This window comes from Vulpes vulpes, chromosome 15 (genome assembly GCF_048418805.1).
Source record: "Vulpes vulpes isolate BD-2025 chromosome 15, VulVul3, whole genome shotgun sequence".
Classification (NCBI taxonomy): domain Eukaryota; kingdom Metazoa; phylum Chordata; class Mammalia; order Carnivora; family Canidae; genus Vulpes; species Vulpes vulpes.
The window spans coordinates 90,988,634-91,127,129 of record NC_132794.1 but is presented as its reverse complement, the minus strand read 5'-3'; the positions used below and the strand labels follow the sequence as shown (position 1 = coordinate 91,127,129).

The 138,496-nt window shown below is 47.1% G+C and overlaps 7 protein-coding genes and 1 pseudogene across 37 annotated transcripts; 3 read left to right on the top strand and 5 right to left on the bottom strand.

Moving 5' to 3' along the window:
• Positions 1-17,381: 17,381 nt before the first annotated feature.
• On the bottom strand, positions 17,382-25,930 carry SFXN3 (sideroflexin 3). Of its 5 annotated transcripts, none has more exons than XR_011997551.1 (11): positions 24,655-24,765; positions 23,291-23,454; positions 22,489-22,663; positions 22,031-22,125; positions 21,597-21,672; positions 21,363-21,448; positions 20,963-21,101; positions 20,734-20,783; positions 19,824-19,873; positions 19,112-19,159; positions 17,382-18,845 (listed from the first exon to the last, which is right to left on the bottom strand). XR_011997551.1 is itself a non-coding variant. In XM_025992366.2 (11 exons), the coding sequence occupies exons 2-11, from the start codon at positions 23,449-23,451 to the stop codon at positions 18,749-18,751; spliced, it is 966 nt and encodes a 321-aa protein (XP_025848151.1). In that variant the 5' UTR covers positions 23,452-23,454; positions 25,598-25,930; the 3' UTR covers positions 17,382-18,748. The 5 variants fall into 5 exon arrangements, 4 of the variants coding, with proteins under 4 accessions (XP_025848151.1, XP_072595920.1, XP_025848150.1 ...); XM_025992366.2 differs by lacking the exon at positions 24,655-24,765 and adding an exon at positions 25,598-25,930 and having other exon boundaries at positions 20,974-21,101; positions 22,031-22,129; positions 22,493-22,663; XM_072739819.1 differs by lacking the exon at positions 24,655-24,765 and adding an exon at positions 25,598-25,873 and having other exon boundaries at positions 20,974-21,101.
• Positions 25,931-26,049: 119 nt separating this feature from the next.
• PDZD7 (PDZ domain containing 7) lies at positions 26,050-44,837 on the top strand. 12 transcript variants are annotated; one of them, XM_072739803.1, is made up of 18 exons: positions 26,050-26,108; positions 26,794-26,824; positions 26,935-27,180; positions 31,064-31,204; positions 31,540-31,714; positions 32,267-32,443; positions 32,653-32,800; positions 34,106-34,166; positions 34,552-34,959; positions 35,432-35,629; positions 37,164-37,214; positions 37,773-37,948; positions 41,261-41,352; positions 41,445-41,536; positions 41,678-41,749; positions 42,240-42,851; positions 43,163-43,263; positions 43,669-44,837. In XM_072739803.1, the coding sequence occupies exons 3-18, from the start codon at positions 26,958-26,960 to the stop codon at positions 43,882-43,884; spliced, it is 2,943 nt and encodes a 980-aa protein (XP_072595904.1). In that variant the 5' UTR covers positions 26,050-26,108; positions 26,794-26,824; positions 26,935-26,957; the 3' UTR covers positions 43,885-44,837. The 12 variants fall into 12 exon arrangements, 5 of the variants coding, with proteins under 5 accessions (XP_072595904.1, XP_072595905.1, XP_072595906.1 ...); XR_011997544.1 differs by lacking the exon at positions 26,050-26,108 and adding an exon at positions 40,465-40,529 and having other exon boundaries at positions 26,815-27,180; positions 42,244-42,851; XR_011997543.1 differs by lacking the exon at positions 26,050-26,108 and adding an exon at positions 40,465-40,529 and having other exon boundaries at positions 26,815-27,180.
• On the bottom strand, positions 44,677-54,816 carry LZTS2 (leucine zipper tumor suppressor 2). Of its 9 annotated transcripts, none has more exons than XM_072739812.1 (6): positions 54,689-54,816; positions 53,714-54,235; positions 48,936-49,385; positions 47,652-48,314; positions 46,857-47,114; positions 44,677-46,034 (listed from the first exon to the last, which is right to left on the bottom strand). In XM_072739812.1, exons 3-6 carry the CDS (start codon positions 49,341-49,343, stop codon positions 45,351-45,353), a joined length of 2,013 nt encoding a protein of 670 aa, XP_072595913.1. In that variant the 5' UTR covers positions 49,344-49,385; positions 53,714-54,235; positions 54,689-54,816; the 3' UTR covers positions 44,677-45,350. The 9 variants fall into 9 exon arrangements, with proteins under 9 accessions (XP_072595913.1, XP_072595914.1, XP_025848145.1 ...); XM_072739813.1 differs by having other exon boundaries at positions 53,714-53,800; positions 54,689-54,801; XM_025992360.2 differs by lacking the exon at positions 54,689-54,816 and having other exon boundaries at positions 53,714-53,800; positions 53,924-54,147.
• Positions 54,817-57,129: 2,313 nt separating this feature from the next.
• Positions 57,130-62,188, bottom strand: TWNK (twinkle mtDNA helicase). 4 transcript variants are annotated; one of them, XM_072739809.1, is made up of 6 exons: positions 61,997-62,188; positions 60,315-61,559; positions 59,888-60,128; positions 59,637-59,744; positions 59,184-59,325; positions 57,130-58,297 (listed from the first exon to the last, which is right to left on the bottom strand). In XM_072739809.1, exons 2-6 carry the CDS (start codon positions 61,555-61,557, stop codon positions 57,977-57,979), a joined length of 2,055 nt encoding a protein of 684 aa, XP_072595910.1. In that variant the 5' UTR covers positions 61,558-61,559; positions 61,997-62,188; the 3' UTR covers positions 57,130-57,976. The 4 variants fall into 4 exon arrangements, with proteins under 4 accessions (XP_072595910.1, XP_072595911.1, XP_025848065.1 ...); XM_072739810.1 differs by having other exon boundaries at positions 62,044-62,176; XM_025992280.2 differs by having other exon boundaries at positions 59,888-60,151; positions 61,997-62,173.
• On the top strand, positions 62,175-63,476 carry MRPL43 (mitochondrial ribosomal protein L43). The gene is made up of 3 exons (XM_025992290.2): positions 62,175-62,417; positions 62,505-62,611; positions 62,744-63,476. Exons 1-3 carry the CDS (start codon positions 62,287-62,289, stop codon positions 62,983-62,985), a joined length of 480 nt encoding a protein of 159 aa, XP_025848075.1. The 5' UTR covers positions 62,175-62,286; the 3' UTR covers positions 62,986-63,476.
• A 593-nt stretch (positions 63,477-64,069) lies between these two features.
• SEMA4G (semaphorin 4G) lies at positions 64,070-78,659 on the bottom strand. 2 transcript variants are annotated; one of them, XM_072739807.1, is made up of 16 exons: positions 78,209-78,659; positions 74,691-75,170; positions 74,441-74,589; positions 74,094-74,156; positions 70,803-70,901; positions 70,616-70,709; positions 70,351-70,464; positions 69,990-70,159; positions 69,737-69,906; positions 69,303-69,447; positions 68,939-69,161; positions 68,445-68,560; positions 68,146-68,309; positions 67,931-67,992; positions 65,285-66,340; positions 64,070-65,148 (listed from the first exon to the last, which is right to left on the bottom strand). In XM_072739807.1, the coding sequence occupies exons 2-15, from the start codon at positions 74,812-74,814 to the stop codon at positions 65,511-65,513; spliced, it is 2,523 nt and encodes an 840-aa protein (XP_072595908.1). In that variant the 5' UTR covers positions 74,815-75,170; positions 78,209-78,659; the 3' UTR covers positions 64,070-65,148; positions 65,285-65,510. The 2 variants fall into 2 exon arrangements, with proteins under 2 accessions (XP_072595908.1, XP_072595909.1); XM_072739808.1 differs by having other exon boundaries at positions 64,070-65,144.
• Positions 75,896-76,008, top strand: LOC112918235 (U2 spliceosomal RNA; annotated as a pseudogene).
• A 4,397-nt stretch (positions 78,660-83,056) lies between the features above and the next one.
• Positions 83,057-131,488, bottom strand: SLF2 (SMC5-SMC6 complex localization factor 2). 4 transcript variants are annotated; one of them, XR_011997540.1, is made up of 20 exons: positions 131,094-131,394; positions 128,493-128,536; positions 127,272-128,008; positions 125,733-125,790; positions 118,501-120,002; positions 117,960-118,030; positions 114,381-114,503; positions 113,816-113,983; positions 112,750-112,852; positions 107,886-107,961; positions 106,937-107,078; positions 102,558-102,660; positions 101,764-101,940; positions 99,864-99,961; positions 99,188-99,275; positions 97,395-97,526; positions 96,861-96,938; positions 91,398-91,484; positions 88,524-88,592; positions 83,057-86,412 (listed from the first exon to the last, which is right to left on the bottom strand). XR_011997540.1 is itself a non-coding variant. In XM_025992237.2 (20 exons), exons 1-20 carry the CDS (start codon positions 131,231-131,233, stop codon positions 86,377-86,379), a joined length of 3,516 nt encoding a protein of 1,171 aa, XP_025848022.1. In that variant the 5' UTR covers positions 131,234-131,488; the 3' UTR covers positions 83,057-86,376. The 4 variants fall into 4 exon arrangements, 3 of the variants coding, with proteins under 3 accessions (XP_025848022.1, XP_025848024.1, XP_072595903.1); XM_025992237.2 differs by having other exon boundaries at positions 119,017-120,002; positions 131,094-131,488; XM_025992239.2 differs by having other exon boundaries at positions 119,017-119,999.
• Between the last annotated feature and the right edge of the window lie 7,008 nt (positions 131,489-138,496).

The window sequence follows — 138,496 nt, the reverse complement described above, 5'->3', positions numbered from 1 at the left end:
TTCTTTAGTTTATTTTTCCTATATCCAAGGAGACAACTCCCCCCACCCCACCCCCCAGTGTCCCATCTACCTTTGAGATGGAGACTGTAGCTCCATCTGACTGGACAATTTGACCATATTTTGTATTAATGAACTTAGAAAGGATAAATCATAGTTATCTAAATATAGACTCTACATTTCTTGCTCTCTCTCTTTTTTAAAGATTTTATTTTTCTACTTATGAGAGAGAGAGAGAGAGGGGGAGGGAGGCACAGAAAAAGGCAGAGGGAGAAGCAGACTCCATGTGGGGAGCCTGATGTGGGACTCGATCCTGGGACTCCAGGATCACACCCTGAGCCCAGGCATCTCTCTTGCTCTCTTTTTGTTTTTAACCTTTTTTTGAAGTATAACAGATAAGCACAAAAGTGCACAAAATAGAGATATAATTCCATTAATTATTACAAAATGAATACTCGTGATCATCATCTAGGTCAAGAAATAGAACATTGTTAACTCCCAGAAACACCCATCATGTCCCATCACAACCATTAATCTCTCCATTACCCCCTAGATAACCATTTCTAACTCTCTTTTAATTTTACCTGGTTTTTACTTCTATGTAAATTGCAATACACCTAGGAATGGAATTGCTGCATCTTGTGATATACATGTATTCAACATTAGTAGTTATTACCAAAACCATTTTCCAAAGTAATGCTATCAATTTGCATAGTCACCAGCAATTAATGAGAGTTCCCGTTGTGCCGCATCCTTGCCAACACTTGGTATTGTCAATCTTTTAAATTTTAGCCATTAAGTAAATATTTTAGAGTCTAATATTCTTTTTTTAAAAAAGATTTTATTTATTTATTTATTCATGAGAGAGAGAGAGAGAGAGGCAGAGACACAGGCAGGGGGAGAAGCAGGCTCCATGCAGGGAGCCTGACCACAGTGGGACTCAACCCTGGGTCTCCAAATCACACCCTGGGCTGAAGGTGGTGCTAAACCCATGGGCCACTGGGGCTGCCCTAGAGTCTAAGATTCTAAGATGGCCAGTCCACAATGATTCCTCCCCTGGATTTTTAAAAACTATTTTGAAATAATTTAACATTTGCATAGAAGTTTCAAAAATAATACAGAAAGTTCCCATATACCCTTTACCCACCCTAGCCCAATGATAATATTTTATACTACCATAGTATAATTATCAGAACTAGGCATTGACATTGCTACAATACTATTTTTTAAAAAGATTTATTTTTTTTTAATTTTTATTTATTTATGATAGAGAGAGAGAGAGAGAGAGAGAGAGGCAGACACAGGCAGAGGGAGAAGCAGGATCCATGCACTGGGAGCCCAACGTGGGATTCGATCCCGGGTCTCCAGGATCGTGCCCTGGGCCAAAGGCAGGCGCCAAACCACTGCGCCACCCAGGGATCCCAGATTTATTTATTTTAGAGGTGGTGAATGGGTTGGGAAGAAGGGCAGAAGGAGAGGGAGAGAGAGAATCTCAAGCCAACTCAGAACTGAGCCCAGTGTGGGGCTTGATCCCACAACCCTGAGATCATGATCTGAGCCAAAATCAGCAGTTGGATGCTTAACCATCTGAGCCACCCAGGCGCCCCATATTGTTACACTACTATCAACTACTAACCAAACTATGGACATTATTCAGATTTCACCAGTTTTTACATGTATCCATATGGTATGTGTGTTTGTAATTGAAATTTTATCATATGTATAGATTTGTGTTAATGTGAGGTAAATAAATGGGTCTTCTGGGGGATATGAGAGACTAAAGTTCATACCAAGGGAAACGCTTGTGGAATCTATAATAGTAGATCAAATGTCATTTAATACATAAGTTGTTTTTTAAATTACTATCAAAAGTCGTCGAAGGGGGCACCTGGCTGACTCAATCAGCGGAGCATGAAGCTCTTAATGTTGGGGTTGTGAGTTTGAGCCCCACACTGGGTGTAAAGATTATATAAAAAATAAAATCTTATATAAAGTCATTAAAGGGAAAGGAAGCTAGTTGTCAGGAAAGATAAATACACATTTTCACAGTCTATACCTACCTGTTGGGGGTAGCTGTGGGCAAGGGTAGAGCCCCAGGGTCACCGGTTGAAGTCAACTCTTCATTATGGCATACTTAGAAGGAGATTTGGTGATGGCAAGTGATGTTCTCTGAAGTGGCAGGTTCTTCCACCTCACCTTGCTTTTTAATTGAAGACAATTTTCTGTGAGGCCAGTGAGACAACTTTCTGCTAGCACTTCTACAGTAATTCCTCATTCCTTCTACCATGATCTTATATGTCCAGATGATTCTCAAATTTCCATCTCTGGCCGAGACTTCTCTCCCGAATGTCACACCAGTATATTCAAACTGATGAATCCATTTCTAATATTTTCTTCCAAGAAGCCAGGGAAGAAGGCCCTAAACAGCTTCAGCCTGCATATATTTATGGCTCCCAGGAAAAAAGCATCAATATATTAATCACATTTTATTGACTCTGCTTGAGTGATATATGCTCAATAAGAATCACATGGCCAAGGCCTGGCCGTCCTGGAGCACAAGTCTCCCCCTATAGCAGATACAGTCAGTGCCCCACCCATTTATCCTTGACTACACCAAACTTTACCTGCAGAGAGTTCCTGTACAATCTCATGAGTCTCTCTGCCTAAGGGAGGCCTCTGGCCCATAGAGTGAGTTGAGGTATCAGGGCAGAGTTAACTCAAGAGCAAGCCATAGCCCATGAGGGCCAGGATTTGAAGGATAAATACCTCTGCTTCCTGTCCTTTCAGTGGGATAATCCTGTATCCTGTCCAGTCTTCCAGAGGGCCCCAGTTACCCTCCAGTGGTAACTCACTCACTGATGCATTCTTGATTTGCTTTTCCTCCCTCCCCTTCTCTCTCACTGGGAGAGGGTTTCCAAATAAACCCTTTTTTCTGGGAAAACCTTGTTTTCTGGGAGGGTTTCCAAATAAACAACTTCTACTCAATCCTTGTCTCAAGATGTGCTTTCTGAGGAACCAAGACTAGGATGACCCCTGTAAAGGCACTCTGTCTGAGAGCCCCATCAAGACCATGTGACCAAGAAAAGATCTTGGACCCCAAACTACATTCATTTGTGACAGTATTCTTTCTCACATCCCACTTTCAACCTTTACTTTTAAGATACAACAGTTCAGTGGTGGCTTCTGTGAGAAGTTGGACAATAGGTTAACATCCAAGACTCCTCTGAACTGGCTATTTCTCTGAAACCAAGGAATAATCTGGACAATTTATCCTCAGAATTCTGAGGAAGAAATGGTGAGATGTTTTCTCAAGGGCTGATGGAAGACAAAGAGCACTATTTGGCACAAACTCCTTGGCTTTTTTTTTTTTTCAATTTATTTATTTATGATAGTCATACAGAGAGAGAGAGAGAGAGGCAGAGACACAGGCAGAGGGAGAAGCAGGCTCCATGCAGGGAGCCCGACGTGGGATTCGATCCCGGGTCTCCAGGATCGCGCCCTGGGCCAAAGGCAGGCGCTAAACCGCTGCGCCACCCAGGGATCCCAACTCCTTGGCTTTTAAAGAACCACACCACATAGACAACTCTGGGCCCCTGGGACACCTGGGTGGCTCAGTGGTTGAGTACCTGCCTTTGGCTTAGGTCATGATTTTGGGCTCCTGGGATCAAGTCCCACATCAGGCTCCCAACAGGGAACATGCTTCTCCCTCTGCCTATGTTTCTACCTCTCTCTGTGTCTTTCATGAAAAAAATAAAATAAAATATTTTTAAAAAAGAACTCCAGACCCCAGGTAAGGATCAGAATATGTTGAGTATAATTCTGGGCAGAGAACAACTGCCATCTCTGGTCAGTGTGGACAACTCAGCATGAACAGAACAAACATGTTAAAAGGAATAGGCTATAAAGAACAAACATGAGGCTCAGCATGACTCTCTGAGCATGTTCAGAAGTACCTAAGCCTTACGTGTCAAAATGCTTAGCCACATGAATCCCAGATGCCTTTGTGCATTTTCTACCCTTTTCCCCAAAGGTAAGGTATAGGAAGAGAGGTAGCAGATCATGAGAACTGTGCCTAGCAAACCTCCTGCTGGCTCTGTCCCCCAATTGAGGGAGACCCAAGCGGGGAATTTTTAAAGTAGAATCACACTGAAATTGGGCTCAAGCAATGTGTCCAAGGAATGCCTGGGTGGCTCAGTGATTGAGCATCTGCCTTCATCTCAGGGCGTGATCCCAGTCCTGGGATCGAATCCCACACTGGGCTCCCTGTGAGGAGCCTGCTTCTCTCTCTGCCTATGTCTCTGCCTCTCTCTCTCTGTCTCTCATGAATAAAAATCTGAAAGAAAGAAAGAAAGAAAGAAAGAAAGAAAGAAAGAAAGAAAGAAGAAAGAAAGGTGTCCAAAATGGCACTTTAAACAAAATCGGGATCTTCAGGGTCCTGAAGCTTGATTTATTTTTTTTAAACATTTTATTTATTTATTCATGAGAAACTCAGGGAGAGAGAAAGGCAGAGAAGCAGGCTCCATGCAGGGAGCCCGACGTGGGACTGGATCCCGGGACTCCAGCATCGGCGCCCTGGGCCAAAGGCAGGCGCTAAACCACTGAGCCACCCAGGGATCCCCCTGAAGCTTGATTTAATGTCACACTACCCTCTACAACCTTTCTTAAAGAATCTGGATTCATCACAAGAGAGGACTGCTGTGACCCAGGTCTTGTGCTTCAGGAGCTGCCAAGTGCTAACTCTGGCCCCAGCCACTGGCAGCATCTGCAGTGGGTGAACGCGAAGCAGGCCCTGCAGTGTAGAAAGGGCCTCACAGAAGTTCTTACTTTCACATTGAATCTAGGCTTCCAGGCAGCTTTGCCAGCTGCTGTGACCTACCTAAACCTCAGTTTCTTCTGAGAAATGAGGGCGAATTCAGCCTTCAGACATGTTGTATTTGGCACAATGTTTTTGAGTTTTTAGATAGTTGCCAATATTTCCGTAGTGAGAACTTTTATATAAAAACTCAGAATTTGGGGGCCAGAGTCATCAGGCCAGGATGTTCAGAGAAGCCTAAGGGAGAACTCCCAGCTGCTCTTAATGCTGAGATCGGGAGGTAAGAAAAGTCAGAGCTAATATCAAGCTGCTGGTGCTGCCAAAAAATAAGATTTTTTTTTTTTTTTTTTTAAAGAAGAAGAGAAAACCAGGGGAATTTGGTCCACCTAGCAACCATTGAAGATAAGTCCTGGCCGCTGTTTTAGGTGGGGCTGTTCCTCTCTGGCTCACCACAGTCCTGATGATGGGACCAACTTCCATAATTTAAGATTTCTGCCTGCCCCTGTAGCCTTGCAGTTATGATCCTTGACCTAGAGGATTCTTTGGCTCTAATTCACAACAGCAACAGCTACCATTTAGCAAATGGTTCCAGTGTGCCAGGCATTGTGGCCAGAAATTTACATTACATGAGCTTCTTTCACACCTACGGTGGCTTGTAAAGTAGGATTATTAACCTCATTTTTTAAATAAGAAGACCGAGGTTCAGACCTGTAGGTAAGTCCACCCACTGTCACACCAACTAGTAAGCAACAGAATTAGGACTTGAACCTGGGGCTGCCTAGGTCCAAGGCATGATTCTAACCATCACACATCCTGACACTATCATTGTTATCTTTGTCAGCCTAACATCGGTGCAGCTGGAATCAGTCCTTGTAGCTGCAATCAGAACTGCAGCGGGTGGTTTATAAATGTAAATGTTCCTCTACAGGAGCCAAGGCTTAGAGATGCAGGTAAGCGTGTCCCCCAGTGAGCAGAAAATCAGGAGGTGGGAGGTGATGGGGCACATCCTTGGTTATAGCATCTGAGGCCAAAGCGCTTGGTGATTAGTATCAAGAGAAGACAAAAGAGGGGATCCTTGGGTGGCTCAGCTGTTTTGCACCTGCCTTTGGCCCAGGGCACTGATGCTGGAGTCCCGGGATCGAGTCCCGCGTCGGGCTCCCTGCTTCTCTCTCTGCCTCTCTCTCTCTCTCTGTGTGTGTGTGTGTATGTGTGTGTGTGTGTGTGTCTATCATAAATAAATAAAAATAAATCTTTAAAACAATTATTAAAAATAAAAGAAGACAAAAGAGATGAGCTGGGGCTGCGAGGAGGGTGGGGGGAAGGCAACTCAGTCTCCTGGGAGGCTGGGACCCTTGAGAGGCCTTGGGGAGAACCTCAGCATCTCTAGTGCTGAGACAGGCAAGTAGAAGGGGAGAGAGTTATGGCAGATACCTGAGCCGCTGCTGTTGGCAGTAACTCTCCTGGCTATGGGTGCTTGGGGTGGGGGCTGTGGTGAGTGGAAATCGGGTGTCTATCTGAACGGGGTGGGGGGGTAATGTGAGCCTCTGAGCCATGGAGCTTAGGGGTCCCACCCAAGGGGTCCCTTCTTTTTGCCCCTCTCCCCTCCTTGTCTCCGTGATAACTAACCGGTTCCTTTGCGGGAAGCAGCCCAGCTACTTACCGGAAAAAATAGTACTGAAGACTTTCTTAGGTGCAGCAGTTTACCTAAAGCCTCAGGACCGCCAACCCCTTGCAGTTTGGCAAGGCCGTGAGAAGGACAGGGAGGAAAGGGCCCGTGCGGAGGCCCCGCACCTCGGCGCGGGGTTCCGCCGCGACTCGCCTGGCCGGGTGGGTAGCAGGGAGGATGAGGCGCGGGCAGGCGGCGAGGGCACCGCGCGGTTCCGTGGCCCAGTCGGGGGACCGGCAAGAGCCCAGAACCCAGCGCCCTGCCGAGGATCCCGCAGCCAAGGCCTGGAGCGCCCCCTACGGAGACCGAGAACACCGCAGGCGGGTGACCGCGCGGCTAAGAGGCCGGCGGAGGGAGCTCCAGCCCAGCCCGGGAGCCGGGTGCGCCCCCATCCCACCTGCGCGAGGGCACCCCGCCCGGGGGAGGAGGGGCGGGAGTCCGAGGCGGGTCGGATTCCCAGCCAGCTCTCTCCTCACAGGAGGCGGCCCATTATCCGGCGTCGTTAAAGAGCAATTAGATGGAAATTAAGCCGAGAACAAGTATTGATTATCTCATTAAGGCCGGGGGAGCCCGCTCTGTCGGTGAGAGTTTACTGCCGCTCACCCCATTATCTGCAAGGTGAAAGCCTGCGGTCATCAAAACCCAGTGAAGTATCGATCTTACCCTTATCCCCAAACCCAGTCCCTGGCCCTCCCGCTAGTGTGTAGGTTCTAGAGAGGTGACAGGGCGTGAGGGGGGGGGGGGCAGGGTGTGATGAGGTGGAGGATCTCAGGCCCCCACTCTCTGGGTCTTAGCACTTTCTCTGAGGTTCCTTTCATTTTCTGCTTCTAAATCATTATCCCCCCCCCCGCCCCCTGGGGCAGTTAGCGGGGGTGGGGGGGTGGCACAGAGATAGTTCTCTAGGGTGGTGGAGGGGGCTCTCCTAGTTTTACATCCAGGAAAGATAAACTAAAGTTGAAACAACCTCAAGTTTTTGCCCCTGTCGACACAGTGTATAGAGTGTCCCTGGGCCCCAAAACTCTTACCCTGCAGGGAGGGGGAACGGCTTAGTTCCATCTCTGTCTCCAAAGGAAGAGATACCTGGGATCACCCCCAAGGCCCACCAAGGTTTAGAAACCTCAGAGTTCAGAAGGGACTGCCCCAGGGTCCCAGATGATGTGACTTTTGGATAAAAATCACAGCCTGTTAGAAAAGTTTTCATCCTGGTTTTGCTTCTAGCTAGCTGTGTAACCTCAGGCAAGTTGCTTGCCCGTTCAGGCCACAGAGACCTCAAAAGGATGGGGTTGGAAGAATTCTAAAGCTCCTAGACCCTCAGACACAATAATCTGTCAAACAAAGTGTGCTGAGGTCAAGCTGGCAGTCCTCCCGGGTACAGCTGTGTGCCCAACCCCTGCCTGCCCCCCTCCCCAGGAGCTTATGCCCTCAAGGGGAAGAAGACACTGAACAGGTAATCATGGAAATAATTAATAAGTTACAATTACAATCTGAACGAGAAGGAAGAGTGCAGGTGCTATGAGGCTGTTTAAGAAGGGAGCAGAGCGAGCTTGCGCAGGAAGCAGAGGTTTCAGGAAAAACACAGGGAACGCCTGTTGCCCACTAACTCATTCAACACACAATTACTGAAGGCGCTCCAGAGCCCATGCGGAGCAAAATGATGGTCCCTTCTCCCTGGAGTCCGCAGTCCAGTGAGGGCGGCAGACATCAATGATATAATCGCACAAAGGTAAAAGCACAGGCACGGTACATATGCTGAAAAACACGGTGGAGCAATGATGGAGAATAGGAGGAAGAATTGACCTGGGGAAGAGAGGGTCAAAAGCCTCTCCGAGAAAGCGATGGTCTGTCCAGTCGTGTAAGACCAGAAGTCTTTCAATCAAGTCTTTAGGAAAGCTGAGGGAGTTTCCAGGAGAGGGCACCTTCCTCCCCAACTCACCTAGCCTTGGAGCGCGCCTGGGGCAAAGACCCAGCAGAGAAAATGTGGCTCCGGTCTCTGACACTCCCGACCCCATTGTGGGGGCTCACCTGAGAGTTTCAGGCGAGCCCAGGGGAAGAGCGGAAGGAGGCGGAGGGAGGGCTGGTGGAAGGAGGGCTGGCGGCGGCAGGTGGTAAGCCCGGCGCACACCAAGTTGGCCCGAGCCTTGCGTGCGGCGCTGCTGCGATATCTGGGCTCATCTCCCTGCCCCGGAGCCGGGCAACTATTAATCTTGGTTGACGGTTTCTAATGTCCTAATTGGGAAGTGGGGAGAGCGGCCCAGTCCGCCCTAAAGGTAGAAGCGGCTAATGGGCCTCTTCATCACCGCCAGGAGCGGGTCCCCGGCGGAGCGCGAGGGGCGCTGCAGCAGGTGAGACGTAGGGCTGGCGGCCGCCCTTAATGAAGCTGCCGGGCCGGGCTGCCCGAGCTCCCGGGTGTGCGTGCGTGTGTGTGTGTGTGTGTGTGTGTGTGTGTGTGTGTGGCGATTCCAGGGGTGAGAGGGCGGTTAGCTCCGCCGACTGCGGGGGCTCACCTGGGCGCCCTTTACCTGAGGAGGCCTCCTGGGGGCGCAGGGCTGGAGTAGGCCTGGGTAAATACGGATCTTTTCAGAGGTGACAGCAGTGGGACGGGATATGGGGGGCGGAGGGGTCGCGCTGCAATAAGCGAGGGCCGAGCACAAAGTGGGCGCTCCGAAATGCTGCTGAAGCACAAGGCCTGTGTCCGACGTGTGCAGGGCAGAGATGTTAGAAGCAAGTGTGAATTCGCAGGCTTCCGGGACCTTAATGACTCCAGGGCGCCTTGTCTTTTCCTTGCCGCGCTCCTGCCCCTCTGTGACTCAATTTCCCTTCGGGAGCGGGTTTGTGAGCTCCTGGCCCTCCAACTCTCAAGCCCACCCACCCCCCTCCCCAGCATACCCTCGCGGGACCTTAGCTAACCTGGTCCTAATACAGTCCCCCTCACCCACCCCACGTGGCCGAAACTGCCAGGGGGTTGGTGGCGGTGGCGCTTGGGCGCACCCAGCCGGGTCGGCGCCGCTCTTCCCCTCCCCTGGGAGCCGCTGCGTCCGGGAGCCGCGGCTTCTCTGCGGGCTTCGCTGTCTCTCGCTCGCTGTCAGCCTCTCTCCCGCCCCCTTCCCCCTCCAGGCGCCTCAGAAAAATATTGTATTCTCACCTAATCCTGTTCAATTACAGCATAATAAAACACATAATAAAAACCTAATTCATTTTTCTCCCGCGCCCCCCATCTCCCGGCATCTTCTTGCTCGGGATTAAAAATTTGTCTTCATGCTTGTGGCACCGCAGCCCCGGCGCCTCTGCATCTTTAATGTATGAGCGGGGGAGCTAGGGACCCTCCGGTTCTGCCGTCCTCGCTCCGGGAAGGCGTCCTCCAGTCACCGGAGGATGCGGGCGGGGAAGGAGGGAGAAGCGCAGACCTGAGTGGAACACCACTGGCAGCCACCCACCCCTTCCACGGGATGGCTTGGGGCTCAAAGGCCCCCAGATTTCCAGGGGCGGGGCGATAGCTTGTTGGTCCGGTCCAACAGACCCAGTGTGACCTCCAGGGGGCGCAGCGTGGGGGCAGGTCCCGGGGACCGACTTTACTTAGGAGACCTGGCTACCTGATGCAGAGCAGAGCCGGGCTTTGAGGGGCCCCGGCGTCCTCAGCCGCGGTTTTCTCCTTTGCCTCTGATCTCAGCTGGCCGGGCCAAGACGGCTCTGGCTTCTAAGTTTCCACCACCCTCCCCAGTCCCTAGGGACTCTCTATCACCCTCTGATCACATTGTGAACAACCTGGATCACTGAAACAAGATTAAGACTTCCCACAAAGAATTATTAAGAATTCATTAAGAGAAAATTTCCTACAAAGGCACAGTACCTGGAGTTTACAGAGGGCAGATCTGAGACCCAGTCCACTCCAGTGATATTCCCTCATGCCTTCATTTCTTCCCTCATGCATTTAGGGCAAGGCTTCCCAACCTTCTAGAATTGTAGAACCTTTAGTTTTCCAGTAATTTTTTCACAGTGCCCTAGGCTAAAAGAAATGTCTAATAATTCCCTGTAGGTGCTTAGGTCCAAGCAACTTAGTATGCCTCTTTTGTACCTGCTTGAAAAACGAATACACATACATTGGGGTGAGGAGAATATATTTTTTAAAGGTTTTATTTGAGAGAGAGAGCAAATAGGAGGGAGAGAGAATCTGAAGCAGATTCCCTGCAGAGCATAGAGCCCAACACATGGCTTAATCCCACAAGATTACAACCTGAGCTGGGACCAAGAGTGAAATGCTTAACCGACTGAGCAACCCAGGTGCTTCAAGAATATTTTTATGTAATTCTTTTTTATTACTATTATTACTTTTAAGTAGGCTCCACATGCAATGTGGGGCTTGAACTCACCACCCCACGATCAAGAGTTGCATGGCTACCCAGTGAGCCAGCCAGGCACCCCCATTTTTTTGTAGTTCTTAACCTTCATTACTTATTAATGGGATGTTGCACCTGTTGAGATCTGCATAATTTCTAAAAACTCAGAATCAGCTTGGATACTGCCACCCTCATTTTCTGTGCCACATTGACTTTTGTGTAGTTCTTGCTATTTTTTTTGGCACAGCAATAATAAAAAATGCACTTTTGCGAAGACATTGAAAATAATGCAGCAGAATCTAATTTTGAAACTGTGAACCTGAGTTAATAGTTCGTGCAATGTCCAGCAGATGCAGAGTATTGTTGGGTTCCTCTCAAAAACTGAAAATGTCCTGTAGCAGTCCTGCAAATTCACTGTGGTAGTCTGGGATATCTGAGTACACAGTTTGGAAACCACAGATTTAGGGAGTCTGCCTGTTTCCTTTACACAGCAAGCCTCTTTAGTGGTCTTGGAAAATTTGGGGCAATTGAATGGAAGTCACCTGATTTAGCCAAAGTTCAAGAAAAGAACTTGAATCTCGTCCACGACTCAGGGGTCAGATGTAAGCAGATGAGTCTGACAGCCTGGGGGTTTAGGTGTCAGAAGGCAGCTTGCAGAAATGGGGCCTTGAAAGAAAATCACTAGCAGTGACAAGCAGGTCCAGCAGGAAGAGCCAGGCTCAGCAGAACACCTGAGTATCATAAAAAGGAATGCTTCTAGGTATATTGTAGGGTGATATTTAATCTTACATCACTACTACCCAACATCTCCCCACCCCATTGTGCCTTGGTGCCCTGGAAAACAGGCCATGAAAATGAAACTATGTGGCCAGAGGCCCAAGCAATTTGCTGGGGGGCCACACAGTAGGAGCTGGACAAGAACAAGGTGAAGGTGTCTCCTTTCCAGCATGCCTCAAATGATGGCAGCTCAGGGCCAGCCCCCAAGAAGCTGCAGAGGTAGGGGGTAGGTCAGTCAGCACCACGGGAAACTAATTGCCATGGGAAAGAGGAATTGAGATGCGCAGAGAAACAGACAAGAGAGTTGGAGACAGTGGCTCTGATTACAGGTGAGACACTCTTTCCCTCACCCCCTTTCCTCTGGGAATCCTAGAGAGACACAGAAGAGAGGGAGCTAAGCTCCTCCTCCCACTAGCCATCATATGTAGGGACATGTCTAGGAAAAGAGCTTCATGCCTGAGGGACTTTTCACACAAGGTTCTGTTATGCCTCCCTGTGAGGGTATGCTCTCCCATCCTCCAGGGCAAAAGTCACTAAGGATGTGAGCCATTGCTTCCTTTGTGAATATGTGACAGGTTTGCTGAGGAGTAACACGGAGAACCACTGTGTTAGTGATCTGAGGATCAACATATAAGTGGAGTTTAGGGCACTTTGCATTCCTTGTTCATTTATTCAGCAAACATGTATTGAGTACTTACTGTGAGTCAGGCAGTTTTATAAGTGTGGTGAGCATAAAAAAGTGATGCTGTGGGCTGTTGTTTTTTTTTTAAAACAACTCATTTTTCTTTTTTTTTCTTTTTAAAGATTTTTATTTATTCATGAGAGACAGAGAGAGAGAGAGAGGGGCAGAGACACAGGCAGAGGGAGGAAGCAGGCTCCATGCAGGGAGACTGACATAGGACTCCATCCCAGGTCTTCAGGATCACACCCTGGATTGAAGGGGCGCTAAACCACTGTGCCACCGGGGCTTCCCATGGGCTGTTGTTTAATGAGTATAGAGTTTCAGATGTGCAAGATGAAAAAGTTATGAAGATCTGTTTCACAACAATGTGAATATACTTAACACTACTGAATTGTACACTTATAAATGGTTAAGATGGTAAATCTTGTGTTATGGTTTTTTTATTGCATTTTTTTTTAAAGGGAAGATATGGTGCCTGCTCTTAGGGGAAGTTTCATTTAAACTGGAAAAAATCCTCTGTTTAGGACCAATAATAATACATGCTGTAGTAAATATCAATCATGGTGATTCCCAGCTCAGGGTAATTGCCGTACTTTGGGAATAGCCTCAATCATAGAAGTAGATTTGAAGTAAAGATGTCCAATGTCCTTGTAACTTGACCCTGACCTCTGGCCACCTTCTAGGAGACAACTGATCTAAGCTGTACTGATTTCTGAAACTTTTTTTTTTAAGATTTTATTTATTTGAGAGATAGAAGAAATGAGCTGTGGAGAGGGGCAAAGGGGGGGGAGGGAGAGAGAGGCCAACTCCTTGCTGAGCAGGAAGCTGGATTCAGGGCTCAATCCCAGGACCTGGAGATCCTGACCTGAACCAAAGACAAGACACTTAACTGATTCAGGTGCCCCTGATTTCTGAAACTTAAATAGGCAGATCAGAAACTGAAGCTGGTTGAAGCTGCTACCTTAATGGCAGTGTCTATAAACTCCAGTTGCTGAGGTCCCCAGAGATGTCCAGCTTCCTGCTCTTTCCAAAGCCAGGCTAGCTAGCCCCATCTCTGGTTGTGAGAGCTATTGCAGAGTCCTTCCAATACATCTCTGTTCACTGAAGCTAGTCACAATCATTCTCTGCTGCTTTCCGTGAAATAACTGGAATTAAAACTCAAACCAGAAGAGCTTCTGGGGAAATAAAATTTCTGATTGAGGACTTGCTGGTGATAGAAAGGAGGTTATAGGTGGCTGATTGGTTAATTTATAGATTTATACAGCAAACCCTTGTTCCATGCATACACTTTACCTTGAAGGAACTGTTTGTTGCTTGATAACAGGAGCTGGTTACTCAACTATCGGAGGTGTGAGGTGAGGGGAGGAAGCATTCCTCCCCTGTTCTCCTGGTCAGTTGCAAACCTTGCCGGTCTAAGATTGGAGGGTGGAAGGAGAAAGTTGGAGGGGCTGGGACGAAAGGCTGGGGCCTGCCTTGTCCCTCTGGCAGCCTGAGTTGGGAGGAAAAAGGTGTGGATATTTAGAAAGAGGAGGGAGCTGCCCAGAACCTCCCCTGGAGGGAATGATGCAACCAGGTCAAGATTCCTCCACAATTCCTAGCAAAAGAATGCCTCAGCATCAGCATCAGGGCAGAGATCGCTGTAACAGGCAGGGACACTGATGTAGAGGGAATGGAGAGAGAGGCCTGATGACTGCTGGGCACAGGCTGTGTCCCTGCAGATGGGAAGGGACTCGGTCCACCCAACAGGCCATTTCTACCCAGCGCCGGGCACAGAGCCACTCGTAGCCGAGTTCGGTAAACGTTTCCTTAACTGTGGGATGCAAGTACGTGCAAGAGGCTGCGCCGATAGCCTCTAAGCCGCAGAGAAATCCGTGCTGGCGACCTCGGAGGGGCCTCGCGCGATTCCTCGAAAACCGCCCGGATTTCCGGGCAGGAAGTCCAAGGGCGGGCGCTGAGGCGCTCGTGGCCTTCGGAGCTGGGACGGAGGGAGGCGACTTGGCGGATTTAACGGTCCGGGACCGAGGTCACCCGGAAAGCCGATCTGAGACGTAAGTTCCTACCTCCTCCAGGGAAGAATGGTTTCCCGGCCCGCGGCCGTAAAGCCGTTGCCTGGGAAACGGAAAGGCGGTGGAGCCGAGCCTTTGACTGACAAGGGCCAGAGCAGGGGCGGGACTCTGCGCCCGACGGGCTCCGCCCCTGGGGGCGTGGCCTCCCTGTGACGGACTGACTGACGCGCTCGAGTGCGTTAGTCAGTGCGCGCCTGGCTTCGCACCGACAGCTTGGTTGAGGGGAAACGGGGCTTGGCTGTGTGACTCGTAGGGCACCGCCAGGGGACCGAGGACTAGCCTAGTCTGGCTGGCATGCGACCACGGGGCCGGAGCTGAAACTGGCCCTAACCCCGGCCCCGAGATGCTGAGATGCCGGCCTCAGGGACCCTGAAGAAGAGCAGGATATGCACGCTTGGCCCCCTCCCTCTGGCCAGCCTAAGCCAGACAGCAGCCCCTTTATCTCCTTAGAACATGGGCTGGGAGAGAGGGAGGGTTGTGGCCTTCAGGATGAGCAAGGTGGGGACCCTGGAGCAGATGAGGCCAGGCCAGGGGAAGAAGGCTGGGGAGGAAGACCAAGGACGCCGATATAGGCTCCCAAAGAAGGTTCCCAGAGTCCGAGGAGGAAGACACGAAGAGGAGAGGCCCAAGAACGGGGGAGCTTACTTTCCAGGGAAAGAAGTGCTACCTCTGCCCAAATGCTGATTTCTGAGAAAAAGCCCAAGTATGTGGAGGCAGTCTGGAAAAGACTGTCTGGCTAGGATTTGCCCCCTAGAGAGCCCATGAAGCGAGCCTAAAGCTAACTTTTGCTTTGAGAAACTGGTGTGGAATGAGGAAGGAAAGATGGCAGGAAAGCAGTCCTTCCTAACTGGCCCTTCTGGTGCCTTGGCCGGTCTTCTGTCTGGTATGGTTTGGTGTTATCTGCTGAGCGCAGCTAATATGTTATAAAATGTTCTTCATGGGCAGCCCTGGTGACTAAGTGGTTTGGCTCCGCCTTCAGCCCAGGGTATGATCCTGGAGACCTGAGGTCATGTCCAACGTCGGGCTCCCTGCATGGAGCCTGCTTTTCCCTCTGCCTGTGTCTCTGTCTCTGCCTCTCTGTGTGTGTCTCTCATGAATAAATAAAATCTTAAAAAAAAAAATCTTCTTTAAAAAAATAAAATAAAATGTTCATGATCTGGTTTAACAGAGATTCTGGTACCTCACTCCCCAAGTAGGTTTATTTTATGTGGATTTTCCAGTAAAAGTTCAAGGTCCCCTGTGGAGGGGATTACCAAAGGCAAAAGCTGTAACTCCAGAGAGAGGCTGGAAGAGTTGACTCAGGGCCCCATGGGCTTCATGGGAGGCCCTGCTCAAAGCTGGCAGAACAGGATGGAATTGAAACTGGTTTTCTAAATGTCACCCCATATACATTTCTTTAAGTAAGCTCTAAGTCCAACGTGGGCCCCAAGACCAGGAGTCACATGCTGTACTGACTGAGCCGGCTCGGTGCCCTGTCTAAATATTGCCACATATTTAGTCAAGAATAGGACGGGGTGGCTTGCGTGGCTCATTCAGTTAAGCTGCTGCCTTCAGCTCAGGTCATGATCTCCGGGTCCTAGGATCCAGCCCCACATCAAGGCCCGAGTCAGGTTCCCTGCTCAGTGAGGAGTCTGCTGCTCCCTCTGCACCCCCTCTGCATGTGTTCTTTCTCTTTCTCAGAAAAAAAAAATAAAAGAATAGGAATCTTTGCTCATGTGCCTTCAGCTATAAAACTTTCAAGTTTGGAAACTCCTCAGTGGCTTTAGTTAAGGTCTGAGTATATTTGTGGGCCTCAGTTTTGCTGGCCTATAAACAAACTGGGCCCAAGGAGGCGATGCCCTGGAATGTCAAAGGGACCAGGAGAACTATTTCAAGTTTGGCTGGTGGCTGGCAGGTCAGGAAGAAGCTTAGCATAGAGGCTTCAGAGTCACACAGCTCCACTTGAATCCTGGTTCCACTACTTCCTAGTTGTGCAGCTGTGGGCAACTTTTTAAATATCTTACCTAAGCCTTTGTTTTTGCTAAGAATGGACATAACATGTCTGGCCCCAAAGTGGGTTGTGAAGATCCTAAGAGCTAATGGACTTAAAACACTTGGCCTTATTAAGCTTGGCATCACACGCAGGTATCAATGAGCTAGTGTCACTCCCACTGTTTCTTTGTCCCACGAGTAAACTTCAACTTCCCAAGAGAAGTGAGCAAGCCCAGGCCAAGGTACCAGGTTCACTTCACACTGTTGTGGGACTGTTTGGACCTAAAGATTTTCTTCATCACCTAGTGTGAGATCTTTAAGCTGAAAAAGGGAAGATGAAGGGTATGTCCTACAGGGAGTAGACAATGGATTTTATTGTAGATTCATCCATGTTTTAATCTTTTGAATCTTCTAAAGAAGGTAAGAGATGCAGTTATTCAACTATTTAATGGTAGCTTTCATTCTCTGTTCATAGACATGAACTTTTGGCCTCAAAAGTTTTGGCCTTTTTTTTCCCAGGAAAAAAAAGCGGGGGGGTGGTTACATAAGGAGGGAGTGGAAGGTCCTGGGATCTGGAAGGGGGGGGAAGGGTGTTAACTAGCAAATGGTCTGTAACAGGCTTGTTCCTGTGTTGTCCTGTTGGGGGTATGGAGGATGTGCTGGTGACCTAACCTCTCTGATAGAGCTGGACAGTCCTTAGCCCTCTAGCCTTCCTCTCTCCAGAGGCTGCCCTGGGAACCAGAAGCTACCAACCCATGCCAAATGCCTGAAGGGAACACAGATGCCCAGAGCCTGGGTTGGTATGTAGGTATGTGATCAAACCTCCTGGCCAGGACTCTGTCTGCAAAGGGAAGAGAAGGCATCTACATGCCCTGTAGGTTAGTAATACTCAGGGTGCTGCTGGAGGACTGATTTTCTAATCTCACAGCGCCCTCTGCTGGGGGCTAAGGTGCCCTACAGAAGGGGAGGGAAGAGACTAAGACCCACATTTTGTGGGAAGGGAAGAAAAAGGCTTCTGGAGGAGGCCGGCTCTTCCTGGACACTTAGGACACGGAATCAAGTGAAGATCAAGAAGTAGCAGGTTTTCAGTTTATTGAGTAGCAATGGCATCATAGTTTTAGTCACTGATGGCAGATAGTTGAAGGAGCAGGAAAGTACTCTTGGGGGATCCCACTGGGGCCTTCATCTGTCCCACCCATTGCTTCAGCCAGAGCTCATAGGAGTTGAAGTCAAGGTCCAGCCCTGTATTCTATGAGTGTACCTCTACACTCTACACCCCCATTCCCATGCCTATCTCCCATTTAGACCACCTATGGATGCCCAGGCTCTTCTTCCTCTAGGGAGGTGGGAGTGGGAGTGGGGGTAGGAGCAGGGCTAAGCCTCAAAAAAGAGAAGCTAAGGTCAGGGTTCTGCTGAATGTCTGACAAGAGTCAACAGAAGACAAAATTTCCTGTCTTAAGATTGTACACTCAGGGCCTACTTGCCCTTGAGGGTGTCCTAGTTACATCCACTCAGATACCTGTTGAGGTTAAGCACCATTCCCACAGCTGTGTCCCTCTGTAAAAGGGTGCAGTGGGAGCTCTTAAAGGGGAATGTTTGCTCTGCCTTCATGGCTTTTTGGTTTGGGAGAGGAGTTGGGACTGTACGTGTAGATTTGAGGTTATGATGTCAGAGCAGACCAAGAACTCCTAAGATTGTACCCAAAGATGCCCACACTGCAGTGGGAGTGAGATGGGAAGATGGCAAGAGTGGTACAGGATACTGACACTCCTTTGTTCTGATAGAGGAGAGAAGAGGAAATGATCTACTTCAGGATGTGGAGGATGCATAAAACCCCTGCTTCCCTTATCCTGGTGTATCTTCCTCTGCCACCCCAGTTCCTGGATCAGCTTTGGGAGCCAGGAACCAGAAATCTGAAGGATTCAGCCCAGTTGGGCCTGCTAGTGTCCCTCAGTCTCTGTGCTGTGATCCTAGGGCTCCTCCTGGGTCCAGAAGGGGAGAGGTGCCACTAGAAATGACTTGGCCAGTAGAACTGTTGAGGCAGGAAAGTCGTGTAGCCTGGCTGACTGACAGGTGGCACAATGCCGAGGGGAGAGGCCAGATATCAAAATATCCGAGGACAGTGTGTCTGTTCCTAGCTTCCAGGACGGCATGTACACAGATACACACACGCACGTGCGCATGTCTCGTATATGTATACATGTAGACATAGAAGCATAGGAGAAAAGGATTATGTGGCCCTGCTCTTAGAAACCAGAGAGGACAGAAAAAAGCTTAATTGGGGCACCTCTCTCAGCCTAATGGATTGCTGGTCTCAATGGCTGCTTCCCCACCAAAGCCCCCAACCAGTACCAGGCAGATGGGCAAGTGGCCAGGAGGGTAAGGCTCTGCTAAAGCAGCAGCCCAAGGAGGTGAGGGAGGGGGCCAGGGGCTGATCCTCCGTCAAAGCCCCTTGTTGTAGTAAACCACTTCGATGTCAGGGTTTTGCTCACGGATCTGAGCTCTCAGCTCTGGCTCCAGCCTGCTCACATGTAAGGAGCTGCAACAGAACAGCACAGGTGGGCTAAGTATCCTGTGAGCCCCACCTCATCAGGCTAAACGGTCATCACCCTCCCTCCTCCCAGGCTGAATAATCTCCTTCAACTGCCAGAAGGTCCAGCTCACTGTCATATCCTCACCCCCAGAATAAGTTTAGTGCCTGCCAGGCCTCCCCCTGGAACACACTGAAAGACCCCAAGGTTGGCTGTTTCCAGAGATGTGGTGACCAATCCAGAGGGCCCAGCCAAGCCCAGGGGTGGCACTTACCTTCTCTGGGGGAACAGGGCACAGCACAAGGGGGTGGCAAATACCAGGCTGGGGAGAAGAGCATTGGAAAGTTTTGTGAAGTTTTGACCTAAGGTTGTTCCCGCCCTGCACCCCACCTCATCTCCAGAGATAGCTCCAAGAGGTAGAGATTGATTAAAGCCAGTGCTGACATTAGGTTCTGGCTGAGGAAAGAGCCTCCGGAGCAGTGACCCAGAGCTCCACAGCCAGTGAGTGCCAGAATCAGCAATTAAATGTGTATGAAACTCCTGGATGGGACCAAAAGGTACATTCCCATGCTTTCCTCTCAGATGAAGACTAGAATCTTGGGCAGCCCGGGTGGCCAGCAGTTTAGCGCTGCCTTCAGCCCAGGGCCTGATCCTGGAGACCAGGATGGAGTCCTGCGTTGGGCTCCCTGCATGGAGCCTGCTTCTCCCTCTGCCTCTCTTTCTCTCTGTGTGTGTCTCTCATGAATAAATAAGTAAAATCTTAAAAAAAAAAAAAAGACTAGAATCTCTTCAATTAGACTCTTGACCTTCAAGGATGGAGATCACCCCCTAACACACACAGTGTGCCCTACAAGTGTCCAAGACCTCTACCAGCCAAATTTATGAATGAATGATGTACATAAACATCTTGAAATCAAGAACTACCTATCACATCCACCATGGAAAGGGTGCTCTCACACACCATAGCTGAGTCTCTGCACACTTACCAGAAGCCCACCAGTCCCACCTGCAGGGGTGCCCCCAGCCAAGGGCGACGCTGTGGGGAGATAGAGACAGTGGAATGGCTTTGTGTCCCCTCCTCCCCAGCCCCACCCCATTCCCCCATTGCAGCTCTACCCCACCAATCCTGCCTTGGAGCCTCTGATATGTGGCCCTTTTCTTTGTCCCAAGTCCATAACAGGGATGGAATTTCCAGATCACCACCCTCCACTACAGCCAGGGCCTGCTTGCTGACAGCCTCCCTAGTGTTCCATCACCCAGTCTCCCCTCTGAGAATTGGTTCCCCACTTCCTCTGGAAGCTGCTTTCTTCAGGAAGCCTCCTCTAATCCTCTACATGCTTCCTCCCGTGCCCAGTGGCATCCATGAACCGGTCCCCTTTCCTGTTCTTCACACACCCTTTTCCATTCACTCCAGCCACAGGAACCACCCCTCTGTTCCTCCAATGGGCACAGCTGGTGCTCAATATATACTTGTGAATAATAAATGATTCAGTGAATGAGCTTGTATCCCTCTGCTTTGCATCTCTGCTCTGTTTGTGCACGTGTGAGCCTGTGTGTCTCACTGTTGGTAGCAGGTGATGGCATAAATATGATGTCAAGTGTGACTGTGGTGTAGTCCATCCCTGTGTGTGTCAGAGGTTCTGAAGTGACACCAGTTCTCTTCAGGACAGAAACCATGTCCTTCCTTCCCTTATCTTCTTCTCCTGCTCCCTTAGTGTTCCTTCACCCCAGCCCAATTCCTTCTTGCTGAATGAATGAAGGAGGGGGCAGCACAAGGGTGGGGCAGTCAACAGGCACATCTCAGACTCAGGCCAAGGTGGAAACAGGCTTGGGGACTGGTCACCTCTGCTTCCAGCCACCACCACTTCCAAGACGGGAAAGGTGAGAGTAACCTACCTTTAGGAAGTCTTTCTTCTCCAGAGTGTCCATGATCACGGGGGGAATGGCTGTGGGGAGAGCAAAGCAGAAAAGGAGGGAGTAAGTGAAAGTTAGGATCCTAAAGAGGGGTGGATCCCCTTCACCGCTCTAACCACTCCCCCCAGAGTCACAGCCTCCAGAGTGCTCAAAGCCCCTCTAAGAGAGGGCCCCCCATTCTCTTAGAGCCTCCCATGCCCCACGTAGGCACCTCTGCCTCACCCATGGCAGGAATGGCCATGCAGATTCTTGATATCACCACCTGGAAGATTCCCTGCTTGGCTGCAGCCACCGAGTGGCCAAGTCTCTGACTTTCCTCATCAGTCACTGGGATGCCCACCTGCAGTTCCCTGAAAAGGAAGGGGGGTGGGAGTCAGATCACAGGCCCCAAATCCTACCTGTAATGCCCTCACAGGCAGCTATTCCCTGGGGTCCCCTCAGATGTCATAGATTCAAAGGCTATTTCTCCTACCCCAGGACCCCAGAGTTAGACTGAGACCATGCCCAGAAACTTCTGTTTGGGGAAGGAGAAGGATTGGGCTACTCTGCATGGTGGAAGAACATGCCTACCTGCACACTGGGCATGCATGCCAGGAGCTGGAGCCACTCACCTCTGCCTCATCAGGGGGATATTGATGCAGTTGGCAGCTGCCACCGCTGCAAAGGGCACAAATCTGCCAACCAGGGGGGGCAGGTGCTGGGGGAAGCAAGATGTCACTTAGACGCCCTAAGGGCCATGGGATAGTGAGGAGCTCTGGGGGGAGAGATGTGGGGAGCCTATAGGTTGGTATAGACAAGTGATGGAGAAAAGAGAAACAAATAAAGGGTAAATGGGGGGCATTTACCTTGGTGAGGGATTTGAGTCCCAGGGCTGTGGCCACCGCACCAGTGGTGGCACTCACATAAGCTGTTCCCAGCTGCCTGTGGGTGGAAGAGTCAAGACACAATGTGGGAGGTGAACAGTCCAGCATGTGGTTCTTTCCTTGAGGACTTGCCAAACCCTCAACACATGAGGCATGGAAGGCAGAGAAATTCCTCCCCTGCTACAGTGTAGACTTGTCTGGAAGCTCCGATCCCTCCCCTTCAGGAGGAGGGGCCCCACCTCCACCCCATAGCAAACATAGGAGGATGCTGTGCCCTCAGGCCAGGAAACTGGGGAAGAGGGACAGGCTGCAAGGAGGCTTTGGGGTCATTAGCTGAACAAGCACTCTGGGAACAGGAGCAAACAAGAGGGAGCAGTGGTGGGCCCCTGGAGAAGTCCCCGGGGACAAGCTCTCACCCCACAGTAATGGGAGCATCGCCACTGCGGTTGGAGTAGTTAACAACAGCGTTGAAGGACTGATTCACCCACTGCCAGAACACCACTGTCGGTGTCTTCCTGAGAGAACAAAGACATTTACTTCCACCCCCTACAGTACCCCTGGTCCTCAAACCTGATAATGAAATCCCAAAAGGTTATTCCCAAGCCTTCAGGAGGGACCCAACTTGTGACCCAAGAACTTGCTCTGGTGACCCCTACATGACCCTCCCCACTTATGCAACTACATACACTGTCTCTGGGGTGGGAGGAACCCCGGGGCTGAGTTCTGAGGAATGTAGGGGATTCGAACACAAGCTCCCACCCACCCACTATTTTCTGCCCAGCTGGCCTCATTGAGTCATCAAGCTACACTCTGGTTGGATAGAGTGCTCAGGAACCCTTCAGGGACTCATGGGAGGGGACACATGGGATGGGACCTGCCTGTAGAAGGTGAGCATGCAGCCAGTGATGGTCATGTTCATGGGCACCTGCGCTGACATACGGCCAATCAGGACCACCTTCTCCCCTGTGTCGGGATGGAAGGCAGAGTCGTACACATACTTGGCCCTCCACAGCTGGTCCTCAGTGAGCCCGGGTGTCACCACGCCAGCCCTGTAGAGAATGGCAAGGAAGAGACAGGTAATTCTCGGCAGCAGATCTGCCCCTGAAAGCCCTGACCAGTCAGCTCAGGGGAAGTCTGGGCAGAGGACCAGGAACTCTGGCCCCCAATCTCAGAATAAAGGAGCTCCTTTATTCTCCTTTATTCTGGTCTCTGGGGGAGAACCACATCATCCCAGAAGGGTAGGTGGGCTCCTATTTCTATTTTCCTTCTAGCCACACAAAGAAGGGTGCCTTTTCTTTCTGCCTAAATCTTGGTTTCCAATGGGTTGAAATGACACACAAGGGATTTTCCTCCTGGAGACTCAACTTTGAGACCCTCTGTCCTTGCAGAGGGTGGCTTAGCAGTGGGACAGGTCCCTCTAGAGGGTTTGTGAAGCATATAGCAGCCCCCTACCCACAAAGATCAATGCCACCTCCTCAACCCAAATACCCTAAAATTCTCTGGGTTAAAGTTCTGTGCCATAGTTGTCTGTGATTCCAACACAGTGCCAGGGAATAAGGGGGTTGAGGAATGGGACAGGGTCACTCTCAAGCTTGGGGAAAGAGATGCAAAATGTAATGTATTAATGGCAGGGAATGAGACCCTGGGGTACAGGGTCAGATGGGGTAGCGGTCTACCTGTAGTTCTGCACGATGTTCCGTGAAGCTTCCAGCTGTGCTCCAGACAGCAGCAGATTTCGGGGGTCAGTAACAGTGAAGAAGTGCCGGGCTCTGCCCAGGAAAGTGCTTTGGTCCCAGCGAGGTTCCTGGATATTGATATCTAAGGGCAACTCACCCATTTTCTGCAGGGCAAAGACCAGAGTCGGAGGACTCCAAGGCAGTTCAAGAGCTCTGCTTGTGGGAAACTTTGGCGGACCTGCCCTGGTCCCTGGGCCTACCACCAATCCCTACTAGAGCTCAAGGTGACTCCAGATAGGTAAGCAAGGGTTAGAGGGAGGAGCTGTTTTCCAGGCAATATCCTGGCTCAGAGGGGAGGAGGGGTAGGAGAAAACAAATGGAAAAATAGATCTCCTTTGCACTCTGGCCTGGTACAGATTTTCATCAGTGAGGATTTACATGTGTATGGTTGATGCAAGAGAAGCCACTAATCCTGTGCAGCTTCTCTTGCGCCCTATATGCACAAAAATGTACATTCTAAGCATTATATATATCCAAGTTCATGTGAGCTTCCGGCCCCAGCTGCCTTGAGACCTAGATGCAAACCCCCAAGGCTGTTTGGGAGGATGGCATAAGCCGTCCCACGCCCCAGCCCCTGATTGGAGGAGACCAAGGGCTCACTGGCCACTCCAGGGCTTATCTATTCCAGATCTCAAATAAGTGAAGCTGCTGCCAGCCAGGCATGTGTGCTCATGGGCATGCACAAGTCACCTCTCTGGGGGCATTTTCTTCAACCCACACTGAATGACCCAAGGCCCTCCTTGTTCCCCAGCTGGACAGGGCTGCCACAGACTCCCAACTCTCCCTGAGCCATCTACGTCCAGAAAGGGAGATTCAGTAAGTGCCCTCTCCACCTAGTACAGGGAGGAAAGCCTGAAGCAGCCATCTGGCTGTGTTAGGCAAAATCCTACAATATGACTAATCCTCTCCAACCACACTTCCTCCCTCACTGGCACACCCTCCCCTCTCTGACACACTCACACTAACATACCCACACACAAAGATACACACATGCCCTACACAGACATACAGTGGACACGCCCTGCATACACTAGCCCACAAAGACCGTTACTTGCACACTCACACATACACACACAACCCATATCCATCAACTGTAGGCACTTGAATGTGTAACCACATGAGGCCTCACCCTAACATTCCTCCCCCCAACCAGCCTCCCCCTGGGCCCCAGAAACCTCCCCAGAACCGAATACTGAATCCGGATAGGACGGAGAGCACACTTCAAGGCAGGCTTCCCTCCCTCCCAGTCCTCAGTCCCCTACTCCCCTGACCGCCGAACCCCACCCCGGGCAACCAGCACTCACGCTTTCCCGAGCTCCTGGGCCGTCTGGCTTCTGCAGCTCCGAGACCCGCCTTCCTCTAGGCGCGTCGCCCCTGCTCCTGCCCTCCCACCCATCACGCGTAACGTCACGCGTGACGCTGACCGGCGGGAGGGGCGGGGGCTCCCCCCTCCCGCGCGTCCGCCGGGCGTGTCCAGGGATTGGCAGAGCTTGGGGGCGGTGGGTGCCATTTGGGGAGACGCCCCCAGCCGGGGCTCCAGGGACCTGGCCCTCCACCACCTCCCAGAGCCAATGGGGGCTCCGGGAATCAGTTCTGGCCAGTTCCCAGCGGGAGAGGGCGGGGTGGGGGGGGGGGCGAGGAAGAGCGGGTGCCGCCCCCTTTGCTTGTAGTACCCTAGCTGGCCTCGGGGGCGCAGCCTGCCTCGGCAGCAACCGGCCGAGGTGCCCGGGACGAAGGCTCGCAGCGCGCGGGGCGAAGGCTGGTGGCGTGGAGGGGCCATCCTCGGATGGGGCGCCCGGAGGGACTCGGATTACCGCCCAGCTAGTTTACTAGATGGCTGCCTCGGCAGTGGCCGCCGCCTACTTGCCCCCCCTGGGCTCCTACCCCAGTTCCCACAAGCTCTTGTCGCAGCACTTCGGCATTCACAGCCCTTTATGGTCTCGCTCCGGCCTGTGCGTCCTCTACGTTCTCACCTTTTCCTCCTCCAGCCGCCTCCTTACCCTAGCTCCACTGCTCCCAATCACTACATCCGCACCATGGTCCCTACCCTGGGATGTGTCTGCATCAAGGAAGTGGATCAGAAAGTTCTTCCTCCCCTAGTGTCCTGGAGCCAGCTGCTCCACCCTGTGCCCTTTCCAGAACTGGGTGGGTGGCCAGAGAGACACTTTGTGACACAGAAGGAGGATGCATGTGAAAGAAGGCAACACACACACACACACACACACACACACACGCTTCACAACTCACCCAGTCACCTTACAGAGCTCGCTGCTGCACATCCAGGAGCCAGCCCACGCTCCTGCCCACTGAATGCTTACGCCTCCTCTGCCCAGGTGACATTCCCTCATTGAGGCCTCAGGGGTGACACGGAGGGGTGGCAATTCCAAGAGCCCTAGTGTCTGGCTTGGCCTGGAGAAGACGCGGTTCTGGGTTCCCTTACGCTGAACCGGTAGCTGGAGGGAACGAGGCGTGACCCAAACCCTAAATTCGTGGGGCGGGGTGGGGCATCCGAACTCGAACTGCAGCGGGCAGAACCCAGCGGCCTCAGCCCAGGTGACAAACGGCTGGCTGCGCGCCCAAAGGAGGGGCGGAGGCAGTGACTGGCGGCCCTCGCAGCCAATGGGAGCCCGCGGCTACGCAGGCCAGCCCTATTCCAGCGGGCTGGGCGGAGCGTGGGCGAGATGCCCCCAGTTGCTGCAAGGGCTCGCGCCAGCGGGCGAGGAAAGCTGAAGCCGGCGGCTGCTGCACAAGCAAGAAGGTGAGGGGGCCAAGTTCGAGAATTGGGGGCCGAGAGGACCGACAAGAGTGGGATGGGATGGGATGCTGCGTTCTGAGTCCCAGAGCTGCTCTGGGGGTCTTGGCTCCGGGTTTTGTGCACGCTGCTGTGGGACTCTAGGCAGCAGGTCCTCCACCAAAGCCTGGGAGAGGTTCAGGGAACCTCTTTAGACGGGAGAGGAGGGGGAATGAAGGGGACGGCAGCCTGGGACCAGCGTATCTCTGGGGTTCAGGGAATCTCTGGGACCCTTGGCTGCACCTGTCCCAGGTCCTGAAGCCTGCCCTGGAGACCCGAGCTCCCTACCCACAAATACACAAAGAGAGGTGTGCAGTTAAGTTACTCTGGCCCCAATTTCTTTAACACCATTTGAAGCCCTAGGGCCCCCAAGAATCCATCTCCACTCTACCCATGACTGGGCACTGGGGTAGATGACTCAGCTGAGAGCCGGAATGAGGGATGAATGCGAGGCTCTCATTGGCCTTATATAAATGGCTCCGACAGCCGACGATGGTGCCTGGACCCGGCCAAGGGTGGGAGAGGTGAGGTGCCTAAGGCCTGGAAGGGCAGGATGCTCAAATCAGGGCAGGAGTAGAAGTTCTAGGGGGGGGGGGGGTGGCAGCGAGGGCAGCATTTACACCCTGTCCCAATCCCTGTTCTCCATCCACAGGCCTGGAACACACTCCTGAGAAGCAACAGAGGTGGGGGGCTCCCAGTCACTGAGACCCCAGTCCCACACAGAAGGCTCATGGAGCCCGGAGCGTGCGGGGTCCTTTTCTGGAGGGCTAGCAGTTTCCTTCTGGACTTGTAGGGCGCCTCCCCAGACTAGCCGCGATGGCGCAGGGTTTTGCAGTGGGCTTCGACCCACTGGGCCTTGGAGACCTCAGCTCAGGCTCTCTGAGCTCCCTCTCCTCCCGCGGCCACCTGGGCAGCGACTCGGGCTCCGCAACGCGATACCTGCTGAAGAAGCAGCAGCGGCTGCTGAATGGGCCCCCCCGCGGAATCCGAGCCTCCTCGCCCATGGGCCGCGTCATCCTCATCAACTCCCCCATCGAAGGTGGGGGCGGGGCCCAGCTGAGACCGGCGATAAGGGTGGGGGGAATGGGGCAGAGGCGCTCAGGAGGAGGCAGCAGAGCCACTATGGGGGGAGGAACTGGAGAGATGGGAACCTTAGGGCTGTGGGGGTGGAAAGCCATACACACATCCTCATAATTCCTTTCCTCGTGTTCAGGGCAATGCTTAGGGCTACAGGATTGTAGAGAGGTCAGAAGTGGGAGAGAGGAGCCTGGAGGCTGGGATAGGTGCAGGTGATATGCTAGCCCCCAAGTGAGCAAGGGAAGGTATTGAATTGGCTGCTTCATCCTGTGGACTCTACCTTTCTCCAACCCCTTTGTGTATGCCCTGGGACACGGGTACAGGATGGAGAAAGATATCCTCCATCAACCAGCCAGTTGTGTGACCAGCTCTGTGTTGGGCTGTGAGGAGTCAGTGCCCAGCTGGGAGACAGAATTAAAGGTTTCAGTCTCAGGGGCACCTGGATGGCTCAGTCCCAAGAGCACGTGACTCCTGATCTCAGGACATGAGTTCAAGCCCCACGGGTGTAGAGATTACTTAAAATAAGTAAATAATTTTTTAAAAAAGGTTTCATATGCTGAAGAAAGGAAAGGAGTAGCAAATGTTCCAAAGAGGAGGGAGGAGGGATCCCTGGGTGTTGCAGCGGTTTGGCGCCTGCCTTTGGCCCAGGGCGTGATCCTGGAGACCTGGGATCAAATCCCACTTCGGGCTCTCGGTGCATGGAGCCTGCTTCTCCCTCTGCCTGTGTCTCTGCCTATCTCTCTCTCTCTGTGTGTGACTATCATAAATAAATTTTAAAAAAATTTCAAAGAAGAGGGAGGAGAGGAGGGCTGAGGGTCAGGAAGGGAGCCCCAGATCTGGGCCCTGAAGCAGGGGGCTACCCCATCCTATGCAGTTGCTCAATGCTGTTACATTGCGCACCTGTCCTATATCAACCCTGGTTAGGTCCTGCAGGGAATCTGGAGAAAAATGAGAATCAATCTTCACCTTCCAGAAATTTACAGTGTAGCAGAGCTTAGAGACAGAGCAATGAGAAAAGCTGGTGCTGCAGTGAAGGTATCCCAGGCAAGGTTGGAAGTGGAAAGTAAGAGCACAGGGTGGGGGTGGGGGTGCAATTAGGAGACAGCCTGGCTGCAGTGACAGATGCGAGGCGACAAAGATCCAGTGAGCAAGGAAGGACCTTGAGCACCAGAGGGGGGGTGATGGGGTGCCCCCTGGGGCTGGGCTTTCTGTGGACCAGACACCATATGTGTCTCCAGCTCCCCTTCTGTTTCTCAGCCAGCAAAACTTCCCTGGCTGGCTCCCAGGGTGGACTTTTCAGATCCTCTTCTCCCCTGTGACCCAGCTGGGCATCTCTGTTCCCCTACCCCAGCCATTGGGGCAGGGGTGGAACATGTTGCTCAGGGAGCAGGCTTTCCTGCACCAGTGGCCCAGCATGCTCACTCCCATCATCTATCATGCTGGGCCTCACCCCTAGGTGAGCAGCAGGGTACTGCTGAGAGTCACCACTGTCATTCAGGTCATGGAGCAGAAGTCCTCAGAGGAGCTAGGAGACATGGTAGGGGACAGGGAAGGCACTGGGCCATGGCCCTTTTAAGTCTCATTATATTAAAAGAACATATACTCCTCCTCACACACCCACATACACCATGCTCTGGCTATGATGTAACAGCTCTGTACACTCTCCCTCTAAAGATCCTCTTGCAGAAGTTCCAGGATTGCTCTCACCCCCTGCCTCACCCTAGAGCCCTGGTGCAGCCAGGAGAGCAGCATCTCCTAGCAATGGGAGGACTAAGGTCATGGCTTTAACCAGCCAGCCCCTATCCTGTCTGGGCTGGGAGCCTCTGAGCTCAGAATCTTACCCTCTGCCTGAGCATAAACATCTCCCCACTCATTGCATCCTGGAACCTCTCCCTTTTGTTACTATTTAGACCATTCCAGAGGCCTGAAGCTACTACTGATAAGGGAGACAACAGTGGGAAGGGAGAAACTGCTACCCACATCACCCCCATGAGTTCCTGTCAGCTCCTCAAACTCAACTGATCCCAGAGAAAACACATTCTTTAATCCAAACCAGCCCTTTCTCCTCACTCTCCTTCATCCATTTATTCTTTTACTTGTTCAAAAAATCCTTGGCAGATATCAAGTGCTGTGCAACATCCTGGAGATACACTAGCAGAAAAAGGATTACAAAATCCTTACCATGACAGTTTACACTCTAGTGTAAATTACACTCTAGACAATAAATAATGAGAAAGGATGGTAAGAATCTCGGAAGTACTAGTTTGGATGGTACGATAGAGCAGTGGTTTGCAAACTTTGGAATATATCAGAATTCCCTGGGGAGCTTGTGAAAAGACAAGTTGCTGAGTCCCACACCCAGAGCTTCTTATTCAGTGTGTCTGCAGCAAAGCCCAAGAATACACATTTTTATATACTTTTTAAAAGATTTTAAGTAATCTCTATATGCAGTATGGGGCTCAAACTCACAACCGTGAAATCAAGAGTCACGTGCTCTACATTATCCCAGTGTCCTGGGATCAAGTCCCGCATTGGGCTCCCTGCTCTGTGGGGAGCCTGCTTCTCCCTCTCCCTCTGCCTGTTGCTCCGCCTGCTTGTGAGCTTGCTCTCTCTCTGTCAAATAAATAAATAAAATCTTAAAAGAAAAAAAGAGTCACATGCTCTAATGATTGAGCCAGTCAGGTACCCCAAGAATACACATTTTTAAAAATGATTTTATTTATTTATTTGAGAAAGAGAGAGAGAGACTGCAGGGGGAGGAGCAGAGGGAGAGGGACAAGCAAACTCCATGCTGAGCTCAGAGCCTGACTCAGGGCTCAATCCCAAGATCCCAAGATCATGACCTGAGCGAAAATCAAGAGTTGGATGCTTAACCAACTGAGCCACTCAGGTGCCCCAAGAATACACGTTGTTTTTAAGGTTTTGTTTATTCATGAGAGGCGCACAGAGAGAAGCAGAGACACAGGCAGAGGAAGAAGCAGGCTCCCTGCAGGGAGCCCGATGTGAGACTCGATCCCAGGACTCTGGGATCACAACCTGAGCCGAAGGCAGCCACTCAACCACTGAACCATCCAGGTGCCCCTGTTCCCCTCAGAATCTGTGAGATAGAAGGGGCCTCAGAGATCCTTCCACAACATCCCAGACAGAGATTTATCAAGTGCCAGCTTGTATGCCTCCAACGATGGGAAACTCATTATCTCTCCTGGGAAACTCATTCCGTTGTCTGATGGCTAAAGGTTTTACAAAGTTTCTCCTTACTAAATTGGCTCCATCTAACTCCACTATGTGGGCTTGAATCTGCCCTCCAGATTACACAGACAAAAGCATCTAGTGTCTTTCTCAGAATAGCTCTTCAACTATGTGAATGAAGATAGAGCTAGCATACTCATTTCTGCTTATGATGAAGAGTCCAAACTTGCTCAACTCTGCCCCATAGAATGGAATCTTGAACCTCTTTTCTATCCATTTGACCCTCAGAGTGACAAGGTTTTTAGGAATTTATCCTATCCCAGGCCTGTGGCATGAGAAGCTTAGTAAGCATTAGAAACACACACACACACACACACACACACACACACACACACACACACTCCTCTATATAATAAGGAAGGTGAACAGTATGTTCTAGTCTGGAGTCCTGTCCTGCCTGTTCTCATGCTCTCTCTGACCCATACTTTCAAAATCACCGGCAGAGAACTCAAAAATTGGCTGCCCTTAGGCCTTAGGGCCTTAGGCATCTGTGCTTAGCCTTTGCAGCCCCCAAATTGGGAAGCCCAGTAGTCCTCTGTGCACAGAATGGACATGGGAGTCATGCCTATGTCTCCCCCGCCCACCACCACACACAGCCAACAGTGATGAAAGTGACATCATCCATGCAGTCCGGGTGGAGAAGAGTCCAACAGGCAGACTAGGTTTCAGTGTGCGGGGCGGCTCTGAGCATGGCCTTGGCATCTTCGTCAGCAAAGTGGAGGAAGGGAGCAGTGCAGGTGAGCAGGGCCCCCAGGAGTGAGGTTCTGGCTTATGGTATGAGCCCCTACCCCCATGGGGTTCTGGAGTCCTGTTATCAGCAATGGCAGGAAAGGGTCCTCAGCTTTGGAGGGCTTGCTCCAATGGGGAAGTGGGGCCCCCTCCCAGGGTGGAGCAGGCTAATGGACAGGTCCCTCATCTAACAAGGAACACTCAGACCTCACTTGGGGATCCCCAATCTCATGGGAAAAGTTTTACCCCAGGGAACCTTGCGTGGTGGGGGAAGCTTAGCTTCATCCTGGGGGGAACTTCTCCCAAGTGGCCAGTGCCAGCTGCCCGCCCTCCCTTGGCACAGAGCGGGCTGGCCTGTGCGTGGGGGACAAGATCACAGAAGTGAATGGGCTGAGCCTGGAGAGCACCACCATGGGCAGCGCTGTAAAAGTGCTGACAGGCAGCAGCCGTCTACACATGATGGTGAGGCGCATGGGCCGAGTGCCGGGCATCAAATTCTCCAAGGAGAAGACTACATGGTGAGAATGCCCATGGTGAGAAGGCCCCAGCCCTGACCTTGCCCCACCCCAACCACCCTATCCACCCCATCCAGCCCATGGCTGAGGGTACAGGGCTCCGCATGGGATTTGGCTAGTATGGCTTCTGCTCTCCTGCCCCACACCCCCCACACCATGGGCACTGGAAACACAGGGATCCTTAGGCCCCACACTGGAATGAGACAAGGCCCTGTCTCTCCCCCTTGCCCTTCTCTCAACTCTACCCCAGATACCAGTGGCTGCTCCCACCGTGGCTGCTCCTGTGGGCCTAGGGATAGTAAAAGTACCATTCCCTCAGGGTTCTCGTGGGGATTCAAAATGGGTTCCAGCACAATGGAGCTGCTCCATAAAAAGAGATTTGGGTGGTTCCCCAAATTTGTAAAGTCTACATCCCACTGAAGGTCTCAGGACTGGAGAGTCCCCCAAGGCAACCTCTCCTTTCCTGGGCAGTTGTCGAGGATGCTGAGAGGAGAGGGGAGGTGGGTGGTGGTGGATGGGGGGGTTCTGACTGAGGGCTCCTTGCCATCTTCCCAGGGTGGACGTGGTGAATCGGCGGCTGGTAGTGGAGAAGTGCAGCTCAACGCCATCTGACAGTGGCTCAGAGGATGGCATGCGGCGCATTGTTCACCTATACACCACATCAGACGATTTCTGTCTGGGCTTCAACATCCGCGGGGGCAAGGAGTTTGGCCTGGGCATCTATGTGTCCAAGTGAGGGCTGGGGCGGGCTGTGCAATGGGGACAGGTCATGTCCCCTACGTGTCGGAAGGCCAGGGCAGGGTCTGGGGAGGGATGGGGGGCTCCAGGAGGAGGGTCAAGGAGTTCCGCCGGGGCATCCCCATATCTAAGTGAAGAGTCTGGTCTAGAGTAAGGGAGGGCAGGCCAGGTGGCCTATCAGATCGCCTCCTGTCTGACCCCAGAGTGGATCATGGTGGGCTGGCCGAGGAGAATGGCATCAAAGTGGGGGACCAGGTCCTGGCGGCCAACGGTGTCAGGTTCGACGACATCAGCCACAGCCAGGCCGTGGAGGTGCTGAAGGGCCAAACGCACATCATGTTGACTATCAAGGTGGGCAGGACTGTGGGTGTCAGGGAGACGCCAGACTATAGGAAAGACTTCCCAGATCTCTCTAGTACTTAATGTCCATTGCCCTATAATTTGTATAAAATTTCCACAGCCATTTGAGAGAGCAGGCCTTGAGCTCATCCCTATTTTACGGAAGAAGAAACTGAGGCTCAGAGAGGCAGAGTAACTCGGGAAGCAGAGTCACTCAGCGGGCCAGTAGAGGGCCTGCTTCTAGTCCTGCTCCCCAGGCACCTAGGGCAGCACCCCTTTCTGTGAGTGGTGGGGGTCCAGGCTTGAAAGGAGAAAATGCAGAAGGGGGTGGGTGGTGGCAGCCATGGCTTTGGGTAGGACCTGGGCACGGGGCAAGGACTGCTGGGCCAAGGCCAGGGATCAGATTTCAAGGGAGGCACCTGCATTCATTATTCATGCGGGTCTCACACTTGCCTGGAGATCGGGTCCTTCTCACTCCAGCTGCAGAGGAGGTGATGGCCCCTGATCAGCTCTCCTTCTTTTCCCAAGCCTTCACCCAGCACACCCTTCAGGGCCTCCTCTGCTGTCTCCCCAAGTCTCCTCCTTTGATTTCCCCTCCCACAGTCCTCCCCACATTCTGTTTCTCTCTTTCCTTCATCTCATGTGCTCCCAAACACTCCTCATTTCTCCCACTCGGCCCCTCATCATTCATATATTCAACATTTTTGAGTATGTACTATGTGGTGGCCACTATGCCAGGTACTGCAGCTGCAACGGTGAACAAGACAGACAAGGTCTCTGCTGGGGGGTGGGGCGGAGGAGTGTGGTACGGTGGAGGATGGGGGGAGACAGACTAGGTGTGTGCTGCTGACAAATGCTGTAGGAATTAATGGACAGATAGGAGGGGTAATTCCGGAAGGCCCTTTGAGTCAGGGGGTCAGGGCAGGTCTCTCTGGGGAGGTGACACCTGAAGAGGGAGAAGGAGCTAGCCAGAAGATGAGTGGAAGGAAGAGAATCCAGGCATAAGGAACAGCAAGTGCAAGGCCCTGAGGTATAGAGAGGCATGTTCAGAAATCAAGTGGCCCATTTTGTCTCGATCATGATGAACTTGGAAAGAGATGGGGATGAAAAGTTTACTCCTGTCCCATCACTCTCCCTTCTCACCCACTCTCCCTTCTCATCCTCCACCCTCCCCTCCTTACCTACTCCACCTTCTCACCTACTCTCCTCACCCACCTTCCTTCTCACCCACCCCCTTCTCACCCTCCCCTCCTTCTCACCCACCCTCCTTCTCACCTACTCCCCCATGCCCTCCTGTGCCCACCACGCTCTTCCCAGGAGACTGGCCGGTACCCCGCCTACAAAGAGATGGTTTCTGAGTACTGTTGGCTGGACCGATGTAAGTGGCTCAGGCCCCTGAGTTGGAGGGAAAGGGCTGAGGCCTAAGGGTGGGTTGGAGTCTCTGAGGAATAACTGGGCAGGAGAAGCAAGACCTGCTTGGGACTTCCACACGGCCCAGAGCCATTCCCGGGCTCCCCTCTGAGAAGTGGCAGGTTGAGTTCTAGGCTTCCCTGGGCTCTGAAGAAGTGGCTTGCCCTGGGTCTCTCAACAAGTCAGTGGCAGGACTGCTGAGCAGCCAGTTCCCCAGAGCCTGCACTACTAGCCTGGGCTGCCACCCGACACCCCCCTTCCCCTTGCCAGCCCAAGCCTGTCCACAACCGTGGCAGGGCCCTGAAGCCCACGGCCTGCCCCTGAGATGGCCCTGCCTTCCCCACTGCCCGCAGTGAGCCACGGGATGCTGCAGCAGCTGTCCCCAGCCTCGGAGAGCAGCTCCAGCGTCTCCTCCTATGCCTCCAGCGCCCCCTACAGCTCGGTTGAGGGCTCGGGCTCTCTGCCCTCCGACCGCCTGGATGTGGGCCTTGGGCCTGAGGAGCCTGGTTGTCGGGGGCCTGGCTGGGGGAGGGCGGACACCGCCATGCAGACTGAGCCTGACGTGGGGAGCCGCGTGGAGACCTGGTGCAGCGTGAGGCCCACCGTCATCCTCAGGGACACGGCCATCCGCTCCGACGGACCCTGGCCCACTCGCCGCCTCAATTCTGCACTCTCCGAGTCCCCAAAGACTGCTCTGCTGCTGGCCCTGAGCCGACCCCGGCCTCCCATCACGAGGTCCCAGAGCCACCTGACCTTGTGGGGTACGTAAGCTCCCAGTCCAATCCCTGCCTCATGCCCAGTCCTGGGCTCCCCACCTCCCTTTGCTCTAGGACTTGACTCAGCCTCAGTTCAACCCCAGAATACACTCATACTTGGCTTTGGGCCCTGTCTTAAACTGGCCCCAGGTCCCAAACCCACCCTCAAATCCAATCCCAGCTCCTGTCAGCTATGGGTCCCAAAGCAGCCCTCATCCATCCCTGCCACCTTACACAAACATGCACACAGACACACATGCCCCAGCCCTCTTGGAGTGTCCTGGCAGAGCTGGAGCTGGGCAGGGAGAGGTGGAAAGTTGGGGGAGCAAGCCCACCTATCTCCATCCCCACCTCCCTACAAGGCTGTCAGGCCCGTCTGCCCCCAGTCCCTCCTCTCCATCCCTCTTCACACCCCTGGCCTTGGGCCTTCCCTTCCGCCCACCACTCCAGCCTCCGGGGTGCTCCCTCCTGCCTGCAGAGGAGAAGAAGCAGCGGAAGAAGGAGAAGTTGGGATCCTCTGGGGAAAAGGGGGCCCTACAGCGCTCCAAGACGCTGATGAACCTCTTCTTCAAGGGAGGGCGGCAGGGGCGGCTGACAGGGGATGCTCCGGGAGAGGCCTGGACGCTGGACGCTGGCAGTCTGGCCAAGCCCCGCCCTCGCCTAGACCTGGAGAAAGGTAAGCCCTGGGCAGATGAGATAGAAAGGAGGTTCAGCCCACTTTGGCATCCAGCAGCTTTGCGTTTAAATCCCACACTGCCTATGATTAGCTGGGAGTAACCCCTTGCCTCCATAAGCCTGTTTTCTCATAAGCAAAGTGAGAGTAACAACCTATATCTTTAGAAATAGTGAGGAATAGATGAATGGGCGTATGTAAATCACTTAAGGACATTGGCATACAGAAGGTACTCAGAAAACGTAGTCATTGTTAAACTGTCTCATCTCCCCACTTTACAGAAAGGAAAACTGATAGGGCCATAACCTAACTAGGGAGTTGAAGGGCTTGGGTCAGATCTCTACGCTCCTGGTGGTAGGGCACTTCTCTCTGGGAATATTTGGCTTCACTTCTCCTGGCCCACAGGCCCCACCCAGTTCTAGAACCATCCTTGAGCCAGGCCATTTCTAGATCAGGGTTCAAGCAGAAGGGCCAGGACAGGCTTCACTTAGGTCGGGGGCCTCCAGGGACCCTCAAAGAGGCCTCTCATCTCTTAAGTGAGGCTCTGAGACTGGACCAAATGTGATGAGTTAAGACTCTCGGGGTTGCATGTGGCAGAAACCCAACTCCAATTAGGTTTAAAAAGCACTCCTTGGCTCAGCTACTGATTTGAGTGGGTCTGAAAGGTTTAAACAATCTCATCAGACATCTGCCCCCTTCATCTTTGGTTCCACTTTCTTCTAGGTTGGCTTTATTGTCATGCAGCTTTGGCCCACTCCAAGGTCAGATGGCCACTGTCGCTTAGCAACCCAGGGGCAGGGGTGCTTCTTAGAGTTCCAGCTAAAGTCCTAGGCTCTTGTTGGCCCAGCTGGCATCACATGCCCAACAGATGGCTGTGCTTTCATGGGCCAGCCTGGGGCATGTGCCCACCCCAGAGTACATGCACTGAGAATGGAGGTCCCCAGGTGAAACCGAAGTGCTGTTTGCAGAGGGAGAATGGATGTTAGCTGGCAAAAACAACCAGAGGATGAGCAGCTAGACTCTGCCCCTTCTGGGGGCCTCAAGCGAGAGTCCCCTGGAAGAGACAATCTCTTCAGATTAAGCTGGGCCAGCTCCACTTCCTCAACCCATCTCTTTTTCCACAGCCCCCAGGGCCCTGCTCTCACCTGATTCTCCTCCTATCCCTCTGGCCACTCCTCTCTCTCCTTCAAAGGTTCCTCTTTTTTGTTCTGTCCCCTGAAGGTAGGTGCTCCCCCAAGCTTCGTCCTTGGGGATCTTCCCTCCATACATTTGCTTCTGAATGAATCTCCACAAGCAGAACTCAGACTGCACCCTCTCTTGACCTAAAACCTTCCCTAACTCCCCACTATCTAGGAATGAGGGCCCTAGTTGAGCGTGACCCCCAAGACCTACATAGCCTAGCCTCTTGCCTCCTGATTCCACCTCCTTCCAGCCTGGCCTCTTCATTCCACCCAATGATCCAGCCATCCCTGAGCCCTCCAAGCCCCATGTTCAGATTGGGAGTCTGAGCTCGCAGCTGAGCTTTTCTTCTTCATAGCAGGAGCAGTGGGGCCTGTACAGAAGTTTGTCACCTGGAGACTGAGACGAGGTAATTCATGCATCCCTTTACCAAGGCCTGGTTGACAGTAGAGCTGCAGATGGGGTGCATGTTGGGGGCAGCTAAGGGGCTTTGGGGTCATGCATGGGGGATTGGGTGCATATTGGGAGCAGCTGAAAGAATTGGACCAAGCTTACCAAGAAAGACAGGGCTGCAGAGAGATATTGGGGTACACTTTTGAGGACTGGGGAATTTGATGGGACTCCCAAAGGCAGATGTTGGGGAGGTGAGGGAACCCATGACAGAACTCCACTGAGTACTATAACAGTGAATGTTTGGGGTGCCGGGTGCACTAGACTAGGACACCATTAGGGAATAAAGTAGTATAGGAATCTGTGTTTGGGGCTGAAGAATCTGGATTGGAGCTCTCTTCTTGGGCAGAGTGCTGGAGGAGACCATGCTGGGGAGGTTCTGGGCTAGGCTGGGATTTTGCCGGTGGCATCTAGGCCACTTGGTTGACGTGTTCTGTGGTCTGACCCCAGTGAGAGAAGCCCCCACCTCCCCTGATAGCTCCTGGCTCCATCATACATCTTTGCTCCTTCCCTGCAGAGCGGGAGAGGGGTCGGGCCCTGTTCTCTGCCAGGTCTGGGAGCCCCTCCCGCCAGCTGCCTGAGGTAGATGAGCAGGTGCAAGCCTGGGAGAGCCGAAGGCCCCTTATTCAGGACCTGGCCCGACGATTGCTGACTGACGACGAGGTTCTGGCCGTCACCCGCCACTGCTCCCGGGTGAGCTTCCAGCCTGCCCCTGACTCCAGCATATGGTCACCCCATCCTACCCAGCCCCTCATTTGTTCAGGCCACTGTCATTGGTCAGTACCTGGGCTCGATCCCAAGAGGCCAGTGGTCAGTAAAAGCAAAAATCACTCCTGTCACACACACACACACACTGAGCTCACAGACAGGAAGTGAAGCTACAATAACTAGAACCTAAACACACAAGTGACAAATCATGTGAAGTACTACGAAAGAAAAGAACATGAGAAAATAATCCGAAAGGTACAAATTAGGTGGTATGGTCTAGGAGGGCCTCCTTGAGGAGGTTATATCTCAGCTAAGGAGAGAAGAAGTGGACAGGTGATGAGTGGGGGTCTGTGAGTCTCTGCAATCCCTGCCTTCGTTGTCCGCTAAAACCCAGGCTTCTCCCTGACCTGACCCCTTGTCTCCTTCTGCACCTGGGTCAGCCAACAGGCCCGGCCTCATGCCAGGCCCCCTCCTCTGTTATCCTTTGTCACCCCCACACACCCCAGTTCTCCCTCAACATCTGCACTGTTGTTCTGTTCCCTTCTACTTCAAACAAGAAGTAGGGCTCCAGGACGGGGGTGCAAGTTAGATGTGAAGAAGTCCTTGTGACCTGAATGCTGGGGAGGCTGCGGGAGGCACAGGTCATCCCTTCCCAGGGGATCAGAAGGCCCTCCACTGTCCTGCTGCCTCCAAGCCCCCAGGTTTCCTGTGCTGGACTCCCCGTGAGGTGCCAGCATCAGTGACGTGTGAGCTTGTGCACAAGGACAAGCTGAGGGCTTCCAGGAAGTAGTTTGTGAACCCCCCCCCCCACTCCCTCAGCCTGGTCAGGGTGGGGCTGTTGTTGTTTGTCTGTGTGATGTGTACATGTGTGTGTTTGGGGGGGTACCTACGTGTGTATCAACTTAACTGTGTGACCCTTCTATGTGTGAGGTGTGTGTCTAGCTAAGGCATGTATGTTCACCTGGATACCGAGGCACAGTAATTCTTGCGTTCCTTCACTGAGGCCTGGTGGGCAGCAGGCTGCAGATGGGGTGTATGTTGGGAGCAGCTAAGAGCCTTTGGGCTACACTCTTCATCACGCTCAACTCTCCAAGTAGGGTCCAGAGCACCAGCCTCTGTGAACTTGCAAATCTGGGATGTGGCCATTAGGTGGTGCACTGTGTCCGTTTCTTTGTTCCACTCCTTTTGCGTTATTCCACTGTTCCTCCCACCCTGTCCCTGAGCCAGGACCACCTCTCACTACACCCCTCACAGCACCTACATACCGCCCAAACCTAACCCACATCTCACCCACACCAAGAGGCCAGACTGGTGTGGAGCTCTGGCCGGAATGATCAGTAAATCTTCCCTAGTGATTCAGATGTGCAGCCTCAAACTCCTGGCCTCCCTTCTCCCTCCTCCTCTGGGCTCTCATCATCATCTCACCAGACCAGGCTTTATAAGCCACCTCTCAGATCACTTTACACTCCCCAAGCCCCCTTGCAACCTCTTATCTTTGGCGGAAGCGAGTATAAGTTTTTTATGCTCATACTCAAGGGCTTCCCTGATTTGACTCCCCAACCACGAACGTCCCCTGTCCCATGGTCACCACATCACCCTATCGTCATCTTCTGCTGGTCATGGCCTAGGGTTATGTGGGTGATGGACTTCACAGCTCTAGGCACCACTCACACAGTAGTCCCAACCCATGTAGCCTACGTGGAGCCCCTTCTTGTTTTGTTTTGTTTTTTAAGATTTTAATTATTTATTCATGAGAGACACAGAGAGAGAGGCAGAGACACAGGCAGAGGCAGAAGCAGGCTCCATGCAGGGAGCCCAATGTGAGACTCCATCCCAGGACTCCGGGATCACGCCCTGAGCCAGAGGCAGACACTCAACTGCTGAGCCACCCAGGCACCCCATGGAGGCCCTTCTTGTACCCCACAGTCAAGCTGAACTTCTGTCTATCCATTATTCCACCTCACCCTCGGAGCAGCTTCCTCCCAATGTTCCTGAGGTTCTCTGCATTTATCCTTAAGAGTAAAAGTAAATGAAACAAACCAAAAGGGGCCAGGGTAAATGCCACTGCCTCCAAGAAGCCAACTCCAGTCTTCGCACCCTCCTCTGAGACCCCCTCTGCCCCATCACCAGTGGTTCGTTTCTTTGCAGGGGGGCAAAGCCACTCATGCCAGGCTCCCTCCCCACTGGGGCACGTGACTCATTCTGCCCCTCGTTTCCCACTAGACTGACTTCTGAAGGATCCAGAACAGGGTCTTTGTCATTGTGCCCCCACTGCCCAGTATAGGGTGTAGCATTAATAGGTGCTAAATGCAAGTTTGTGGACTTGAAATGTGGACAATTGTGACTGATTCTGTGCAGTTACATGTATCTTTCTCCAGAACAAAGGGGATGTATTTTTGACAAGGGTATATGTGGGTCCCTGTAACTTTGTGTGTGGTTTAGGGGCACATAGTTTATATTTTATTTCCAGGTATTTATGAATGTCTCACTCTGACCACCAGGGCTTGCCGGTGTCTCTGTGTCTATCTATTCCTGTCTCCGATCCTCCGTGGGTCTCCCTGAATTAGTACGTGTCTCCCTTTCACCACCAGGGGGCGGTGTGCTGCCCAGAAAGGGTGGCTCCAAGTGTGCAGTTTACCAGCTTTTCTGCGTTGGTGGGGTGTGGCGGGTGGCGTGCGGGCAGTGCCAGGCAGAAGGGCCTCCACCTCCCACCCCCGGGTACTGACTGGAAAGGCTTTCTGTAGAGCCACCCTTTCCCCAAGGTCCCCATTCCAGCCATGAACAAAGCCTAATTGGTAGGTCTCTGAGGGGACCTCTGCTGGGCCGGCCAGGCCCGCAGCCCAGGGTTTGGCTCCCATTCCTTCTTTCTGCTTGGGAGGTGGGGGCGGGGAGGAGAGTCCGCTCCCTGCGCATCCTTTTCCGGCACCAGCGCAGGCAGGAGCCAGACTTCTCAGGTTCCAGGGCCTCTTCACACTTCCTTATCCGTGTGGCCTAGGGCAAAGTCCTTCCAATTTGAGCCTCAGTTTCCTCATCTGTAAAACAAGAAAAATCAACGTCACCTCTCAGGGTTGCTGAACGCGAGACCATATGTAAAAGGCTTACAAAAGTGCCGGTCCCAGAGCTGCTGCTGCTGCTGTTGTAGGTCTGGTACTACAATTGCAGGCTTCCTCCTCGTCACCAACTTCAGCCCATCCCGGGACAGCCTGGCGATGGGGAGGAGCTTTCCTAACTGTGGGGAACCCCACACATGCCCCAGCAGCACCCCAGCTGTCTGACCTGGGGTGCCTCTCTCTGCAGTACGTGCATGAGGGCGGCGTGGAGGACCTGGTGAGGCCCCTGCTGGCCATTCTGGACAGGCCCGCGAAGCTGCTGCTCCTGAGGGACATCAGGTGGGGTGGAGGTTGTGGGGAACACTTGGGGGGGGGCAGAAAAGGGACCTCTGATAACTCCCTGTATGTATTGTCACCTGGCCCTCCCACAGGAGTGTGGTGGCCTCCACGGACCTTGGCCGCTTTGATAGCATGGTGATGCCCATGGAGCTGGAGGCTTTCGAGGCCCTCAAGGGCCAGGCAGGTCAGTGGCTGGGGGTGGCGATGGGAATAGGGTCTCCCAGTGGAGGGGGTGCAGAGATGACCTCCAGCTGTGTCTGTCAGGGAGCGCTCCCCACCCAGCCCACAGGGGCCCTGCCTCTGATGGGATCTCCTCTCCCAACAGTGCGGCCTCCTGCCTTGCGACCAGCCCGGCAGGACACACCACCCAAGCGTCACCTGGTCACACCTGTGCCTGGTCAGTCAGAGTCTGGGAGCCTGGGGAGGGAGCACACTGTGGGGGTCCTGGGGAGAATGAGCCTTCTGTCCCTGCCCCCACGTAGGGTGTCGTGGCCCTGGGTGAGGGACTTTACCTGGGTTTGAGGGTACTAATACTTTAAAGCTTTCTATTGCAATATGTGTCTTAGAAAAAATATGACTTGCACACCAGACTGGTAATTTCTCACAGATTATTGCATAGACTAGATTTAAAAAGTGAGTGGGTTTAAAACCAATTATTAAGTAAATAATAGTACAGGTGATGAGTAGATGCAATAAGCATGGCCCCAGTGGACAAGGGATTTCCTTCAGGGAACCAGACAATCTTCTGAAGCCACAAGATTGAAGAACCTGAGCAAGCGCAAGTTTGGGTCTCCTGGGCCCAAACCAATGAAGGCAAGGACTGGAGCCTGGCAAGGTGGTCTGGGCTGGTGAGGAGGGGCAGCCTGACCTTGGCCCTCTTCCCCCAGACAGTCGTGGAGGTTTCTACCTGCTGCCTGTGAACGGCTTCTCAGAGGAGGAAGACGATGGGAAACTGAGGGAGCGGCTGGGGGGCCTCCAGCTCTCCCTGGGTGCCTCTGCTCCCCACCACACTCATAAAGGGATCCCCCCTCTCCAAGACGTGCCAGTAGACGCCTTCACCCCACACCGAAGCACCTGCACCCCTCCTCCCCAGCCACCCCCTGTCGCTCCCCGGCCCCCAAGGCCTAACTGGCTGCTGACAGAACCCCTGACCCCAGAGGACCCTTGGCAGAGCCAGGGCCAGGGCCCTGCCCAGAGCCGCAGCCGCAGCCACAGCCGCAGCCGCAGTCGCAGCCGGGGCCGGGGCAAGTCCCCAGGACGCAGGCACTCCCCATCCCCAGCACCTGTCCCCACCCCGAGCACAGCCAGTGGGCGCTACCACAAGCCTCGGAAGGCCAGGCCCCCTCTGCCACGACCTGTGGCAGGACAGGTGGCCAAGGCGGGAGGCCATCAAGGCCCTTCTGAGAACGTAACTGGCGGGACAGCCAGGAAGGTAGCCGAGAAGGCCCCTGGCGGGGAGCTGAGGACAGTCACACTGTCCAAGATGAAACAGTCCTTGGGTGAGTCCAGGTGGGACTGGGCCTGGTGGGTGGGACTCTTGGGTTTGGGTGAGTTTCCTGGGCTTGGGTTTGAGGCACAACTAGCGGGTCTGGGCTGGAAAGGATTTGGATATGGGGGTATATTTGGGAGGTTCTAGATTAGGAGGTGGGGGAACTAGAGGATTTTTGGAGTCGAAGACTGAGTAGTAACAGAATCTGGGGATTTGGGAGAAGTTGGGGCCTGGACTTGGTGTTGGGGTCCTGGGTTTCTTCTGGGAGCTCTGGCTTGAGGCGTGTGACTGCATTCTCATCCAGTGCTTCTCTCTCACTAGGCATCAGCATTTCTGGGGGCATTGAGTCCAAGGTGCAGCCCATGGTGAAGATAGAAAAGATCTTCCCTGGGGGGGCTGCCTTCCTCAGTGGGGCCCTGCAGGTGGGTGAAGAGCACCCAAGCCCACTCCTGAGGCCCAGAGCTGAATTCTGGCGGGGGTGGGGCTGGAACAACTCATCTTCCAGCCAGACAGGTTTAGACCAGGTCATGGGAGGAGGCTGGGGTGCAGAGGGGTCAGGCCTGCAAGATGAACAAGCCTATGGAGAAATCTGTCCCCTCACACCAGCCTGGGCCTGAGGGTGGCTCATCCTGTTCCACCCCTAGCCCCAAGGGACAAAGGGCCATTGTCCATGCTTCACCCTGCCCCCAACAGCTCCAGGCACAAAAGTCCCATTGTCCATCCCCTCCACCCAGATGAAGAGGAGTGTCCTAACTGGTGGAGGTGAGAGGTTGGGTGGTGGGATGACTCGAGAACAGAGGGCTGTGATTTTCCCACCCCCATCCTAGGCTGGCTTCGAGCTTGTGGCAGTGGATGGAGAGAGCCTGGAGCAGGTGACCCACCAGCGAGCAGTAGATACCATCCGCCGAGCTTACCGTAACAAGGCTCGGGAGCCCATGGAGCTTGTAGTCAGGGTCCCTGGGACCAGCCCACTACCCTTATCCCCTGACTTGCCAGCCCTCACCGATCAGTGCCTTCCTGCTGACCATTCCCCTGCCCGCTGACCCCTCCCACTGCCTCCCAGAACCTCCCATTAATGCTCTGCCCACCAATACCAAGATCCCTCCCACTGATGCCAGGCTCCTCTATCAAACTGCCAGCCCCATCCCTTCTCTAGCTCTCCAGACTCCTGATACTAACCCGACTCTCCCCATCCATGCTGTGACTCTTCCCACTGACTTCAGATCCTCTCACTGACTCCCTAGGATCCTCCTGCTATCTTCCAGACCTTACCTGCTAACCTCCTTGGGACTCAGGAACCTCTGTTTCTTGACTTGCCTCTTCCCAAAGCCCCCCACTTTTTTCCGTTTCTAGCTATCACTAAGGCTCCGTCCTTTCCAGATAAACTTGATGTCAAGGACAAGGTGCTACTGGATAGCCTGTGTCACCTGCTCACTGCTCCCCACCTCCCAGGGCAGGGAGAGGTTGGAAGAAAGCCAAGGTCTGGAGCCTGGGATTGGTGGACACTTTCTCATGTCCCCTATAGTGCCCCTAAGCACTGAGGGACATGGGCTCTCAGATAGGGCCCTGAGGGGTCACTGTATCCATCCCCCAGCCCCAAGCAGCGTTCTGTGCAAGGAACAGGATGGAAGTCTTTTCTAGTTTCTCAAACCCTGAGACAACTTCATGTCGTGGTCCACTAGGACCTCACACTTTCTACTGGATTTATCCTTCCCCCATCACTCTTTATCTCCCCATGACCTCTATGAGGGGTAAGGGAATATCCAGGGAATATGAGGAGTTAAGGATAGGAAAGGTCAAAGCAGTTCCCATAGTCTTTACCTAGCACACTCATCTTTTTTTTAAAAACAAAAAATTTTTTTAATTTTTTTCCTTTGGGTTTGTACAAGAAATTTACAGTGTGGAAAAATATACAAGTGAAAATGAGGCCATAAACCTGGGTGTGGGGAGGGGCCACTTGGTCACAAACACAAATAAACAAGACAATTTTGAGTTCTTCCTTTGGTCTGACTACAGCCCCCTCACCCCAGGAGAGAGGCTGCAGAGCTGGAGCCTGGGGATCAGACCCCAGTCCCAGCCCTGTCCCCCGACACGGGCAGGGTGGGGGCAGGCACATCTGAAGCAGCTGGCACGGTCTGAGTCTCTCTGGCTTTGGGGTAGGGGAGAGGTTGGAAATGAGGGAGATGAGGGAGCCCCCTCCTCTTCCCAGCCCCCTGGCATCCGGGGAGTAATGTGGTTGGCAGACTGGCAATGGCAGTAAAAGTGGGGGTGAAATGGGTCAAGTGAGTAGGAGCCTCAGCGTGACAGTGAAACGGGGACCTTCAAGGAGTTTGATCTTGCCCATCCGGGTCACAGGGCAGCTCCAAGTCCTTGGCAGAGGCCCAGAGGCCTGGATCCCAGGGGACAAGCAGCTCTGGGGCTCTCAGACTTTGGGGACCTCAGCAGACCTGAGGCTCCTGCCCCCACTCCCCTGCAGTAGACCTCCCTCAGATCTGGGAGGCCAAGGGCCCTAGATTTCCGTGGCGGTGATCTCCTCCAGGCAGATGCAGGGGGAAGGCTCGGCCAGGCCCAGGTCAGCAAGCTCCCGGGCCTCCAGCTCCAGGCTGAGCTGCTGTAGCTCCTGCTCCAGCTGCCGGTTGCGCCGGTACATCTGGATGTAGTTGTGCTGCAGCTGCTTCTGGTAGCGGATCACCTGCTCCTTCTCCGCCTGCCAGGCCAGGCGCTCCCCCTCGAAGCTGTCCCGCTGCTCCTCACCCCGCCGCCGCTCTCGCTGCAGCTCTGCCCGCAGCCGCTCCACCTGGGCCCGCAGGCTGCCCCCGACCCCGGCGGCAGCCCGCTGCACCTTGGCCTCATCGCTCTCTGCCAGGAGGAAGGGATCAGCGGTGGCAGGGGGCACATGAGGTTCCCGGAGCCCGGCCGCCTCGGTGTCCAGCTGGCCGGCTTTCTCTCGGAGCCGCTCGGCCTCCTGGCGGTGCCGCTGCAGCTCCTGGGAACAGGCCTCCAGCTCCAGCTCCCGAGCCCGGGCCGCCTCCTGCAGGCCCCGCGCCCGGCCCTCGCTGACCCGTAGTGCAGCTCGGGCTTCTCGCAGCGCCACCCGCAGGGCCACCAGCTCGCTGCCCTTCTGCACCAGCTCTGCCTGGGATTCCTTCAGCTGCTGCTTCAGCAGGGAGATCTCACCTGACTTCTGGCACACCTAGGGGTAGGAAGGGATCAGGAAGGATGGTGAGAAGGGTTCTCCTAGAGGTTCAGGCCCTGAGACCACAAAGGGTGTTTGGGGAAAGGCTGTTTGATCATGATACCCGTGACGTGGATGGAGACACTGAGACAAGCCTAGTGACATGTCCAAGGTTATATGGCTGATAAGTGGCTGAAGCAAAATACAGACCCAAAGCAGGTGATTTTAAACCATCAGAGTACCGCAGAGCCCTGGGGACAGGCCAGTGGCAGGTTTTACAGGACTGGGAGCAACTGAGGGCAGTGCCCACATTTCCCCTGAGACACACCACCGCGTTTTGGTTCAAAGTGCAGACATTGCATCCACACAGCCTGGGTTCAAATCTCAGCTCTGCCACTGACTAGCTATAATGGTGGGCTCTAGCCTTTCTGGGCCCGGTTCCTCATCTCAAGAAATGGGGCTGTGAACAACAGCCACCACATAGGGCTGTTCTGAGGATCAAAGATCCACTCTAAGTAACAGCTAAAAAGTGCCTGGCACCTAGCAGGCTCAACATTCTGACTCTTATTGGTCAGGGGGGTGGAGGGGTTGGCAGTGAATGGGAATGCCACTGGCTCCATGAACACTTGACTCGACCAGTGAGGCGACCTCAAATGGTGGCACAAGGAGATCCTTGCCCAGAAAGGAAGGTCTGAGGGGGACCTTCATCTCACCAAGGTGGATGAGGATGAGGAGGACCTCTGGGAGTAGCAGGCTGAGGGTAGGGGAGGGCTGGACCCCTGTGCCCGGGGCTTATCCCAATTAGGCCCTGCTCCCTCTGCCCCTCCTGGCCTGGCCCACCTCCCACTTGGTCTCCTCGAGCCGAGGCCCAAGCTCCCGCTGCTCCCGCTCAAAGGTGGCACAGCGCCGCTCCAGCTGCTCCCGCTCCTGCAGCAGCTGCGCGAAGTCGTCCTGCAGCTGCCGCTTCTCCTGCTGCAGCTGGAACACCTGCAGCTGGAGCAGCTGTTGGGCCCGCTGTGCCCGCTGTGCCTGGGTGAAGCCGTCGTCCCGCAGTGCCTCACGCTCCCGAGGCCAGGGCCGCTGCCGCTCCTCGTACGCCTGGGGACAGAAGGTGGACCTGGGTGCCTCGAGCGAGGCTCCCTCCTCCCCGCCGCCCATGGCTCCCTGGTCACCGACTGCTCTGGCGGCCTATGGCTGGCCTCGGGGACGGGAGACTCCATTCAACCCTGAGGCTAATTACAGTAGGTCTAGTCACAACCACTGCTAGGATCCTAGAAACAACGTTAAGAGCAAGCACTTCTGTAGGAATTCCTAGGTGCCAGGCATCATTCTAAGCACTTCAAAGCCTTTGCCTTACTTAATCCTCATGAGAACCCTAGGAGGCCAGAAATCTCCCCATCTACAGCTGAGCAAAACGAGGCTCGGTACTGTGAGGTGTCTTGCTCCAGTCTGAAAGATGGTACACGGTGGTGCTGGCTCAGACCCCTCACCGCCCTGCAGGTGAAGCCAGACAGCCGGGCCGGGGCCTGCCCACCTGCCCCCCCGCACCCCACAGCACACAGGGAGATGCTCCTTGGGCTCCCAGCTCCGGTGGATGTCCTGCCACGCCACCCCCGTCATCGCTGCTGACCACACCTGGCACACCGTCACCTCACTCTCGTCCAGACTGTCCCGCAGCTGCTGCAGCTCTGCCTCACGGTCGTGGAGCTTTCCTTCCAGGACACAGTGCAGCAGGGCCTCATCCGAAGGGGGGGGAGGGGGCGGAGGAGGGGGTGGGGAGCGCTCCCCACAGGAGCTGCTGTCAGGGGAGGCCCGGGCACCACTGCCCAAGAGCCCCCCAGCCATACGGCCTCCCAGGGAGCCTGTGCTCTTGCTGGAGGAAGATCGGCCACTGTCCGAGTGGGAGGGCCCAGTAGGGGCCCCTCGGGCTGGCCCGGGCAGTGCCCCCCGCCCAGGGCCATGGGAGGGCAGATGCCCGCCTGGGGAGTGGGTGGCTGGCTCTGCACCCCCGGTGCTGTAGGTGGGCAGGCTGGACAGTGAGTTTCGGCCGGAGTCAGACAGTGTCCCCGACGGGCAGCCGCTGGCCCAGCCACTCAGTGCCAGGGGTTTGTCAGCAGCCGAGGAGGAGGAGGAAGAAGAGGACGAGGCAGGGCCCCCAAACAGCTGTGTTAGGCTGCCCTGGCTCCCAGACAGTCCGGCGGCCCGAGGACCCAGGAAGCTAGGTAGGGATGGTGCCCCTCGAGGTTTGGGTAGCACTGGCTTGAAGGCTGTTGGGCGGATCAGGATTTTCTCCATGTTCTGAAATGAGGTGCCATGTGACACTGGGGATGAGCTGCCCAATCTTTCAAAGCCCTTATCATATTCCCTGCCCTCCCATCTGGGGTCCCCAATCCCCACACATTAATAATAATTGCTACCACTGGCTGAGGGCCTCCTGATGTCCTTTATATCAAGCTATTTAAAACGTTTGTCTCTAATCATTACAACACCCATACGAGCAAAATATATGTCCATATTACAGATGAACAAATGGAGGCTCAGAAAAGTTAAAGGCCTCGTTCAGCCAGACACATAGCTGTTGCACAAAGGAATCTGAGCAGCTAACATTTATTGAGCACATGTTGTGCGACAGGCCCTAGGCTAAACACTGATATACGTTATGTGATGGAATGTGCACGAAATCATAGGAAAGCTGCCCTGGTGCCTCCATATTACAGACAGAAACTCTGGCTCAGAAAGATTATGTGACTTCCTTGAGGTCATGCAGCTAGAATGAGGCAGAGGTCAGATTAAAAGCCAGGTCTGGTGGTCTGGTGAATCTGGAGCTCAAATTCTCTCCTCTAAATCGGCCCCCAAATTCCAGCTTCTTCGGGGGGGTCCTGATTCCATCCAGGCCCCAAAGGAAGGGCTGGTCCTCACCTTCTCCAGCTTTCCAGAGACAGGGATGAGCTTGGGTGGGGGGCCGCGGAGATGGGCATTGCGTGCCCGCTGCTCTCGGGCATCCTCGATGTCACTGCTTGGACTGGGCGGGGACTCTGTCCGGAAGTCTTCATTGATGTAGGTGAAGCTGGTGCTGGGCACGGCCTTCCTCGGGGGCACAGCTGGGCACAGCGGCTCCTGTGCCTCATAGCCACCCCGCAGCAGGCCATCCTGCTGGCGGAAGAAGGTGGGCCCAGGGGGGCCATGGTGGCGGGGAGGAGCTGGCCCCCCAGGGCAGGGCCGGCCTGAGATGAGGCTGCTCACGCTGCCCATGGCTGGAGCTTGTGGGGCAGTGGTGGCCTCAGGAGCGGGCTCCAGTGGCACTGGCAGAGTCTGCACAATGGCCATGGTGATAGAGGCTCAGGCCTGGCCAAGGGCCTCCAGGGGAACCTGTGAGCAGGGTAATGGTGTCAGAGTTCCCTCCCTATACAAGTCCCGAGTCCCTCTCCTGAGCCCTTGTCCCTGGTCAAACAGCCTCCTGACATCAGTACAAGCCTTGATGTCCCTCAGGCTCCTCCCCCAAGCACTGGCAGGAAACTCCATTCTTCCTGGGATCCAGATCACTGCCCAACTCTGGTCTGGACAGGGCAAAAGACTGACCCTTCCGAGCAAGGACACCGAGGGGACGGGAGGCCTGGTGGTTATGCATGGCCCTTGGCAGCGGGGGCCCAGGCCCCAGCCCAAACTCACATCCCTCACAGAAGCCAGGACCCAAGTTTAGGAGGGAGATCTTTACCAGCTCCCAACACAGGTTCCTGGTCCCCTGGGACAGGTGGCCTCATTAGAGGGCAGCTGAGGCGACCTCAGGGACAGTCAGCAACTCAGACAGTAATTAGGGAATAAACAGCCAGTCCAGGCAGTGCCAAGCCTCCCGCACCTGGGCCTCAGTTTCTCCCAGACGGAGAGGCGGCAGGGTGGACCTGGCCAAGCAAGAAACCCAGAGCTTTTAGGGAGCCCACAGGTGCCCTCTGGGGTCTCCTGCCTTCCAGAGGTGGATGCAGGCTCCTGCTTGCTTCCATGACAACTCCTAGCCTCACCACACCCAATCGGTCTGGCCTAAAGGAGCCTGCACAGGCCTGCTGCCAACCTCTGGTTCTGCAAAACCATCCGGCTTTAGACATTCTTCAGAGTAACCCTGAGGGGATGAAGATGGAAGCCCCACCGTCACCTCTGGCAGCTGCTTTCAGATCTCACTTCCCTGGAGCCCAGGGAAGAGGGCCCCACCTCCCTGGGCTCTGCTCCTTCCTGGAAGGGGACAGCGAGTCTCCACCCGGAACTCCCTCCCGCAGTGCGAAGACCAGGACTCAGGCATCTGCTGAAGTCATCATGCAGAGCCGGGGCCAAGAAGTGGACATAGAATCGTGTAGGAACGGGAGCTTGTGTTTGTACTTATTTGTGTGTGTGAGACTGCACAGGCGCATGGAAGTGAGGACTTTGTGTGTAAATGATTATGTATGAAAACATCAGGGATGAGTATGTGTGAGTATATGTGTGTTGCTACAGTTGTATCAGTATTCCTATTTTTCCTATATGTGCATTAATATGTAATAAAAGAGTATGTGTGTGCATTGAGATCCCTCAGGAAATATGTAAACACAATAATCGCATCGTAATGTGTGAATGTGTGGTGTGAGCGCAACTGAGAGTATCTTTGGATAGATGTGCTCAAATAGACATAGGTCTATATGTAAACTCACGTATCTCTTATATGAGCATAGGAACAAGGAAGTGAGTGTGCACAAGTGTATACAGAGGAGTGTGTGTGAACAGAGCATGTATGAGAGTGGGTGGGAGCCTGGGTGGCAAGCAGGGCCAAATGGGTGAGCAGGAGCCTGGTTCTTGTCACTTACTGGAGTGCGGGGAAAGGAGAGACACATTACCTGACTCCTTTGCCTGTCCCTCTTTACTCTCACTTGGATTCCACCAGGCCCACCCTCCACCTCCCCACTCAAGTCAAAGGACCCTGAAAGCAGGAAGGCGTCCAGACTGAGGGTTGAGGAGCTGGGGGGGTGGGAGCTGGGGGTGAACAGAGCCCACCCACCAAATGCCAGCCTTGAGCTAAGCAGATGGCACATCCCCTCTGCTGCCCTCTTCCACACCACTCCAGGGCATGGAGAAAGCTGGGGGGAAGGGGCTTCCTGGGGGCAGTGGAGGCTGGCACCTCTGCATTTGCCCACTTCAGTGAGCACCAAGAAAGTGAGAAGTAGGGGGAGGAGACAGACACTCAGAGAAAGACAGGGACCCAAAAGACCAGAGACAAAGACTCAGAGAGGCCCTGGGGTCAGGCAGACAAGGAGGCAGGCTGACCCAGGGAGCCTGGGTCCCTGAATCCCACGGAGCCAGGGGCCCCTAAACCCACAGGAGATATAAATACTGGGCCCTGAGAGCCAGACACACAGGGAGCCAGAGCCAGGCCTCTGGAAAGGCAGGCCCAGCCAGCCAGGCTCCAAGAGCGGGAGCCTGAGAGAGAAGGAGGGGCAAGTGGAGGCTCCATTTTGAGAAATGCGCCGTGGCTCTGGGAAAGGGAACCCCTGGCCCTCCCCAGCACTCCCCGAGTGATCACGGGGGCCCAGCACGCACACACACTCCCCCTTGGTGGGCCCGGGGCAGCTGAGCGCCGGGTGCTGCTGGGGCCCGGGCAGGTCTGGCCAAGCTGAACTCCCACAGGCCTGTTTCGGGGGGTGAAGAGTTGGGGAAAGTCTCCCCCCACCAAACTCCAAGGACCAGTCAGGCGGGATCAGGTCCGGGATGACGAGTTCCCATTCCCCGACAGGAAGCCGGGACCCCCAACCCACCCTCCGGGCCTCCCCCGCCTTTCCCCGCTTCCACTGCGTGGGGGCGGCTGCCGGCCTCCGCCTCCCCACCGGCCCTCCGCCGCGCAGAAGTTGGGGGCGCCCCGGTCGCCTCCCAGCCCTGGCCCCCCCTCACCTCCGCCGCGCCGCTCCATGCTCGGCCCGGGCCGCCCCCAGCGCTCCACAGGCGCGCCGCCCGGCTCCAGCCCGCGCGGCCACTCGGAGGCGCCCGGCCCGGCCCGGCCCCGCCTCCGCGGCGCCCCCGGCCCGACCGGCCCCCGGCGGCCCGAGTGGGCGGCGCAGCGCGGGGGAGGGGTCCGAGGGGCGTCCCCGCCCCGGGCGCGGACACGCGCAGCACCCCGCGTCACGCGAGGCCGGGCGGGCTCACGCGGGGCCGCGCCGCGGGCCTCGGGACCCCCCCAAGCCCGGTGGGCTCGGGACTCGGCGGCGGCGGCGGGTCACCCTCTACCCCTACCCGGGCCCCGGGGCCAGCGGCAGCTGGTCATTGTTCCAGCACAAAGGGCCAGGCGCCACGGCGGCCGCCCTTCCCCCTCCGCTCCTCCGGTCGAAGCCTCCCCCGCAAGACACACTCCGGCTTCGGAGTCCCGAGCGGGGCGCGGAGGGTCAGCCCCCCAACCCTCCCGGGCCGCCGGGCCCCTGCTCCCCAGGGCCGGTCGCGGACCCCGGCTCGGGCCGTGCCTGCCCCACCCCCAGCGGTGGAGGGAGGCAGATTCGGATTTGCGGAGGCGGCGCCACCTGGCGGCGCGTTCGGAGGATACACCGCCACCCCACCAACTTTGGGGGCCCCTACCGGACTGCCCAGCACTGTACCCTACCCCCCGCGAGCCCAGGCCTGCCTCGCGCGCGGCCGTCTGCTCCCCAACCTTCCCTGAGAATCATTTGCTAAGAGAGGTCACTGCTGGGAGAGAGGCAGCCCCTGGCCCCCTGGCAATCACTGGGGTGAGGCGGTCCAAGCCTACAGTCAGAACCTACACCAGTCCCACAGCTGACAACATCCCTCGGTCTTCTCAGGGTCGCAGATAGTCTCACCCTCTCGCAAACAACACAATCTTCATAACACCCACACGACTTTTCCCACATTCGGTCCCACGCAGCCACAATCACAGTCTCCTCCATCACGTGATTCCAGGTTCCTTCCTTCCATAATCTTTCAGGCCAACTCACACACAGACACACTGGGTGTCACACACCTGTGCACAATCTTTCACAAGGACTCAAAGTCCTTCCTACCGAGTCACAATCTTAAATGGGCTTCCTCTCCTAAACATCTTTAACACACTGGTGGTCTCATTCAGTCAGACAACTTACACATACCCATTGTGTTTCACGAGCATTTTTTACCACAAAGACTTTTTTCCCCCCTGAGGGGTCTCTGGTCAGGTCAGCTGATGCCCACACCCCCGGCCAAGGACAGCCTCCCACCCCCTACTTGCATCCCCACCCCCAAGGCCAAGGCCTGCCAGGGCTCCTCTGCCCCAGGAAGGAGCATCCCCCCCTTCCAGGCCACAGCCCTGGCCAGCTCTCAGCTCTATTTTTAGCTCTATGGAAAGGGTTGTTTTTCTTTCTTTTTCCCTGGAAAGGGAGGCTTAGCCCAACCACCCTCAGGCTCACCCCAGACCCTGAGCCACATAAGAATAGACTGAGCCCCCCTCCCCAGTAGAGACCCCCTCCTCTGGCCTTGCCCTGATCCCAGCCTCTTGGGGCACCAGGAGCCTCCTCCCCTTTCTGGCAGCCAGCCCGGAAGCTCAGGCAGCAGCTGGGCTCAGCATGTGTGTAGGGGTGGAGGGTGGGGCAGAGAGGGAGGCCGAGGGCCGCTGCCCACTCCCTCATTCCCTGGGGGAGGGGGCTCATCCTCCCTTCTAGGGGAGGGGGATAGGCCCACTCCCGTACTTCGGGGACATTTACCTTTATGCATTCTCTGGGAAAGGAGGACTCCCACTCTCGCACGAGTGGGTTTTCGGCTCCTACAGTTGAAGGGAGGAGCTCCCAGTTCTGCAAGGAGGGGTGGTGGTAGGAAAGGGACCCACCGGCTCTCAGGCAGCTGCTCCCCAGACTGGAGGTTTGGGGCCGGAGCTGCCGTATACTGCCACCCGAAATAGCGCCCTCCTCCGATACCTTCCGGGACGAGGGCCCCACGAACGTGTTCGTTAGGGTGAAGGAAGGCAAGGAGCCCAGGTAACCCCACCGAGCCCGAGAGTCTCCAGGCCTGCGCTACCCGGACTCCAGGGGGCGTTGTGCTCCCATTTCTGGGGGAAGGCTTAACATTTCTTGAGGCGGAGAATGGAATACAGCCCGACAGGAGACCTCGGAGACTCGCCCAGGGTTGGGGAGGGAGGTCCTCGCCCTGATGCGGGGGTGAGGGAAGCACAGCCCACTCGTCTGCGAAGCGATCACGTGCTCGGCGCCTGTTTACGTCTTAGTCTTCACCTGTGGGCGGCCGGGAAGCAGGAACCTCCGGAGGTGTCCCACCCGGCCCGCCCCCGTCGACGGTCACCGGGCAGCCCTTTTCTCCCACCCCTGCCAAGTACGGGACAGCAGAGCACCCTGTCAGCTGGGGGTCCGTGCGGGCCAGTGGCGCCGCTCCAGGGACTGCAAGGGTAACCCACTGGGCGCGTCCTCTCCTGAGTGCACGTGTGTCCTATGTGCGTGGGTCTCGGCGCGCGCGCGTGTGCACCCACTGGCGTGAGTTTCCGTGTCGGTTCCCTGTTCAGGCTCCTCGCCTGCGGGCCCCCCGACCCCAGTGTGGGACCCTCTCCTCACTCCACTCCCTAGCTTCCCCAGACCGGGAAAGTTCGCTCCGGACCCGGCATGTGCGGGAGGCCGGAGTGCCGACACCTCCGCGGCCCCACCACTCACCCAGGCCACCTGCGCCGCCGCCGCCGCCGCCGCCGCCGCCGCCGCCGCCGCCGCCGCTGCCGCTGCCGCTCCCGCCCAGCTCCTGCTCGAGCGCCGGCACCTCTCCGCCGCAGATCTGCCGGCTCCCAGCCAGCTCCGGGCTCCGGACTCCCGGCGCCCGCCGGGCCCGGCCTGGTGGAACGGGGCGGGGCGGGGCGGCCGAGGCCGCGCCCCCGACCCAGGGAGGGGAGTGGTCTGCCCAGCACCCCCTCTACGGCGGACCCGGTACCCAGCCCAGCAGTAGCTCGGCGGTGGCCGGAGGTTGCCCCTCTGGCCTCCGACTTCACAGCTTTCTGGATTTGGTTTTCGACCTGGGGAAAGGGGCGAACAGCACGTGACCGGGAGCTAAACTACCTGGCCGCCCTAACCAAGTTGACGATAGGACTTTACTGCCACCTGCCCTACCCTGTAAGGAGCCAAACCCGGTCGGCTCTCAGCTCATTCCTCAGGAACAAGGAAAACCCCTAGGAAGCAGACAAAGAAGGCTCGGATTTCACTAAAACAGACCCCGCCCCACCCTCTGGTCGGAATTGCCCTAGCAGAACCAGCCCCTTCCCCCCTCCCCGCAGTAGGTGCCTACCCAGGTGAGCATACTTGCCAGTTCTGGCCCCGCACAGAGCATGGCCAGGCTTCCCTTACACTCATAAAATTCCACCCACAGGCACAAACAGGAAGTTGCCCTGTATTGCAGGAAGGCACCTAGGGCTCCATCTGTGGCACCCGAGGCAGCCTGTGGGAAGGCACAGACTGTCATCTACAGGTATCTGAGCCTTACTTGCAGCACGAGTATCTGCACAGGAAGAGTCCAGTGAATTTAATCTCTTCTCCAACTCACCTGCAGTAAAGAAGCGACTGGAAAGCTGAAAAAATGACACTAAATCTGAAGACAAGGCTGAAGATCCAGCTGGACCCAGCTGGGCCAGGCCCTTCCTAAACTCTCAGGGTGATTCTTAATATCTGATTGGATAAAGAGCCCGGGTAATTTGCCTCAATCCACTCTGGTTGGGTACAGAGACAGTGGCTACCGGGGACCTTATTCAGGACCCAGGGATCCCCTACTGCTTTCTAGGCTCCAGGGACTTCTGAACATACTTTTGGCTAATCTTGATGTGAGTTTAAGACAGGTGTGCAATGGAATGTGTGTGTTCGGGGTGGGGTTGGGCGAGTGTTAATTTCCCCTCTCACATCATTCTGATTTGTGCTTTGTGTGTGTGTATGGGGGGGGTGTCTGCTAGGAGGGTGGGGCAAGACAGGCAAGTGCGTATCTATCCTTCTCTCCCCAATTCACAGAGACCTCACAAAAGTCCCCTAATGGAAATAGCTAAAGGATTTTCTGAGAACACACCAGGCCTTCCAGTAGACCAGAATCCTTAGAGGTAGGAATGACCTGGTGGTGTACATCTGGAAGGCATGGCTGACATTCAATGTTACAGACCCTGGATGAGGCATAGACCAGCCAGCGGCTGGGAATGATTACTGCAGGATTAGGAGGCCTGGCTCCAGCCAGTCTGGGAGAGACCCCCAAGAAGGGAGGCCCTGGAGGAACTACCCCCTCCCTCCACCCCAGGTTCTTCCCCAGAGAACAGCTTTGTTCCAGGGTCTGTTTCAGGAGATAATTGTAGTCAGTCCTCACAACAGACCAGAGACCCCAGAGCCTTCTACAGGGCCCGAGGCAGCCCTCTTAGGTAGACCAGAGAATTCAAGGCAGCAGGAAACCTCTGCCCACCCTTACAAAAGCCTTCTCCCCAGCCTCCCCACAACATTTTGCATTCTGACCATTCTTGCATGCAAATCTAAAGGGAAAATGGGACTTTAGGATATCAGAATAAGTGAGGTGGGAAAAGTGTCCTCCCTTGGGACTATTTCTGAGTAGGTCTCTAACTTTACAATCTCCTTCAGTACTTGTTAAAAATGAAGAATTCTGTACATTTTCTGAGACCTCCAGAATTAAAAATGTCTGTGTATGTGTTTATTGGGGGGAGAGTAGGCCCTAGGTTCTACATTTTTAAAGAGTCCCAGGAGTTCTGACACATACAAACATAAGAGAAACACTGAGTGTACAAGGATGAGGGAAGTGGGTGGGGAGCCAGATAAGAAGACACTGAGCATGATACCACACTGAGAGGTCAGTGAGTGGCTTCTATCACCTAGGGACAGCTGGTCAGGGAAGGAAGGCCTAGGCATGTGGCCCGGTGACCCACACCTTTCACATGGAGATCCTCAGGGAAGACAGGGATAAAGAGGCACCATCCTGTCATCCCTAAGCCAAGAAGACACGTAAAGGGATATGAGGGTCAAGGCCCTTTAATGCCCATGCTTCCTTGTAGTACACAGTTCAAAGACTCCCAATTCCAAGCAAGAGGAAAATCCAGTTATAGACTGGGGAGACACCTGGTGGACAAAGAGGAAAAAACACAGAAACAAAGGCAATGGAAAAAAATTTTTTTTTTCAGTAAAACTAGAAAAGGCTCTACAATCATTTGAGGCAGCATAACATGGAATCATTGTCCAGGTGGCAGGCACTCTGAGCTCACAGTTTTCTTTCATGGCTCTCTGGCCAGCTTCCACCTCTGGGGCCTTGATATTACAGGGCCAAGCACCTAGGAATGGTGGCGAGTGCCACCTCGTGGCAGGGTCCAGAGTGGGCAGCAGAGGAGTCTGGTACCCACTGCGTCAGCCTTTGGCTCCAGAAACCTAGACTGGAGTTTTGGCAAGTCCTCTATTCCCTTCCAGGTTCAGGGGGCCTGAACTCAGTGCTTTGAACTCCATTTACTCATTCTCACCCCATGGCCTCTGTGTCTAATTTTCCCTCTGCTTGGATCGCTCTTTCTCCAGATGTTCCCATGGCTCAGTCCTAGTTCTTTAGACCCCAGCTCCAATGTCCTCTGTTGAGAGATACCTGTTTAGACCTTAATCTAAACTAGCCTGTAAGCATAATTGCATGACTTTTTTCTTCATAGTATATCTCACTGTCTAAAAAACACGTTTTGTGTTTATTACTCTTCTTGTCTCCTTTACCAGACTGCAGGTTCTAGGGAAGCAGGGTCCTCATCTGTCTTGTCAGCGCTGTAGTCCCAGTACAGGCACACAGAAGTTCTCTTGCTGAATTGAATTCTCTCAGTATGGAACTCTGCTCTAGGTTAGGCTCCTCTGACTGGAGAGCATCCTTAGCTTAGGACTGCAGGACAGAGATAGCCTTAGCAGAGGGCTAAGAAAGTCTGTGTCCCAGCCTATCCTGTCAGGCTCATTTCAGTGTTCAGCTCTGCACTGCTTTCACCTTGAGGGCTTGGAGAGGTCTGGCTGATAGGGGTGGTGGGACTGACCCAAGCAAGTCTCAGAATTCTGGGGCACAGCCCCTTTTTTGCCAGAGGAGGGCTTCTTGGTCACAAGCCCGTTGTCATCCTTGACCTTCTTGAGCCGAGCCTTGCTCTTGGGTGGTATGGAGAAGGTAAGAGAGCTCTTGTTGAATTCAAGTGGAAAGACACCTACGTCTCCATCAAAGCGGTTCTTGGACACCTGCAGATACCGTTTCCCTGGACCAGTTACCAGCTTCCTGTCCTGTAGGATCAGAACATTGTCTGCTTCCTGGCTTGCCTGGGGAATGGGGGCAGGAGGAAGGAGCAGTGAGAAGACATGAAAAGTGGAAAGGAAGGCTGAAGGTCCAGGGAAGAATGGAAAAGCTCCTGGGACTACTGACCATGATGCTGGGGCCACTTGAGTCTTTCAGTTCCTTGACTACCTCACTGCTGCCCCAGATTTTGTACATGCTGTTCCCTCTGCTGGTAACACTTCTCCTCCACAGCTTACCACCCTCACTTAACCCCAGCTTATCATTCACGTCTCGGTCTAAATGTCACAGTTCATCAGGGACCATTCTTGATCCTCATAAAGAACCACCATCTTTCCACTTCTGCATCACTCTCTTCTCTAGCTCCATGTTTGTTCCATTGTGGCACAGTTCGTGCTCCTCACCCTGTATTCCCTGTGCCCAGCCCAGGCCTATTGAATGACAGGCCCTCAGCATATCCCTGGAAGTTCCAGGATTGGGCTGGTCCTGCTGCCCAGAAGGCCCTCCTATTAATTTGATTATTTAACACTAACTGTCAGCCAAAACTCAACCCAACCTCTGTTGACACACCCTTTCCCCAACTGGGTGAGGAAGTCTCCTCAGATGTCCCAGGCTGACCCAGATTTCTTGTTTCCCAAATACCTTTGTTGCTCTTATATATAGTTATAATCACTGTCTATTTTCCCCACGGGACAATGTGAGCTCCTAAAGGGCAAGGAGGGCAAAGGACCAAACATTATCAGCCTTTATATTCCTAGTACATGTGTTTCTTATGTCATGGCCCCAGAGGCTGCTGTCTCCTGCCTCTTCCAGGTGGATAGTCAAGACGATTTAAGGCTGAATAAAGGCCATGCCTGGTCACACCTGCCCCCTCTACTCTCCAAAGCTTGAGCTCCTCTAAAGGCCACTTACTTTGGCTGAGCCAAAAATTGATGCTGTCTGCAGTTCCTTATCATCATCCTCTTTCCGGGGATGAATGACCAGTGTCACATGGCAGCTATTGTCTGTTGCAAACTTTCGAAAGGCCCCAACGATGTAGTCTTGAGCTGCAATCCTGTCCCAATCCCAACAAAGTAAAGACATTATCAGACACAGACAAAAGGACATGAACATACCCATACTGCTGATTCATTCACATCTCCCCACAAACCGCCACGACCCCACTCTACCCAAGGACTCACAATTAGGTCCCTATCTATACTTCCCACTGCCACAGCCCACACGTCTGAAGACAAAAATACACATGGGGTGGTGTGTGCCAGCACACGTGTCAGAAAACAAGAGAGTACAGTGTGTGCCTAGGGGCCAGCTGCCTGAGAAGACATGTGTGTTCAAGTGGGTTCCAGTGAGACAAGAGAATATCACCTGTCTGTGGACAACTGCTCATGCCCCATCATGAACTGCAGATTGTCGATGACCACATGGCAGATGTCATAAACGTATACTGCATGTTGCATTGTGTCTATTACAGTCCTGGGAAGAGGAAGAGGCAATGAATTCAAGAGTCAATCACAAGCAGTCTCCCACCAGAGAAGCCAGCATTCCTGAAAATTCTGCTGGAGATTTGTTCTTCTGCCCTCCCATTCTTTGAAAACCCTAGGCCTCGGAAATCTCACCTGATGCTCTGCTGCCCATGGAAAGTCATGAAATAGAGAGGCAGGTCCTCAAAGCGGTCGGCCCACTCGTCGTATTTGTCCAACTGCTCTTCTAGCCGCCCCACAGCGAACTGTGTCAGCATGACTCGGGCTAGTCTCACGTTGCTGATCTCAAAGCTACCCCACAGTGTGTTTACCCCCTGGGTACACAAATCCAGGGCATACTCACTGATGAATGTCGTCTTTCCACTGCCTGTTGGCCCTGCAGGGGGGTTGAACACAGACCTGGGTGAGGGAGGAAAGTTCTACCCTTAAAACCAAGACCGGAGCAAGGGCTTCAAAGTTGGGAGAAACATCCTCTTTAACATTTACCATGGCCCAATCCTACTTGATTCTGTCACCTGATCCTTTGCCTCTTACCCCAAGTAGTGATTTCCCAAGGGCTCACCTGTGAAGACTGTCAGCTCGCCCTTCCGATGTCCCTTCAAGAGACGATTGAGGTCTGGGAAGCGGTTCCAGCGGATACCAGCTGCCTGCTCCACATTTGACAGTTCTCCTAGCACCTCCTCCCGAAGCTGCCGGAAAGACACAATAGACTTGTGCCAGGCAGGCAGGGCAGTACGCAGAATACGAGAAAGATTCAAACCTCGGTTCAGGGCCTCCAGGGGACGGGGCTGCTGGTCCCCAGGCCGCACCAAGGAGCATCGCTTGGGATTCAGTTTTCGGGCAAACAACTTGGCAGCTTCCCAGGACCGAAGGTCATCTCCCAGCCAGAGCACGATACGTCGAAACTGTTCGAGGTAAGGGAGCAAGGCAGGGGGTAAGCAGGCTATTCCTCGGGGCAGGGCCAGAGTGGGCAGCCCTGTGGCTTGGTTTAAGGCCAAGCTGTCCAGCTCACGACTCGTCAATACCACCTCAACATCTCGCCGACTGATCAGTGGTAATCCAAACAGATTGTAGTAGACACCAGGCCGGGGAATGGTGGTTTCCTTATACTGCACTCCGTCTCCCTGGCCCTCGGCACCTAGTAGCTTCAGGCCTCGTAATCCCAAACCTCCAGGGGAGAGCCAAGGGAAGACAAGGCTGCGAGCCGACCACAAATACCGCACATTGAAACGCCTGAGCGTGTCATCAGTCACTTTGGTAAGGCCAAACATCACACGAGCCAGCTGGCCCTCCACCGGCTCAGGCAGCTCCCAGAGAGGTATGGCTCGGTCCCAGATCCTCCGGACCTCCTCACTGTCCTGGGCTTCTGGGGCCTCACCGAGCAGGATCCCTTCTCTCGCCCCATCCCCTCGCCCCTCCACGCTGGCCTGGAAGTCTTCCCAGCTCCCCTCTGCTAGGCTGGTCATGCAGAGAAAGCGGCCTGTGGTCTTGTCAATGAAAAGGCTGAAGGAAGCAGTAGCACCACTCTGGTCCTTGAGCTCCAAGGCCTTCACAAAGGGGCTCGGTGCCCGCAGGCAGCTGTGGCCATCCTGGAAGGGGATCCCATGTGCCCGCAAATATTGGCGGATTTCAGTTGCAGTTACAGGCAACACTGGTACCTCCAAGGCTGGGAGAGCCTCCTTCCTGTAACGCCTGCGAGGAGGGCCTGGGGCCAAGCTTCTGGGCAGGCCCCTCCGACCCATCCACTCCGCACGCAGGGGCAGCAGCATACGGAGGGGGTACCCGCCTCGAAGGAGTACCCACATTCCTAGTGAAATCGAGAAAATCACTGTTTGTAATGCCTTCAGTCCCTGGTTCGGGTGCCTTTACTCGCTCAGACTCTAGGGATCCTCTGCACAGCACTCTACAGAGCCCACTCGAGGTAACTTCTTTCTTGCAACTTCTCCCTCATAAATATCTCTTCGAACCCTCTTCAGGCCCTCTGCATTGCTACTTCACATCTACGCTCATCTACAGGAGCCTTTCGTGTCCGGTGCGCTGTACAGCCGTCGCCTCACCTCTAGGACCCTCCACACTGCCCCCTCCGCTGTGCTTTCTCTAGATCATCTCTTTACCACTCCCGCTCCGCCAAGAGATCTCTTCGCCGTCCCCATCTCTACTGCCGCCTGCGTCGTTCCGGGCTCCAATGCGCTAGAACCCAAGTGGAGGCCCTCCTCGCCGCTCCTTCCCTCAAAGGGGTCCTACCAGGACTAGAGCGCCACCGGGCGGCTCCCGCCAGTCCCCGCGCTCACTTCGCCCCCGCGACCGTGTCCTCCCTCGGCGCTACTGCCAGAACGTATGCGGCTCGCAACCTTGACCGCGTCTCACTACCCTCCTCTCGCCACTCCAGCCCACAACGTGGGTCACTGGCGCGCCTCCCGCGGTGACCGCGGAAGCAAAACTCCTGCGCGCGGGTGTTCCCGGAACCGGAAGCTTGGGCCTTTGTCCCGCCCCCGCCTCTCCAAGCTCGACTGGGCTGCCGGAGCGCCGTGGCTATGACGGCGCGCGGGACCCCGAGCCGCTTCCTGGCCAGTGTCCTCTACAACGGGCTGGGCCGGTACGTGCAGCAGTTGCAGCGTCTCAGCTTTAACCTCAGCCGCGATGCGCCCTCGTCCCGCGGTGCCAGGTGAGCCAGGCGAACGGCGCGGGGTGCTCTCCGGGCAGAGGTCGCCCAGGGTCGGGTCTCTGTGCTTATTCTTCTCGACTTCCTCAGGGAGTTCGTGGAACGGGAGGTGGCCGACTTCGCGCGACGGAACCCGGGGGTCGTAATATACGTGAACTCGAGGCCGTGCTGTGTGCCCAGAGTAGTGGCCGAATACCGTGAGTGGGGCGGGACGGGGGCTGGAGGGCGGCACGGGGGCGGGGTCGAGGGGAGACTCGGCCGGCTCGCTTCTCTCTGCTCTGACTCCTGATCCATCCGCTTTCTCTCCCCGATCCCATCCCTTTGTCCAGTTAATGGGGCAGTGCGCGAGGAGAGCATCCACTGCAAGTCAGTCGAGGAGATTGCGACGCTGGTGCAGAAGCTGGCGAACCAGTCGGGCCTGGATGTGATCCGCATCCGCAAGCCCTTCCACACTGACAGTCCTAGCATCCAGGGCCAGTGGCACCCCTTCACCAACAAACCGACAATGTTGGGTGGGCTACGCCCGCGAGAAGTCCAGGATGCTGCGCTAGCCCAGGCGCAAGTGCCGTAAAGAGTGGCCCCATCAACTACAATCTCGGGCTCTGGACTCTTACCTCAGTGGAAGTGGTTCTTCCTCTTTCAGAGGAATTCCAAGCCCACGCAGGCAGATGGAGCTCCCCAAAAGAGACATTGACGCCAAAGCTTTTGCTTGGGATAAAGAAGAGCTCTTCATTGCTCAGGAGGAGGGCAGTGACTTTGTTAGTCTCCTAATTCTTCCCTGTTTGACATCCCTGAAATCTGACCATTCAAGGATATTGCAGGCATTTATTTCTGAAATCCAGATTGATAAGAGTGATCTCGAATCCTGGTGAGGGGTTTCAAGGTTGGCTTCAGAAGAGCCCCCAATGCCCTCTTTCTACAACCATTGAGCTAGAGAGCTAGCTAGCCCCTTATACTGTGCTGTGAACCTGGTGTTAGGATAACCATTTTATAGCTGTGTGTTTAGATTAGAAAAGTAAGGTTAATAAACTTGCCCAAGGTTACACTTGAGGTCTTCAAAAATATGTGTAGATTTTAAATATAACCCCACTTTTCATTATCCTAAAATCAGAAATGGAACATACGACACTTCAGGATGGTTAGTACCAAAGGCCACGTGATTAATCTAGTACTGACCCTTGGAGAGTGATTCTCAGGCCAGATCCCTGGTAATAAGCTTGCCGTGATCCCAATTACTCTCCAAGGCCCCTCTGCAGAAATGAATTCATGTTGTCTCTTGATAGGTGAGGGGAGGTACTGAAAGCTTCTTGGAGGTGAGCAAGAGAACTGATAAACAGGGAGCATCTTTTAGACTTAGCTAAAACAGAGGAGTGGAATGGTAAAGAAAAGAGCCAGGAGGTAAAAACCTAGAAAGCTTTGTATGAATTCTTGAACGGTTGTAATTTGTCGTGCTCTTACCATCCTGATCAGTGAATAATGAGAGCCTTGTAAAGACCTATATACCTGCCTAGAGCAGCCAAATGGAAGCTGAGGATCCCAGTTTTCTCTGCAAATGGTTTTATGGGGAGCAGAACCAACCCTGCAGCACTGTTCCCATAGGCTCAGAAGCCTAGTGATCAGGAAGGCCAGTCTAGACCAAGCGGAACACACATAGCTGTGGGGAAAGAGGGTATTTATTAACCAACAGGAGGGGGAGGAGCTGAGCCCAGGCTCCCCACTCTGTCACATGCCTGTTCTGCCCACCTAGGTGGTTTAGTGGGGGCATTCATAAAGAAGTGTAGCCGTTCTCACAATAAATACATTCATTGTGGGGTGGAGGTGGGAGAAGTTGGGTGAAGGGCAGTAAAAATCCGTGGGGATTCCACGTTCTCAGCTACAAAAATAACAGTCATCCTCACCCAAGGGGAATGGGGGAACTCAGGATTTGATTGTCCCATATGGGCCTGGAGACTTCAGAGGCCCCTGGACCCTGAAAGTGCCCCGGTGAGGTAGGACAGGGATGGGAGCCAAGCATCCAAACTCCCAGCCTCTGCCCTTTGCATAGTTCCAAGAACGGGCTTCATGTGCCAGGTGAGACATCAGATCTCCTCCCCCTGCTCTGGTCTAGGGGTAGCAAATGCTTGGTCCCCAAAAGAGAGACTGGCTCATTGCAGTGTTGGTCACCCGTCCTGGGGAATTGTCTGAGAGGACAGCTGAACGGGAGAGGGCTCTCCCTCTGAAATGTCCATGGACCAAACCCAACAGACACAGGTCCGAGGCAGCAAAGGGAGGCTCAGAAATGCATGTGGAAATGTAAGCACATGTGCATGAAGGGACATGCCTGGGGCTCTGTCACCCTTGAGAGATGACCAACGGGGTAGGGAGGCTGACTCACGAGGGCTGCACATTAAGGAGAGGGGAATGACACAGTCTTCCTTCCCCAGGCTGGCCTGTTCCCAAGCTCTTGCCAAAGTCACCATATGGGGCTGGAACTAGAGGACAGGACTAGATAGGATGGGATGTGGCAATTGGAAGGGTACCCAAAGTCCAGGGGAGATGAAACAGGAATGCACCAGGAAATGGGGGTGGGGGCCCTGCAGCCCAGCTGACAGACATTCATCCATGTGCACGTGTGAATGTGCGCAGGGCTCAGGTGGCTCTGGTGGCTGGCAGAGGTCTGGTTTCGGGACCGTCCAGCACAGAGGCCATGCAGAAGGTGGTGATGTTGAGGTCATCTGGACCTGCAGAGCCCTGCCTGGGAGAAAGAGGAAGGGTTGGAGCAGACAAATAGGGGGCAGGAGGATGGCCTCCTCTCCTCCCAAGTGTTTGGGTTAAAGGAATAGGACCTGGGACTGGGTCTACAGAATACCAGGCCCTGAGGGAGTACCCACCTCTGAGGAGCACCGGTTGGCCTGGGCTGCTCACAGATGGGTCTGTGAAGACTGAGGAGGGGGCTTTGGCTGGGCCTGACTCTGCCAGCCCTACAGGGACATCAAAAAGTTGGGAGAAGGGCCTGGAGTTGGGGGGGTGAAGGTAGAGTGGCTGTGTTGGGGAAGCAGCAGCCCACCCTGGAGCAGACAGGCTGGCTTGGAAGAGCATTGTCCTAGGAGGCTGGGCTCAGACAGAGCTCTCATCCAGGTGCTCTACAAGCTGTGTGTGTTTCCTTTTCTCCAGGATGCGGCTGAGCTCCTCAGCAAAGGAGCAGGGCCCTGCTGGCACTCCATTGTTGCTCTGCCTCAGGAGCACGTAGCTGTTGCCATTCATCCTGCGCAGCCGGCTGGGCAGAGCCACCAGCCCATTGGTCAGCTCAGCCGGTGGGGGTGGGGGTGGTGGAGGCGGGGGGGCTGGGGCTCCCTCCCCAGGGATGATCTGGAGGCAGCCACCTTCCAGGCCCCCAGCCCCCTCGCCATCATCGCCCTCATCTTCCTCTTCAGGACACTGGCCTGAAACAGTCTGCAGCTGCACAGCAGAGCCCCCTGCCCGGCCAGCCCGACCCAGAGAGTATTTTCTTCGACGTCCTCGTCTGCCTCCTTGAAGACAGGCCACGTAGAGGAGGGAGGAAGCTAGGATGAGGCAGAGGCCCCCAAGTGCAGCAATGGCTAGCACATAGAGCAGCCTTACGTCAGGTGCCAGCTGTGCCCCAGGCATGGCAGGGGCTTGTGGAGCTGGGGCAGGAGTGGCTGGCCGGACTGTGAGACTGTAGGAGGCCAGGAGGGTACGGAGGCCATTCTCCTCAGCATAGCAGCCATAGTTGCCACTGTGCTCGGGCTGTATGTCTGTCACCAACAACCCGTCCACACCCACACGGTAGCCGTGCTGCCCGTCGCTTAGGCCCATGCTTCCATTGAGCAGCCACAAGGCCCGGGCCAGGTTGGATGGCTGGTCACAGGGCAGAAGGACATCATCACCTCGGAGCACAGAGCGCATTTTCAGTGGTGGTGGTGGCCCTGGAAGGGTGGGTGAGAGACAGTAGTAGTCAATGCTTGTCTTTCTCAGGGAAGGCACTGGAGATAGCACACAAGATGGTTCACTGTCAGTATCTCTGGCACCAAGCACAGGAACTGGAATCATGGTGACATCTAACCAAGGTCTCCTGCACCTCATGTTCCCACATAAGGTTTGCAACCACCCAGTGGTTTCAATTCCTGCAATCTGCCAGTGATTCATAATCTCGACCTCTAGCAGAGTTCTCTCCTGTCAGACTTGAACATCTTTCACCTGCAGGGCATCTCCATAAGAGGCCTCTTGGACATGGCATAGGAACTAAGGCCAGAGCCTCCCTTCCAAACGATACCAGGTCTTTTCCTTGAATTGTCAGAGCAGCGAATGGTACCATGAGCTACTCAGCTGCTTAAATCGCAGAGAAATCTGGGGAGGAGTCTCTCTTGCTTCTCACCTTTGTATCTAACCCTCACCAAGATTCTGCTTTCAGAATCCATCTCAGACCTGTTCACTTCTCTCCTTCCCAAACTGGGGAAGCTGGCCCACTCTGGCCCATATCTAATCCATTCTCCATGAGCAATGGGGGTAGCCTTTTATCTTATTTAAAGATTTTATTTATTTATTCTTTGAGAGACAGAGAGAGGAGCAGGCTCCATGCAGGGAGCCCGACGTGGGACTCAATCCTGGGACTCCAGGATCACACCCTGGGCCAAAGGCAGGCGCTAAACCACTGAGCCACCCGGGCTGCCCGAGGTAGCCTTTTAAAAATACCATACTGATTAGGCCGCTCCCCTGCCTTAACATGGTCCCTGCCCACTTCTCCAGCCCCTTCTCAAACACATTAAGCTCATCTGCTGCTGTTCATTCTGCTTGGGTGTATCACCCCCACTCCCACCCCCCCTTTCTAGGCCCTCCACTGGTTCCTTTGGAGGAAAGAACACAGCAGTGATGAAAAGCATAAACTCAAGTCAGGCTGCTTGGGGTCAGGTTTGAATTCTGACCCTGCTACTTAATAGCTTACTAACTTTGGGCAGTTTACCTATTCTCTCTGTACCTCAGAGACATTGCCTCTCGAGGGGATGGGGATTGTGACACCTGCCTCCCAGGAATGCTGTGAGTCTGAGAGAGACTATGTGTGTGTGGTCAGTCAGTGCCTGGAGCAAGTACTCAGTACCCGTTAGCTGTGACTATTAACTTTTGCTCTCCAGGCATCAGCTCAGTCATCTGATTTTCCTTAGGAAGTACCCATTATCCTCAAACACTTGTCATAGTTGCAAGTATTCCTTTTGTAACAAAAACCAATGAAAATAATTACTTGCCGGTTCATTTAATTGTCTGTACCACCCTCTCCCTTGGCTATAAGCTCCAGAAGTGACAGAAAACTTCATGTCTTGAGCCTGTCTCCTCATTTATGATGTTTTAAGGCAACAACTGTCTGTGAAGCACTTACTCTGTGCCAAACTCTGCTGGGACGTCCTTGCTGAAAGCCCACAGACACAGCCATTCAGAGACACACACTGGCAGATAAATGGCAATAAATGTAAAGAGGCCAGGCTGTGCAAGCAGGCCTACATACGTCCATGGAGATCACCTACCTGTGTCCCTGTTGCCTTCGCAGCCTCGGTTTCCTCTCTCCATGTCCTGAATCAGTGCTGTCCTGGACACAGGAACAGGAGGACTGAGCTTTAGTGTTCCCTAGTGGCAGGACCTGGGAGGCTGTCCCCAACAGCTGCCCCCGCTTTCCCTACAGCTGGCAGGCCCTGATCCCCTGCTTACCGGGGACCCTCACCTCCCTTACCACACTTCTCACCTGCTACCTTGGGACCTGTTGAATACGGTGCAGGCATGGGTGCTGGGGTCCCAGCCACAGTAGGGGTCCCGGGCCAGGATGCAGTCATAGCAGGAGCGATAGCGGGAGCAGCTAGACAGTGGTAGCTGGATGACTCCACTAGGGGCCCCCACGTAGAGGCTATGCTGGGAGCCAGAGAGGAAAGCTGGTTGGCAACACCCTCAACTCCCACCTACAGACACACATGGTCACTGCCCAGCCATCTACTTCCTCCCCCTATTCTGGTAAGGCCATATTGAAAGTCATGAGTCAGAGGCTACCTGCATTGGAGAAATGACCAGATTTTCCACAGACTGGGGCTCCTTGAATACTTGCGTCTCTTCGATAATGTGCATTCCAGAGCCCAGCACCACAGCCTTGTGGATCCAGCCATCAGCTGGTATGGAGAGAACAGAGGATCAGAACCAAATAGTGGAATCTGGTTTTGGCCTCCTGTAATAGCCTAATGGGAGCAGCTTGGGAGTCATGAGGTCAGGGACAAGGCTTCAGCCAGTAGCAGTTCCTCAGGGCACTGGGAACTCTGGGCTAGTCATGGCAGAAATTATTGGATTCAGAAGCATTAGTGATCAGGGCCAAATGTCACTGTGTTTGGTGACAGGAGTCAGCAGTTACCAAGGGCCACTGTGAGTGTTCATTGAAGAATCAATATCAATGGTCACCGGGGCTTCATGATCAAAAGTCATCCAGGGGATTAGCGGTCAACGAAGATCAAGGACTCAGTTAGCAAAGGGCTCAGACCAAGGGTCAGAAGTACCTGTGCCCAGAAACAGCAGGTCATAGGTGAGCCCGGCAGGCGTGGTGACAGGTGTCCCTGTGAGGTGTGTGTAGCGCACACTGCGCTTGAGCAGCAGGGGCCGTCCGCGTGTGGGCACCACGGGCCGAGCCATCAGTGGGTGCAACTTCACAAAGTCCAGGACCAGGGACGGCAAATCCTGGGATGAGTTGTAGCCGCGGGTGCGCAATGAATCTGTGATGCACTGGAGTGGGTGGGGGGTGGACAGAGGTGGTGAGCCTCAGCAATCTACTGCCTGCCCATCCCCCATCAGCCCCAAGGCTAGATCCTTCTGCCCTCCCAGGGTTCTGTCTACCCAGCGCCAACCCCAGACTTGGGGACTCACTGAGCCAGGCCGGGGCTCTGGCACCCCACCCTCATAGCGGCCCCAGCGCCGGGCACCATCCTGGTATTCCATGTAGGGACCTGCGAAGACAGCCTGCAGCTCGGCCAGGTCGTAGCGGCAGATGGCTGAGGCCTCTAAGGTCTTCCTAGGAAGGGGACATAGGGAAAGGTGTTGAGTCACACTGAGTGGGACTTGCTACCTGCCGAGTCTGGAGCCCACTGCTACCCTGGCCAGCCCCAGCTCTAGGCCTTAGGGCCTCTCCTAAGGGTCAGTAGGCCACTGTGGCCTCTGGCCCCAGGTTAGCTGGGTGTACCCGAAATTCTCTCTCAGCAGCCAGCCGCCCCCACAAGGGATCCTCTCGTATCCTCACTGACCTCTGCTCTAACCCTCATGCTGTCCCCAGTTCCTTATCTCCCCACTATCCCTGCACTCACCACTGTGTGGTCAGTGTGAAGGCTGCATAGAAGTGCGTGTGGGCTGAGGTGTCAGCGTCCAGGCTGCAGACAGCACGTAGCATCTCATACTGTGGAATGTGACAGATGAGACGTGCCTTTAGGAAGGAGGTCCACTTCTTCTGCAAGATCTTCTTTCCTCCCAGGTCTCCCTGAAGAGATAGGGGCACAGAGTCAGGGGTCAGATTCAGGGGTTCAGCTTCTACACTCTTGCCCTGAACTTGGTCCTACTCACCTTGCACACGCGGGCCACACGGGCCACACGGTGGCTGTTGCGGCTTTGAGCAAAGCTGTTGGGGCCCTCGTCAGTGGCACGCTCCGTGAAGAAGTAGTAAACTTTGTCATCGTCACCCACTGCACTAGTCTCACTCTCCCGCACCAGGACAGAGAACACAAACTCAGCATCTGTGGGTTAGGCAGTTTAAGTGGCCTCAGACAGGCTGGGGATCCCCTCCACTACTACCCCTCACTCAGCAGCACACAGGAATAGACAGGTTCACCTGGGAGTTTAGGGATGGGATGGTCAACTGCCCAAGGGAGGAAAGATGAAGAAATAGTCCCCTGCCCCCCATCATCCTGTGCCTCATCCTCCTGACCGTTGAGCCAGTGCATCGGAGCCTCCTCGGTCCTCAGGGAGTGTGGGTGTCGGCTCCGGCGGATGTCAGGGATGCTCCGGAATTCATACCGGGTGGCTGTGTAGAGGCCTCCATCTGGAGCAGAGACATGCCAAGCATGACAGACATGTCACATACAACAAGGCGCATAATACACATGGGTGGCAAGTCCTAGCAATGAGATCCGTGCCCCACAAACAGCATGCTGGTAGAGGAGGAGCTAAGGTGGGGAGGAGAGCATGTTCACCAATGATGAGGCCTGTGAAGCCACGGGCTGGGTCGTAAGGACATTTCTCCTTCCCCTCTTCAAAGCTTGTTGGCAAGGTGAAGGCCTCAGCATCCTGGGGAAATATGGGGCCAGAAGTCAGTGGTCTGGAGGACATGAGGGGTTGTGGCCTGGAATCGGCAATCAGGGCTGGGGCAGGCATACTCACAATGGCTGCACAGAGGGGCTGGAAAGCATGAGTCCCGCATGCATAGAAGTGGGTAGCATTGAGCCGCTGAAGGAATCGCACGTGGTTGAAGCACTCCGTCTATGGAGTAGGTGGGGGAGGGCTGTGAGACCTTTTCCATTAATCAATCCAGCTTTTTTTTTTTAAGATCTTATTTATTTATTCATGAGACAGAGAGAGAGAGAGAGAGAGAGAGAGAGGCAGAGGGAGAAGCAGGCTCCATGCAGGGAGCCTGATGTGGGACTCAATCCCGGGTCTCTAGGATCACATCCTGGTGGCACTAAACCGCTGCGCCACCAGGGCTGCCCGTCAATCCAGCTTTGTAGTCCACCTCTTGCCCCCACCCACCGGACATGGTTCTTTCTGAGATTCCAAAGGGCCTGCTCACTGCCCAGAACACAGAATATTCCCTGAAACTCTCTGTCCTTTGGCTTCCCAGTGGCAAGACCCCTCTTCTCTCTGCTCTTTCACTGTTAGGATGATCTGAAACACTTTGCCAGCTTCTCCTACATTTCCGGCAGTCCTCTGCATCCCCAGTCCTGGCCCCCCCACCCAGGTTCCCCACTACCCTGGAATGCTGCTCTCACATCTTCTCATCAGTGCCCCCCACTCCTGGAGTCCCCATGCTCCCTCTGGGGTGACACTACCAAATCGATCCCTAGGTTCTGGCCATCTCTCCACCTGATAGCCCACGGAAAAATCAAACTCACCAACTCACAAACCAAGCTTACTCCCTCCTCCCTAACCTGTACCTTCCCTCCTAAACCTGTTCATCCAGTCCTTCCCACCTCACTTCATCCATCCATCCTATTACTCAGTCCAGATACGAGGAGTCATCCTTGATGCCTTCCATTCTCTCACCCCCATGTTCGGTCCTTCTCTAAGATTCTTTGCTGTGTCTCCTCACGTGGTCCACTTCTCCTCCACCTCCACCACCCTAGTCCACATTACCGCTGCCCCCTCTTCCCTGGATAAATGTAGAGATTGCCTGACTGTTCTCCCAAGCCGCTGTGACTCTATAAAAGCTACTTATTTATTCAGCGAATGAGGAATATAAGTACACAGTGTAAAATTCAAAAGGTACAAAGGGATAGGTTGTAAACAGAGGATCTCCTTTTAGCCTTGTTGGCTTCAAAGGGGACTGCTGTTACCATTGTCTGGAGTCTCCTTTCAGAGATGCTCTACCAATCAGCACCCTCTGGCAACCCACTTTCCAAGGCATATTTTAAAAATATAAACCAACTCACGTCACTGCTGTATTTAAAAACCTTCAGCGGCTCACCAGAGTCCTAAGCATAGGGTCCCACCACGTCTGGGCCTGCATGAAAGGCCTCTGCCTCTTCCTCACCCCCTCACCCCTCTAGCCACACTACCTTTCTTTGCCCATTAACTGCTATAAGCTAAGCCCCTCTTGACTTCTTTGCCTTGCTAGTGATTTTTCCTCCTGCCTGCTACCCCAGGGTGTGAATCCACGCAGACCTCTTTGTCTCATCCCATTCCCTCCCTGGGTATATCTGTCCCTCCTCTCCACTAGCCTGTTCAGGCCTCCCTCCTCTGACCCCATGATGTCACCAACTCCCATTGCCTTTCCTGCCTCCAGACTCATTCTATTTTAATCCATCTAGTGCTTGAGACTGGATTAATATTCCTCTAGTAGTGTTTCCCTAAGTTGTTTACATAAAAAAAGAGGGGTCAGGGAGGAATTCTGTGGTCAAATAAGTTGGGAACCATGGCTAAAGCTTGCCTTTCCAGCGGACTTTTCAGAGCCTTAAGGATATTGCTGTGCATTGTAGAATTGAGCATACAGCACTTCCCAAACTTATGTGACCATTAAACTTTTCTTAGAACATGCCTTGGGAAATGTTCTCCTCAAGCCTTGCTATCTGAAGGATGGCTTGGGGACTGGCAGGATCAGTGTCCTCTTGAAGCTTGTTAGAATTGCCGAATCTTGGGGCCTTCCCCAGACCTACTGAGTTAGTATCTGCATTTATAACATACCCAGGGGCTTCATGCACACATTAAAGTTTGAGAGTCTGTAAAGTACCAAATGGTGAGGGTGCCCATTGTCACAGAATAAAATCCATCCTCCCAGTTGGGCATTTACAGTCCTCTGTGATCTGGGCTCCACTTCCCTCACCAGCCCCACTTTCTACCTATGCTGCATGCTCTATCAGCAGGCACCTTTGATGGACTCTCTTAGAGGTGCCTCTTTAAATATTTATTTTATTTTATTTTATTTTATTTTAGAGAGAGAGAGAGAGAGAGAGAAAGAGAGCATGAGTGGGTGGAGGGGCAGAGAGGGTGGAGGAGCAAAGGGAGAGGGAGCAGCTGAGGGAGTGGGAAGGGGGAAGTAGACTCCCTGCTGAGCAGGAGCCCCAGAAACCCAAGGAGCCCAAGGTGAGCAGGGAGCCCAATGCAGGGCTTCATCCCACTACCCTGAGACTTGAGCTGAAACCAAGAGTCAGATACTCAACCAACTGAGCCACATAGGGCTGCCTGAGCTCTGTGGGCTCCTTGTGAGGAGCCTGCTTCTCCCTCTGTCTATGTCTATGTCTCTGCCTCTCCTCTCTGTGTCTCTCATAAATAAATAAATAAAATCTTAAAAAAAAAAAAAAAAAGAATCCTTGGGCCAGGACTGTGTTTTTTTCTTCTTCTTTTTTTTAAGTAATCTCAAAAAAAAAAAAAAAAAAATCTCTATGCCCATGTGGGGCTTGAACTCATGACCCCAAGATTAAGAAGTTACACGCTTTACTGCCTGAGCCAGCCAGGCGCCCCTGGGAATGCATATTCTTAAGAAGCTCTCCATATGGATCTGTTACATAGCCAGACATGGGACCCTTGCGGACACCCTGTTTGTTCTTAAGCCAGAAAGAGTTGACAATTCACTACCACTCCTCCATGGCATTCCTTGACCAAACCTATTTTTCTCATCTGTAAAATGGAGGATAAGACTATTTCATAGGGTTATTTTAGAATTAGGAGAGAAAACAGCTAAGTTAACATTTACTAGAGATTATTTATTACTCTCATGATTATTATTCAGGAGCCCAGAAGAGATTAAGATGCTACTACAGGCCAAGCTGGTAGGCCACCAAATGTTTGGATTAGAAGTGCTGCACCTAGGGCCTGCCACTTTGGCTACACTCACATGTTTGTTGTGGTTGTTGCAACTGACTGGCTGATCCATACCTCTCAATCTGTGTCCCCACCAACCCTGACATTCCCAAATGAAGAGGAAAAGGAAAGAAGTTGGGGACAGGGCAGACCACATACCTGGTTGTTTTTTCCTTTTTGATGACATTTGCTTTGCATCTCTGGGGAGGCCTCCCAGTGGATCTGGAGATGGGGAAAGGGAATGGGTTGAAGTGCTGACCCCAGTACCCTTGTCTTTCACCATTATCCATGGAACCAAGTGATAGGACTGCAGGAAACAGGGGAACCTGGGGTATAGGTAAGTTTCAAGAGTGGCACTGAATGGTAAAGGAGACTTGGCTTGGGAAGGGCAGTGCTATCTGATCAGGGGGCTATGGAGAGCTGGCAGGGCTTCTAGGAAATTGAGGTTCCCAGGGAGCTGGATAAAGCTGGAGACCTTCCGGGTGCTCCAAGTTCTAGGGGCTAACCTCTTTGTGAGCCCCATCTCCTATGTCACGGGCATTGAGAGAGAACAGGGCACCTCGGGCTCCAACCAGCAGTCTTGCAGAGGACTCCTCCAGTAGCAGTGTTGAGTAGTTCTGGGCTTGACCCTTGAAATGCCGGGTCCTAGAGAGCTCTGGGAAGAGCAGGAGCAGTGAGCCCAGCCCTGGGGCTGCCTCTCTATTCCCAGACCTGGCTCCTGCTGTCTTTCAAAATTTGAGGGTGGGGGGATCTAACCTTCATAGGGGATGGTCATCCGCGGGGTGGCATCTAGTTCTCTGGATGGTCTCCGAAGTGAGGGTCCAGGGACTGCAGTGGCTGTGAGGAAGCTCAGGAAGAGGGGCCAGAGCCTCCCCCACATTTTCCTGGGGAGGCCCAGACCTGTAAGACCCCCCAGGGGAGCCAAGGCCAGAATCACAGGGGATGATGGGAAGAACAGTCACGGGGGTCAAGGCCCAGGGAGGTCACTTGGAAGGTCAGGGGTCATGGGGCCAGGGAGGGTCCTGGAATCGAGGGGACATGGAATCACAGGGTTGTGTGGCCATGGAATCCCAGGTTAGAGATCAGAGAGAGGGATATATCACACACTGCCTTTCTGCATCATATACAAACTCCATGGTGGGAGGAACTTGTGGGGTCATAGAGGGGTTGTAGGTCACTGATGGGGTCACCCTGCCCCGACAGAAGGACTAGTCTTGGTTCTCTGAGGTCCGTTTTCTAAAGAAAAAACAGGAAAAAAACTCTTTGATCTATGTGTGGGTGGAAGGTAGATGGCATTACCCCCCAGACATCAAGGGGTACTGGGGGAGGTGGCCTATAGAACTCCCACATCAGGATCAGTTCACTGTGACTCTGTCCACCTCTCTGTTCTTGTGCGAGTTGGGCAGAACTTGCTCTCCTTACAAGACCCTAGACTCCTCCCAACCCAAACCCAAAGTTAATGGCCCTCCTCTGACCAAGTCGGAAGCTAAGCTAGGCCTCCATCTCAACTAGAGCTCTATTTTCAGGGAGAATGCCTTCTCCATCCAACAATGAGACCAAACTTGGGGCAGCAGTTGTCCTGGCTGCCTGCGGGGGTGCCTTATGCAAGAAGGCTGGGGCAGAGACATTTAATGGGCCTTTGTTTATTTTGTCCTGTTTTCCCTTTGTTTTTTCTTTTCCCTGGCCTGAGAGCTCCCTCTGGAATTTCTCTTTAATTAGACACTTCTCTTCCTCAGCATTCCTCTCTGAGGGGGTGCACATCTCTACTCTGCCCATGCGAGTCTGTACTGCACCCTCTGACTAGGCATCCACACATGCCCCTACCTGCAAACAGGCACTCATAGACATGGGGCAGGAGTGCTGCCATCTGGGCCCCCCTGGCTGCATTGGTGTAAAGTCTGTACTGGAGGCTCCCATGTGCAAGACCATTTGAGACATAAGCTACATGGAAAAGGTGAATGATCGCTTCTCTGCCTTTTGGCTAAGATCAAGTGTAATATCTGTTCTTATCAGTTTAACATAAGTTACATGGAAAAGGTGAATGATGAGATCCCTGAGTTCTTGGCCACCTCCCCTGGCACATCTTGGAGACTATTCCCACACCTGGACCCTCAAGCCAACCAGTTGGGGATGGGATGGAAATAGGTGGCAGGCCTTCTGTGACCTCTGCAATAGACCTGATCTCTGAGGTGGCTCTTGAAGGCTTCCTAGATTGGGCTGGGTGTGAAGGAAGGCTGATCCACCCAATCTCATCAGACACCTACAGACAGGGCCATAGGGGCCACTCACTTCCCCCCTCCTCTCCAGGTCAAATATTAACTCTGTGGCCTTGAAGAGAGGGGAAGGACCAGGAACTGGCAAGAGGGAGAACAGGAATTTGGAGCATTTGTTTAAGAGGTAAAGGTCAGCACTGTGGTGGTCAGAGCCCAGAGAGGGAGAATGTAGTATGAGTGGAGAGAAGAGGGTCCTTGGACCACAGAAAGGGCATCAGCTCCTCGCTTGGGGGCTGGGCAGCAGGAAGTCCCAAGCAAACTGCCCATGCCCCACCCCTCACTGTGGAGGCACACCTGTTTATCTTTAGGGCCTATTTGCTTAGTGCAGAAGTGTGTGTGTGTTGGGGGGGGCTATGGCTGCGAGGTCAGTTCCTAGGATTGGGCAGGAAGAACACATCCCAGGGTGAGAGGAACCACTCAGAGTGTGGTTCATGACAAAAGTCACACATGTCCAGAGAGGGGTGATGTGCACGCAATAGGTGCACATAAACACATGTTCACAGAAGGGCTGTGAACACATGTACTCACTGGAGAGTCATGCATACATAACTCACACAGAGGTTTGTGCATGCTTATGTCCTATCAAGGGCCTGCCAGATGTGTTCATGCAAAATGACAAATAAGGTTGTATTCACACATTCACATCTATTCATTCAGCAGGTCACACAGCCTTAGAGATTGACAAGGAGGGTTATAAACCCACACATGTGCATATGAAGGATTGTACACCTACTCACAGAAAGGTCCAGCACATATACACATATGTGTAGGGACATGCACACAAACCCACCGATACAGTAGGTCAGGCTTGTTCATGCTCACAGGTCAATTACATGTGTGTTCACACAGTGCTCAAACACACCATTACATGTTTGCAGAGACAAACATTATGCACAAACAGGGGTCCAGTTCTCACTGCAGGCTTGGAGGCTGCCAGTGTCCACTGAGGTGCAGAGCAGATCCTGCCTCCCTTCCTGAAAGTCCCAATTTTAAGGCCAGATTCCAAGTGTGTGTGTGTGTGTGTGTGTGTGTGTGTGTGTGTTTAGCAATGTGGGGAGGCATCTGACCTCAGATGCTTAGATGGGATGGCCTCTCTGCAAAAGACTGAGGGGGTACCTAGCCCAGGAAGAAGGAGGCTCCTAGCTTTAGCAATGGAAAGATGGAATGAAACGTGTAACTTAGCACTGCTCTACTCCCATGTGTATACTGCTGTTCTACATGTGAGCATTGGGCAGGGGCTCTCAGCCCCCATTTAACCTGTTGGGAGGGAGGGCGGGGCTAAATGGGGGCGGAGCTGCTGCCCTCCCTCCCCCAGTAGCGACAAGGTTTCAAGGTCTCCAGTCCACACCCCACACTCCACCCTCAGGTTCCATAGTTTGGGTTCCTCCCCAGGGCCAGCCCCCTGAACTCTGGTCACCTCCGACTATTAGATCCTAGGGCTGAAGAAACTGAGGAGGGGAGACACCTCCTCCCCCAAACAGGATCGATGTTGGATCAGCAGGCTCTCGACCTTCATCCCAGATGTCCACCTGCTTAGATAGGCGGCATCCCCCTCTGGCCAGTAGGATGGCTGCCTCTTCTGGCCCGAGAGCCCCTCCCCCCGCTACCCTCTCCATCCCCCATCCTGGACAGTCCGCGGGTCTCCCCTCTCCTCAGATCTAACCTCAGTCTCTACTTCTGCAGCTCGAGGACAAGCTCTCCTTCGATCCCGCCGGACGCCAGGAGACGTGACCCAGATCCCAGGGAACACTGTTCACCACGCGGGTCCCCGCCCCGCGCGGGTCCCCCACTCCGAGGTGGCGGCGGGTCTGCGCCCAGCACCACCCGAGGCCTGGCCCGCGCCCCTCCAGAGCCTTTATGCGGGACCGGGAGCCTTGGCGATGAGAAAGGCCTGGCCCAGCTTGGAGGGTGGAATGGACGTGTGGAAGGCTTGGCCTGGCCTCCGCCCCCCCACCTCCCGGCCCAGGCCCCACCGCCGCCCGCACTCCCTGCCTTTCTCACCTTTGCGCTCGGATCCCCTGCCATAGAGACAGCGACGCTGCTCCGCGGCCCCACAGCACCAGCTGCGGGAGGAAGGGGCCGCGGCCGGAGGCGGGGCGGGGGTGGAGGCGGAGCCGGGGGTGGGCGGGGTCAGGGAGGCGGGGCTGACTGGGTGGTGTGCAGGGAAAGGCGCGGCTCTCTTCTTTTTCGCCCCCCACCCTACACTACAGAGAAGATTTGAGGCCAAGGCTCCCAAGGCCTCCAGGCAGCTGGCGTCCTCTGTCCCCCCAGGGCCGTGGCCCCGGTATCGCCCCCTGGTGGTGGCCTCACCACGCCGTGCAACGTAGATAGGCTTATAGCCTACCTTCCCTCCCCTCTGGCCCTGGGGCCCCTCCGACTTGGGTACTGCTGGGGATCTGCAAACCTGTCCTCTGGGGATTTAACCTCCCGAGGGCCCTCTGACCTGTCCTCTAATCTGGACCTCACTTCTTACGCTCCTCCCACCTCTTCTGCTCTCTGCCTAGGGTGTAGAGGGCCACAGTAGGTGGAGGGCAGCTCTGAGTAGCTCTCAACACAGAATAGGTCTGGATTCCCAGCTCAAGAGCCTCTAGCTGCTTGGTCCTTTGGCTTGAAGTCTGAGTAGATCCGGCTTAGGGGGATGAACAGCTTGACCAGACGTTCACACAGAAAATGCTGTTTTTCAGGATAAATAAGCCACAAGGGTTTGCACTTGTCCACTCAACCGAACCTTATAGTAACTGGGGTTTACCTCCTCAGGGACTGGGTCACTCAGGTAACTGCCTTCCCTTTTAGCTCACGATGAGTATCATTCTTACTCCAGGTCTTCCAGTGAACTCTCCTCATAAGCAATCAGATATCCTGTCCCTTCTAGACTCAATCACCATACCTAGGAACCCCCCCCCTCAGAATCAGCTCCCCAACCAGGGGAGGTCCAGGATGGTCCTCCCATGCAATCTCTGATGCTGTAGTTTCCCTGGCAACTCAGGCTATATCTCTGCCTCATAGACTGTTAAAGATCCCACTAGGGACGCCTGGGTGGCTCAGTAGTTGTGCGTCTGCCTTTGGCTCAGGGCATGATCCTGGAGTCCCAGGATCAAGTCCCACATTGGGCTTCCTGCATCTCTCTCTGCCTGTGTCTCTGCCTCTCTCTCTCTCTGTCTCTCATGAATAAATAAAATCTTAAAAAAAATGATTAAAAAAAATCCCTCTAGGGTTTGAATTAAACTGGGGCCCTAGCCATGATCTGGCCTCATCCCCTCCCTCATCCATGATAGTATTGTAATTGGCCCAAGAGCAGGAGTAAAATGATGAAGGCCATAGGGCCATAGATAACTGACTCTTACATGTGCCTAGGAGTCTGAGCTCTGGAGAGGCAGGGGGTAGGAGAACAGGCAGATGCATACTGGCCTGAGGGAGAGTGAACAAGATTCAAATGGCTCTGTCATTATTTAACATTATTTAAAGGGACCCTGGGAAAGGCATGTCATCCCACTTTCCTGAATTCCCCAGAACTTAGTTTGGCACTTCATCATATACAATATTGTAGTTTGGGCTGCTGTGTGTGACTGCAGATCGCTAGACAGCAGGGCCCACGCTACACTTCCACCTCCCCCAGCACTCTGTAAATAGGATGTGTGTGTACATGGAGGAGGAAGTAGCTGGGGAAGAATGCTTATGTTAAAGTGTGCACACTTGCAGAGACTATCCAGCTTCATTTAAAGAACTGTGCCCTCATTCTATCCTGAGGGATTAATAGCCCCATTTTATAGATGAGAAAACAGGCTTTAAGAGGTTAAATAACTGGCCTTGAAATTCATTCTTGTGTTTACAGAGAGAATAATCAGTACTGGAAAAGCCTGAGAAGAGGGAAATAGGGTAAACCTGAAGGAGAATTGTCAAAGGCATAAATGTGCAAGTTTGTACACAGACATGTATTAGGGGAATAGGCAGAAGGGAAGGGGTGTAAAAGAGATAAGTGAGCTTGATGTGATGAGATGGGCAGATTCCTAGGGGGAAACAGAAGGGAAAAGTCAGCAAATAGTTTGGGAGAGACCACAGAAGAAAATCCTAATAGATTATGGAAGCCCAAGCTGGGAAGCCCAGGAAAGACATGGCTAAAAAAAGTAAGTCTGCAGTACTGTGGAAAAGTGGGCTGGGGTGGGGGTGGGGGTGGTGGGTAACAGTGGAGGGAGGGCAGGAAAACTGCTAGCCCCACAGTACCAGACGGGAGAGAAATTAACTTGCAGGGGCCCAGTGGGCTAACAGACACAGCTCCTCCTGTTGTCACAGCACTCACATTAACCAACTTCAGGTGCCTGTGTAGCTGTAGTGATCTGGTGGCAGGTTTAGCATCCCACTCACACCTATACTGAGGCAAACCCTTCTTCTCCTCAAAGGTGCCCTGTTGGCGGACTCAGAACCTCACACATTTTAAATAAGCAAAATGTGTAAATCACAATGTGGAGTTCCAGCATGGCACTTGCAAAACTATAGCTGAGCAGTTACCTAGCTCTGATAATATAAATTTAGATCACAATCCATTTCTCTCTGCTCTCCTCCCACTCCAGTCTCCGAACCTAATGAAAGATCAGATGTGATGGCAATTAATGCAGCTTTACATAGGAAGCCCTTCTGACAATACTCTTCTCTGCAAATCAAGCTGATAAAATATGAATGAGGGGAATATTGACAGTGGAAGAGACTCAAAAATCAAAGGAAGAAATGATCCTAACCTAGCCATGAATTTGGGTCCTGAGACACAGGGCATTCTCTGAGCAGGCTGTTACTCATCTTTAAAGTTACTACTCTGGCTGTTTCACAGGGTGGTTATGAGAAGTTGCTGTTTGAAAACCTTCTGGTGTACTTCACAAACACAGAATGTAAGACGTGGTTTTGTTTTTCCTAGGCTATTCTCCCCATCTCTGCTCTAAGAAAAATGGCTGTTGTTCTCAGCCAGCTACACACCAGCGTTTGGCTCCAGGCTTCGCACAGAGGCAGTTACTCACTGTAGCAGGGATCCTAGGTGAAGGGGGTAGGTATGAACTCCTGAAACTTGAGCAGAGGTTCCCTGAGGCAAAGAACTCTGGCCTAGTCAAGTTGTCCTGCTTCCTGTTCACTGTGGCAGCATTTCTTTTCCTGCTTTGCCATCTCCACCTCTGGTTTGCCCAGCACTCTCCCTTTAGGTGGCGTGATCTTTATTTTGGCCATATATACAGCTGAGGTGCTTCTTCAGTAGGGACTGTCACCAGGGCACCAATGCTGTAGTCTCATTGTTCCACTGTGCCTCAGAAGCCTGTTTTGCCTGTTAAATTTTCCTCCCAGCCAGTCGTCTTGGAGTCAGACCCAAAGCTGGGCCTCTGGTTTGCCCTCTCTTGACTCCAGCCTGGGAAATGGTTAGCAAGGAAAAGGGAGTGTCAGGACATGTCGACAAATGATGGAAAATAACCCCCCACCATCCCTTCTCAGCTTTAGCATGCTGAGTTCTAAAAAAGTCATAAACTGATATATACATATATATGTATTTATTGGTAGAGACAGAGCTGGACAGAGAAGCCTCTGGAGCTGTCAGAAGGAGTAAGTACACACACACTACAATTTTAAGGTATGGTTGCTTAGATGTCAGTGAACCTTCCAGTATCTTAAGTTCAATTTATTTATTTATTTTTAAAGATCTTTAAAAGCAAGATCTACATCCAACAGGAGGCTCAAATACAACATGAGTAGCATGCTCTAGTGACCAAGCCAGCCAGGTGCCCCTCAAGTTCAATTTTAACTGGCATCTGAGAAGAGCTTCAAATTAGAGCTAAATAATACCTAGAATATATGCCAGGCACTTGGCTAAGTACTTTCCATGCACTAGCTTATTTAATCTTCCTAAGCTCTGAGATAGATGCCATTATTATTCCTCTTAACAGATGCAGAAACCAAGGTTCAGACAGGGGAAGTAACTTGTCAGAGATCAAATGGTTGGTACGGTCAATCTGGGATCTGAGGTCAGGACTAAGATCAAGGTCAAGGCCCTAAACTTGCACAAGGCTATGCTGCCAGCATCCCAGTCCTAACGGCAATGTTTTTGGTTTTGTCTGGCTGTTACTCCCCCACCACTGCTTTATGCCACTGTCAGAAAAATGCTCACAAGTGGTCTTCTCCAAACCAGCCTGTCAGAAGGGAGAATTACTGGCATGGTTCTAGAACCTGAGGCCTCTGGCAATCATGCCTAGCCCTCCTATGAGCTCATAATAGTTTCTTCTGTGAGGAGCTGTCAACCTGTGTCTCCCCTCAACTGGTATATGCACAGCTGAATCTGCCTGACAGGTTGGAGGTGGTCCTGAGCCCTGCCTCTGCATTGTATGGTTTCCCCCTTTTTTTGACCTGGGCTCTAGACCAAGGGAGTCACGCCAAAGGGATTCCTTTCTAGTCCTCTTTGGCTAATTACGAAATATATTCACCTGGATACCAGAAGGTATGCTTCATCAGAGCCCTGTTTGTGTCGTTCACCACTGAATCCTCAAAAGAGTGCCTAGCATGTAGTAGGTACGCATTAGTTGAATCAACTGAGTGAATGAGGTAATATAAGAATGAGATTACTGAATTGCTGACCACCAAAGTATGCAGCAAATTATCAAGTGGATCATGTAAAAGTGAACTGTATACATCCACAACTTTATGTATTCCAGAAATACAAGCCAAAAAACAGACCAGAGAATCCAAAGCAAGAGGGGAAAAAAAAAAATCAATTTAGAAACTAGGGGATGGGACAGGGAAATAGATGGGACAGTCTATTGGGATGGTTAAGTATCCAGATACTTAACCATCCCCTACTCCCAAACAAATATTACCAAACACATATTCAAACTGAGAAAAAGCATTTTTAATAACACACGCATACATTCATGGGACTTTAAACAAGATGTAGTAAAAAAAAATCTTTTTTTAAAAAAAAGGAAAGAGAAAAGAAATCTGCATTTACTGTAAACTGCCTATGAGCTGGTGGATTAACTGGCTCACAAGACTGCCCAGGGAAAACAAATGCACAGATAATGAGGTGCACCAACACTGTTAATGAATAGAAATAGCCACAGATCATGCTCTATGTGCCCAGCCACTGGTACCCTAATCTTGCCTCCTTAGAGACAAACCAGGACAGTCTCTTCTCTAATTTTCCAACTCAGTCACTTGTTACTGGGTCACCTCTTAAATTTTTTATTTTTAAATTTAAAAATTACCCTTGGTTTAAAGACTCCACGCATTATTACTGGCCAGTCCCCACCAACTATACTTGTTTGCACAGAAATAAAAAGGCAAATGCTCCTAACTGAGCCTGGATGACAACACGTCTTTTTCTCTTTTTTACATGTGGGGAGATTTTTGTGAAGTCAAAAGCAAGCTATTATTTGTACTTCAAAACAAAACAAAACAAAAATGCCAACCTTCCAAAAGGTGACAAAGGCACCATTGCCATCAGAAGACAGACAGGAAATATACAAATGCTGTTACTTTACTGCTACATAGATGCATTTTGTGCATGGAGAGCCTCTTCACTAACATGATATAACTAATAGAATTCTATTTTCCCAGAACAAGAAAAGCAGTTTAGAAAAGGCCAACAGTTACACACAAAAGCATAATAAACACAAGTACCTTAATTTTCGCTTGCAATAAGGGTAATAAGTTTGACATACATATCCAGAAAATTAGACAAGGTTATTTTTGGCACAGTAATACTGCCAAACACACCACCACTCAGTGCAAGCTTTGTTTGCCAAGTCCCAAAAGTGGCCTGACATTCTCTGTGCAATGAACATTTTCTCCCCCTGCTACTATCCCATTAGCTAGGCAATAACAGCAGGAGGGAGACAAAACATGGGGACTCAAGAGGGAGAAGGGTAATACTTGATTTGGGAGAAAAGTCATGGGCTACTTGTGCTAAAAGAGAATCACAGAATTTGTATGAGAACCCAATGCAAATACTGACCGGAATGTGACCTGGAGATGGAGACATCTACCAGAGTCATAAATACAAAGGGCCCAAACTGATGTCTGGCCATTTTTAAAGGGACAGATGAAGTATTTTTCTCTAATGAAGAAAGACAATTAAAAATAGAGACTTTTCTTATTGGAACTGCTAAATAAAAATGTATCAAAGTGGTTTTAAATTTGATGAGCAGTTATCTGTTGAAACTGCAATACAAAAGGGTCACTTAAAAAAAAAAAAAACCTGAATAACCCACTTGTCCCCCGTCAATGTACACGATTAGAAAATATTTACACGCTGTAATTACAAGCAATATAAGCAGTATTTTATACTTTGAGATTTTGTACACTTTACACAATGCAAAATGAGAAAAATATGAACACTTATAAAATTACACACAAATAATGTATCTACAAAGTATTAAATTACAAAGAGTGAAAGCCCCCATTGTTGGGCAGATAGATGCCAGAGTTTCAAGCTTCTGTCAAATAGAACTCTCTGTATCTATCTCATTAACCATAAGTGGCATTTTCTAATAATACCCTTGAGAGGTAGTATCAAGATAATAATATTCTTACCAGTAAACTCAACACAGAATAAAACTTTTGTTGGTCTGACTCTTGGGGCCTCATTCAACCGGGGTTCTTGGGAATCGGATTTACTTATCTTCCCTATAAAATCTCTAACTGCTCAATGCTTGACATGGGCTCAAAAGTTACTTATATTATTGTAAATGATAAATTTAAAATAAAATGCTTTTTTACTTCTAAGCCTCAATTTAGAGGTAGAAAGCTATTTTTCAAAACTTGTTTTCTCCCCTCTTAAACCATAAACCCCAGCCCAATTCCCATCTTCTCCACCATCCTCCCACCCCCCACAACTGGAGACATCAGAATGCTCAGGAAAGTAGTGTTATCCAAGTCAATATTGAAAGAAAAAAAAAAGTTGACATTCTCAGTCAAGAAATAGCCCCCCCAACCCAAAAAAGATACACTCAGTCAACAAAAGAATTTTTCAGTTAGCTAGTAAGAGTCTATTACTACCAAAGGCTTTAAAGGGCCCTTGGGCTAAGACCAGCATGTGCACTTCTACTAACCCTTTACCATTTAAACCCAAGGATGGCTTTCCAGTGTTTAAGAATATTTAGAGCAGCTGTGGTTTTCAAGTGCAACAACTTTAAAATACAAGCGCACACACGTGCGTGCACACACACACACACACACACACATATGCGCGCGTGCAATGTCCCAAAGAATAAACACCATCCAGGTCTCTGCCAAGCTTATATACTCATGAAAGTAAGGTTTTTGGAAACTTGTCCAGATCTTTAAGCTTCTATACTAGACTTCTGTAATATGGCTAACCAAGGGCCAGGATTCTAAGATTTAGCCAAGAATCTAAGATTTAACCAGTATTTAAAATATATATATATACATTTAAAAAGTATCCAAAACAAACTGCATATGAATGTTTTGGCATAAAAACAGAGACACTATTTTATAGCTTAACCTCTTCCCCTTAAGGGGATCTGACAATATAAGAAATTTCTGTTTCTTAACTGTTTAAATGTATTTTAAAAACTTAACAACAACAACAAAAAAACTAACAGGTTTGTATCTTGAAAAGTGAAGGAAAATGTATGGATTGAAACCTCTCTGTAGTTTATAGGAGTTACAGAAGAGATTTATTCTTTTTGTTATTAAACTCAGTTCTAAGTTTTTTGAGTCCTAAAATAACCAAGGGGAAAATTAAAACCAACTGGAACTTGGTCTTGATTTCCATGTCCAACTACTTAAGTTGGTCCAAACCCCTTCCTACATATTTCCTGTGATTATCCAAGTGCCATAAATACAACTGGAAAAAAAAAAGGATAACTGGCTTACAGTTTAACAAGAGGAGTTAATAGGGGCAGGTTAGACATGCAACTATTAGCTGCTTCTACCCCTCCCCTCTTGTTATAGGATTCTGCTCTTTTTTAAAAGGCCAGTTGCCTTAAAATAAAGCAGATCATGTTTTCTATCTGCTTCAGAAACGGCAATTTCTTCATTACCAGCTTCATACTAGATATTCAAGTGGCACATTTGTAGCACATTTTCTTAGCATTCCATTGGAGTTCACAGCATTCTTGCTACTCTTCTAGGAAAAGGTCTTATTGAATTTCTCTTGGTTCATATTTTTGCTGCTTCAACTCCCGTTAAGAATCTGGTACCCAGAAGTCATGAAGCTGCCCCTAGAAAAGGGAAGGGGAAAAAAACAGGATAAAGGAAAGTCGGATTATGAATTAATCCTTATAAAACTACTAATCATCAAACAGGGTTTTGATAAAGGAAGTAATAAAATCTTTATATCGTACATTTCTCTGAAAATTTATGGTAATTGGATTGTCTTCACATTTTGTGGTCTAACAACTAAAAAAAGTACAAAATAAGTGCAAGATGTTTTCCTCATCAACACACACATGTGGAGGATATTTAAGAAGATTATGTAAAATTAAGCTAATAGAAAAGTTTTAGTATTAAATTCTTTTAATACCACATCAGCAAAGATGGCCAGGCTAAAACAAGATCTACTGAGATTAGAAACTGAAACAACAACAAAACACTAAGATTTCTAAGAGGCTTCTCTCTCAAAGAGCAGGCATTTATGAAGGGCAATAACGCAGAAGAGTCAAAATATAAAATAGTTGAGATTACTTTTTCTAATTAATCTTTAGTGTTCCTGTGGCTTTGACATAAACTATAAAGCAACTTCTAGGTCCTATCTACTGAAATTATGGCCCTTGGACCAGCAGCACTGCCATCAGTTTGAGAACCTGTTAGGAATGCAGCATCTCTCAGGTCCCATTCCAGCTCTATCGAATCAAAATCTGCATTTCAACAAATTGATGCCTATATGCACATTAAAATTTGAGAAGCATAATTTAGACAATAACATATCAGTTTGTAAAATGCAAATTTATATATGGCAATGTAATACCAGGTGCTTAAACAATGCCTCTCTTAAAAGTCCCTTTAGATATGACACCAAATGCCTAACAAAAGGAGAAATAATAAATAAAACTGGACTTTATCACAGTTAAAAACTTTTGTTCTACAAATGATACCATCAAGTCAATGAAAAGACAACACACAGAAGTGGAGAATATATTTGCAAATTATATACCTAACAAGGGACTTGTATTTGGAACAAATGGAGAATTCTTACAATTCAATAATAAAAAGATAGAAAACCCAATTAAAAAATGAGCCAAGGGTTTCAACAGACATTTCCCCAAAGAAGCTACATGAATGGACAATGGATAGCAAGCATATGAAAAGATGCTCAACATCCTTAGTCATTAGGGAAATGTGAATTAGAAGCACAATGATATCCTACTACCAACCCCCTACTAGAGCTATAATAAAAAACATGGATAATAACAGGTGTTAGCAAGAATGTGGATAATTTAAAAATCTTATACATTCTGGTGGGAGTATAAAACAGTGCAGCCTTTTGGAATAGAGTCTGACCAATTCCTCAAAACATTTAATTACCACATGACCCAGCAATTCCATTCCCAGGCATATACCCAAAATATTTTCATTTGAAAACATATGTTCACACTAAAACCTATGCAGAGCTGTTCATGAAAGCATTATTTGGACAGCCAGGAAGGAAAAGCCTACTCAAATGTCCATCTAATAAGTGGATAAATCAAATAAGATATATTCATACAATGGAAGATTATTTGGCAATAGAAATGACATACATGCTACAACATGGATTCACCTAACATTATATTATGTGAAAGAAGCCAGTCATAAAAGACCACACAGTGTATCATGGTGTATCACTTATATAGGCAAATCTATACAGACACAAAGAATAGTGGTTACCTATAGGCTTAGAGGGAGTGGGGATAGAAATGCAGGTGGTTGGGGAATGGGCAGTGGCTGCTAATGGGTTCTGGGATTTCTTTTTGGAGTGACAAAGTGTTTTAAAATACATTAAAACATTTGGTGGTGATGGCTGCACAACTCTGTGCACATACTAAAAATCATGTTAAATGAGTGAAATATGATATGTGAATTTTATTTCAATAAAGCCGTTTAGAAAAATGCTCCTCATGAAATAACCTACATTTGATGCAATGTGACATTTTAAAACGGGCTCAACCATCTTTGGAAATAAGTAATAATAAAGCAAACCAAAATGAAAAAACATACACAATTAAACTGGAATTTTCAGTTTATCTTAAGACATGGAGAAGCAAGTGCTCTGTATACTTTTTTCAAACAGTATAAAGAAATACCATTTAGCAATACTACTAAGAATAAATAAAACTGTTTAATAAAATGACACCTGAGTAGGCCGACAGTTCTGGATTATTTCCTGCCATTTTCCATGTATCCTGGCAACCAAGTCTTTAACCTTAAAAATATCAAAAAGGGAAAAGGGATCAGATCAAAACATTCTTAACTAAAATCAATTTAATGCTTGATATAAAAGATCTGGTAGTTGTGACAGGCCCACACTCAACAATTCAACTTAATTTTTGTCAAGAAAGAGAAAATACTCATCTTCTGGAGAGACTTTCAAATCAGTGATTAATATAAGACGTTTATCCATCACCATCATCTAAATTACTGAATGCTTAGGACTCTATTTTCCCATTTGTTACTAAAGATCATCCAGAAAAAACATATTCCTTCCCTACCTTCAAGACACTTATATTTTTAACTTGTTGGCTTTTGAACACCCATATAGAGAAGCTGAAGTGTGGGTTTTGTATACGGCCTAAGGCTTTAGCTGTTCATTGTCTTTCCAATTTCTGTTTGAAAGACTCAAGGCCACAAAAATAGTTGTCATTTGTTCCTTTCCACACTATCAGAAGATCCAAGATTCACTCTTCTGCCTCTCTAGGTTTCTGCAAAGTACTATGAATTGTCTTTAAATAATAGGTATATTCCTACATTTGAAGGCTTAGTGAGTCTCTGCCTGAAACTCAAAATTTCCTACCACTCTAGAGATGCTCAATTAGCTCTTAAATATAACTGCTTCAGAAAAATGTTTTAAACCAGTCAGGAATTTTATAGCTGCTTTAAAGTTATAAAGTAAATTAAAAGGTCTACTTTTTTCTCCATTTAGAGTTCAGCCGATTCAGTTTCTCTAAAATAATCACCATCTTTTTCAATTACAGGTTGTGAAGAGGAAACTCCTTAGCAGACCATCCCCAACGCAATTTTCATAGACCTCTGTGTCTCTCTACACTCTAAGTAAGATGAGCTCTGGCACCAATCTATGCCGGCCCTTAGCTTTAAGAAACAAAAACCTTGGGTGGTCCCCTTTTAGCATGTCTGTCAGCAGTAGCCACTACCACCAAGTTCTACGGGCCAGTAACTCTAGTCAATGTTCAAAAGAATGTGCTTCTCTGAAACTGGTTTCCACTCTAAGGCAAAGAGCTATCCCCTACATTTTTCTGAAAATCTGCAATCTGATACAACTTCATTAATTGCTCATCTTTGTATTTAACTTAAATCTACTAAAATATATACACATACTAAATCCAAATGGGCACTGTTGAAACGACTAACCTTTATAGTTAATTAATGTAAGATATAAAGTTACAAAGCTGAAACTTCATTTAATGACTTATCCAAACACAATGCCAAAAAAGAATCAGCTACACTACAAATGCTCAAAGATGATTTAGAATTAAAAAATCCAAAAAAAAAAAAAAAAAAAATCCTTAAAAGAAAAGGTTTTTTAAAAAAGTGTTTAGTTTGTTTTAGGATAAAATGTTAAAAATCATTTTATTAATACTAAAGTTGCTTTCCTAACTCCATACTCATATTCAGCTTTTCTATGGTTTTTGAATACACTAAACTTTAAAAAAAAAAGATTAGTAAACTTACTGCTGAATTATTTCTATCATAGAGCTCAGATTGGGTGATGCAGAACTCAGAAATCTTCTTCTCTAATTAGAAACCTTGCATTCTCTAATTAGGATATTCAAAGAATAACAGATAAGTTATTTCTTCTCTATGAACAAAACAAGTTTTCAACCATCACAAAATGTTATAACCGCTTTTAAAACATATATTTAATTAAACAATGCTTTTAATCCTCGAAACTAACTTAAGCCTAAAAATCTTAATTTTGTACCATGAAAAAAGAAACTGTAAGTTTTATTAGTACTGGAAGAATTTTCTCTTCAGGTGTCAGGAGTTTTAGAGTAGCGAGTATAGTAAAATGAAAAATGTATTTGTCTTGAGATTTTTTTTCTCTTTCACTTTTTTGACTTTAGGAAAGTGTTTTATTATTTTTTATTTATTTTTATTTAAATTCAATTTGCCAACATATAGTATAACACCCAGTGCATTTCATCGTGTGCCCTCCTTAATGCCTATTAGCCAGTTACCCACCTCCCCTTCGGCAACCCTCTTTGTTTTTCAGAGTTAGGAGACTCTCATGGTTTGTCTTCCTCTCTAATTTTTCCCCACTCAGTTTCCCTCCTTTCCCTTATGGTCCCTTTTACTGTTTCTTATATTCCACCTATGAGTGAAACCATATAATTGTCTTTCTCTGATTGACTTATTTCAATCAGCATAATACCCTCCAGTTCCATCCACATCAATGTAAATGGTAGATGTAGATATTCATTCTTTCTGATGGCTGAGTAATATTCCACTGTATATATATTCTCTTTCATTTTTTTTAAAGTAATCTCTTCACCCAATGTGGGACTTGAATTCATGAACCCAAGATGAAGAGTCACATGCTCTACTGACTGAGCCAGCCAGGTGCCTCTCCTTTTATTTTATTTTATTCTTAATGTTTTATTTATTTATTCATGAGAGATACAGAGAGAGAGGCAGAGACACAGGTCAAGGGAGAAGCAGGCTCCCTGTGGGGAGCCCAATGTGGGACTCAATCTTAGGATTCCAGGGTCACACTGAGCCAAAGGCAGACGCTCAACCACTGGGCCACCCAAGCATCCCTACTTTCTTTCTTTCTTTTTTTTTTTTTTGAGGCATTCCTACTTTCACTTTTAATCTAGCTAGAAGTATTTACTAGAAGTTGATTTGTTATTAAAGGAAAAAGTTATATTTCTCATCTTATATTTTCTTTTAAAGAGAGGCTTATGTGCTTCTTTTTCTCAAATATTAATTTCCATTAATTAATGGCCAAACAACAACAGCAAAACCTAACAATTCTTATAAAAAACACACTTACCTTAGTTCTATAGAATAGTCTAGCATCTTCCCTAATATCACACTTAACATGCTTTTCCAAAGCCCCACAGAGATGCACGAAGTGTTTCTGTGCAAAACAAACATGAGGGATGAAAACAACTCTGAAGCATTGCAATTTAACAGAGGAGATGATGTTGCTAGAACAACTAACAATCATTTAAAAATCTCTTTCTCTAGTTAGTGATTTCTGATATTAACCATAATGTAATAGTAGTCCTATTAGTGAAAACAGTAACTGCCACAACAGTAAGACTGTTAAGGTTTACTGCTAATTAACATAAAAATATATACAAACATGAGAGTTGTTTTGTTATATATTAAGCTACATTAATGAAAATGTGAATTCTGACTGTGATTTATGCTCAGAAATTTAAAGAGTCCTTTTTAAGATTTTATTTATTTATTTCAGAGAGAAAGAGAGCATAAGCAGGGGGAGAGGGAAGGACAGAGGGAGGTAGAAGCAGACTCCCTGTTGAGCAGGGAGCCTAACAAGGGGCTTAATCCCAGGACTCTAGGATCATGACTGAGTCAAAGGCAGAAGCTTAGCTGACTGAGCCACTCAGATGCTCCTCCTTCTTTTTTAACATATTCTCTAACGGAATATTCAAGTAACAGCTTACTTTTTCTCTATGAACAAAACAAGGTTTAAAAAGTTTTTTTTTTAATAAAGATTTTTTTTAAAAATATTTTATTTATTTATTCATGAGAGACACACACACAGAGAGAGAGGCAGAGACGCAGGCAGAGGAAGAAGCAGGCTCCATGCAGGGCGGCCGATGTGGGACTTGATCCCGGGTCTCCAGGATCACGCCCTGGGTTGAAGGCGGCACTAAACCGCTGAGCCACCTGGGCTGCCCTTTAATAAAGATTTTATTTATTTATTCATGAGAGACAGAGAGAGAGAGGCAGAGGGAGAAGCAGGCTCCAAGCAGGGCACCTGATGCAGGATTCAATCCCGGGACTCCAGGGTCACGCCCTGGGCCGAAGGCAAGCATCAAACCACCGAGCCACCCAGGGATCCCATAAAAATAGTTTCTTGAGAAATTAAGTGTCTTAAGTTTTAGATGTGTATTGTCCAAAACATTCACTGTCATACATACAGTATAGTAAGGTTGAATACACTAAGGTGAGAATATAAATAGACACTTTTTTGAAGGGAAACGTGATAACCATTATTTTACAATAATTTAAACTTGAAAAATTGACAACCTTTGATCTAGCAATTCCAATTCTAGTTTTCTACAGAAATGCTTATATAGGTTGGTAGACATGCAAATAGCATGTTCAAGTTAGTCTGTGTATAATTACAAAGAGCATAATACAATGTTCATTGGTAAAGATTTTGAAATACTATAGTTATTAGAAGTGTTAATATCTTACGGCAATAAAAAAGATAAGTTGCAAATAATATGAATAGTATGACTCCATTTTCATTAAGGTAATAAGTTAGTAAATACATAAATTATGGAGAAATTTATAGGAGGGCATGGGAGTCTTTTACTTTCTACTTTATATAGTTTTATAATAATTGAATTTTTTTTTACTTTTTTTTTTTTAAGATTTTATTTGTTTATTCATGAGAGACAGAGAGAGAGAGAGAGAAGCAGAGACATAGGCAGAGAGAGAAGCAGGCTCCATGTAGGGAGCCCGATGTGGGACTCAATCCCAGGACTCCAGGATCATGCCCTGGGCTGAAGGCAGGTACTCAAGCACTGAGCCACCCAGGCATCCCCTTTTTAACTTTTTAAAAAAGATTTTATATTTTACTCATAAGAGATAGAGAGAGAGAGAGACAGAGACATAGAGAAAGGGAGAAGCAGGTTCCCAGCAAGGAGCCTGATGTGGGACTTGATCCCAGGACCCCAGGATCACGACCTGAGCCAAAGGCAGATGCTCAACCACTGAGCCACCCAGGTGCCCTTATAATAATTGAATTTTTAAACAGTAATCATTGCTTTAACCAAAAAAAAAAAAAAAAAAAAAAAAATTAAAAGAATGTGAAGACCACATAAGAGTAAAACAGATAGATGACTACATTAGGTTCCAATCAGGAGAGCAGTTTTAGGGGCAGTGGCAGGCTCAGTCAAGGGAGCATGTGACTTAATCTTGGGGTTGTGAATTCAAGTCCCATGTTGGGTACAGAAGTTACTTAAATAAATAAACAACAACAACAAAAAGAGGAGAGCAAACAAAATTCTATTTACAATGGTGTTTATAAAAATACACAGACTACTACACAGAGAAGGAAACCATCAACAAAATGAAAAGGCAACTACTAAATTTGAGAAGATATCTGCAAATGACATTATCTGATAAGGGGTTAATGTCCAAAATATATAAAAAACAAAAAACAAACAAAACCCTACAATAAAAAAATGGGCAGAAGACCTAAACAGATATTTTTCCAAAGAAGATATACAGATGGCAAAAAGATATCTCATTGTGGTTTTGATTTTAATTTCCTTGATTATTAGTGGTATTAAACATCTTTTCATGTATCTTTTTGCCATCTGTATACAGGGGTGCCTGAGTGGCTCAATCAGTTGGGTGTCTGCCTTTGGCTCAGGTCCTCTTCCCAGGGTTCTGGAATCAAGCCCTGTGTTGGGCTCCCTGCTCAGTGGGAAGTCTGCTTTTTCCCTCTGCTTCTGTCCTTCCCCACTGCTCTTTTCTTAAAAAAATATTTTATTTATTTATTCATGAGAGATACACACAGAGAGAGAGGCAGAGACACAGCCTGAGAGAGAAGCAGGATCCTTGCAGGGAGCCTGATGTGGGACTCGATCCCGAATCCTGGGATCATGCCCTGAGCCAAAGGCAGAAGTTCAACTGCTGAGCCACCCAGGCATACCTCTCTATTTCAAATGAATAAACTCTTTAAAAAAAAAGTGAAAGAAAAATAAATATAATTAAAAATAAAGTTAAAAAAATCAAATCAAATCAAAGTTTACTCAAGGATATAGAAGACATGGAGAAACATCCCAAAATGATCTATGAATGCATAAGAATTGCAACAACATTTTTTAGGGGGGTGGAGGCAGAAATTGATTCTTTTTTTTTTTTTTAAGTAGGCTCCACACCCAACATGGGCCCAAGGAAGGGCTTGAAGTCATGACCCTGAGATCGAGACCTGAGCTGAGATCAAGAGTCAGAGGCTTAACTGACTGAGCCACCCAGGCACCCCAGCACAAAATGATTCTAAAACTCACTTGCAGTTCAGCGTTTCAGTGCCCCATCAGCCCAGGGTGTGGTCCTGGAGAACCGGGATCGGGAACGAGTCCCACATCAGGCTCCCTGCATGGAGCTTGCTTCTCCCTCTGCCTGTGTCTCTGCCTCTCTCTCTCAATCTGTGTGTGTGTGTCTCTCATGAATAAATAAATAATCTTTTAAAAAATATATAAATAATAAAACTCACTTGCAGAAAAAACAAGTATCATCTTAAACAGAAAATGCTGGAAAATATTTTAAAATATTTTGAAAATAAGTGAACAGATCTATATCAGATATCAAATACACTACGTAAAAATAAAGTTATTTATTTATTTTTTTTTTTAAATAATTTTATTTATTTATTTATTTATGATAGTCACAGAGAGAGAGAGAGAGGCAGAGACACAGGCGGAGGAAGAAGCAGGCTCCATGCACCGGGAGCCCGATGTGGGAAGAAGCAGGCTCCATGCACCGGGAGCCCGATGTGGGATTCGATCCCGGGTCTCCAGGATCGCGCCCTGGGCCAAAGGCAGGCGCCAAACCGCTGCGCCACCCAGGGATCCCTAAAAATAAAGTTAATTAAAACTGTTGTCTTGGGACAGGAAGAGCAAATAGATTGATGGAAAAGAGTCCAGAAACAGAACTGGGAATTGAACATGTAATAAAGATGGCATTTCAAATTGTTGCAAATTGATCCTTGAAATGAGACAATGGGCCACATCACCTTACACTTATCAGAATGGCTAGAATCAAAAGACAAGAAATAGCAAGTGTTGGCAAAGATGGAGAAAAAGGAACCCCCATGTAACTACTGGTGCGAATGTGAACTGGTGTGATCACCATGGAAAGCCGCATGGAGGTTCCTCAAAAATTTAAACAGAAATACCAAATGACTCACTCTATTACTGGATATTTACCCAAAGAAAACAAAAGTACTAATTTGAAAAAATATATGCACCCCTATGTTTACTGCAGCATTATTTAAAATAGCCGAGAATGGAAGCAACTTAAGTGTCCAGTGACAGGTGAATAGATTAAGATGTGGTATATATGTGTGTGTACACACATATATATGTGTATATATATATATATATATATAATAGATATGTGTGTATATATATATAAAATAGAATACAGCCAGAAAAAAAAATGAAATCTTGCCATATGAGACAAATGGATGAACCTAGAGTGTTAAGTGAAAGTGAAATAAGACAGAAAGATAAATACTGTATGATTTCACTTATATGTGAAACCTAAAAAACAAAGTAAGTGAATAAACAAACAAAAAGCAGAAACAGACCTATAAATACAGAGAACAAACTGATGGTTCCCACAGGGTAGGTGGGTGGGGGACAGTGAAAGGCTATGCAAAATGGCTGAAGGGGAGTGGGAGATACAGATTTCCAGGTATGGAATGAGTAAGTCATGGGGATAAAAGGGTATAGCATAGGAAGTATAGTCAATGGTATTGTAATAGTGCTTCATGGTGACGTATGGTAGTTACACTTGTGGTGAGCATAGCATAACATATAAACCTGTAGAATCCCTATGTTGTACACCTGAAACCAATGTAACACTGTCTCCTTAAAAAACAACAAAAAAACCAAAAGCCAAACAAACAATAAAACCTAAGAAAACCCCTCATTAACCAGTCTTATGTCCTTTTCACAATGCCTAAGGAGGTAATATTAAGTTTTAAAACAGGTTGGAATACCTACAGTATGAAATATGATGACTTAAATAAGAACTTTCTCCAGAAGTATGGATTATGGAAGTATGGGAAGGAAAGAATAATTCAAAATGAAAATCTTGACATGGGGATAGAATTAAGAAATGCATATGTAAAGTAGCCTGACTTACTATTAGTTTAATTTTGAAGTCAAATATTATTTTTTTTCCAAATATTACTTCTAAAGAAAAAAAAAGTATAGTGGGAGAAGAGATGGGAAGACACCAGCTAAGAGCTGGTCCATTTGGTGACCCTGGTATTACACTGTTGTCAAGTTATGATGGTTAAATTACACTCCACTAAACAGAACTAATGTGCAGATAAATAATTCTTGCCAAAGATATGGTTGCAAAGTTACTATTACTTCTCTTTTTCCAGTGTATACTGGGATTTCTATAGTAAACCCAAAGTTAACTTTTACAAAATTTTCTACTATATAAAGAATGTTCATTCATTCCATCAATAGTGGCACTTATTAAAAACAAGAAAATACTAAAAACTACCTACCCGTTGTCCAGAAGAAAAAGAATGAGAACAACTAACTTCACCAACTAAATGAAGAAGAATGTACGTCAGGTAATATGCCTGTTAGAGAAATAAAAGAAAACACCCATGAATTAGCTAGCATAGATACCATCCCAGTTTTTTACACATTAGGAGAGTTGCCCAGGAAGGACTAAGAATTTGCTAAGTTGACTGAGGTGGTAAGTCAGGAAAAGCCAAGCATTTAACCTAGGCTTCCTGATTTCTAAATCAAGTGCATTTCCTTAGCCATCTTGCAACTGCCCTAGTAAAGGAGTACCAAAAAATATTCCCAGTATTAAATTACCAACAACCATCGTTTGACCTCAATTCTCAACTCTCAGGGTTACTGAAGAATTTCATGACAGCTGTAAGTAAAAAATATCATGCACTTTATAAATGTGTTGCTAGAATGTACCTAAGTCTCTAAATCCAGAAATGCCTATGCTATTAGCTTGTCATTAGGAAACTGGCACCAGTTATATGTATTCTTTTGAGAGATGATCTAGCCCCAGATACCTGCTTTTCAAGTTCCAAATGAAGACTATCATCAATAGTGCCATTTGGCTGTTCAGCCCTTTTCTTCAAGACCATTTTCTTCAACAAATCAGAAGGCTTCATTTGTACAAGATAGCGATGTAGGACTGATATCTATCAACAGAAGAGGAGAAATTGAACAGTTGCTCTTTCTTAATCTTTTTTTCAGTGGTCCTCTGTTCATTTTGCCTTCTCTAATTTTGTCCCTTTAGCTTTCTTTATAGTCCAGGGATATCCAATTCTCCTTTACTTAAAAGTTCTCATTTGCTTAGAAGGGATTTTAAATTAAAAGATTTGATATTTGTAATTGAGGATAAAAGCTCAAGGAGGAGACCAAATGGCATTACAATAGAGGCCAAACAGAATGCTTTCTCTGTGAAATTATTTTAAAGTCAGCAAAGCTAAATCTCTCTAAGAGTAGAAGTCCCTGAATTCTGAAAAGAATTCTTTTTTGATGGAAGTATCACTGAAAGAACTGACAGCTATTTGCCTGGTGGCTCAGAAATGGTCCCCATATATCTGGAATCAAATCTGCTTGAACTCTGCTAATGAAGAAACCAGCTGTCCCTTGCAATCTCTCTGTCTCACAGCACCCTGTGCATACTTCTATCATTCTTACTACACTGTACTAAAATGGCTGGTTTATTTTGTTTCATCCTAGATTCTGTTTTCTTTCTTTTTTTTTTTTTTTTAAAACATTTTTTATTTATTTATGATAGTCACACACAGAGAGAGAGAGAGGCAGAGACACAGGCAGAGGGAGAAGCAGACTCCATGCACCGGGAGCCCTACGTGGGATTCAATCCCGGATCTCCAGGATCGCGCCCTGGGCCAAAGGCAGGCGCCAAACCGCTGCACCACCCAGGGATCCCTTAGATTCTGTTTTCAAGAGCAGAGTCTCTAATTTATATTTTCATCCCTAGGACCTAGTAGAGAAAAGAGCATTTGTATTAAATTGCAATTTATACAAGAACACATCTAGAACAGGTTAGATGTTGAGTTTTAAAATTCCAACCATGTGTAGCCCCCATAGCTCCCTCAGTGCTATTAATGTTTGTAAAAAGCTTTCAGGACTTCTCAGTGGAGCTTCCTTTGGACATACTTAAACCCATTCATATATACAGGATATATTTACTACTGAACGAGTACTAGAGGACAACCATGTTTAAGCCCTACAATTTAAGGATTATTTAATATTAAAACAGGCACAAGGGGATGCCTGGGTAGCTCAGCAGCTGGGTGTCTGCCTTAGGCTCAGGGCATGATCCCGGGTTGGGGAATCGAGTCCCGCATTGGGCTCCCTTTGAGGAGCCTGCTTCTCTTGTCTTTCTTTGCCTTTGCCTCTCTCTGTGTCTCTCATGAATAAATAAATACATCTTTAAAAAATAAAAATAAAAAAATTTAAAAACTTTAAAAAACAAGTACAAGATGCAATTATGTATAATAGTTCTGCAACTTCTAATCTTATGATAAAATCGCTAACCTTGATAAGGTGAACTAATAGTCTCATATATATCACATTTTGATTTTCCCACTAGTATTTATACATTGATTCATCTAATTGTCCACAATTAACCTTATGGTATTGGGTATGATATCATGTCCATGTAATGGATCTCAATAGTTAAGTACCATTTTAAAGTTTATATGAACTATATAATTATGCTTGAGAGTTGAGATCTAACCTCAGAACTTTTGACTTAAGAACCATCACTTTTCCTTATACCTCACTATCTTTCCCATTTATGAAAAGAAAACAAAAATATTATTTATACCTGCAGATTACTGGCATTAGGGATATCTTCATGTTTCTCATCCAAAAGCTTTGAAATAATCACTAGGCTGAGGCACTGTCTTAGTTGCCTGGAATTAGAATTTAAAGTATTTAGAATGCATTTTAATCAATACTGTTTGAGATGCAAAGATGCAAATAAATGAGCCCAAAGGAGTCCTTCTAAATGGAAACATAGCTAATATTTCAAGAGACGGCAGTACAAGAACATATAAACTTTAATAGAACTGTAAGATTTTCACGTAAAATATTTGTACATTAAGTTAGAATTGTCTGAAACTCAGGCAAATCATTAAGAGCCTTTATCTTTGGCCCTGCTGATTCACTGAAAGAAAATCTATTTTATTGCTCACATTTATGTTTACTAAAGTAAAATAAAAAGAAAAAAAACTCATTTTCTTTTTTTTAACTCATTCATTTTCATGATATGTGCCATCTGTATTGTTATAAGCTAAAATTAAAAATCAAGGATATCACAAAATGCAAGGATATCACAAAAGCATTAGAATCAGGCTGTCACAATGCCTTTCTCCATGGCCAACTATGAAATAAAAGACTGATCCAACATTCAAAGAATGATGAAAGAGAATAAAGGACCAAAGTATTTCATTAATGTAAATATAAATTTTTCTTGATGTTTATTTCTCAATTTTCTATACCTTCCACGTGATGTCCAGTTAGGGACCAGCTGTACCAACCACAGAAGGTTGTGTGGATGACTAGACAGCTCATTTATGGCCAGACAGAGTTCAGGCACCTGAAAACAAAGAATAAGCAAGATTTTTCAAATAGGTCAGTGGAACTAAATCATCTACCATCCCTTCTTGCCATTATGGAAGCATTATTATAAAAAGAGCCTCATTTTCAGAAAAGCATGGAGTCTAGGACCTGCTAAAACAGACACAGTACACAGATTCAGTTTTAAACTTTGGAAGAGGGGATCCCTGGGTGGCTCGTCGGTTTAGCACCTGCCTTCGGTCCAGGGTGTGATACTGGGAATCGTGGGATTGAGTCCCGCGTCAGGCTCCCTGCATGGAGCTTGCTTCTCCTTCTGCCTCTGTGTCTCTGCCTCTCTGTCTCTCATGAATAAATAAATAAAATCTTAAAAAACAAATAAATGAACTTTGGAAGAGACTGAACAGATATACTAATCAGAATCTCACTTGGCTTTCATGTTTTGTGCTATGGCATACCTATACCTGCATCTAAACAGTCCTCTCCAGGAGAATCTAAATCTAAATAAATCTAATTTAAGATTGACTGATTGATTAATTTTAGACAGAGAAAGAGAGGGAGCATGTTTGAGTGGAGGGAGGTGCAGAGGGAGAGAGAAGAGAATCCTTAAGCAGACTCCCCGCTGAGTACAGAGCAGAACTGGGGGCTCCATTCCAGGGCCCTGAGATCATGACCTGAGTCGAAATTAAGAGTTGGACACTTAATCAACTGAGCCACCCAGGTGCTCCTAAACAGACCTAAATACAAATACCCTAGAGGTATATAATGAAAGCTGCAGAAGATCATGTTTCTGACCTGGGATTTCTTGCATTTTAGGGATCCTCAACTATTTCAGTATTTCAAGTCTAACAAAATTGCTTCAAAATAATCTCTGAGTAGGGGAAGAAACTATGGGATGAGGGTAACAGATGGGACAAGGTTGATTATGTCCTGTTAATTGCTGAGGCTGGGTGGTAAGTACTTATGGGTTCATCATACTTGTCTATTTTTGCACTTTTGAAATCTTCCATCAAAAAAGGTTCTAAAAAATAGAATTCTTAAAAACCTAACAAATATTATACACATTTACCATTAATATGGCTATAGATATTCAACTCAAATTTTTGTTGTGTGACTTTGCCTCACCATTTCATGTAGGTCTTTCCTAAAGGTCACTTCAGAAGGGCCTTCCCTGACTGCCTTATCTGAAACAGCAGAGGATCCCTGTCTTGCTATTATTCTCTACACCCATGTCTTGCTTTATTTTAATTTGTGGTCCTTACTACAACTTGACATGATATTATAATCTACATTTACTTTATTATTTAACTCTCTAACATAAAACTGCCATAAAGGCAATGGATTTATCTTTTTCATGGCTGTATTTCTAACACATTAATGCTGGGCCCACAATAATTCCCAATAAACACTTAAAAAAAAAAAATGAATAGCTGCAGTTTTAGAGAAGATTCAGTTACCATAAATTTAAATAATACAGTTCCTTGGGTGCCTGGACGATTAACTGATCAGTTAATCACATGCCTGCGGCTCAGGTCATAATCTCAGGGTCCTGGGATTGAGCCCCGAGTTCAGCAACCTGCTCAGCAGGGAGTCTGCTTCTCCCTTCTCCGGCTTCTGTTCTCTCTCTCAAATAAATAAATAAAATCGTAAAAAAACAAAATACAGTTCCAGCGAAGATAGTCCCTTCCTTAGTTTATTTTTCATATGTTAGAGATCTTAACAGGCTAGAAAGTAGTAATTCCATATGCACCATGAAAGTCAAGTTGTGATGGTATATAAAAAAACAATGCTAAAATCAATATAAAGGCTTTAAGTATGGTTTACCTTTGTGTTCCAATCTCTAATATTTTTCATCAGATTTATCAGGAGGCTCTGAAAGTCCACTAGAGGAATCTGTTTCAGCTGTTTCTCCAAACTCATTTTAAACAACATTAAAATCAACAACATTATTTCACGATCTTGGTAACCTTCTGGATGTATGGATGTACACAAGCCGAGAAACTGTGACAGAAGTGCAGAGATAAAACAACTTAAGGAGATAAATTTCACTTGGAGAGTTTAAATTATAAAAACTTTCTGACAAAAAATGCAGAAGTAAAAAACATCAAATGTCTGGAAAAAGAAGGCAAGAAATAAAGAAATACTCATTTAATAGTTGAAATAGGTGACAATATAAATATTTTATTCTCCAATTTTCACTTTTGAGATTTTTTTAAATGGTTCGGTATCACTGATTTGATTCAGCCACTAAAAAGTTTTAACACTTTTATTAATTCTTAATCACTAAGTTAAAGTAATAACTTTTTCTTCAAACATCCTAATTCTAAAAAATTATTGGTTCCAAAATATACTGGTTTCTAAAAGCTTCTCGGTAAAGGTATTCCTAGAACTGTATTAATTCTGTAAATCTAAAGTTCTCTTTTACTCCTAATATTAAAACAAAACAAAAAAAATAGCAAGAACGACATTTGATACAAATACTATTACAAGCAATTTCAAAGATTGGATATTAGTAAACCTCTAGTAAAACACTAGTCATTTTGTTTTAAAACCTCCAACCACAAAACTAAATGGTTCTAGTTCTGGGCTAAAGACATAAAAAAGTAGTTTTCCCCTACCTTAACCACATTTAAAATGTTGGTTTCAGGAAGAGTTGAAAAAATTGGCTTACAAGATGAATCTTCACTTCCATCCCGTCCCAAAGTCATCTGTGTTTCAGAACTATTGAAAAGTGAATAAAGTAACATGAAATTAAGCACAAGATAATTATTTTAAGAAATATCGAACAAAAAATAAGTTTCATTGGGGCATAATTTACACACAATAAAATATACTGATTTTAAGTTTTGACAAATGTATATAGTAGGGTAACTGTCAAAGGAATAAAGAAGTAGCAGGACATTTCTATTACCCACAAAATCCCTTCATGCCAGATCCAAGTCACTCTGCTATCTCCCACTCCAGGTAAACACTAATCTGATTTCTATCTCTATTCATTAGTTCTCCCTTGAACAGCTACTTTTTATAAGGCACTATCCTCACTGATCTTGGTGGTGTCAGAGAACTATGTAGAAGGTGTCTTTGACTACAAAAGAACTCAATATTTGAAGGTCTCAATGAATAGACAGCAATATAAAGAAACAATTCTAAGCACCTTAATTTTGGTTGAGGTAATCTGTGAAGGTTCATGGAAGAGGAGATACATGAATTTGGCCTTCAGAAGTTATTTTGTTTAATTTTTTGAATAAATAATATCTTCATATGGTTAAAAAACTTCAAAAGGTATCAAGGCACAGTATGCTGTGAAGAACTATCCTCAGTCTAGGCCTTTTGCCCCCTACTTGCCTTCCCCATAATCACTACTAGTTTTTAGTCCTTCCTTCTACAGGCATTTTTTAAAAGATTTTTTTATTTATTTATGATAGTCACACACAGAGAGAGAGAGAGAGAGAGAGAGAGAGAGGCAGAGACACAGGCAGAAGAAGAAGCAGGCTCCATGCACCGGGAGCCCGACATGGGATTTGATTCCGGGTCTCCAGGATCGCGCCCTGGGCCAAAGGCAGGCGCTAAACTGCTGCACCACCCAGGGATCCCTATACAGGCATTTTATGTATATACAAATAAATATGAATCTATGCCTTCCTTTACTATAAACTGTACATAGCACACTATATACTGTCATATACCTCTCTTTTTTCACTTAATGTATCTTATACTTCCATAACTATATATGAAAAGCTTTCTTAACTACTAAAGTCTTTGCTTGGTGGCCCTGTGTGCCTTCCTAGCTATATAACCTCAGGCAAATTACTTAAACTATCTATGCCTGACTCATCTATAAAATGGGAATGAAGTTAGTATCTAATAGTTGTAGTGACCATTAAATGAAGTACTACATGTTAAGTCCTTAGGACTGTCCCTGGCACATAGTAAACAATATGTAACTACTAGTAGTTGTGATAATTATTAATGTATCATGATTTATTTAATCTGTCTCCATACGGATACTGTCTTGCTCTTAGAAACAGTGCTTCAACCAGTGAGACAGGTAATATTCTGATGAGCAGACACTGAGGATGGAGCTGAGGGATCAGTATGAGAAGAGCCAACGCAATGACTAATACAGAGGAACATCAAGTAGACCAATTTTGTTAGAACAAAAGGGAGGGCAAAATAGAAAATAGGTCAAATTGTAGAGTCTTAAATATAAGGTGTAAGGGTTTGAGAACCAAAGAGTAAGAAATTCAAGACTATGTTTCATAAAAGAAATCCTCCAAGAATGAAAAGAATGAATACCTTGGAGGTAGAAAGCTTCCGGGGAAAGGTTATTTTTTCACCAGGGTAGGCATGAAAAGACGATCTGAATTAGACTGATACTGGTAACAAAAAAGGAAAGAACAGCTGTGACATGAGCAGAGGAAGTGGAACACAGGGATGTGAGAATTGATGGAATGTAAAAGAGAGAGGTTAGTTGTGACTCAGATTTTTAGATTTTATTTATTTATTCATGAGAGACACATAGAGAGAGAGGCAGAGACACAGGCAGAGGGAGAAGCAGGCTCCCTGCAGGAAGCCCAATGCAGGACTCGATCCCAGGACCCCGGGATCATGCCCTGAGCGAAGGCAGACACTCAACCCCTGAGCCACCCAGGCGTCCTGTGTCTCAGATTTTAAGTCTGTACATCTAACACAACAATGGTCGAGAAAAGAACTGTTCTACTATCCTTTAGTATCGTATTTTCCCTATCTGAATATTTAAGAGCCTTCAGACATTTCATACACACCAATAAAAATTGTTAAGTTGCATGTGAGTCTTAGAAGAGAGCGTTGCCGTCATATCTCAATAGGATTCAGTCTTGTACTCATGTTGGTTAAACAGGGATTTCATCACAGTTCACTCATTCCTTCACCAGCTCCTTCCTGCTTTCCTGTGCTCATTGATGCCTACCATTACACTGCAACAGTTACTACAGCCACCATCTCCCTGCTGTAGTCACCAAACCTAAGGCCAACTCTTCAACTGGTAAGTAACCAAGAAAAACAACTATCTCACCAAATATCATTTGCATGCATTATGTCTTAATGCATTCATTATATATCTTTACTTCACTATTTCTACTTCAGTATCTACTTGCAACAGTGAAGAAAAATTCAAATCTGTTGCATACAACATACAAAATTACCACACGTTACTGAATTCATTGAATGTTAAATAATAAAATAATTGGCATTTTAACTTTTTAAAGTATAGGTAGTTTGAGTATTTTAATGACGTATGGAGGAAATGCTGAGTTTTTCTGGATGGGCCAGGAAAGCATTTTTTCCCCCTATTTAAAGTGACAGAGAACATAGTTTTAATCTGAAAATTTGCTATCCAACATATTTTTAGATACAGATTACATCTGAGCAACAAGGGATCCTATTATGGAATGGAAAGAACTAGAGAAATAAGAGTTTGGCTTTGGATATAGCAAGTAACAAGAATTTACCTTTCTCTCAGAAGTGAAGATGAGTATATTTTCATAATTAAGAACATTCTTATTTCTATGCTGTTTATTTCTTTGTCCAATTTTCTAACAGGCTATTGATCTTTTTCTCTTTTAATTTGAAACTAAACCAAACCTATGTCTACAACCAGAGTTGTTTCATTCACACATATATGCATGAATATGAAAAATTATATGAATATATACCTCCCTCTTATCCCTTTTGAGGCTTTTGATTTTGTGTATAGTGACTACTATCATGGCAAGTTGTTTTTAATGTGGTCAAATAAGTTAATTTTTCTTTTTATGGCTTTCAAGTGTGAGTTCATTCACAAAACCATTTTCTCTTTTTCTAGGACTATAAATACCTGCTGGTTTCTTCTATTACTTTTATGGTTTCATTGTTTACATTAAAATCTTTAATCTATCATTTTGAGATATGGATGCAAAATTTTTCAGATGGCTACCCAGTGTTCCAAACAGTGGAAAATACCAGATACTTAATATCCTACTCTTTCCTCATTTATGGAAATAGCATCTTTAGCATAGTGTCTCTGTCTTTGCTTGTTTTGGACTTACTTTCTTCCACTGATAGAGCTTTGCATCTTGTCCTTGTCCTATACTATTATCTGCTAAAGCCAGTCCTGCCTCTTAACTCTTCTTTCTCAAAGCTTTTCTGGAAATTGTTTTTTTCCATATGACTTTAGAATTACCTGTATAGTAACAACTCTCCCCCCTTCCCCACAAAATATTTGATTGGCATTTTAAAAAATATTTATTTATTTTTAAAAGATTAAAAAAATATTTTATTTATTTATTCATGAGAGACACACAGAGAGAGGCAGAGACACAGGCAGAGGAAGAGGCAGGCTCCTTGTGGGGAGCCTGATGCGGGGCTCAATCCCAGGACCCTGGGACAGAGAGAGAGAGAGAGAGAGACCGCACAAGCAGGAGGAACAGCAGAGGGAGAGAGAAAAGTAGACTCCCTGCTCAGCAGGGAGCCCAACACCAAGCTCGACATGACCCAAGCAGAAGGCTGATGCCTAACCAGCTAAGTCATCCAGGTGCCCCAATAGTGGACGGTCTTATTAAATTTTAAAAAAAAATTTAAATGTTTCCATTTCCTCCTTGTTAAATATGATGATGACTTTAAGACTAAGACAGATGTTAAGGGGCACCTGGGTGGCTCAGTTGGTTAAGCATCTGCCTTCAGCTTGGTTCATGATGCCAGAGTGCTAGGATAGAGGCCCAAGTCAGGATTCCTGCTTAGAAGGGAGTCTGCCTCTCCCTCTCTCTCTGCCCCTCCCCCTGCTCATGCTCTCTCAAATAAAATCTTTAAAAAAGAAAAAAAAAAGACAGATATTAAGAATGTATCTAATTCAAGACCCATTTCAATTTTGAGAGATTTAAAAAACCAAAAATGGGTATTGAACCTAACAATTTATTAATTGTTATTATATTACAAATTATTAAAAAGAATGTTTTTAGGAGTTTATGAAAACAAAACTTACACCAGATTGTCTTCATTAAAGTCTGGCTGAAGATTCTCCAGAGGAAACAAAGATCTAAAATCAATTCCCATATTGAAAAACACAGCTGCTATATCGGATAATGATGGGATCCAGGGCCAAACTGGTGAATCACTGAAGGTATCTAGTTAACAGAAGAAAATATTTTATCCCAAATCCCAGGTTCACAAACACACAGTTGCAAGATGACACTATGTAGTGAAACATGGATATTATGATGATTTTAGAGAAATGACATCTGATAATGATATGTTAACAATATAGTTATTTAGAATGATCATTTAGGAATTATACATTTTCAAGTAATGTGAAGGAAATGACATTTATGAAAATACTTGAGAGTGATGATGAATAAAAGAGAGAGGGAGTGGTACACTTTGAAAAGACTGAAAATAACAATCGTAAAATACCAACTACTTCTAATACAGGATGATTTTACCATTTTCAATCCCCATATAGTCCTAATTCTCAAAACAAGTGAAAGATATAAATCACAATGCTGTTTAATGAAACAAGGGATCTCAAAAATGAAAAAACAGTTGTTACGTTTTTGTAGTAGATACTTTCAATCTCCTTAGTGCATAATCAGTACAATACTTGCTCATCAATAAGCCAGTTAAAGTTAATTGGCTAAATAAACAAACTTGCAACTATTTCCACTTACCCAGACAGTAACTCATGAGTTGGTAAATATTAAGTTAGGGCTGTTCCTTTAAGATCTTATACCCCTTTTCTCAATGCAACTAGAAAAATGCAGATACTCATTTTTGATTGGCATTTCATTTCATTTCATTACTAGAGATTTTAGATCACAAAAATAATTTTTTATTCTATACTTCTGAATATCCTAAATGTTTAGCAATTAGAAATAGACTCCATACACAGCATTCAATAATTCACACTACTAATCAGAGTATACTTATATACTCACCATTTCTAATAGTTATTTCCATCAATGTACTTAAAATCTGCACAGACACAATACAGTCTGTATGAACTGACATCATCTGCCAAAGTAAATAAGAGTATTAAGAAAGAAGAAAGAAAATGAGCATTTATTACTTGTTAGGGAAATATAAAGGTATTTTGCGTGTATTTTCTTTAATATGCATTTTACATACATTTCAATATTTAAAATAACCTTATGAAGTGGTCATTCATTATACATAAGGCTCAGAGAGATTAAAATACTCCACCTACATAAGACACGAGGAGTTGGAACTTAAAATCCAGGTCTGATTCTAAAAATCAGGGCCTTTCTATTCTAACATGCTGTTTTTACAACTTTCATTTATAATTAGACAAACATTTGAAAACTATCAAAAAACAGCTTTCTAATTCATGTGCAATGAAATCCAAAACCCATAAAGGGAAAGGCTACTTGCTAGTTGTTCATAGGCAAAAACCAAACCACAAACTAGTAAAAATGTTTGAAACGGTACAATATGCAAATTAACATACCAATATACTTTTTAAAAGATGTCTAATATCACCAGTAGTCAAAGAAATGCACCCCCACCCCCACTAAACTCACCTGCAGACTCAAAAAAAAAAAAAAAAAAAAGAAATGCAGAAATGCAGAGAAATGACAAGCTATTATTAGCTTGTCAAGAGAAACTGGACATTGAGATTGTTAATGATCAAGAACATTGATAACACCCAGTGTTCATTAGAGTATTAGGAAAGAGGTAGCATGGCCAGTGTAAGTATAATTTGGTAAAATTTAAAAAGTAATTTGGTAGTATTTATGCAAAGTTATTGTCCTTATATTTTGATCTAGTCAGCCTTTTTACATATAAAAATTTATATGCAGAGGCACATAATTAACATAATTTTACAGTAAAAGATAATTTTGGGGGAACAAAATTTCAATTTAAAAAACATTTTAGGGGAGCCCCGGTGGCTTAGCAGTTTAGCGCCGCCTTCAGCCCAGGGCGTGATCCTGGAGACCCGGGATCGAGTCCCATGTCAGGCTCCCTGCATGGAGCCTGCTTCTCCCTCTGCCTGTGTCTCTCTTCTCTCTCTAATAAATAAATAAAATCTTAAAAAAACACAAACATTTAAAAAAATCCTATAACAGGGACACTCGGGTGGCAGCTCAGTTGGTTAAGCCTCCAACTCTTGATTTCAGGTCAGGTCATGATCTCAGGGCTGTGAGATCAAGCCCTGGGTTAGGCTCCCCACTCAGCTGGGAGTCTGCTGGAGATTTTCCCTCTCCCTGTCCCTCTCTCCTCCCACTTCCACTTGTATGCATGCTTTCTTTCTCTCAAATAAATCTTAAAAAAAAAAAGAAAGAGAATTATGTGACATGTTGAAGGTAATTTTATTTTTTTAAAGATTTTATTTATTTATTCGTGAGAGACACAGAAAGAGAGAGGCAGAGACACAGGCAGAGGGAGAAGCAGGCTCCACGCAGGGAGCCCGACGTGGGACTCGATCCCAGGTTCCAGAATCACGTCCTGGGCCGAAGGCAGATGTCCAACCGCTAAGCCACCCAGGCGTCCCTTTGAAGGTTAATTTTACAGTGGTTTTGTAGGGGAAAATATTTCTCTTTCCCTTTTGCTTTGGAGCTATAGATTATGATTATAGTAAATTTAAATCTAAAATGCAAGGGAGAATAATCCAAACTCTGGTTTCAATCAGGCATATTTGTATCATCGTATGTTTGTATTTGCATCATTTGCATGTTTGTGACATTTTCAAAATCAACTTCTGTCAAAAAAGTCTGTTACATGTTTGTGTTATGTTTTGCCACTAGGTTGCAGCAACATTCAAAGGCATGTTGGAAACAGGACAAGCTTTGGTAACAATCTTTTTTGGGCAGTAATGAATTCTAAGGTAGGCAACACAGTTCATGGAAATAAGTAAATATGTAAAGAGGTGTATATAACAATCTAATGTCTATCAATTGAGACTGGGTTAAATAAATCATAGTATAACACTACAACAGAATATGATAAAGCCATTAAAAATGATGACAACATTTCTACTGACAAAAATACTCAATAATTTGTTATCAGAAATAAACAAGTTAGAAAACAGCACATATTCTGTTCATATCGTCATACAGTAATCTATGTACATGCAGAGAAAAATCTAGAAAACACTAAAATTTAAGAGCCCCCAGAAACTGGGGTGGCAGTAAGCCTTTAAGAAAATTCTTCTTTCCATTTTACTTGAACTTCGCACAATCAAATGTGAATTCCCTTTGAAAAAATTTTTATTTTTATTTTTTATTTTTTTATTTTTAAAGATTTTATTTATTTATTGAGCCACAGAGACAGAGAGAGAGAGAGAGAGAGAGAGAGAGAGAGAGAGAGGCAGAGGGAGAAGCAGGCTCCATGCAGGGAGCCTTATGTGGGACTAGATCCTGGGTCTCCAGGATCACGCCCTGAGCTGCAGGCAGCTTTATACCGCTGCGCCACCGGGGCTGCCCTGAAAAAATTTTTAAAAACTAGTGTCTTTCTAGTTTTATATACGCATAAAATCAGGAAAATGCAAACATTTTCATTACATTTTAACAATTAAATTTACAAAACGTTAGGACCATAGATTTCATTCTTTTTTCTTAATGGCTGAATAATATTCCATTGTACATGTACACGTGTGCACGTACATCTGTATCTACTCATCTACTGAAGGACACTTGGGCAGCTTCCATAATTTGGTCATTGTAAATATTGCTGCAACAAATACAGTAGTGTATATATCATTCTGAATTAGTGTTTTTGTATTCTTTGGGTAAGAAGGGTTTAAAAAAACATGAGAACCACAGCATTAAAATAAATTGAGATACTTTCTAAAAAAGAAAGTCATAAATTGGTACATCTCTCAATCATGAAAAATGCAACTGAAAAGGAGAGATGAGACAAAGTGTTTTATACAGAAAAAGTGATTAATGAATAATTATTAGTTTAGTTTTTCAAAGAATATGAAGAGTATAAAAACTACTTATATGAAGACATGCTTATACGTTACAATCAGGGTTTTTGAAGGCTATAATGAGGACCCACATCAACAAGATAAAAATTAACACAGATAAATGTAAAGTCTTACTTGTAAGTTTAGGAAAAGATATATTACATAATTAGAGAATGACAAAGCCCTGGCATGACAGCAAATGGAAGTTTTGAACTGCAGTAATAGGAATATGTCAGTGGGTAGATGGTAAGAGTCTCACTGGAAACTATTGTTAAGAAGGACCTTATCTAGAGCATATATTCATTTAAGGGGTAAACACTAAGAGTTAAAGGTCATTTAGAAAGATGATCAGTAAAGGGACCAGATATTTAGTGACTGGAGAAAGTTTAGTGTTGGGAGGAGATGAGGGTCATCATCTTTTAAGATTAATGAAAGACGGGATCCCTGGGTGGCGCAGCGGTTTGGCGCCTGCCTTTGGCCCAGGGCGCGATCCTGGAGACCCGGGATCGAATCCCACATCAGGCTCCCGGTGAATGGAGCCTGCTTCTCCCTCCGCCTGTGTCTCTGCCTCTCTCTCTCTCTCTGTGACTATCATAAATAAATAAAAAGTTAAAAAAAAATTAAAAAAAAAAAAAAAAGATTAATGAAAGACTATTAAATGAAGCATATTTTGGGAAGCTCTAGAAAAGATAATTAGTACTACTATATAAAAACCACAGGGAGGCAAGTTTTGATTTAATTAGGACTGTTTAAAAAAAAAAAAAAATTTACTAGGGTCAGAGTAAGCTCCTAACCACTGGAATTAAAGGCTCCTGCCCCAGAGCCTGTTATTTTCCTCTGCCTAGAATGTTCTTTTACCATAAAGTAGCAAGACTCACTCCATTACTTTCTTAGATCTTTACTCAGACCTCACCAATAAGGCCCTCATTATCAATTATCATATATAAACATTCAAAAAATTAAGTTTTCCTCCCACCCTGATACTTCTCTATATATACCCTAGCCTACTCTTTCTTCTTAGCACTTAACATCTAACATAATATATCTCTAAATACGCATTCACAGACATACAAATTTACTCTTTCCTCTATAGTACTAGAATATGGCTTTCATGACATCAGAAATGTAAATTTTTTCATTGTTGTTCTCTCTAGTACCTGGCACAGCTGGCACTCAAAAAAAAAAAAAGCCAGTTATATGAAAAAAAGATGAATAAAAGGCTGTACTGGAATATCTAGTTCTTGCCAAATATGAGATTGTTTGAAGTGCTATCTTAAAGCCCAAAACAGAAACTTATGTTTTTCCCTACTTCATACAACACATTCTTTAATAGTCATATTTTTGATACCACCGATATTTATAAAGTTATCATGCAGATAATTAAGTGGATTTAAAAAATAAATCTGAATGAGGAAAAAAATTTTGGTTGCAGAGACACACACACACACACACACACAAATGGGGAAATATTAGTATACAAGTCAAATCCTAAAAATACATATGTAAGAATCTCCATAAAAATGAGAGAAAAAATATTTTAAAAAAACCCACAAAGTCCCCCTCTACTCCCCCTAAAAAACAGGTAATGTAAGAATAAGAAGAACTCTTCTAAACTAACTATAATAGTGATCTGCCAGTGGGATGAAATGTCTTAGGCACAATAAACATTACTATCCCACACATAATCTGCATTTGCATTTCCTTTATAATCTCTTTACATGGACTCTTTTTGCCTCATTTTAACCCACTGAAATCATGAATTTGATTGTGCTTAATTATTTTTTTTCTCTAGTAATGTGTAGATATAATTATATTTTAAGTTTGTTTTTGACTAGGAAATGCAGACAACTATACTTCTCAAACATTTTTCTTACCCGAAACAGCCACTTTAACACAGGTACAGGACACTGGACATAGTGATAAGCAGAGGTAAGAAAGCCTTGTGTTGTCAAAAAAATCTGATCTGTTTTTCCTGATCTGAAAAAATAAAGTGAAATCAATGACTGTTACTTTATGGCAAGAAACTTCTACCACCACATCTGACATAACCAGGGAAATGCGCAAGCATACCATCCTCAGTCCATGGAAGTGGACTCTACTCCAATATGGATGAATTACTGATAAAGGAAATTCAAATGATGGTCTAATGCTGATCTGTTGGCCTGTCTCCAGATTTATCTAGTGGATAAACTTACATTAGCTGGCAGTGTTGAGAAGGCTCCTATTAAGTCTCAGAGCATCGTCTGCTTTTGCCAGCTTGGGTTTGTACTTCCATAAAACTCAGCACCAGAATTAATGTGATCTCTCTGGATCTGAGACATCATGCATTGAGAGAAATTAGACCAACTCGGGCACTGTGATACAGACTGCTAATTGCCCATCCCAACATCTATTCTTGCCTTTCCTCTTGGCAACTGAACCCTGATTTTTAGATCGGTACACTGGCTCTGCCTGAGACAGAAACCATTTCCCAGCCTTCCTTGTAACTAGGTGTGACCATACTGAGTTCTACCCAACTAACCATAAGTAGAAATGTGTAGGATTTCTGGGAATTTGAATGTAAAGGCTGGAGTACCAGTAGCACCTGAAGCTAAGTCCTTAGGATAGTGGAGAAGAAAGACTATATGGCAAAACACCAGCCCTGGACTCCCTATCTCTGAACTTCTTTCACAGTAGAAAGAAATATACTTCTTGCTTTAAGCTACTATTTTGACAGTTGCTGTTATTATACACTGATATTAACCCTAATTAATAAAGGTGTGTAATATACCAAGCAACTATCTTACACTGATTCCTATAATTAAATAATAAATACAAAACAGTAATAAGGATTAGGAAACTGGATAGGTCATAAGAGAAATCAGATTATGTCAGTCAGGAATCTTTTAGGGTAATTTTTAAATAGGAAAAAGTAAAATGTTTTTCTATTTTTCTACTTACTTAAGAATAAGCTTTTCTACAGCGCTCTGTCCTATAAAACCAGAGTCTCTTAAATCCAAGGTATACTGATTGAAAATTTTTCCGGAATTGAGGAAATTAAATATTTCTTCACCTGGGTGATGATCAGGAATAGCATCAATTGTAACTGAAAATTTCTTTAGAAATTCCCTAGAATAAAAAAAGTTATTGAATACCAAATAGTTACATTGGATATGGTTTTGTGTTTAAAGGTTTTGCTGCAAAGAAAACTTTTCTTACGAATGTTAATCCCACATAAGACTATCCCACATAAGAAGACTATCATGGGAACATGTGTTTTGCGCCTCCCACTTTTTGCTAGTAATCCATAGCCACTAAATGGGTCTGTGTGAAAAGAAACAATAACCAGGAGAAAAAAATATGTAACTTGGCCTTAACATTTGTCCTTCAAATACATTATAGATGGGTTAGAAAATGATCATAGACTACTCATTAAGTAAATAACCATCAACGGTCCATTTATTTCACAAGAACAAAATTTAGAAATGTAAACTTAATAGGGTATATATTATGAAAAATGCTATACCTGTGCTCTTCTAAAAGGCCATCCTCATCATCTGTACTGTCTTGATCTCCAATTCTGATGGGGGATTTAATACCTCGGCCCTGCCTTATATCTTCCTGTAGTTGCTTCTGCAGTTCATCTAGCCTGAGAATTGAAAAAGATAGTTTACTTTAAAAATAATCTTTAGTTTATGTCTAAAAGCAGCACCAAAAAAACAAAACAAAACAAAATAACCTTCCCAAAAAACCCAACCTCTTATTAAAGTACCTTGTTATATGACAAACTTTGTTGCATTGCAGGCCAAATTATGTTTCCCTAAACATCAGGATGTAGAAGAGACTTTTACCCAGCTACTGGAATGATATTAGAATAGTATTAGTTGGAACACCTGGGTGGCTCAGTTGGTTAAGTGTCTGCCTTTGGGACATGGTCTCAGGGTCCTAGGATCAAGCCCCATGTCTGGCTCTCTGCTTAGCGGAGAGTCTACTTCTTTCTCTCCCTCTGCCTCTCACCCTGCTTGTGCTCTCTCTCAAATAATTAAATAAAAATCTTAAAAAAAAAAAAAAAAGAATAGTGTCCTTCACATAGAAGACTTGAATATTTCTTTATAGCTAGGACTTCAAGAATGATATCCAAATCATTTAGAGAAACGGGAAGGAAAAATGGCAAAGAACAATTTGATCATCCCCTTGAATCTTTAATGCTCAGCTGACTTCTAGTAGACCAACAACCTGATAATGTTAATTAGGCTTTCTAGCAGCAGTAATCATTATCAATGTCATCATGGTTACCATCACAACACCTGACACTGAGCCCTTACTATGTGACAGGCACTGTATTGAGAACTTTACATATTAAATCTTTCAACCCTCACAAGAACCCCATGTGTAGTTTATTACCCATTTGACATATAAGTAAATAGACATTATTAGGAAAGCTAACTTGCTCAAGCTCACAATGCAGGAACTGGGATTCAAAGCCAGAGTCTAGCTCTGGAGTCCTTCCTTATACTGTTTGCCAAGATTAAGTTATTTTAACCAAGGTCCTTATTCCCAGCTCCAGAGCCACAGTAGATGAGTATAATACAACAGTAAGTGACTGGTAAATATACTGATCAATACAGGAAAAAGTCAACCATCAGAGCAAACTAGCATCTCTACTTCTGATCTGTACAGTGTTCATTTTAAATAAACAACTTCAGGTCTGACATTACAAATCACATGAATTCATGAGAAGTTTAAAGAATCTTACAATAAAGAGAATTTCTCTAATTTAAAAAGGGGAACACTTCTGACTAATTATAATTCCTACGTTCTATAATTCCTTGTCTATCAAGTTTGAGACACATACATACCAACTTCAAGTCAGTTGAGATTTTTTTTTAAAAGATTTTATTATTTATTTGAGAAAGAGAAAAGAGCGTGCACAAGTGGGGGTAGGGACAGAAGGAGAGGGATAATCAGTGTGGAGCCCAATTCAATCCCAAGACCCCAAGATCATGATCTCAGCCAAAGTCAGATGCTTAACTGAATGAGCCACCCAGGAGTCCAACGTCAGTTGAGGTTTTAGTGAAGTTTTCTGGGCTAGTTTTGTGCATATTGCTTAAATAAGGAATGTATTTTTTCCCCCTCATTAACAATAGCAGCTTGTAACTAGTGACACAAATTTTATTAGGTCCATTATGATCTTCAAACTTTTTTATTTCTGTGTGTGTGTAGCAGAGAGAAAGACACAGACAGAGATAGAAGGAGAGAGAAACGTAATTCTAAATTTCTTCCTTGGGACGCCTGGGTGGCTTAGCAGTTGAGCGTCTGCCTTTGGTTCAGGGCATGATCCTAGAGTCCCAGGATCAAGTCCTACATTGGGATCCCTGCATGGAGCCTGCTTCTCCATCTGCCTGTGTCTCTGCCTCTCTCTCTGTGTGTCTCTCATGAATAGGTAAATCAAATCTTTAAAAGAATAAATAAATGAACAGACTTCTACCTCAAGGGTAACTTGATGTAGAAATACCATGTCTGGCTATGCTGGTTTCAAAATTTGGACTATGTGAACATAAGAATGTTTTAAAAAAAAATTCTACCTATACAAACAAAAAACCCCAAACAACTCAATTAAAAAATGGGCAAGGGGCACCTGGGTGGCTCAGTCGGTTAAGCATCCACCTTCGGCTAAGGTCATGATCCTGGTCCTGGGATGGAACCCCAGGGAGTCTGCTTCTCCATCTCCCACTGCCCCTCCCCCATCTCGTGCACACTTTCTAATAAATCAGTAAAAAAAAAAAGGGCGGGGGAAGGATCTGAAAAGACATTTCTCCAAAGAGGCTATACAAATGGCCAGTAAGGACATGAAAAGATGTTCAACATCATTAGTTATTAGGAAACTGAAAATCAAAACCATAATGATGTACCACTTCATACTTTTTAGGATGGCTATTATCAAAAAACCAGAAAATATCAAGTGTTGGTGAATGTGGGAAAACTGGAATCCTTGTGCACTTTCGATGGGAATGTAAATGGTACAGTCATTGTGGAAAACAGTATGGCAATTCCTCAAAAAATTATGTACAGAAACACCATATGATCCAGCAATTCCACTTCTGGGTATATATGTAAATGAGTGCAGACTTGAAGAGACATCTGTACATCCATGTTCACAGCAGCAATACTTCAATAGCCAAAAATAGAAACAACCCAAGTGTTTATCAAAGGATGAACAGGTAAATAAAATGTGATATATACATTCAATAAAGTATTATTCAGCCTTAAAAAGGAAGGAAATTGGGCAGCCCCGGTGGCCTAGCGGTTTAGCGCCGGCCTTTGGCCTGGGGTGTGATCCTGGAGACCCGGGATCGAGTCCCACATCAGGCTCCCTGCATGGAGCCTGCTTCTCCCTCTGCCTGTGTCTCTGCCTGCCTCTCTCTCTCTCTGTGCCTGTCATGAATAAATAAAAAATCTTTAAAAAAAAAAAGAAAGGAAGGAAATTCTGACACATGCTATAACATGGGCAAATCTTGAAGACACTATGCTAAGTGAAATAGCCCAGTTAAATGGACGAATACTCATTTATATGAGGTACCTAGAATAATTAATTTCATAAAGACAGAAAGTAGAATGGTACTTGCCAAGGGCTGGGGGAAGAGGTGGATGGGAAATTATTATTTAATGAGTATGGAATTTCAGTTAGGGAAGCTGAGAAAAAGTTCTGAAGATGGAAGGTGGTGATGACTACACAACAATGTGAATGTACTTAATGCCATTGAATTGCACATTTAAAAATGATTAGGATGGTAAATTAAATTATACATATTTTATTACAGTAAAAAAATATACACAAAAAGTTCTTCCCCTACATTTGATCAAGAATTTCAGCTACCAGTTAAGATACTGGTTATGGTAAGCAGAAAGGAAAAACCATAAAAACCTGATCTTCTGACCCAGCCTATGAACAAGAATACTTTATTTCTAACATAGTTGACAGCAAAACTTACTATACTATTAACACAAAATGCACGTTAATTTCTCATGATTTTTAAAGGAAAATTAAAAGCCAGTCATACAAGCAGTATGTTAAATTTACCAAAGTAGTCACGATCTAACTAACCTTTGAGTGTCTTCCATCTCCTTCACTAGCCGGTCTAAAGTATTTGTGTAAGTTCCACTATGACCACGTTCCTAAAACAAGAAGAAAATTTAGGAATACTTTATAACATATCTTAGTAGAAGAACTGGGATGTTTTGAGTTATTCAGAGTACTAAAGAATATTTTCTATTTCAATAACCTAGGCCAGGAGGATACCTTTCTTAGAGAATTTTCACCATCATGCTTTAAGTCTAGTATTTTGTACTGCAGGCAATTTGATTTTACCACTTATTAGGAAAGGCACTACTTATAAAACCCTGCCAGTCTTATGAACTGACTGCAAACACCCGAGGGCTCCATGGCTACCCTGTTTTTATTTTTAAATTCTATTTTAATGGAATCAAACTATTAATTTTTAGGTGTTACCATGGAACATTAACATCTTCCCCACCAAATTTTACAGACATATTATTAGAATTTAATGCAGCTTATTCCCAAGATAGAATGAAGCACTTTAGAAATAAAATTGCACACCACAATTAACAACATTTCTACACTCTACCTTCATTTACAGCAGTGGTCTCCAAAGCAGGGGGTGTGCAAGGTGATCCATTGGGGTGCAGGAAGAAAATAATAGAACTTCTATTTATATGGAACTTCTATAGAAACTCCAGTAGAACTTAGTCTATAGTAACTTCTATATAACTTCTATAGGAAAATACTTTTTTCTTCTTCCTTTTAAATTCTGTTTTTGCATTATGTTTTAGAAAGTACATAGTAGTATAGTGGTACATGTATATTATCTATAAGTATACATATATATTGGAGTACATGCTTAAAAATTTTTTTTACTAATTAGAAGTGTGTGTGATCAAAAAAGTTTGGAGACCACTGATTTACAGTAATAAAACTAAAGATATAGGAAACCCATTAGCCAAACAAGAACTATATCAGTTTCAGTCCAATTATGAATAACAAATACTGAATTTTCAATTAAGTTCTACCAATTTAACCCTCTTTCACTAATCAATCCAACTTTCCCTCTTCAAGTAAAGATAAATGTCACACAACTACTTACTGTATAGTCTGATGACTGAGATCTAAGCCCCTTGGAAAGAGGAGGCTTTCCTGTAGATGAAGGAGTCTGATTGAAGTTCAAAGCCATTATTTCTTCCAGTGATTTTAATGTTTCCTCTTCCTCATCACTGTCTAGGTTGTAACCTAAACTTTCTTCATCACTATCAAAATCACCCCTTAGTTTTCTTTTCAGTGCATTGCTACCTGCATTGGAATTTCCTGAACTCTCTTTATCTGAAGGGGCTTTATCTGAAGGCGCTGTAGGGCTTGGGATACATGGCACAACTTCCAAAGCAGCTGGGGGAGACTTTGTAGGAGTGCTATATTCTGAATGCAAAGATCCCCCAGAAATTTTCCCTGAAGATACATTAGAATCAGCTTTATCAGTCTTTGCTTTGTGTTCCTTGTGTTTGGAGGATTCTGTAGAATGCCCAGAACATTCTTTAGATGAGGAACGCTCTTTTTCTTTTTTAGGAACTGGAAGAGTGCAATTTTTAGCATTTAATGGTACCCGAGAGGAACCAGCACTTGGAACATGGGAAAGTAAAGGTAGAAGTTTTGTTTCCTTTGATGCCACAGAGCTAGCACTTTTATTTTTCTGAAGGTTGCTAGCTTTTTTAACTGCAGACTTTTCCTGAGGTAAAGATAAGTGGGGTTTCTGCATCTTAGTCTCTTTGGTACTTGCCACACGGATTTGGTCACTATTCCTGGAAGAATGGTGGCCAGAATTTGAAGGTGCCAAGCCTCCAGAGGAGCGATCAACTTCTTCGCTGGGTTCCTTAGATATATCTTCCAAGCGCAATACATCCCCAGGTGTCTTCAGTGCAATATGTTTTATAAATTTCTCTCTCTGATGTGGTCCGTCAGGACGCTTCTCAAGGAAGGACTCTTTTACTTTTGGAATTATGGATTCTCTTGTGCTTTTCAGATCTGAGTCCACAGAGTTCCTTTTTCTTTTGTCAGGGAATTTATTCTGCTTAGACCCTGCTAAAATTTAATTTTTGCCAGATTAGTGAAAAATATATTTTCCTATAGTAAAGTTTTATTCAGCGAGTGTCTAGAACACTCTGACAAAACGTTTAAATTGTAGAAGTTTAAGCTGAGATCATTCAATGTATGTGGGATAAGGAAAAAGTTAATACTACTATTTATTTATTAACTAATAAAGTATGGGCATCCAAATTTAAAGCTGATGACAGTGCTTTTTTTTTTTTTTTTTTTTTTTTTAAGATTTTATTTACTTATTCCTGAGAGACAGACAGACAGACACAGAGAGAGGCAGAGACACAGGCAGAGAGAGAAGCAGGCTCCATGCAGGGAGCCTGATGTGGGACTCGATCCCAGGACTCCAGGATCATGCCCTGGGCCAAAGGCAGGCACTAAACCGCTGAGCCACCCAGGAATCCCCCGACAGTGCTTATTGTCATTCCAAAGCTATTAAAGGTTTAGTACGTGAACAAAATTTAAGGTGTTGCTCCCCAAAGCACAAAAGCTGTATATCTGTATCATGGAAAGGACTGCAAAAGCAGTCCTTTTTCCTAAAAGTTCATATATTCTTCCTTAGACCAAGGACTGATTCCAGAAATGTATTACTTCTACATCTAAGCTTATAATACCTTAAAATACACACACGATAACTAGTTTAAAGCAAATTTAAAATTTTCAATTAAAAAAATATCCACCCAAGGCTTTCTTCTCCAGTGTTTGTTTATTCCTTCCTGTGTATCCTTCTAGTCTTTAACTGTGTTATGAACTGTGGCTCCCAAAATGATATGTTGGAACCCTAACTCCCAGAATCCCAGAACGTGACTTTAGTTAGAAATAGGAGGGGCACCTGGGTGGCTCAGTCAATTAAGTATCTGCTTTCGGCTAGGGTCAGGATCCTAGGGTCCTGGGACCCAGCCCCTAGTCATGCTCCCTGCTCAACAGAGTCAACCAAGGGCCTGTTTCTCCCTCTCCCTTTGCCCCTCCCCCTGCTCATGTTCTCTACATCTCTCTGTCAAACAAATAAACAAAAATCTTAAAGAAATTTTCTAAAAAGAAATAAAATAAAATTAGAAATAGAGTCTTTACAGGGATAATCAAGTTAGTCATTAGGGTGAGTCCTAAACCAGTTACGTTTGGCTTCTTAAAAAGGGGAAATTTCCAGTCTTGAGGTGTTTTATTTTGTTTATACTATCATACCATGAATTCATAGGGAATGGATGGCAGCAGTTCAGGCTCCTTTCCATTGGTTCTCACAAAATGTACTTCCCTGGGTGGAGCAGGCTGGCATTTTATTTTAGTTCGCGTAAGTACCTTTCTCTTTGGCTTACTTCAAAATGGGAAATTTGGACACGGAGACAGACTTGAAGAGGGAAGATGATGTGAAAACACACAGGGAAGGGGCACCTGGGTGGCTCAGCTGGTTAAGTGTTCAACTCTTGATTTCACCCCAGGTCATGATCTCAGGATCCTGGGACTGGGACCTCTCCCTCTCCCTCTTCCCCTGCTCGTGCTCTTTCTCTCTCAAATAAATAAAATCTTAGGGAAAAAAAAAAAAGAAGAAAACACACCAGGAAAAGATGCCATGTGATAGGAGTGATGCATCTACAAGTCAAGGAATGCCAAGAACTGTAGGCAAACACCAGAACCTAGGAGATGCAAGGAAGTATTCTTTCCTAGAATTGTTAGAGCATGGCCCTGATGATAGTCTTAATTTTGGATTTCTACCTTCTAGAACCATGAGAAAATAAATTTCTGTTGTTTTAAGCCACCTAGGTTTAGGTGCTCCATCCAGGAGAACTTTAATAAACCACGTATATTTGCATTAACCAGATTTTTAAAATTTCTTATGGTGTTTAAAAATATGGTGTAGGGATTCCTAGGTGGCTCGGTGGTTTAGCATCTGCCTTCAGCCCAGGGCATGATCCTGGAGTCATGGGATCGAGTCCCACATCAGGCTCCCTGCATGGAGCCTGCTTCTCCCTCTCAATCTCGTGAATAAATAAAATCTTAAAAAATAAAATAAAATAAAATAAAAATGTGGTGTATCATTAATTAAAACCCATTATTCATTAAATATTACTATTTCTGTAATCAATATTCCCCAAATCAAATTTCTCTCTGCATATGGGCAGATGTCCTCAAATCCCCAACAGTTTGGTTAAAACAATAACAAAGGAACTCAAGAGTTAAGCAACTTTTTGGATAGCCTGATCAGTACATAATCTGAAAAATTTTATAAACAGAAAAAAAATCAATTAATGGGCAGCCTGGGTGGCTTAGCAGTTTAACGCCACCTTCAGCCCAGGGCCTGATCCTGGAGACCCAGGATCGAGTCCCACGACTCCCATGTCAGGCTCCCTGCATGGAGCCTGCTTCTCCCTCTGCCTGTGTCTCTGCCTCTCTCTCTCTGTCTCTCATGAAAAATAAATAAAATCTTAAAAAAAAAGAAAAAAAGAAAAAAAATCAATCAATAACCAAATACCTCTAACTCCATTTTTCTACAAATATCTCCTATTACTTAAAGAAATCATTCCATGCCCACTTAGTTTACTGGGGTTAAATGTCTTGTAAAAAAAAGGACAGTAGTATAGGATGAGAAATCAAACTAAGAAAAAGATGTGGCATGAACTTACACTGATTAAGTTTGGGGTTACAAAAAAAGGCAGCTACAAAGCTGCCAGTTTGAGTTCTGTTCCAGTTCCTAAAGAAGTCAATTTATATATAGATAGAAATGAGAAGGGATGCCTGGGTGGCTCAGCAGTTGAGCTCTGCCTTTGGCTTAGGGCGTGATCCCAGAGTCCTGGGATCAAGTCCCACGTCAGGCTCCTTGCATGGAGCCTGCTTCTCCCTCTGCCTATGTCTCTGCCTCTCTGTGTGTCTCTCATGAATAAATACATAAAATCTTTAAAAAAAAAAAAAAAAAAGGAAGAAGAAATGAGAAATTCCTGATTTTTCAGGAATTGAAGACCTGACCAGGAGGAGAGAAAAACTGTTTATGGGCAAAGTTTAGGAAAAATCAGCTGATTAAGAGGTTTTGACATCTAGAATTAGAGGAGGTTTAACTGGTACTTAGGTAAGCTCCTCTTTTTTGCAAGTTCTCTAGGGCAGCGGGCTAACTACATGATTCCTTTTGCATCACTTGTACAAACTGTAGACTGTTTAAGAACATTTCAAGTATCTATTCATATATAAAACACTCAGAGAAGACAGGGGATTGAGTTTGTAAATAGAAAAAAAGTAAAAGTTCAAATACTCATTAATTGGGGACTGGTTACTAATAAATTATAGAATAAACAAAGGATGAATTAATTTGGACCTCAGAATGAAGCCCAAGGACAGGATTCTGGAAGACTAAACAGCTAAATGCCTTTACCAACATTTCTGAAATCCTCAATTTGTGTGTGATTAATAAATGTGTGATTATGTGTATCATGATCACAACTGAGAAATATAATAGCAATAATTTGAACAAAGCAGTATATTTGAATTATTAAGATTTACTATCAGATAAAGATAAGTTATCTAGAGTGAAACAGCCTCTTATGTCCTTTATATTCTGTTGACAGTGAAATGCAGTATATATGTGTATTTATTAAAAAGCACAGTATGATAATTAAAAAAGAATTATGAAGCCTGAAAAATATTAGAAATAAAAATGTAAGTGAAGGTAACTTCTTAAATCTGCTTGTGAAAATATGCAGAAAACATCTTTTTCAAGCACTGTTCAAAAACTGCAATATGTGGAACTGTAGAATTGAAACTACTTTATTCACCACTGATGAAATCAGCAAACCTATGAACTAAAGAGAATTTTTATTTTAATCATTACTAAAAAAAAGCTGAAAAGCTTGGTGGAAAAACTACCACCAGCAGCCCTTTATACTGGCAGAGCAAGCCTAAAAATATTTGGTTTTTCCATTCACCTCACTGGAAAGTGATCATTTATTACAAATGTGTAATAAAGTGAGTACAGGGACAATCTCATGCTTGAGAATTTTTTGTTTTTGTACTTCAAATGTCAAAATTCAATGAAATTTGATCACTAAAAATCAATGACACTATAAAAATTAAATAAAAATTTAAAAAACTACATAAAACTTCAAATTTATTCCTGTATCCTAGAAGCTCTTTCTACGATGGTAAACTATGGTTTCAGCCTTGGCTGAGCATTGATTATAACACTTGAGATTGCCTGCTCAAAATGCAACGCACCTCTGGAATACATAGTTTTTTTTTTTATTTTTTATTTATTTTTTTTATTTTTATTTTTATTTTTATTTTTATTTTTATTTTTTTATTTTTTTTTTTTTATGATAGTCACACAGTGAGAGAGAGAGAGAGGCAGAGACACAGGCAGAGGGAGAAGCAGGCTCCATGCACCGGGAGCCCGACGTGGGATTCGATCCCGGGTCTCCAGGACCGCGCCCTGGGTCAAAGGCAGGCGCTAAACCGCTGCGCCACCCAGGGATCCCCATGGAATACATAGTTTTACATGAAATCTGAGGAACAAGGAGTCACATCTGTCTCTTTGTACCTGTTTCCTCATCTTTAAAAGTAACCATCTTATAAGGATGAAAGTCAAATGAATTAAAAGCACAGAGAACATGGCATGACACACAATAAGTGTTCAATAAATGCTGGCTATTACCATTATGTCCACTCTCTCTTACTGAGTGTGGAAATTTGTAAAATCCATTTTGCAATGTTTGCAATCATGGCAAAAAAAAAAAATCTGATGTATCAGACTATTAACAGTTGTTATTTCTGGGAGCCTTTCATTTCCTGTGTTATAAATTTCTGCAATGTTTGACTTTTACACTGTTCTATTTCCTAGTTAAAAAAAGATAAAGATATCTTAAGAATTACTGAAATAATGGTAGTATTTATTATATATTTCCTCAGCTGACACATACAAAAAGTACAAACTAAATATAAGTGTACTTGAAATTTGGTATTAAAAAGTTATTTTTGGGACACCTGGGTGGCTCGATGGTTTAGTGCCTGCCTTCGGCCCAGGGAGTCCCAGGATCAAGTCCCACATCAGGCTTCCTGCATGGAGCCTGATTCTCCCTCTGCCTGTGTATCTCTGCCTCTCTGTGTGTGTCTCTCATGAATAAATAAATAAAATCTTAAAAAAAAAAAAGTTTTCTTTGTATATGAAATATTAGGAAACACTGTTTTGGAGCATGAGAACAGTTTCAACCTTATACAAAACATCTATAATACCAAAATCTCAGTCCACAATTTCAATAATATTAAGACTATGCTTCTTACTATAGCTAAGATTCAGTAGTAGTACACTGAATACCAAAATGAGAAACATGTTGCTAGGAAAAGCAAAAAAGTCAAGGCAAACCACAGGTTACACATACTAATTCAAGGACTATACTTTTTGAATATAATTTTACCAAACTTTTTTTTTTTTTTTTTTAATTCATGAGACACAGAGAGAGAGAGAGAGGCACAGACAAAGGCAGAGGGAGAAGCAGGCTCCATGCAGGGAGCCTGACATGGGATTCGATTCTGTGTCTCCAGGATCACACCCTGGGCTGAAGGCAGCGCTAAACTGCTGAGTCACCCAGGCTGCCCCAATTTTACCAAACTCTTAACTAAATCTGAGACATTCAATTTCCCTCTAGGAAGGAAACTGCATATTTAAACAAATCTGTTTTAAAAAGGTGCCACTGATACAATATTATTTAAAAATTGATAAATTAATTTTGATTCTACCTGAAGCAGGTTCCCATGAATCAGAAGAGGACCTTTTCCTTGAGAAATGTCCATTTTCCTATCAGCAAAATGAGAAAAAATTAATTAGGAATGGGGGCCAGTAAAGAATGTGAACTTTTCTTCATAACTTTAAACATATTCTAGACCAAATAAAGCAAGCACTTATATTTGGAGGTAAGTTCAAACTTCTGTAGTAAAATATTTTAAACTCTTAAGTTTTATAAAAATGAAGAGCATTTATATTATAAAAATGTAAGGATGTATAAAAATACAGTTTTCAAATGCAAATTTACAGATTTATATTAACTCAAGATTGTATTAGAACACTATACCATGATTTTGATAAAGTTATAGTAACCCTAATATTTGTCAACTAAATGGACATAACACAGGGGTGACTGGGTGGCTCAGTCAGTTAAGTCTCTGACTTTGGCTCAGAGCATGTTCTCAGGGTCCTAGGACTGAGCAGGTCAAAGATTCCCCACTGAGCGGGGAGTCTGCTTATCCCCCTTCCTCTGCATGTGCGTGCTTTTTCAAATAAATAAAATCCTTAAAAAAAAAAAAAAAAAAAGGACACAATGGACTCTTCAATACTGCAGTTCAAGTACTGATTGATGCTCAACCAAACACTGAAATCTTCTAAGAAAGGACCAGATGTTACTAACCTTTATAGTTAGGAAATCTCACTGTTGGAAGACACCAAAACTCCTTGCAAACAAACCCTAGAGTTTACAAGTATGTTTTCCAGCAACATACAAGGCAACACTCTCCATTTACTCCTAAAATGTCATGGTTTGATTTACTTTTGGTCTGATTTTAAAATCTCTTAGTATCTTATCAACATAGGCCTTTCTTGATACCGATCTTCCAGGTAACACTGTATGTAGAGAAGTTCTTTGAAACAAAGTACTTGTCTTTCTAGGGGAGAGGGTCAGCTTTTATGATAATCTAGCTTTGGTCTTTTCTCTAGGGATAGCTTTCTAAGTATTACCATCTAAGTTGTCTACCACCCATTCTCAGGTATTTAGGACCAGTGATTCTCAAAACTTTAAAGTACATCAGAATCATCTGGAAGGCTTGTTAACTGCAGACTGCTGGACTCTTGGCTCCAATTTCTGGTTCAGTGAGTCTGAGGTGGGGCCTAAGAATTTGCATTTCTAAGTTCCCAGGTGATGCTGATGTTGTTAATCCAGGGACCACATTTCGGAAATTTCTGTTCTAAACCATTTCCTACTGTTTTAGATTTTCCATTCCTTCAGCACAGCCTAATTTAAAAATGACTATAACTTGCTTAAAAAAAGAATGTTTACTTTCTTAAGAAAGATCTTTGTTCATGGTCTGAAAAAAGGGCAAGAAACACTACTGAGTCCTATGGACAGCTGGAGGAAACCTAATGGAGTTTAGGTTTTAAAAAAACTGTATATCAGCATTTCCTTAACAAGAGATACTAGTATGATGTCAACAATTATTATTTCTAAATTTAGCATTCTAAATATAATAAAGCAATAGCGAAGCTAATTCAGTAATTATTACACATACCAGGTTTGAAAGATTACTTTTTCCAGCTGTGACGTCATTCTGTTTACTTTGTTCCTGCCTTGGTTTACATTTTCTTTCTATACTAGAGGATTTTAAGGAAAGATTGCTTGCTTCTGAGAAAGAATTTTCTGAGTTGATTCTCTGTTCCATTTGTTCCCTTCTCAACTTCTTTAGTTCTCTTTCTCTGCAGTAAGAAGCTAATGACAACCGGAATTTAGCGCCCAGTGGACTTTCTCCTGGGTGGTGCCTGGATAAGCTGCTCCTGCTGCTAAGACTTCTAGAGCTGTTGTTCTTGAAGATGTCAGCTTCTGTCACTGTGGCCTGCTTTTTGGAATCTGCACTGGTCTTGTCTCGATCTCTATCATTCTTCTCCCTGCTATTTTCGTGAATGAACAGCGACTTTCTTCTCTCTGGAGATCGATGTTTTTTCTTCAGTGCCTTCATCTCCTTTGATAAGCAATATGGAGGAACATAGACTTCTGTAACCGCCTTAGGATATTTGGTGGCTATTGACACACAAGGCTGACGTGATTCATGTATACCACCATCTTTATGGTGCTCTTTAACACCTTTCATAAAAGCCTCTAAAATAGTGCCCTTTTCTGATGGCACCCTTTTGGGTTTAGACTTTTTTGGTGAGGATAGTTTCCTTTCAAACTGCTCTGTCCCAGTGATGGACAATCCACTTCCTCCATATTTGATGTCTGATTTTTGTGGAGAATCCAACATATGTCTGTCTAAATAGCCAATTAAAACACAAATTGCATGTTATTAAAAATAAACAATTACATTTTGTATATACTTTTAAATTAATAGTATTTAAAATACTAACCTATCACAAAAATTTTCAAATTCATATTTAAATGATGATACACATTTTATGGGGGGGGAATTATCACACAATCTATTTAATTACCTTACTTTCATAAACTCCCTTTTGCTATTTCTTGTAAGCTCACCATGGCTCTATTTATGTTACTGTATCAAGAGAATCAAAATAGTATGCCTTATGAACATTGTTGACTGACATATTTTAAATATAATAACAGCAAAAAGCTTCATGATGGTTAGAATTTATCTTTGAAAAAAACTCTGCATCTTCATTATATTTTCAATTTGAACATTATGCTTAATCAAGTAAGAGCTTAGAGAAATTTGAAAATTGAATCCATCTCCCTCTTGAAAAGATCCTGCAAAAAAATGCATTAGTAGTATACATACCTTGCTTTGAAGCTGGTTTGAAGAAATCTATAATTGACTGCTTCCTGAAAATAAAAGCATAACTAATATGGTATCACACAAGCAAACATTAAAACCTCAATAATTCAGATTAAGGTGAGAATAATAGTAGATTTATAGAATATAGATTGGATTTAATCAAGTTCTGACAGTGGCAATAATGCTTTCCTAAGCTGATTATAAAAAACTGAAAATATAGTTTACCATTTCCTGTAGAAGCAAATTTATAAAAGCACAACTGAGACTTATATAACCTATAGTACTACAATGATTAACATTGGAATATGGATCCAGGGAATTGACAGTATACTTCCTACGACTGAAAATCATGAGGGGATCTGATCCTATTGCTTGGTATCTCCAATGACTGGTACAAAATAATGCTCAATAGATGTTTGCTGAATGAATAAACAGAGATTATAAAAACTGAGTAAAACCTAAACAGATTCATAACAAGAGCAGATGACAGAATGGCAGTATCAGTGATTGGGCCTATCTAGGGAGGCAGCTGAATTGAAGTGCATGCTGGCCAAAAGGCAGAAAGGATCAAGTGCCAAGCCTGTATTATCTTCTTTGTACACTACAGTATGATGTTAATCTAAGTTAAACAGCAGAAATTAGAATGAGTCTTCATAACTAGTGTTTCAAAATCTTAACTTTTATATAAAAATTCTTAAGATATTTGCAAAAATAACATTGCCTAGGGAAAACACAAGAGAAAAGGAAGAAAGTGAACAATTACAAAAACCAACTGTTTTAATTTTTAAGGATATCTGTACCTTACAGTAACACAAAAGTGAACCATATTACCAGAATTTGTATTCGGATTGATGTATTTAGAATTATTTGTCAGCTGCATAATGAGGAATGTTATCATATGTAGAGCAAAAAATTAACTTCCTGGCAAAATTCTGGTAAAACATATTCATTTTACTTAAAGAGAAGCAGTACACTATCAGTTTCCCTAAACAATTATCCACAGTGAGGTTGGAATGCTCAGACAAAACTTGAACAATCCCAGTCCTTTGTATGCTTCACAGGTCACATAAGAAGAGCAACACCTATCTTTAATGGTTTACTAAGAGTCCACAATGTTTGTAAGATGTTGGTAGAAAAGCTAACTGGTTATGAAACGAGTATCAATGACAGACTAAGGAAGAATCTATGCATTTGTTTTTATAAAATATAAAAAATCAATGCCACAGGAGAATAAAGGAAGAAATGCTAGAGGTTCTGCAAACTGGTAAAGGACGATGCCTTCCATTACTGGTTGAGGAAAGAGATGGGAACGGATTAAGAAGTGGCTAATTCAAAACAACACTAAATATGCTTTTACAGTAATCACTAAAAGAAAGTATATTATATCTTAAAATTTTAGATCCCAGGCTCCTTTTCGAGTTATACACCAGAGGGAAAATGGTTTTGGGTAAAACATACAAGAAACCTGTAAAATAACCATGAATGTAACTTTCAAGTAGGAACAGTTCTCTAATTTCATATGCACAGAAATGTCCATTAGTTATTTATAACTAGCTCTTTAAAATTATAACAGCTCACAAGCCCTTACCTGAAAATTTGGGGTCAAATATGTTTTTGAATTTGAATTTACTGGATTTTAGAAAGGGGGTAACTTGGATGCATTACATAAAGTCCCCAGTGGGGTCTGACACTGCACCCCGGAGCATACACCAATATTTCTCCAGCAAAGCTTACAAATACACTCAGTGTGATAAAGCCCATATATAGTCTTCCATTACTTCTAGTCAGATTTGGCTGCCAAGTAAGATGTGGTGCCAAACTTACTGAAAACTTTTGATTTTCATAGCATCCTGGCTTCCACAATTAAGATAAGGGATTGTGGACCTGTACCACAACATTAGAAGGTAAACTTACTGTGACACTTAAGTTACAAGCTTTTTAAAACTTAAAATAAAAAAGACAGTACCAAGTGCGTAGAGAATTTAAACATCTTTTATTGTCAGAGGATGTCATTTGATAAAACTCCCCATCTCGTTACAAAGCTCCCACAAAATCTTCACAAAAAAATCTAGCCTCTTGGAGAGGCGGAAAGCTGCCGAAGGAAAAAACATATCACATTCCAAATCTGCATGTTCTTTAAGTATGAATTATCGTGCATACTGGACTATAAAGTAATTAATGGAAGGGTCTCCCTTGTCACATCGTACATAATTCCACCCACAATTTAGAAAAGATTTTAGACTATTATGCTACTCCGATCAGCAGAACTGAACGTACAAAAAAACCACCTCAATATGCACTTAGCAGTTAGGGCCCCGGGTCCAGCTCTCGGAAAGGACAAAAATCACGGTCTACCTAAGGCGGGTTCTCCGTAGCCACCCAGGCTGTGGTCACTACACCGAGACCTGCGTCCCAACTACAGAAAAAGAAACTCGAAGTCCCAGAAGCCCCCGCGCGGAGGCGGGGCAGGGGTTTGCCAGGCCCCGGAACGCCGAGGCCTGAGCTCGCGGAGGATGGCGGGAACTGAAAGAGCGGGCGTCCGCAGTCCTCCCTCATACCCTTGCCCCCGCGACCCGGCCCCTTCTCCAACCCTCTGCACGGTACCTGTCCCCAGGACTCTTTGTTCTCTTTCCCGCTGCAGCAGGGGCGGTACTACCGGGTCTCAGATGGCAGCGCGGGGGCGACGACCCCGGGGCTGGGGATGAGGGGAAACCTGGCCTAGCGGGCATGCAGCGCCTTGTCATGTCGGCGCCGCTGGCGACGGCGGCATGAGCTGTGGCTGGAGAAGTTGGGTGCGTGGTTGCCGTCTTGCTGCTGGGACTCGGGGAGGCTGTCGGAGCAGAGTTGGGCGGCACCCCCTTCTCTCTTCATGGCGGTTCTCTCTCTTCGGAAGTGACTCCTGTGTGAGCGGGAAGGAACCTGAGGACCAACAGGGGGCGGGTCTTACTTGAAGGGTCGCACTCTGACTGGCTGCCGCGCCGGTCTTTCCAGTAGTGGAGCAATAGAAAGCGGCAGCCTCTCGGGAGAAGGCGGGGCTTCGAGAAGGGGAGGGGGTAGGAAAACTGCCCCCCCCGTCACGTGCGCGGCGGGGGGTGGGGGGGTGGGAAGCGCACAGTCGCGTCCGGGCCGCGTCGGCCTCGGCAGGCACGCGGGGGCGAACCGGCGCGGGCCGGTGCGGGCGCTGCGGCAGCTGGCGACAGCCGCCTGTTCGAGGACGAAGGTCGAGGTTTGCAGAAGCAAACCCGAGCCCGGCAGCTGCCCTCAGTGAGGATGGCCAACGGTTGGGCTTCCTGTGTCATACAATTGTGCCTCAGAAATCCCCAGCTGCTCATTACATCGTCTCTTTAACGTCTTAGGCCAAAGTGCCCTAATGCTGTCACCATTTCCTTGGTAATCTGCACAGCCCAATCTGAAGTCTTGTCCATTCTGTGAGAGTTCTTGTTAACGTGTTGTGGTGGGTGCTTTTTCTCTTAAGGGGGGAAAAAAAAAACCACTGAAATAGAGGCTGTTTTTCTTCCACAGAAGCATTTTCTCAGCTGTTGAAATGAGTTATCCATGAAGTCTGCAACCCGATTCCTTGGAGATTTTTGAAAGGATCATAGGGTCAGCTTTCAATTACCCATGTTAAGTGTGGACAGCATAGATTAGTGAAAGCTGCCAGCAATCTCCAAATCTCCTTTGTAACGGGCTTGTGAGTTGGAGGCTGTCAGCCAGGGTTTTTCTTACAAATGGAGACTGGTCAGAATATTTCTGAGCCTCAGTTTCTACATCTATAAAATGGCTATTCTACTTTTCTGGGAAATTGTAGACTATAAGATAAGCAGTGTAAACTTCACAGTTTGGAGTCTGTCGTATAATAAGTATTGAGCAAATTAGCCTTCCTTTTCCTTTGCTCTTTAGACCTACTCTTACATACTTTACTAGAAAATCTCCCAGAGACAGATCAGATATTGACATCTTATATACACAGACATATAATATATGTAATATACTAATAGTTGTAATGCACTGTTATGACATATATGTCAAACCAAAATACCAATCTTCAAGATGTCCAAGCTTTGATTGGCAGGCCTGTTCAATCATCTGGGTGGAAGAAAATCTTAAATGACAGAAAAGAATTTAGGTCTTTAAAGTTTATTGTACTGAGATTTGACTGCCTCTGTAGCTAAGTAAGGCTGACTGACCTGAGGTTCACCTCTTTTCCTTTCTGTTTAGCTCTTAGGAGGAAGAATTAATGAGGAATAAAAATGGCCCACAAAGTTGTGAAGTATAGGGTAAAAGATAAACAGTGAATATACAGATCTCTCATACATCAAAAAAAAAAAAACATATATACGCAGCTATATACGATGTAACAGGAATGCAAGAAAGGAAATAAAATAGGGGCATTTTTCTGTTAATAAGTGAGAAGTTATTGTACCTAGCATCATTCTTTACCTAACAAAGAATATAATAGATGCTTGAAATGTGTTGAATAATGATTTGCACATTTGTTTATTTGGGGCTTTTTACATGTATTATTTCCTATCTCTTGTATTAGCACTTTCTGTTGGGTGTTGTTACACTAGTAAATTCTACAAAACATTTACTCTGATACATTTCACTGCATGCTTGGTCCATAAGAAAAAGCGATGCATATTAAAACAATATACTACATGATCAATCAGTTGCTTTTCTTGGATTATTGCATTTGAATCATCTGACCTCCAAGGAAGGTATCACTTTAAAGTCTGTACTCATGCTACCAAACAATAGTTTTCACATTTTCTTAATCTGAGCAACAGATTATGGAGTTAAGTGAGGCAAGAAATCCCTTGATCAATAAATGGAGATGGAGTCATAATGAAAACACAATTTTAAAAATCTCTTCTTAACAGGGAAGTAGTTATCTAAATCCTCAATAAGCATCAAGGCTCTTCTTTGTTTAAGCTGTGTTTGAAAATGATACAGATTTGGCCACAGGGTGAAATATGTTCAACATACTAAGTAGAACTGCTGGGAGCCTTTCAGGTTCTTTTTCCCCCCAATAACATCGGGCAGTCTGTTTTGTAATTTTGCCCCTTCTCCTCACATTGAGTGTGTACATATGCTGCATGCACAGATTGTTCATGTAGGGTTCATATAGTGGGCCAGAAATAGGTAGCCGGGAGCTGTACACCAGGGGAAAGATCAGGTGTTTGCATGTGAGGAAGGCATGAGGACAGTAGAACTGGAGTGGAGCTGGGGAGAGAGGATGATGAATAAAGGAGACAAAACTGAATTAGAGACTTAAGACAAAACTTCAGCCAGGATTGGATAAAGAATTTGGAGAAATTAAGGCCAGATGACCATAAAAGGCTAGTTTGAGAAGATTCCTAGGAATACAGGTGGGGATGAGGAAGCAAAAACCATAGGAGTGGAGTGGCTTCTATGCATGAAGCTTCTGTGGGGGGCATCTCAGCTCAGTCTGGCACCCTGAATTGTTAAAGACCCTAAGGAGGAATGCAGACTCTGGCCTTGCCAGGAACGGATGGAGCAGCAGCCGAAACAATGTTACAGGAACAGCAGATCAAGTTTGCTGGGAGTGTGATGGGAATCCTGGGAGGAGTGACTGGACAACTGATGCCAGTGATTGCAAGCAGTCACAAAGAAAACAAAGTGGACAAAGCTGGCTCACACCCTACCTTAGCAGGCAAGGAGGAGAAGAACAAAAGGTCAGTAAGTTACAAAGAATGTTACTAAAGAGAACTAAAGTAAGAGTAACTTCTGGTTCTACAGTAATGATGCACTTTTGCTCTGAGATGGCTACCCTCTGGTAAATTTCAAGGCTTTTATTGGAGGGTTCTCTAGGGCAGGCAGAGGGACAAAGATGGGTTTACTGGGGAGCTGCCTGCTGAAGACCAAGACTGTATGTGTGGAGGGGAGGGTAGAGGGACCTGGGAAGGAGGATGAGGAACAGACCCAGAGAAACAGGAAATAATTAACTTGAACGCCTGACAGAGAAAGACCACGTGATGATCTGCAGAAGGAAAGGCGAGCTCCTGCTTTTCAAGATCCACACGGTTCACTTTGCAAATGGATGCCGAACTCAAAACTGCCCAAAAAGCGTGTTTGGAAAAAGCACTGGCTTGGTTTTAAGGGGCTGCTAGGGAAATGCCAAATGTAATATAATGTAATGTCATATAATCTAAATTTCCTGGGAATAATTAGTAACACTCTGAAAAAGCAGATCTGATGTTAGGGAAAGTATGTTTCTTGCTATTTCATTATGGAATGATGCAAGATAATATTTCCTAAACTTTAAACACAAGTAACATATTTGTGATTTTTGACATACCTAAAAATTTCCTGTATCATTATAAATCAATCTTAAACACATTTATTTTGGAAGAAACCTTAAGATCATTTCCATAAATTAAAAAATCAGTATCACTTGGAAAATGGAAGCAAACTGTAGAAACTAATAAAGAACTAAATAAGAACTAGAAAAAATATCTCTCCATGTTTCTCCTATGGTCACCTTGTTTGCTAGTGGTGGTAGGCACAGGTATTATTTATACATGTGTGAAGTACAAGAGACTCTTAGGGAAATACTAGTCTTAGGGAAATACTAGTTTTAATCAGGTGTTTTTCACACTTGGTTAACAACTCATTAGAGGGTTTTGAAATTGATGTAATGGATCACAGACTATACTGAAAAAAAGGCAAGTGAATGGCACAGAGAATATCAGTGCACTGCACATAGTTTATAGTAATGTTATTTTGCCAAACTTCTTCAATTGTATGCAAAATTTTTATATGACAATGATGCAAGAGGTAGTTCAGTGGCTCCCACTGTGGACAGTGGTGGAAACGTTTGAAAGTCTTTGCTGTAATCTGTATTCATACTTCACCCTTGTCTATTGGTGGCACTGAATAGCGGAAGCTGCTTGAGGGAGAAAAGGTGGGCTTCCTTTGTTCACCACTGCTGGTGGGGAGGGAGGGGAGACACATCAGGCTCCCCCCCCCTTTTTTTTTTAAGATTTTATTTATTTATTCATGAGAGACACAGAGAGAGGCAGAGACACAGGCAGAGGGAGAAACCGGCTCATGCAGGGAGCCTGATGTGGGACTTGATCCCAGGACTCTGGGATCATGCACTGAGCCAAAGGCAAAGGCTCAACCACAGAGCCACCCAGGCATCCCTCAGCCTCCCCTTATATCATTTTAAGGCCATTTCCCCCAGGAGTGGGGAGTCGTGTAGAGGGAGGCTGACTGTGTTTCCAAAGGAGCTTGCCTTTACCCTTCTTGTGCTGTATTAGCTTCAAGATGGGAAAGATGGCCCTCTCAGGTCCAGCCTTGTCCTTAGTGATCTAGGGACTGTGAGTAAAAGTGGGAGAAGGGAGAATGGTGCAAACAGGCAGAAGGATCCCCTCTCCAACCTGCCTCTCATATAAAACCCCATCACCCGGAACTGGAGAGGGTCTGGGAGGGAGAATACATTTGACCTCACACCTTTGCAGTGCTCTTCCCAGAGTTTCTCACATCACGACCCTTACATTATCAGGACCTGACTTGCCTCTTCAGTCATTCTCTTCCAACGCTATCCTGAAGCTGTAAGTTTTCACAACACCAAAATACTGAACCTTCTGTGCCAGCCTTCCTGAAGATATGCTTCCCTGAGTTCGCAAAGAGTTTGTTAGAGACACAGAGGCAGCATTTAAAAATCAAGGGATTGGGATCCCTGGGTGGCGCAGCAGTTTGGCGCCTGCCTTTGGCCCAGGGCACGATCCTGGAGGCCCGGGATCGAATCCCACATCGGGCTCCCGGTGCATGGAGCCTGTTTCTCCCTCTGCCTGTGTCTCTGCCTCCCTCTCTCTCTCTCTCTCTCTCTCTCTTTGTGTGACTATCATAAATAAATTTAAAAAAAAAATTTAAAAAAAATCAAGGGATTTAAAAAAAAGGGAGGCGGAGATTTCATACAAATGTCTATATTTTTGGCTTTAACAGATACAAAGAGGGGTCTCACAATTATGCCTGCAGGGACTAGGTAAATAAATGTATGAATCAGGTCCATTTTCCTGACTTATAGAGAGTTGGAATCAGAGGAATATTTCTTATGTCTGTATGACGATGGTAGCAGGCTCCTGTTGGGCCTTACTATGGGTCCAGGCATTGTTCTAAGCACTTTATGATTGTTCATTAATCTTTGTCACTTTCCTACAAGTTAGAAAATGGTGGCATTTGCCCAATGTTTGCAGAAGCACAGTGATAAATGGCAAGTGCAAATCAGCCTCAGTGAGTAGAGGGGTGAGGCTCTGGGGGACCTGGGTGTCACATTCCCCACTAAATGGAGACCACCTCTCTAGACCACAGTTTCTATATGGGCAGGTAGGCCTTGTGTTTCCTCCTTTTCTCTCAGCATCAAAGAAAGAAATGCCCAGCAGTGAGGAGGTGAGACATGATATAGCACTGCAATAAAAGCCTGCAGCCTCCTCTTTGAGCTACCCTAGATGTCTTAATATATGCCTTAATATTTGTTTAAGTCCTAGGAGAGAATACTATGTTCAAGCAAATGTCTCTTCGAACCAAAAGAGGACATAGTGCTTTTGGTACCCAGAGGAGTATTACAGGGAGTTAGCAGGATTCTCACTCAGGGGTTCTTACTTAAAGAAATTGCCACACATGGGATCCCTGGGTGGCACAGCTGATTAGTGCCTGCCTTTGGCCCAGGGCGCGATCCTGGAGACCCGGGATCGAATCCCACATCGGGCTCCTGGTGCATGGAGCCTGCTTCTCCCTCTGCCTATGTCTCTGCCTCTCTCTCTCTCTCTCTTTCTCTGTGTGTGTGTGTGTGTGTGTGACTATCATAAATAAATAAAAAAAATTAAAAAAAAAGAAATTGCCACACTTTATCTCTGATGAATACCTGTGAGCGTTTCAAGGAACCAATGGCCAGTATCTATCAGAAATATAAATGCATATGTCCTTTGATTCAGCAATTCCCCTTCTAATGCCTCTTAGAAATATACCGCTACATTCACAAAGATAAATCTATAATGTTATTTGTTGTAGCATTATCAGTTGTATAAGGCTGAAAAGGAACTAACCAGCCCAGTAGTTGGAGACAAAACAAATGATGGTACATACATACAGTAGAATACTGTGCTGTAGTTAGGAAGTCACTTGGAAGGCACAGCATCCTTCCAGGGAGTCTTGGTATATATATGCAAATAACCCCTTTTATTTATACAAGCAATAACATCATCTGTGTATACACAGTAGCATATACTGCTCTGCAACTTATTTTTTTTCACTTAATACATCTTCTAAAATATTCCATACTAGTTTATACTGTTCACCAGTGTAGAGAATTCAGCTAAACAATTCTGTAATATTGCCACCTTGGCATCTATTTTGCATGGCCAAGCAGCCCGCAGGGGCCTTAAACTAACATTTGCCCTCCCATGCACATGCCAAGATAACAGCCTGCAGAGTAACAAGTAAACCTAAGTTCCTGATATGATTCCCCCCGCCCCCCCGCCCCATAGTCCCTGTGATCCACAGTTTCTCCTGTCTCCCAGGGCCTTCCCTGGATAAGACCTTCATGAAGTTTACCACAATCCACCTCTTTTTAATTTGAATTGACTAATCGAGCCTGCTCCTGGGCACCCCAAGATATTCCACTGTGGACCCTTATAAAGTCATGTGCTCCAGGTCCTGCTGCTCTCTCTGCCTGCAGCCTGCCTGGACCTCCCCATGTGGGAGCCCATTGGTCCTGTTAAGTGGCCATCTTGATCATAGGTAAAGAAGCTCATAACAATGGTTGCCTCTGGAGAGAGTTTTTCCCCTCCTTGTGAAATTTGTATTTTACCAGTTATATATATGCCATTTCCAAAGAAACATATCTCTTTCTCACCTACACATAATAAAAGGACCAATTATTTCAGATGAAAAATTATGCTGTTATATTAACTGCTTTCAGTGAAGACCCTGCCAGATACTTGCCACTATTTCTGGTAGCCTCTGCCCATTTCTCCTTCATC

Coding starts and splice junctions, on each gene's coding strand:
- SEMA4G (XM_072739807.1), bottom strand. CDS start 74,814: ATGTGGGGGAGGCTCTGGCCCCTCTTCCTGAGCTTCCTCACAGCCACT. Junction 68,310..68,444: donor TGGTCATTTCTCCAATGCAG/GTAGCCTCTGAC, acceptor TCTGGCTCCCAG/CATAGCCTCTACGTGGGGGC. Junction 66,341..67,930: donor CGAAGGCAACAGGGACACAG/GTAGGTGATCTC, acceptor CCACCCTTCCAG/GGCCACCACCACCACTGAAA.
- SFXN3 (XM_025992366.2), bottom strand. CDS start 23,451: ATGGGTGAGTTGCCCTTAGATATCAATATCCAGGAACCTCGCTGGGAC. Junction 19,874..20,733: donor AGAAGAAAGACTTCCTAAAG/GTAGGTTACTCT, acceptor ATCTCCCCACAG/CGTCGCCCTTGGCTGGGGGC. Junction 19,160..19,823: donor GTGGGACTGGTGGGCTTCTG/GTAAGTGTGCAG, acceptor TCTTCTCCCCAG/CCTGGTATTTGCCACCCCCT.
- LZTS2 (XM_072739812.1), bottom strand. CDS start 49,343: ATGGCCATTGTGCAGACTCTGCCAGTGCCACTGGAGCCCGCTCCTGAG. Junction 47,115..47,651: donor GTGAGGTGACGGTGTGCCAG/GTGTGGTCAGCA, acceptor TTCTGTCCCCAG/GCGTACGAGGAGCGGCAGCG. Junction 46,035..46,856: donor TCGAGGAGACCAAGTGGGAG/GTGGGCCAGGCC, acceptor TCCTACCCCTAG/GTGTGCCAGAAGTCAGGTGA.
- TWNK (XM_072739809.1), bottom strand. CDS start 61,557: ATGTGGGTACTCCTTCGAGGCGGGTACCCCCTCCGTATGCTGCTGCCC. Junction 59,326..59,636: donor GAGCAGTTGTCCACAGACAG/GTGATATTCTCT, acceptor GGATTGGGACAG/GATTGCAGCTCAAGACTACA. Junction 58,298..59,183: donor CAATTTTTGGCTCAGCCAAA/GTAAGTGGCCTT, acceptor CCCATTCCCCAG/GCAAGCCAGGAAGCAGACAA.
- SLF2 (XM_025992237.2), bottom strand. CDS start 131,233: ATGACAAGGCGCTGCATGCCCGCTAGGCCAGGTTTCCCCTCATCCCCA. Junction 118,031..119,016: donor CTCAGTCATCAGACTATACA/GTAAGTAGTTGT, acceptor TTCTTGTTTTAG/GAACGTGGTCATAGTGGAAC. Junction 86,413..88,523: donor AGAACTGTCGGCCTACTCAG/GTGTCATTTTAT, acceptor TCCCTTTTCTAG/GGGCAGCTTCATGACTTCTG.
- PDZD7 (XM_072739803.1), top strand. CDS start 26,958: ATGGCGCAGGGTTTTGCAGTGGGCTTCGACCCACTGGGCCTTGGAGAC. Junction 31,715..32,266: donor TCCAAGGAGAAGACTACATG/GTGAGAATGCCC, acceptor CCATCTTCCCAG/GGTGGACGTGGTGAATCGGC. Junction 35,630..37,163: donor TCGCCTAGACCTGGAGAAAG/GTAAGCCCTGGG, acceptor TCTTCTTCATAG/CAGGAGCAGTGGGGCCTGTA.
- MRPL43 (XM_025992290.2), top strand. CDS start 62,287: ATGACGGCGCGCGGGACCCCGAGCCGCTTCCTGGCCAGTGTCCTCTAC. Junction 62,418..62,504: donor CCCTCGTCCCGCGGTGCCAG/GTGAGCCAGGCG, acceptor CGACTTCCTCAG/GGAGTTCGTGGAACGGGAGG. Junction 62,612..62,743: donor CAGAGTAGTGGCCGAATACC/GTGAGTGGGGCG, acceptor CCCTTTGTCCAG/TTAATGGGGCAGTGCGCGAG.